Source organism: Crinia signifera, chromosome 6, assembly GCF_055691185.1.
Source record: "Crinia signifera chromosome 6, ASM5569118v1, whole genome shotgun sequence".
Taxonomy (NCBI): domain Eukaryota; kingdom Metazoa; phylum Chordata; class Amphibia; order Anura; family Myobatrachidae; genus Crinia; species Crinia signifera.
The window spans coordinates 275,371,980-275,516,158 of record NC_139222.1 but is presented as its reverse complement, the minus strand read 5'-3'; the positions used below and the strand labels follow the sequence as shown (position 1 = coordinate 275,516,158).

The 144,179-nt window shown below is 44.2% G+C and overlaps 2 protein-coding genes across 2 annotated transcripts in view; both read right to left on the bottom strand.

The window, feature by feature from the left end:
- LOC146009369 (killer cell lectin-like receptor subfamily F member 2) overlaps nt 1-3,601 on the bottom strand; it is a 13,028-nt gene extending 9,427 nt beyond the window's left edge. Inside the window, exon 1 of the mRNA XM_083149673.1 lies at nt 3,561-3,601. Coding sequence (XP_083005799.1) covers nt 3,561-3,573 — 13 coding nt within the window. The 5' untranslated portion in view covers nt 3,574-3,601. The remainder of the gene's footprint in view (nt 1-3,560) is intronic.
- A 27,483-nt stretch (nt 3,602-31,084) lies between these two features.
- LOC146009367 (secretory phospholipase A2 receptor-like) lies at nt 31,085-85,884 on the bottom strand. The gene is made up of 10 exons (XM_083149668.1): nt 85,785-85,884; nt 71,845-71,928; nt 69,579-69,727; nt 69,363-69,475; nt 68,948-69,009; nt 39,046-39,150; nt 33,022-33,105; nt 31,866-32,014; nt 31,650-31,762; nt 31,085-31,296 (listed from the first exon to the last, which is right to left on the bottom strand). The coding sequence occupies exons 1-10, from the start codon at nt 85,864-85,866 to the stop codon at nt 31,179-31,181; spliced, it is 1,059 nt and encodes a 352-aa protein (XP_083005794.1). The 5' UTR covers nt 85,867-85,884; the 3' UTR covers nt 31,085-31,178.
- Nucleotides 85,885-144,179: the final 58,295 nt, after the last annotated feature.

Below are 144,179 nucleotides of genomic sequence, written 5' to 3'. Positions count from 1 at the left end.
CACTACCTTATAGGAAAACTGTGCCAAGGCATGCTGGGATTTGTAGTTTCACCACATCTGGAGGGCCGCAGTTTGAGGACCCATGCTATAGACTGTAAGCTTGCGAGCAGGGCCCTCCTACCTCCATGTCGGTTTGTATCTACCCAGTTTGTTGAATCACTGTTGTTTCCAATTGTAAAGCGCAACGGAATTTGCTGAGCTATATAAGAAACTGTAAAAAAAAAACAATAAATAACCTCGCCAGTCCCTCTTTTCCAGTTATACGGTGTGTCACATGGCACAGTTACCATGGCAATAATTTGTAAATCCTTTCCTCAGTACCAACACACTAATTATCTTTTGAAAGAAAAATGTTGATTTGGAAAAGGACGATGCATCAAAGGGTTGACTTTTTTGTATCAGTGTCGACACCTGCACACGTGGATCCCAAAATCGTGTACCGTGTAGCCACGCAAGGCTCACGTCACTCGTCATGCTTCAGACCACAGTTACCATTCCCAATGGCATCCAAGTGGAAGGAAAAGCATAAAAAGTCTAAATAAATCAGGAGAAAATTATAAAAATGCATGACAGCTATTGTCATGTCGACCTTTTGCTTGTGTCGGCCATTGTCAATAATGACTGTTGACCTAGACATTGGGCCTAATTCAGACCTGATTACATGACTGTGAATTAGCAGGCCGGGCGATTATTGTTAGACTGCGCATCTGTACCGTCTGTAGTGCGCATGCGCGAGGCCATCCTCCTGCTTCATTTTTAATCACTGGCCATTCACAAGTAGATTGAGAGGAAGCCGGCCGTTTACTGGGAGTGTCAGGGAAAGCACAGGCGCACCCAGGCGTTTTCAGGGAAGTCATGTGACGTCAGCCCCGGTCCCGATTCGCCTGATTCTATCACAGCCGCGTGTAAGTCCTGGGCTATGCACACAGGAAGATCATTAGATCGTCAGCGGCTTGTGCATGGATTTGCAGCTACTGTATACGCCGGCCTGCAATATTTTCTCAAGCTGTGCTAAGCAATTCGCAGGTTTGTATGGGTGGGATATCACTCTGGGAGGGTGGTGTAAACCTGATCGTAGGACTCTGCAAATTAGCCTCCCAGCAATCAGGTCTGAACATAGGCGAATCTAGAATTATGGTAATGGGTGGTCCCAGATCTAGACACAATAGAAGGGTGAACTTTGCGCGGCGTAGCCGCGCGGCAAAAAGGGGGCGTGGTCTCCTGGGGAAGGAGGCGTGGCATCACAAAAGGGGGTGTGGTATTACACTTTAGACCATACACAGTAATACCCATTACACATAAAGCCACACGCCGTAATGCCAATTACACATAAGGCCACACACCATAATGCCCATTACACATTGTGCCACACATCATGATGCCCATTACATACCATATAACAAACCGTAATGCCCATTACATATTTGCCACATAAGTGCTGCTTACCTACGTGCTCATTGCTAGGGGGTTCTTGCTTGATGGCACCATAGTACCCATTACACATGATGCCGCACACCATAGTACCCATTACACATGATGCCGCACACCATAGTACCCATTACACATGATGCTGCACACCATAGTACCCATTACACATGATGCCGTGCACCATAGTACCCGGGAATATGGTCCCAGGATCATGCAGGGACATTCCCAGGCTGACCCCTTATACACCAGCCTGCATTTTCTGGTGTGAGGGGGAGAGACAACCACTCCCCTCTCCCTACCCCCCTTTAACCAACCAGCTATATCTTCGGAACCAACTGACCCATTTACATGAGACCAGTATCATATTGAAGAACTTTTGAGTTGGCTTCAAATGATTTTGGTCCCGTGAAATCTGCCCTCAAAAAACATAAACAGTCATGAAATTACATTTAAGAAATGAAATGAATATCCCTGGAACCAATTAACCCATAAGGATCCAGCCTGGTATCAGATTGAAGGCCCAGCGATTTGGGTTAGACTGAGATCAACCTCGAGCTTCAGTGATGCCGAAGGGGGAACTGGTAGCCGTTGAACTGGGTGGGGGTCGGAATTAGCGGGTCCCATGTTATCCTATAGGGAAAACGTTCCAGGTTTGCTTGGCAGTATCTTCGGTTCCCAGGGGGCTAGAGACACGGGACTGGGCTCGTTGGAAAGCCCCATCCATCAGCTACAAAATGGGCTAATGGGTGGTCCTGTGCACCCCCGGACCACCCCCTAGATTCGCCTATGGGTCTGAATTAGACCCATTTTCTGTGAGCCATTCAAATACCAATGCATCTAGTGTAAACTTAGGGCCTTATTCTGGTTCACTCTTAGAGGCAAATTCCTTCTCAAATGGACAAAACCATGTGCACAGCAGGTGGGGCAGATGTAACTTGTGCAGAGAGAATTAGATTTGGGTGGGGTTTTTCTTCAAAGTGAGATCTATATTGCAGTGTAAAATCATGCAGTCAGTATTTTCCCTGCACAGAAACAAAATAACTCACCCAAATCTAACTCTCTCTGCACATGTTACATCTGCCCCCCTGCTGTGCACATGGTTTTGTCCATTTGAGAAGGAATTTACCTCTAAGAGTGAACCAGAATAAGGGCCTATGTCCTTGCCTTATATTATAATCTTTCAGACGGTTTTCAGGAAAAGGGAAACCCCCGCTCAGAGACCAAGGACCTTATTCAGGTCGCAACGGGGTCCGATGTTGTGTCACACACAGGACAGCGTGCGGGGGGGGGAGGGGGAGAGGGGTGTGGGGTGGCGGGTGGCTCCATTAACATATGGGAACGCCCAGTGTTTTCATGCTAATGTAGCCATGACGCGGGTGCGGGGGACGGGCAGATCACCGGATCTCGGCTGCCCACCCACTTCCTTCAGAACGTGCACGCATATGTAACGGTGCCTCAGAGCAACCTTACATATGCGTGCACGTTCCACATCATTCGATGGTCAGCGACCATCAATAGATGCGGGCGTTCCCCCCTGGCCTGTGAATGGATGTTACTGTGTAACATCCATCCGCATGCCCTGCGAGCGAGTCGCACCTGCGAATGAGTGGCGGCAGCCAACCATTCGCAAGGCGGGTTTTGGTTGACTCGCAAGGATGCAAATTCGCATCTAAATGAATCATCCAGAATAAGCCCCCAAGGATGTTCCATGATTTTCATATCTGTGATTAGTAGATGTAAACTACAAACCTTATTACAATTTGCCGGATTTTCGTTGAGCTCTTCTCTGGGCAAATAACTACATTGCATTCTGCTATATAGGGCCTTATTCTGATGGACTTGCAAGGCTGCAAAATTCGCAGCCTTGTGAGGCCATCATACGCCGTCCACCGCCCACAGCGCCGCCCCCCTCTTATGCAGTACCCCCCGCATGGCTGTGAATGGATGATTTACATAATTACGGTGGTAGTCACGGCCTCATTAGCCTAAGAACTCCCAGCATTCTCATGGGAATGTCCATGGAACGCTGGGAGTTCCCATATGCTTGGCATATAGGGTGCGTGCATGGAGGACCGAATCAATCTGAATAAGGTCCAGAATGTAAAAGGGTACGTATACAACATGAGTCTTACCTGGCCTCTCCATGTTATTAGCTGGCAGGGTAATGTCCAAGTTCCTCTGGTACAGTAACTATATAGAGCACATTGCCTGGTGTATGAGGGTTATATGACAGCACAGCCTGCGCTCTCTTCCTGTGTGGTTTACTCAGACTACAGGAACATTGCACGTGCTCACAAACATTCAGAGAACCGGCCCAGTGGTCAGAGGTGATAGATGTATCAGTGTATTAGCTGCAGGAAACCAAACTCTGATGTGTAATCTGTAATAGGGTTTGGTGGGCATAATGGCCCTTATTCTAGTTCACTCTGACAAAATCCTTCTTAGATGGATAAAAACATGTGCACTGCAGGTGGGACAGATGTTACTTAGATGAGAATTAGATTAGATTAGGCGGTACATATTTTGTATTATTAGACAAACTGTACACTGTGAATACTGTTTTTCTCTTTCTGAAACCCCTGTTGTCCGCTAGGCACTAAATACATTGTTTGGAGACTCTATCTCCTTATTTCTTGAGTTATACTTGAGTCTTGGCTTTTATTCACATTTAGCGACAAAGGTGTAATACGGACATTATCCTTTAAAGGTGTACTCAAATTGGGAACTAAGTACTGCGAAAGGATACTGTTTTATAAGTATTGGTATAGCGTGTATCATACATGGACAAGGTTCGCTATGCTGTGTTACCCTTTGTTCGCACGTAGCTAGGGATAAAGGGTTAGTGGTTTACGGACAAAGTACGTAAACGTCGCACTTCACTTGTTATCCATCTGGTCATATTTATATTGTGTAACACTGTAGGGGAATTTAGATGCCTTTTCCTGGGGTAGAAGGCAGCCACCAGCAGCTGAGTAATCACACCAGTCCAGTCTTTGTGGTACAACTGGCCGCAACCAGTTTTATTTCAGCAGAAAACAAACTATACACAGGATGCTCCTAACTGTCACTAAAGAAAACTACAAAGTTTCCCAGTCAACACTGGGGACTCACTTGTAAAAGGCAGGTTTGCTTCTCACACAGAGACTCTGCAATCTCCCAGGCAATCCCCTCACACTCTCACTCTGGCAGCCTTTTTACAGCTTGCTTGCTGATTAGCCCTCTGTGAGGCAAAACACCTGTTTCTAAAAGGTGTAGGACAAAAACCTGGGACAAATATACCTGCCCTGAAACACTACTCCAGTGTTCTTGTCACATATCCCCCTCCCCTGTTTCGACCTAGGGGCCGGAACACTTGTAGCCCCCAAACAGAAGGTGCGGGACAATGCATCTGCATTGGCCAACTGTGAACCTGGTGTATGTTCGACCTTAAACTTGAAATCCTGTAATGCTAGAAACCATCTGGTTACCCGAGCATTCTGACCTCTGTTTACATGCATCCATTTTAAAGGGGCGTGATCTGTCACTAGCCTGAACTGTCTTCCCAAGAGGTAATACCTCAAGGTATCTAATGCCCATTTAATGGCCAAAGCCTCCTTTTCCACAATGGCATACCTTTTTTCATGCTCATTGAGTTTCCTACTCAAATAGATGATAGGATGTTCATCGCCATCTCTGGTTTGGGACAACACAGCCCCTATCCCTACCTCTGAGGCATCTGTCTGTACAACAAATTCTTTTGAAAAATCTGGCGTTATCAGTACAGGTTGTCAACACAAAGCCACTTTTAACGCTTGGAACGCTTTTTCTGCATCAGGGTTCCATTTCACCATATTTGACTGCTTCCCCTTGGTAAGGTCTGACAACGGCACTGCTGTGGCTGCAAAATTAGGAATTAATTGTCTGTAATACCCAGTTATTCCCAAAAAAGCCCTTACTTGTTTTTTATTCACTGGCCGAGGCCAGTTTTGAATAGCATCGATTTTATTTAATTGGGGCTTAATCAGACCTCTACCAATGGTGAAGCCCAAGTACTTAACCTCCTCTATTGCAAGGCAGCACTTCTTTGGGTTAGCAGTAAACCCTGCTTCTCTGATTGAGTCCAGTACTGCTTGTACTTTAACCAAATGGGACCCCCAGTCCGTACTGTGAATTACCACATCATCCAAATATGCAGCTGCATATTTTCTATGGGGCCTCAAAATTTTATCCATCGTCCGTTGAAAGGTTGCTGGAGCCCCATGCAACCCAAAAGGTAACATCTTATACTGAAACAGCCCCTCTGGAACCGAAAAGGCTGTTTTTTCTTTTGCGCTATCAGTTAGGGGTATCTGCCAGTAACCTTTAGTCAGGTCCAATGTGGTGAGAAACCTGGCTGTTCCCAGCCTTTCTATAAGCTCATCCACACGGGGCATGGGGTATGCGTCAAATTTGGACACCTCATTTAATTTACGAAAATCATTACAAAAGCGTATGCTACCATCTGGCTTCGGGATGAGAACTATAGGACTGGTCCACTCACTGTTGGATTCCTCTATGACTCCTAGTTCTAACATGTTTTTAACTTCTTTAGAGACAGCTTCTCTCTGAGCTTCAGGAATCCTATATGGCTTTAAATGAACCCTGACCCCTGGTTCAGTGACAATGTCATGTTTTATTATGGTCGTTTGGCCAGGCAGCTCTGAAAATATCTCCCTATTTCGGTTGAGAAATTCTTTAACCTGATTGTTCTGATCAGCTGACAATGTCTCTGACACCTTCACCGCGGGAAGCAACTGAGGTGAAGATGCCAAAGAGCAAGGCTCCGCTGACAGAGACAACCTATCTTTCCAGGGTTTGATTAAGTTAACATGGTAGATTTGTTCAGGTTTTCTCTTACCTGGTTGGTATACTTTATAATTGACCTCATTCACTTTTTCCAAAATCTCAAATGGTCCCTGCCATTTAGCTAGGAACTTGCTTTCCACAGTGGGCACCAACACAAGAACTCTATCCCCCGGAGCAAATTCCCGTATCTTGGCACTCCGGTTATATACCCTCTGTTGTTGGGCTTGTTCCATGTGCTCTCTGACAATAGGTACCACAGTTGCAATCCTATCCTGCATTTGTGATACATGTTCAATAACGCTTTTATAAGGGGTGGGTTGTCCTTCCCACGTCTCCTTAGCAATGTCCAACAGCCCTCTGGGGTGTCTACCATACAACAAATCAAACGGAGAAAACCCAGTAGAGGACTGCGGAACTTCTCTGATGGCCATCAACAAGTAGGGCAACAAACAATCCCAGTTTTGCCCATCTTTGTCAACAACCTTTTTAAACATACTTTTTAACGTTTTAGTAAATCTTTCCACCAACCCATCAGTTTGGGGATGGTAGATAGACGTCCTGAGGTGGGTGACCTTAAACAATTTGCACAATTCTTTCATGACCCTTGACATAAATGGAGTACCTTGGTCAGTCAAAATTTCTTTTGGTATTCCCACTCTACCGAAAACCTGCACCAGTTCCCTAGCTATCGCTTTTGTTGTGATAGTGCGTAAAGGGACAGCCTCAGGATATCGAGTGGCGTAGTCCATTATTACCAAAATATACTGATGGCCCCGAGCGGATTTTAACAAGGGCCCCACGAGATCCATGGCTATTCTGTCAAATGGGACCTCTATAATAGGCATGGGAACTAGTGGGCTCCTGAAATGAGGTCTAGGGGCATGATACTGGCATTCAGGACAGGAAGAGCAATATTCAGACACTTCTTTATACACCCCTGGCCAAAAGAACCTTTGTAAAACTCTTTCAGTGGTCTTTTCTGCCCCTAAATGTCCTGCTGTAACATGACTATGGGCTAAATCTAGTACCGTTCTCCTATAAGGTTGGGGAACTACCAGCTGATCCACCACTTCCTCACCCTTTTTGACAACGTGGTACAAAAGCTCATTACAAATAGCCATGTGGGGATAAGAAATCTTGGCACCTGGTACCACGCAGTGGCGTAAGTTCATCCATATAGCCCGGAGGCAAGATATAAGCTGGTGCCCCCCCCCCCCCCCCTGGTGGTGGGTGAGAGCATGGGAGGAGAGAAATGGTTAAATAAAGAGGGGTGACAGAGGGTTATATATATAGAGAGGGGGTGAAGCAAAGAATGAAGGGGGTCAGGCAGAGAGAGGGAGTTGAGAGAGGGGTGTCAGGCAGAGAGGGTTCAGGCAGAGACAGAGGGGTGTAAGGTAGAGAGAGGGGAGTCAGGCAGAGACAGAGAGAGAGGGGGTTAAGGTAGAGAGAGAGGGATGAGGGGTCAGGCATATAGAGAGGGTGGTGAGCCAGAGAACAAGGGGGGTGAGAGAGGGGTCAGTTAGGTAACATGCATGTAATGTATAGCTCCCGGCCACCAGCAGCCCCCTGACCTTAGCGACACCGCTAGAGCCGCAGTGCCGGAATTTGCATGACCTCCGAAGCCTCTGCTGACTTCAAGGCCTCATGGCCTGCACGCCGTCCCATAGATGATAGACTGCCGGCGCTGCAGATCTAGTACGGCCTTCAGGGGCTGAACACCCACAGACGCTGGGCTGCTTCTGGGCACCCTCTCCCTGCAGCCGCGTTCCCCTGCTCCCGCTGCCGCCACGCACTGAAGTCGGAGACGCGGGGCAGTGTTACCCTGAGCTAGCCCCGGCGCTAGAATAAGAACTGCAGGGGGCGGCTACAGCGGCGGGGAGTGTGTGACAGCCGAGCGAGTGCTGATACCTGCTGAGGGGAGAGGGATGGACGGATGGTTAGTAGCGCTGCCGGGGATGGGGACCGGAGAAGTCAAGTGCATAATGAATGAGCGCCGAGCGGGTCCTCCGCAGCGCTACTAACCATCCGTCCATCCATCCCTCTCCCCTCAGCAGGTATAGGCACTCGGCTGTCACACACTCCCCGCCGCTGTAGCCCCCCCCCCCTCCCCTGAAATTCTTATTCTAGCGCCGGGGATAGCTCAGTGTAACACTGCCTGACAGGGGCTGTGGAATCTCTGGCCGGACTCCCAGGAGGCAATGGAGCCAGTGCCCCCTTAAGGCTGGCGCCCGGCGGCAGATGACTCCATTGACTCCGGGAGTTCCGCCACTGGTACCACGGGTTCCCCATTAACAACCTTAACATTTTCTCTAGCCTTCAATAAAGTAGGGTCCTTTAACTGTTCAGACATAAACAAATCCTTCTTTACCTCCAGATCGGGCACTACTACCTCTCCGTTTCCAGCAAGAGGGTCCTCACTGGACTCTCCATCTGTCCCCTCCCCAGCCAAACTAGCAAAAGGTAAAGGGTCAGAAGGTTCAAAGGACCCACATACAGCCACAAAATCATTGGCATTAACTACTGGCTCTTCACTTCTCCCATCTGTGGCTAAACGTGATTCCCACAGCTTCCAAAAATGAGGAAAATCCCTCCCTATTATGGCCTCATGCACCAGAGAGGGAACCAGTCCTACTTTCACAATTGCTGACCCACAACAAGTTTTTATATGTACTTCAGCAGTGGCATAATGTTGGGTATCCCCATGTATACAAGTAACCCCAATAGGTATTTGCTGGACCTTTAAGGGATTCACTAATCCAGCTTTCACAAGGGTAACCAAACTTCCTGAGTCCAGCAAAGCCTCTACCCGGTTACCCTCTAAGAACACATCACACATTTGTCTTTCGAGTTTAGGAGAAGGCACCACAGTACAAGCTAATCTAGCAAAGAAAGACATTCTGCAATTTTCAAAGGCAGCATCACATTGCATGGGTTCCTGCGTAACTGGGCAATTAGCAATAATATGACCTGGCATACCACACCTGAAACATTTAATCACACGATTATCAACCCGTTTGGGCAGCATAGACCTTTCTAGTCCCATTGGCCTGTCTCCAGGGCCACTGTTTACAGTCTCTCCAGCCTTGCGCTCTCTTAACCGCCCAGCAACATTTTCCCATGGAACAGTCTTACCAGTCTTCACTGAAGGGCGCTGTCGGGGATCTGTGGGGTGCTGGGTGGTCATCAGTAACTCCTCTGCCGCCAGATACCTCTCTACCATGTCCACTAACTGGTCAGCAGTATCCGGATTTCCATGGCTCACCCACTTGCGCAGGACCACAGGCAAGGATCTCAAATAGCGGTCCATGACGACTCTTTCCACCATCTGGGGACCAGTTAATGTCTCTGGCTGTAACCATTTTTTGGTTAGCTGAATAAGGTCGTGCATCTGTAAGCGAGGAGGCTTCTCCAGGGCATATACCCAGTGGTGCACCCGTTGGGCTCTTACGGACAGTGTGACTCCCAGGCTGGTTAGATCTCAGTTATTAACTTGTCATAGTCCCGAGCATCTGCAGCGCTTAAATCAAAGTATGCTTTTTGGGGCTCACCCGAGAGAAAAGGTGCTAGCAGACTGGCCCATTGTGCTTCCGGCCAGTTCTCACGCTCAGCAGTCCTTTCAAACGTGGTCAGATAGGCCTCCACATCATCAGTCTCTGTCATTTTCTGCAGGAAGTGACTGGCCCGGATAGAACTAGAGCTGGCTGGAGCACTGACGGCCATATCACCGATCCGTGTTGCCAGGCTTCGCACCACCTCGGTTAAGGCCTCTCTATCCTGATGCTGTTGCCTGCAAAGTTCACCCATTGCCGCCTGCTGCTCTCTCCTATTTTCCTCAATGGCCACCTGCTGAGCTGCTGTGGCCTCCCGCTGTACCGCTGTAGCTTGCAGCAAGGCTTTAAGCAGTTCCTCCATGTTGACAGATTTTTCAGGTGGCTTTGTAGCTGCTTTCACCCAGGACATATACAAAATCCTCAGGCAATTCTCAGCAACTTCACACTGGGCTGTATCTGCATAAACCACTGTTTTCTGCAGGGCTCACACAGCTGCGGCTCTCACTTATGCACAGAACGGAGTGCTCGCATTCTCCACCAAGTTGTAACACTGTAGGGGAATTTAGATGCCTTTTCCTGTGGTAGAAGGCAGCCACCAGCAGCTGAGTAATTACACCAGTCCAGTCTTTGTGGTACAACTGGCCGCAACCAGTTTTATTTCAGCAGAAAACAAAATAAACATAAAAAGAAAATACCTTGCCTGTCCGGCACTAACTATACACAGGATGCTCCTAACTGTCACTAAAGAAAACTACAAAGTTTCCCAGTCAACACTGGGGACTCACTTGTAAAAGGCAGGTTTGCTTCTCACACAGAGACTCTGCAATCTCCCAGGCAATCCCCTCACACTGTTCACTCTGGCAGCCTTTTTACAGCTTGCTTGCTGATTAGCCCTCTGTGAGGCAAAACACCTGTTTCTAAAAGGTGTAGGACAAAAACCTGGGACAAATTTACCTGCCCTGAAACACTACTCCAGTGTTCTTGTCACAATTGACATTGATAATTGGGGCTGCGTCCAAGCGTTACATACTTTAAAGCACTGTACTAAGTGCAGTACTTGAGCCTATACCATCAAAAGGGTGGAAGTGATCAGTTAACCATACGGCGGTACAGAGCTTCAAAGGTGCTAGCGTGTGAATCCAAGGGACAATAAGTGAAGTGAAGAAATAATTGTGTGTTTAAAGTATATACAGTGTTTTATATTGGGTCTGTTTACACTTCCGTTTGCCACAAGTAGTTTAACAGGGTATAGTGTTTTGAATTGCTTGCTTGTAGTCACGGTACATGCGCATGTGCGATATTTTCGCACAAGCGGAGGCAAAGGCCTGTGTTTATTATAGTGCATAGAGGATTCTTTCTGTGTAAAACTATAAATTGTCAGTGGTTACTGCAAGGATGAGGACTCCGCCACATGGCGGCAGGTTTTAGGCCGTATCTGGTAACCGAACCCCCCTCCTGAGTCAGCAGCTAGCCTCAATACAGGCTGCCGCTGGCTCTGAGTAGGGCAATGGTCCTTCTCATTTTTTCTCCATTTTAATTGCCTATTTCTTGTTCTGCCTTTCCGTGTATGTAGCGGTGTGCCTGTCGGGATTGACGGTGGCTGTCAGTGCAATTGGACATGTGCTATATTAATATCTGACCTACTGCCACGCATTGGCCTAAAGGCAGAGGGCAACAGGCTGGTTATTGACTGTGAGAGGCAGTTATATTTGCTGGTTTTTTTCATTGCCGTTTGTGCTGTTTTCCATATACATAGTTGCACATTTGTGAATATTATCGGTGACTACCAATGTAGTCAGGTATGTGGTGAATTACCATCTTATTAAACCGAGTGTGTGTGTATATATTGTGGTTAATAAGCAAAGATTAACAGGCCACCTGCCAAATTGAGAAAGAGAGTTGCAGATTGTTGCTAATTGAAGGAACATCCTGCTCATAGTGAATTACTGCTGGAAAGATTGATACAATTTTACCACCCTATATGTGTAATTACAAGCAGCAAAATAGGGCATGAAGTGCAGTCTCTTAACATAAGGAGAATTTGATAGAGGCAGATATTGTACAAATGTAAATATAGATTGGTGTATATACTTTGTCTGTTTATGTAAGTTTCTTTTTGACCAATGATTAGACCCTTATCACTTATATAAGTGACACCCACAACATCAATGGTGTATGATTGATGGGGTATATGATGGTCATTTTTTTTCAAGAAATTTGACAGACAGGTGGGGTATTAATGATACAGTACGTATTTTCTTGAATATATATCCACAGGAATATTGATAACAAAAGCACACAGCAATTTGTTAGTTTAAATATTTTTATTATTATTCTGTCACAATTTTGCATATTATCTTACATATAAATTAATTTATGCACAGGCAGAAAAAAATCAAAAAAATATAAAAATACTAATTCCATCAGAATAACTTAAATAGGAGACTTAGAGTGCACCCCACCCGAGTTTCTTTTTCTCCCCCCTTGTCTTTCAGGTTTTAGGCTTATACAGTAACGTGAAGCATCTGCACTGTATTACGTAAGGAATGCACACACGTGCTTACGTCGGGCATTTGGGCCTTTGTACGTAATTTACGTAACAAGTACATGATTAATTTCGCATTCGCAATATTACCGCTTCTGCGAAATATGGTCACAAGCTTGTAAATACACTGTAGAACGGAGTCTTGTGAACAGGATTAAGTAACAAAGACACGTTCATATGTGGCTGTTCACGGGCACTGCACACACAGCACACATAGTAGCCCAGCGGTGGCTGGTATGAATTACAAGCACTATTAAGCAGTATGTTAACATATTAACCTACTAAGCGATAGAATGGTAATTAATACAAGAAAGTTTAGTAGTTTCGGTTCGTTTCCAAAGCAAGCAATTCAAACAGTATTTTAATAAATTCCTATAGTTGTTTAAGGGGGTTTATACTCACATAAGCATCTGGTGAGAAACTGCAAACCCGGGAAGGTTTTTCTGTACAGAAATATATATATTTTTAATATTATTTAGAAATAGCCCAGAAATAAATAGGACCAAGAGTGTTAAGATAACACTGGTCGTGGACCCAGCGTGTGAGTACACGGGGTTAACGGGCGCATAACGTTGTGACCCATAGCGCTATAGAAATAGTGTGTTAAAGAGAAACATACATGGTTGTGTGGTGACATACCATTTATTTTTTTAACTGCCCCTTTCATAGGTACGCCTATTTGAATCTATCAAAAGGGTAAAAGGAGCGAAAGCAGAACCAAGAGATCTGCCTAGCTCCTCATTCAAAATACCGATTTTGAAGAATACAGAAAAAATAAGTTTTCTTGTGTTCTGCGAAGTTGGCCGCACGTTTGTGGAATGTGACTAACGAACGCCGACGTACAGGCAGGGGTCAGACACAATACGTGATTGAGTAAAACAGGATCCTCGCAGATTGTGCTTCACGCTTAATTGCGGAAAAGTTTCACCCTGTAGAGAAGGAGTGTCTTGGGTGCTTCTCATGGACAAACCACCCACCAGTGTTTTCTAGCTGTGAGCTACTGATTCTCATAAACCAAAGGTTACCTAGAGAGGTATTGGAAAAATGGGAAACAGTTGCTCACACAAGGAGGTTGTGCTACGTAGGGAAGAAGTAAGCCGACCGAAGGGGTCGGCTGCGTTCATAATGAAAATGAAATATGGAGAATTTGCAGTATCTCATATCCAGAAATGGGTTAAAATGACAAAGGGCAGTAAAATAGAATTTCCCGGTGTTGGCAGTTTTGATCCAGAAGTCCTATCCACTGTTAGAGATAAAATATGTTTGCTCTCATCGCTAAAAATGAGGGTGAAGCAGAATGAGGTTTTAAACTTGTGGCAAAGGGAAGGACAAGCTCAACTTGGAAGTGGGTGTTTAGCAGATGTAAATGCAATCAGCCCCAGTAATGCAACTGCACCCCCTCCTCCATACAGTATGTGCCAGAGGGGGCAGCTACCGTTAAAAGAGAAACAAACAAAAACGCACATGTAACTAACCTGTACCCTGTTTTATCCCCTTATAAGGAAACTGCAGAGCAGAATGAGGTGTTGTTGACATCAGCCGTCTCTTATGCAACCAATATGAATGAGGGAAAAGCTGAGCCAGCAAAGGCTGCTGCCGCTGCTGCTGCGGCTGCTGCTCTAGCAGAGGAGACTGCTGATCCCAACAACGCAACCAAGGAAACAGGTGAGAATGCTCAACACAGCACAGAGACAATTGCCCCCAAGTCATCTTCTAGCGGCACAGATGTGGTACAAACCTACCCTCTGCATACGCTGGAAGTTCCTTATGGAAAGGTGGATAGAGACGGAGTGATACCCACAAGGAACATAAATATGTTAAACCCCTGGACACGGTTAGAACTGCGATCAATCATCTCAGATTTCCCAGATCCCAGGAAGGATCTGATACTCTGGCAGAAATTTATGAGGGATCTGGGAAACTCAGATGAACCTACCTTTAAACTTGGTGGATTTTGCTGAGAGATTGTCTTCCCCCACACATAGATATCCTAAAATTCATTGAGGATAGTGGTGTGAATGGTGATGAGCCGTGGAGTGATAAGGTCAACCAGGAAAATATACGCCTAATAAATGTACAATTGGGAGTATATTTTCCTGTTACAATTGAATACAGCAAGATATTCACCATAAAACAAAAAGATGGTGAGTCTGCTGCTGAGTACTTTAACCGTGGCTTACAAGCGGTGTCAAAACATACTGGTATCCCTGACCCCAAGGACAACACAAACCTTAGGGAAATGATTGTCTCTGTGCTGATAGAGGGATTGAGGGAAAGTTTGAAGAGTAGAGTACAAATTTCCTTCCCAAACTGGAGGGGAATGACCGTAGAAGCATTGAGAGAATCTGCCGTTGAACATGACAGAAATATTAAGAAACACAAAGAGATGCAGACTGAGAAACTGATGACAGTTAGTATCCTGGCACTCAGTAATGCCCCAATCAAATGCACACAGCACACAGCACCTAGAGATGCCACAAAGAAACAGGTAGTATGTTACAAGTGTAACAAAGAGGGACACATATCTACAAATTGCATGTCAGAAAGACAAAGGAGAAATGCCACACATAAAAGGGAGTGGGAACCCCACAGAGGGGAAACCCATAGGTATCCACCTCAAACACAATGGGAACAGACAGATAGATCGCGACACATGCCTCCACCCCTCCTTTTAGCCAACACTGTCCTTAGGGCGACACAAATGCAACAATAGGAAACAGGTCATACCTGCATCCTACAGCCATTTGGATTGACACAACACCTTAGAGAAGAACCTCAGGTAAAAGTAAATGTAGCTGGTGTAAGACAAACCTTTTTGGTTGATAAAGGGGTGGCCAGGTCTGTTCGTAACACTGCTCTCAATGTGGGTTACACCAATAAAATGGTAGCTGCAATTGGGGTAATAGGAAAAGTGCAACATTACCCATTGACGAGACCAGCCTTGGTTACAATCGGGCCTCTGCATACCAAACATTCTTTCCTGTTGGCTGCGGCAGCCCCGACCAACCTTCTGGGTAGAGATCTACTATGTAAAATGGGATGTGTCATCTACTGCACCCCTGATGATATATTTCTGGACACTCCTAAAAACATTGCACAAGAAGTGCAAGATTTGCTGGACACTCCTCAGAGGTTAATGTTGCATTCAACTGTTATAGATGCTAATCCATCTAAGGTAGCTGAAATTACAGCTCAAATACAGATTTCCCTTTGGACTAAAGATGGACAGGATGCTGGGTTAATGGCAAACGTAGCTACAGTAGAAATCAGTTTAAAAGAAGGCAGGATAGCCCCCAAAATACCACAATACCCTTTAAAACCAGAAGTCGAACTAGGGGTGTACCCAGTGATACAACGATTACTCCAACAGGAAATCCTAGTTCGAACCTCTAGCACGGCCAATTGTCCCATCTTCCCTGTAAAAAAGAGTGGAGGGAGGGGCTACAGATTAGTGCAGGATCTAAGAGGGGTAAACAAAGTAGTTGAGAGCCAATTCCCCGTAGTGCCAAACCCAGCTGTCATCCTGATGCAAATCCCACCTCACTGTATGCATTTCACTGTTATTGACCTTTGTTCTACTTTCTTTTCTGTCCCTTTGCACCCTGACAGCCAATACCTCTTTGCCTTCACCTACAGAGGAGTACAGTACACCTGGACCCGACTCCCGCAGGGATTTATAGACAGCCCTAGCATCTTCTCCCAGGCCTTGCATGATTGTTTACAATCCTTCCATCCCTTGAGTGGTTTGATACTGATACAATATGTTGATGACCTATTGTGTTCTGAGTCACTGGAGTCATCAGTGGATGACACTCGACAGCTACTGATGCATCTCTCAGAACCAGGACATAAAGTATCGAAGGATAAATTACAGTTATGCCAGACCAGGGTTAAATATTTGGGCCACTGTCTCACCCAAGGGTTGAGACACCTCACTGACGAGCGAATCCAAGCAATTCAAAACATGGTACTGCCGCAGACCCAGCATCAGATCCGTACGTTCCTAGGCATGTGTGGATATTGTCGCAATTGGATCCCAGGATTCTCTATTCTGACATTACCACTACAAGAAATGGTTTCCTCCACTAAGCCAGATCGGGTCTCTCATACTGAGGAATCCGAGCTGGCCTTTGAGGAACTAAAGGCGAGCCTAACAAAAGCTCCAGCACTAGGAATGCCAGATTATGGAAAACCCTTCGAAGTTTACAGTACGGAATCAGCTGGGTCTGCGGCAGGAGTACTTACCCAAAAACATGGTGATGCCAACCGACCAGTAGCATACTACAGTGGCCAATTGGACACAGTAGCACGCTCACTCCCAACTTGTTTACGAAGCGTAGCTGCAATAGCACAACTAGTAAACAAGAGTGAGGATGTGGTGTTAGGACACGATTTAACTGTTTATGCTCCCCATGCTGTTTCTGCTCTCCTACACTCTGCTCAAACTCGACATGTGTCCTCAGTGCGGTTCACAAAGTGGGAACTGGCACTGATGGCCCCAGTAAATATTACCATAAAGCGATGCAATACATTAAACCCAGCCACATTCCTACCTCATGTGCCCTCCAAGGCACAAAGGGTGGGGGTTGATGGGAATGTTGCTGAAAATGGTAAGGCAGAGTTTGGCGAAAGTGAGGACAAACATGATTGCATGACCTACCTGAATCAGACCTTTACAGCACGTCCTGACATAAGCGACAGCCCATTAAGTGAGGTAGACATAACCTTATTCACCGAAGGCAGCTGTCATAGACAAATGGAGATGGGAGAGCTGTGCACAGGCTACACAGTAGTAAATGGAGGTATTGTGGAATCTTGGACCACCTCACTCTGCACAAGTAGTGGAACTGGTGGCACTGACCAGAGCATGTGAACTGGCAAAATGGAAATCAGTTATCATATATACCGACTCCAGATATGCTATTGGAGTGGTGCATGATTTCAGGGCCATATGGCGCCTCAGAAATTTCATAAAGGCAGCTGGCACACCAGTGGCGCATGTGTCATGTCAGAAGACTCCTGGGGGCTATCCAGCTACCAGACAGAGTGGCTGTTATCAAGTGCAAAGCTCATACATCAGAGAAGGATCTGGTGTCCCTTGGTAACAGCCGCGCTGATGAGGCAGCGAAAAGGGCCGCATGCCCTTTAAATATCTCTTCTTCCCCTATGAATCTTTGCACACTTAACATGGTATCCACATCAAAACTGATAGACATGCATAATTTGTGTTCCCCACAGGAGAGGGCAGTATGGAAGTCGAAGGGATGTGGTCAAGAGTCCACTGGACTCTGGAAAGATGGACATGGAAAACCAGTGGCCCCCAGGGCATACCTTCCTAGTCTAGCCGAGGCGGCTCATGGGCTGACACATCTCGGAAAGGAAGGTATGTGCAAATTGGTGAAGGCCTACTGGTGTGCACCAGGGTTTGCTTCTCAAGCAGGTAGAGTGGCAATGTCATGCCTCACCTGTTTGAGGAAGAACATTGGGAAAGCCATCCCAACAGAGCCATCCCACATCCCTCCTACAGAAGGCCCTTTCCAGGTAGTACAAATCGACTTCATACAGTTACCATCCTGTAGAAATGTAAAGTATGTGTTAGTATGTGTTGATATATTTTCCAATTGGATGGAGGCTTTCCCTGCTGCCTCCAACACTGCTACTTTCACGGCTAAGAAAATATGTCAAGAGTTTGTCTGCAGATATGGTATCCCAAAGGTTATCGAGAGTGACAGAGGCACTCACTTCACAGGAGAAGTCTTCATAATCATGTGTAAACTTCTGGGAATAAATAGTTAACTTCATACTCCATATCGACCCCAAGTGAGCGCCATAGTTGAGAGAATGAATGGTACTATTAAAAACAAACTGGGTAAAATTATGGCTGAAACAGGGTTACTATGCCCAGAGGCACTGCCCATTGTGCTGTATAGTATTAGGACCACTCCCAGAACTCCACTGAACTTGTCCCCCTTCGAAATATTGTTTGTCCAGCAGCCACACATGATAGACCCACAGGATGATCTAAAATGTAACAATGAACTGACTGCTGTGCAATACATACTAAAGGTGAACAGACAGCTGAGGAAGCAGCAAAAGGAATTGAACTTGTTGACACCTGACATGCCTGTTGATAACTGTCATAACCTTGAACCAGGAGATTTTGTTATGTTACGAAATTTTTTACGCTCAGGTTGTTTGATAGACCGTTGGGAAGGACCATACCAAGTCTTGTTGACCAGCACTATATCAATTAAAGTCGTAGAGAGAGAGACTTGGGTACATTTGTCCCACTACAAAAAGGCCAGAAACTCGGACGTTCCTTGTGTTAAGAGCGAAAGAGAAGAAATATCGCTAGAGGCATTGTTCCCAGAGGACTGAAAAGCAGCCAAGGTCAGGCAACTTGTACAAGCTACAGAAAGACAGCGTAACAAAGACCCCTGGTAAAAAGGATGGAAGAACTACTATCAACAGGTTCTTGGTTCTATTTTTGTTCTCTTGTTTTACATAGTTACATAGTAGGTAAGGCTGAAAAAAGACTTACGTCCATCTAGTTCAACCTAGTTTCTTTTTCTCATTTTACCCAAGGACATTCTGTGGCTGCTAAACCCTAGAGCGAATAGAGCAGAGCTCTGGAAGTGTATTAGATGACCCAGATCAGGGTGAGATAGAATCTCTAAGTAAGCCTGATTCTTTACCCAGTGCTGGAGATGGTAAGAGGTATGAGGAATATGTAGTTCAAGGGCGATGTGATGAGTTGTCATCTGGGGAATACTGTGTTTGTATATATTGCCAACCAGAGATGAAGATGGAGTGCATCAAGGTCTTAAACCAAACAGAATGCTGGGTGTGTTCCCAAATACTACACAAAAGGAGTAATGTAGGCATAGTCGCATATCCATTAAAGCTATCAGAGATAAGCGCTTTGAATAAAGGGAGGCCACTGGATAAGAAATACCTGTAAACCAGGTCCCCTAGCCTTAGGTTACACCCATACTAGGTGGATAGATCCCTGGTGTGTTTGAATTTCTCCAGTTCCAGACCAATTGGAACTTGGGAAGTAACATGGTTTAACCAGACGATAACTTACTCACAATGTCCAGATGGAGAGCCCATTGATAAAGACTTGTTATTGAAAATCCGTACCAGTGGAAGGCACTATAAATATGTTTACACAAGGCGTGGCCACGGCAGAGCAGGAGTAGAGGAGTGTGAAGACGGAGCTCCCTGGACATCCATCCGACCTAAAATTGGACGCCCTGGCTGGCTAGCGAGGCTGTGCGAGGACCCGGGCTAATACTACAGTTTGCACCCACCTGAAAGGGAGAAAAAAAAAAGCAGAGCTTACCGGCGGCCGGACGGCCGTACGAGTAGGAGCAGTGGAGCAGGGATCGTGACGATGCCGGAAGTGGTGCAGTATCCAGCTAGGCGCTTGGCGTGATGCGAACCCCCCAGCCGCAGGACGCAGCGTGCAGAGATGAGACAGCGCGAAAAAGGCGCCTGCAGCACCGGAGTGAAGCGGGGCAGCTGGCGGCTGGTATGACCGGTGGGGGAGCGCTATCCCTTTCACTTTGGCTCCCACTCATTACCTTAAAGTGCTATATACCGAGAAGAGCAAGCAGGAGTGGGAGAGAAGGTGACTGGGGGCAGGTGAAAGCGGAGCAGCTGGAGAGGAGAGCCTGGTGGAGAACTGCAGCAGGGGCTTTCTGGAGACTGCCAGGCACTGGGCTGAAGGGGCAGACCAGAGAAAAAAATAAAAACATGCATGTCCAGCCACAGACATATATTGCTAAAGCGAGAGTGTGAATTATAATATCTGGTACAGTCGCAAGTGGGTCTATAGTATTCCGGGACCTTTTTGCATTTCATTCAAGAAAGTGTTTTGGGAGAAGCAAGGGGTTAAAATTTGTGGATTAATTATGTTTATACTTGCAAAGTAAAGTGCAATCCCCTGCCAAGTAGGGAGGGAGACACTATAGCAAACTTTGCTTGATTGGAGAAATTCAAGGGCCTTGGGTCCGGTACGTTAGTCAAGCCACCTTGCCAACTGTGCAATTAATTAAAGCATACCCGCTGCACTCCCAGATTAAAAAAAAAGGGGTCGGTATAAAAAGGACACACTATAAAATTTACCCATGTTGCGAACTGTGAACCAATAAAACGCAGATGATAATGGAGAAAACGGGTAACGCGACCGCAGCAGCAGCGCGGTTGGAGAGATATGCTAGAACATAGGCGGGTGAAAGTACAAATACTTTAAATAATATGTATTATCGGGAATGGCCCAATGAAACGAGGTGCAAACTTCATCGATGGAACACGTAGACGAAGATTTCGGGTGGAAAGCCATACCTTGTCGCCTACTCTCCAAGTAGGAGCAGCTCTTCTTTTTCGATCTGCAAACCTTTTATACCTTTGTGAGGCTTTTGTTAGAGATTTCCTGACTTTTCTCCAATGCTGTCGAAGCTGCTGGAGAGACAAAGTTACTGCTGGTACAGATGTCACAGGTACTTGCTGGAAATCAGGAACCCTAGGATGGAAGCCACAATTAACAAAGAAAGGAGTAGAAGAAGAAGACGAATGGTATTGGTTATTATGCCCAAATTCGGCCCACGGCAATACCTCCACCCAGTCATCTTGAGAGGAGGAGACATGTAAACAAAGGAAAGCCTCTACGTCTTGATCGACCCTCTCCGTCTGACCATTAGACTGCGGGTGGTATGCTGTACTGAAATTAAGCTGGATTTTGAGAACTTTACACAGAGCTCGCCAAAATTTTGCCACAAATTGTACGCCCCAATCGGACACAATTTCCTCAGGTAACCCATGTATCCTAAAAATTTCTTTAATGTATAATTCAGCTAGTTTGGGAGCTGAAGGTAGACCTCGTAGAGGTATGAAATGAGCCATCTTGGAGAATCTGTCTATGACGACCCAAATGGTGGTATAACCCTCTGATGGTGGAAGATCAGTGATAATGTCCATCGATAGATGAGACCAGGGTCTTTTGGGAATAGATAATGATCTTAATGGACCTACTGGAGCAAGATTGGAGGATTTGTGTTGGGCACAGTGAGGACAGGAAGCAACATAGTCTTGAATATCTTTTTTCAGACCCGGCCACCAATACTGACGTGACAGGAATTCATAGGTTTTCTGAACCCCTGGATGGCCAGAAAACTTAATCATGGGCCCAACGAAGAATCTGTTGTCTTGAGTTAGACTTGACAAAAGTTTTACCTGGTGGTACTGGAACTTGCACCATTGTTATGGCAAATGCAAGTGGATCGACAATTGGACTTCCTTTATAGGATCTCGCTTCCTCCTCAGTCTCCCACGATCTAGACAAGGCATCCGCCTTTCGATTTTTTGCTCCAGGAGAGAAAGACAATTTAAAATTAAATCTTGAAAAGAACAATGCCCATCTGGCTTGACGGGGATTAAGACATTGAGCATTTTTCAAATACAGCAAATTCTTATGATCAGTAATGATATTAATAACATGAACTGCCCCTTCTAAAAGATACCGCCACTCCTCCAAGGCCATTTTAATCGCTAATAATTCTTGTTCCCCTATGGCATAATTCTGTTCAGCCGGGGAAATTTTTTTGGAGAAAAAGCCACATGGGTGCAACTGTCCATCAGCTCTCACCTGGGACAGAACTGCACCTATGCCAATGGCAGAGGCATCAGCCTCGAGAGTAAAAGGCAAAGAGACATCTGGTTGAGTCAACACTGGTGCAGAGATTAATTTCTTCTTGAGCAATAAAAAGGCGTCAGCAGCTTCAGTATCCCATTTGGAAGGTTTGGCATTTTTGCGAGTGAGGGCAGTTATTGGGGCAACGATGGTGGAAAAGTCTTTAATGAATTTCCTGTAGTAATTTGCGAAACCAAGGAATCTTTGGATACCTCGGAGAGTGTGACTGAATGGCTTCTACTTTTGCAGGATCCATCTCCAGACCGGACCCCGATACAATGTAACCTAGAAAAGGTATGGAAGACACTTCAAAAGTACATTTTTCCAATTTACAGAAGTGAAAAATTTTCCTGAGGCGGGAAAGCACCTCCCTGACAATCTCTCGATGTTTTTGTAAACTGTTGGCCAATATTAATAAATCGTCGAGATAGACCACCACATGTTTGTAAAGCAGATCACGAAACAGTTCGTTCATATAAGACTGGAAAACTGCTGGAGCATTAGTTAACCCAAAAGGCATGACAAAATATTCATAATGTCCATCTCTTGTGTTTTTCCACAATGCGGTTTTCCACTCATCCCCTTCACGGATGCGGATGAGATTATATGCACCGTGAAGATCCAATTTAGTAAAGATGGTGGCTCCTTTAATTCTGTCGAAAAGTTCCGTGATGAGTGGTAGTGGATATCGATTTTTGATAGTGATTTAGTTTAACCCCCTATAGTCGATACAGGGACGTAGTCCTCCATCCTTTTTCTTTATGAAAAAGAAGCATGCCCCTGCAGGAGATGACTAAGGGCTTATGAAACCTTTGGCCAAGTTTTCCTCAATGTATTCTGACATGGCCTGTGTTTCAGGTACAGACAAAGGGTAAGTACGACCTCGTGGAGGCTTTTTCCCTGGTACTAATTCGATAGAACAGTCCCATGAACGATGAGGAGGCAATTTATCAGTGACCTGTTTAGAAAAAACATCAGAGAACTCTTGGTATTGAATAGGTAACCCTTCTGGTACTTGAAGAGAGACTTGACGGGTTGGAGCAAAAGATTTAAAACATGATTTTGTACAATTAACAAATAACAAATAACACAGACTAATTAACAAATAACACAGACTTAGTTTCAAACACAAAAGTAATTGAACAATTAGGGAACAGTGATCACAATATGGTTTCACTGGAAATCAACTTCAGTAAATTACATCAAAAAGGATCTGCAAAAATACTAAACTTCAGAAAAGCGAACTTTGAATTATTCAGGGAAGCCCTAACAGGAACTGGGTGGGAAACGGTTATGGAGGGAAAAAATGCAGAGGAAATGTGGGATACTCTAAAAAAAGCTGCTTGATTCACTAACTATTGAATACATTCCTAAAGTAACTAGAGGTAAATTCAACAAAAAAAAGCCACCATGGTTGGACAAAAAAGTAATGTCAGCTATCAACAATAAAACCAGAGCCTTTAAATTCTATAAAAATAACTTGAATGAGGAGGCGTTCGCAAAATACAAAGAATCAAACAAAACTTGTAAAGGGGTAATCAAAGCAGCTAAAATATTATATGAAGAGTGCATAGCCACTGAAAGCAAAACCAACCCAAAGAAGTTTTTTAAATACATAAATAGTAGACGTTTATGCTACAAAATAAACCGCTTCTGGCATAAAGTTACTAACTTTCTCTCAGATATGTTCCATGTGCGCTTCCATGTAGAACCGTTGGCGCTTATGGGCATATCCCTTGATAAATGGCAAATGGAAGGGGTTACAGAGCAAAATGTACCAATGTTAATACTGGTTGTAACGATAGCTAGAAAATGTATCCTCATCCACTGGACTGCAAAAACTGCTCCCCAGTTAGCAGCAGTTAAACAAAAGCTGTTGCAAATTCTCTATTTTGAAAGAAGATACGCAAAACTGGACCTGTCGTATGGATCAAGTAGATTTTTCAGGAAGTGGACACCTTATATTGACTCTCTCGACCCTACAGTAAAATCTCATATTTTATCGGTCTTTGACACTGTTTGAAGCAATCGATTGTCTGATTCACGTACATACTCCTCTTGATGTCAGTTGCGGTTGGCTTAGAAGTGAAATGCCTCGAACTGGTACTCTCTTAGATGTGAATTATGCTATTCTCTGCATTCTAGTTGAAACTATAATTAGGACTACTGTATATCCTATAATACATTTAAAAATGTTAAACTAAAAGGTTATAACTGATGTTGATCTCCATTGTATCCCTCCCCTTCCCCCTTCCCTCCCTCCCCCCCTTTACTATTCTCTCCACCCCTCTCAACCTCCTTGAACCTTACCTAAACAATCCCCCCTGTCTTTGTCTTTTGTCTGCGTGATTAGGTCTGTCTGTCTTGTTTGTCCTGTCTTGACTTGGCCCGCGATGTTGCCTCTAATTGTTTAGTACCTTGATAATTAGATACTTTAATTGTAAACTTAGTCTGATAGGAAAATTTTTCCACTATTATGATGGTGGTTGAGACTGATATTACAAAAGAAATCCTGAATATCTTGGCAAGCCACAGGGCTTATCTTCAGAACATAATGTAGATATTATTGATGTATATTGTAATGAACATTATGTGCTATTATACATTGTGTGATTGTAATGTTATATTATGATGACCTAATACTACTATTGTTGTTAATGTCGAAAAATTTTCAATAAAGAAAATTAAAAAAAAAAAAAAAAAAAATAGTAGACGTTTAATTAAGGAAAACATAGGCCCACTAATTAATACTAGTGGAAAAAGTGTTACTGAGGACAAGGGAAAAGCAAAACTGTTAAATGAGTTCTTCTCATCAGTATTTACTAAGGGAGAGCAGACTGTGGAACGAACATTTACCACAAACGGGACAAATAAGCCAGATCTCATTGTGGATTTCACGCCGAAGGAAATAATACTGAGGCTCAAAACAAATAAATCACCAGGGCCAGATGGGATTCATCCGAGGGTATTAATGGAATTAAGGGATGAACTAGCTACCCCCCTACATTATATCTTTAGCAAGTCACTATCGTCAGGTATAGTACCAAAAGATTGGAGAATAGCAGAGGTAGTGCCAAAATTCAAAAAAGTAAGATCCCGCTAATTACAGACCCGTTAGTTTAACATCAATTGTGGGTAAACTATTTGAAGGATTTTTAAGGGATGGTATCCAGGAATATTTAGACCATCACCGTCTACTTAGTACTAACCAACATGGGTTCGTGAAAAATCGTTCATGCCAAACTAATCTACTAGGGTTCTATGAAGAGGTTAGCAAAATCCTCGATAATGGAAATGCTGTAGATGTGATTTTCCTAGATTTCGCTAAAGCATTTGATACTGTCCCACACAAGAGATTGATTAATAAAATGGAGAACCTAGGATTGGGTGAAAGTATCTGCAGATGGGTAGGGAATTGGCTATGTAATAGAGAACAAAGAGTGGTTGTGAATGGTGCCGTATCAGATACGATACCGGTACTAAGTGGAGTGCCCCAGGGTTCGGTTTTGGGGCCCATTTTGTTTAACATTTTTATTAAAGATATTGGGATAGGGTTACTCAGCAATGTATCCATCTTTGCGGATGATACAAAACTTAGCAAAGTCATCAAATCATCAGAAGATGTCACCATGCTTCAAAATGATCTTGCAATTCTTGATGAGTGGGCAAAAAAATGGAAGATGAGGTTCAATGTAGATAAATGTAAGGTTATGCACCTTGGGAGACACAACCAGTGTGCAAGTTACAACCTTAGCTGAGAGGAACTGGGTAATTCCATACTTGTAAAGGATCTAGGAGGCCAAATAGACAGCAAACTGGGATGTAGTGCCCATTGTAATGTAGCTACAAAAAAGGCCAACAAAATTCTGGCATGTATTAAAAGGGGAATGGAAACTAGGGACTCAAGGGTAATTATGCCACTGTATAAAGCATTGGTGAGACCTCACCTCGAGTACGGAGTGCAGTTCTGGGCCCCACACTATAAAAAGGACATCATAGAATTAGAAAAAGTCCAAAGGCGAGCAACAAAGCTTATTAGGTGAATGGAGAATTTAAGCTACTGGGAGAGATTAAGCAATTTGGGACTATTTACATTGGAAAAGAGACGTTTAAGGGGGGACATGCTCAACATGTACACGTATATCAAGGGCCATTATAAGGAACTGTCACACACCCTCTTTTCTACTAGAAAGGAATCTAGGACACAAGAGCATGAGTATAGATTAGAAGAAAAAAGATTTCATTCAGCTAGTAGAAAGAATTTCTTTACGGTCAGAACAGTCAAACTCTGGAACTCTCTTCCCAGAGAGGTGGTAACGGCTGGCTCATTAAATGCGATCAAGGCAAAGTTGGACAAACATTTACTGGAGAAAAACATCCATGGGTACAAATAAGAAATATAATCTGTAAAATCTGTAAAATATCAGAACCTACCAAATCAGCAATGGATATCTATACCAGGTTGAACTAGATGGACGCAAGTCTTTTTTCAGCCTTACCTACTATGTAACTATGTAATTAGTACTCCAAGTTTGGATTTGAGAAGTTACCCAATTGATACTGGGATTATGGGTACATAACCAGGGGAGTCCCAGGACGATTGGGTAGGAGGATTTGGGGATGACAAAGAACTGTATTCTTTCTGTATGTAAACCAATTTGCAGAGTTAAAGGTTGGGTTTTTTGTGTGACATCTCTCCCAATATATGACTCCCATCCACTGCAGTGAGATATACAGGGCGATGAAGCGGTGTAGTGGGTAGGTGCCAATGCTTAACAACATCAGTAGTGATGAAGCTTTCTGCTGCTCCTGAATCGAGAAGAGCTGGCAACTGTCTGAGCTGATGTTTAACCTGCAAGGAAACTTGAAGAATACAATCTTTGTTATTTAGAGAGGTAAGGACAACCCCTAACCTGCCCTCTCTTTTACAGGTTAGGTTCTAGCGTTTCCCGGCTTCTTAGGACAGGAATCGACGGAGTGCTGGGGATCAGCACAATACAGACAAAGGCGTTCAACTTGGCGATGTTTACGCTCAGCTGGAGTTAGTTTGGAACGGTTAACCTGCATAGGTTCTTCCTCTGATAAAGAGGATGGCTTGGTAGCAAGAAAAATAGGGTTAGGATCAGATCGGTTTCTCTCTTGATTCCTTTCTCTGAGCTTCAGATCAATTTTTGTGCATAATGAGATTAGATCTTCTAGCTTAGGGGGTAGGTCTCTAGCACCAAGCTCATCTTTGATTTTGTCTGAGAGTCCATTCATAAATGCAGCTAAAAAGGCCTCCTCATTCCACGCCAACTCGGCTGCTAGGATTTTGAACTGAATTAGGTATTGATTAAGGGTCAGCAGCCTTAGGATTTTGAACTGAATTAGGTATTGATTAAGGATCAGCAGCCTTAGGATTTGACGCAGCCTTAGGATTTCTGTAGCGGCGAAACTGACACGCCCTGGTTTATCAAAAATGATTGTAGCGATAAACCAGGCATAATCTGCTAGTAGAGGATTTTTCCCATAAGGGAGATGCCCAATTGAGGGCTGAACCAGTAAGAAGATATATCACATAGGCCACTTTGGACCTCTTGGTGGGAAAATATGAGGATTGAAGTTCAAAATGAATCTCACATTGATTGATGAAACCCCTACAATTTTTAAGGGTTCCCATCAAATTTAGCTGGAGTAGGTAGTTGAAGGTGAGCAGTAACTCCTGTGGCAGTAGGCATAGGTCTAGATGATGGTGCAGATGTAACTACAGGCCCTTGACCTTTTTGCAACGTACTTTGAATAGTGACCAGTCTCTGGGTCAGGCCCTGAAGGGCATGAATAACCTGCTCCTGAGCAGCCTCCTGTTGATCCAGACGAGCTGCAAGTTGTTGTACAGGAACAGCGCCTCTCTCCGGACCTGATGTTGGATCCATGGAGTCAGTAAAAACTGTCTCGCTTTTAGAAGCACCAGCTGCAGAGTAACGTAGGCTGGGTGCTTTAACGTAAAGGGGTTGCATCCACGACAGAATGGAGTGAAACAAATAGGATAAAATGAAGTTGGTTTAATAAAGGTATTGCAAGACAATGATACTGATGGCACAAATGATATATGGCAGATATGCAAATATAAAGTCAATAGTCCAATATGTTATTGCAGAATATGATGATGCTTGGTACTTGAAAGAATATTGGAATATTGCTTGAAGAGTTGAAGAATAAATAAAAGAATCGGATTGGATAATTGAAGATTGAATAATTGGTTGAAGATTGGATGACTGTATTGAGGATTGGAAGATTGGATTGAAGATTGGAAGATTGGATTAAGGATGGGATGATTGAATTGAAGATTAGATGGTTGGTTTGAAGATTGGATGATTGGATTGAGGATTGGATGATTGGATTGAAGATTGGATGATTGGGTTGAAGATTGGATGATTGGATTGAGGAGTGGATGATTGGGTTGAGGATTGGATGATTGGGTTGAGGACTGGATGATTGGGTTGAAGATTGAATGATTGGATTGAGGATTGGATTATTGGATTGAAGATTGGATGATTGGGTTGAAGAGTGGATGAGCGGATTGAAAATTGGAAGATAAATGAATAATGAAGATAATGAATGAAGAAGACTTATCCTTGCTGAGTAAGATCGTAGCTGCAGACAGAGGTGACCGTGGAAATAACCATCGTGAATGTGAAGCAAGGTGAGACCCCTTGGGAGGGCTAACCTTGTTGAATCCTCATTGGTGGCAATGGAGTCAGTGGCACTTGGAGCAGTTGACGATCAGAAGGAGACATTCTTTGAATATGCTCAGGATTGTAGTGGACAACTACAGAGCCAGACCGGAGCAATGATGCTGAGAGATCGACATCATTGTACTGACTGCCGGTCTAACCTGGCCAGTCAGTACTTAACAGGTGGACTGTGCAGAGATAGGTCAGGCAATCTGACAGGGGAGGCGGAGCCGCACAGGAGAGTCTGAGGTAACCAACAAGATGGCGCCCACCAGAAAGAGCAACAGATTTCAGCCATTCCGGATTGTATGCAGCTGCGCAACGCCGGCATTCAGTCAGAGAGCTAACCAGGCACAAACACATATGGCGGCACGCCACTCATACCCTGCATGGAACCAGAGCACACAGCACCGGTGTCACCACGCGGTGACAGCGCAGCCACATGTACCGCACTGGAGCCAGGGACACAAGCAGAGGTGAGCGCCATGGTTTTATAAGTGCAGCTAGAGAGCCTAGGGCTGAGTACAGCACAGGGGTTTTGGGTAAATGCCATGGTGGATGTGACATATTGGTATGGATAACTCGTTCATAGCCTCATATTAACTCTTTATCAGCCTCTCGTTGTCAATTCATCATATATATTTGTTTACTCCTCAGCTCGCCACTTCAAAATTACATTATTCAATACATATGTGGCTTTACTTAAAAAGATACATAAAAAATATATATAAAAAACTAATTTATATATGGATATAAACCCACATATACAGGCATACAGTATAATCATAAAAATGTATACACATCTGCATGCACATACATTAATCCACACATATGCATGCACATGTTCACCACCATTACATATTAACCTTATTTCATATCTCAAGCACTACCCCTAGACTGATTTTTTATTTTTTTTTATTTTTTATTAGTTGGCTAATGCCCTCTCCTATACATAACATTGAATAATCACACTAGAAAACAATCATAATAGCGATATCCACATAACCCCTACATTGGATTATCTATCTGACTGTAATTTCTTAATCATCCCACTGATCTTATATACAGATGAATTTTGGCAATTCTATTCTATCCTGACTATAACTATTGTGTCCCACATATTATCCTAGATGTCTTAATGACACGATTGAAATGAAGAACATCTAGGATAATATATGGGACACCATAGGTGCCGATTTCTGTTTTTGCTGGTGGGTGCTCAAGCCAAAAATCCGCTATATAACCATCTAAGAAATCTCTGAAAGGAACCCTGCAATTTAATATACACTGGGACTGGTAACTATACAATGCCTCTGATATGTATTGAACACTCATTATGAAATAGCCTCAGTATATAAGAATATACTGAGCCTCGTCACTTCTTTATGTTATATGTTGTATGTCTTGTGTGTCAGTTGTTTTTATTATATTGTATAAATGAATGATGCTTTTTATAATAAATAAGTGATATCACAAATCTTGGTATCTTAATGTTTTTTGGCTAAGCAGTGCCACCTAGAGGTACCAGCATATAGCTGGATACCAATTCCTTGTTTATGTCAGGGTTGCCAACTTTTACAGTCTCCTCTCCGGGACAACCTCGGAGAGGAGACTGTCAGCATCACATCTGGGGGCGGGGCCTGATGGAGATATCATCAGTCCCTGCCCCCATTGATGCAAATCCCACAATATGCGGGTCTCCGATGAGGGGGCTGAGCTAAATATGTAGATTTGCGTATTTAGCCCCGCCCCTTCCGCCGAAAACCCGCGAATCGCGGCAATTTCAAGGGCTTCTGTACCCAGGTACATGAGGGGCGGGAGGGGACCGCCGGAATCCGGGAGGGTTGCCCACCTTTCCGGGGTGCCGGGAGGGGGACCCGATTTTCGGGATCCTCCCGGCCATTCCGGGAGGGTTGGCAACCCTGGTTTATGAAATGTGGTTGTCTGCCTCAAGGCCCCCATACACTACAGTGATTTGGGCCAAGAAACCGGCCCAAATTAGATGTGTATGACATGCCATTGGGTCCAATGCGCGGTCTCATGCGCATTGGACTTCAGTCGGAGGTCGGACCTGCATGCAGGTCCGACCTCTGACTCGGACCCCCTCCGGCGCTGAGGAATGGGTCACATGCACTACATCACATGTGAAAGTACCGCATGCAATGTAGCATGCGATCCTGCTGCCCGGGAAGGACCCAGACGGCTAGCAAGGGATCAGATGGCCATACATTTCTGAGATAGTACTGTATGGCCTGCTTTAGATCACTGAGACACATGTTCTGCAGATGAGGTTTGCAAGCAAAACATGTTTAATACACAGTTGTGTTTTTTTAAATTTCAGTCCTATTTGGAACATACATCAGATATTTATCTTTAGCCATAAATGATCCATCAGCATACAGTATTCTCCTATTGCAGCAATGTCACACCATCAAAGCTTTCCTCTGACATGCGAGTGTATATGTAGAGTTACACACACCAGTATAATAACCATTTCTACTCATTAATGCACAGCTCCCTCCATTATCATTCAGCTGGAACCTGTGTAAGAAAAACAAAAACAAAAAAAATCACATTAGAATGTTCTGGAGGTTCTAAGGATAAATAATATTACAACGGTATAACAGAGGGAGAATAGAACCTGTGGCAAGCACAGTGAGCCACCGAGCCCCCATCGTGGCATGCACAGCATTGCAAGCTCAGCAGGCCAACTAGGGGCTTCACTGAGTTTGCCCCACCTGTCCGATTATCGGCAGTCGGTATGACAATGTCGGTATACTGACCATCAGCATCCCCACTGTCGGAGCGCCAAACCACACCCATGTTAATGCACACGGCCTGGATTACAGGTTATTGCTAGAACAAAAGCTGCCTCTAACATCAAATTCACTTACAGGCTGGTGTTATGGTGCCGGCCGTTCATCCATCTCCACCTATCTCCAGCCTGGTATAGTCCAATCCAAATCATGTCCCCAGTCTGTCTTGTGAGATTGTTTGTTATAAATGCCTAGAACACAGTAATATAACAAGGTGATTACAATTCTATTTAAATATAATATATTATTTAAGATGGTTTTATTGTGCCTCAAAGTAGAGCACAGACTACTCACCTGCTGTTCCTGGTCCTCTATCAGTAGTAGGTGGGCTCCCATCACCTCACACTGTTCCTGGCTCTGGTTCCATGTCCTCGGTGTAGCATCTGAATAGTGATAACAGTTGTCCCCATACAGCAGCCAGTTACTAGGACACAGAGCGCACCCTGTAAGACACAATTGTCTTTGTAATGTTGTCTTATTATTATTCTACAGCTTTACCAGGTTACATTTTGTCTTTGGTTTGCATTGTAAATAAGGCATCAGAGTCCATTCACTCCCTAACATCAAGCTGCTAATCCCTCCCCCAGCCATCCAGGTCCCTCATACTTGAGGCAGAATAGGAACGGATCCAAGCGGGCTCATCATTCTCTGCCCCCCCATCCAGCTGGACTCTGTCAAATATACGGTACCGTATGGACACAATTTTCAGTCACTTTAGGAATTTTTAAATTCCCCCCATTTTTTCATTTTGCATTATATTTATTATTATTTTTATTTTTATATGTGCACAATATATGTAAAACCTTTGATTTTAACCTGAGCTGCTATATTTGTTTATATCTACATTAAACCATGTTCAACTTTTAGGTTACTGGCATTTCTTTAATACCTTTCATTCAAAAATTAGCGCAGTCTATTGTATTTCTTTTTTGTATCTTCTTGTAGGGGAGTGACAACCCCCTTTTTTTGTACTGCAGCTTCTTTTTTGCTAACCAGGTCTAGTAATTGCGCCCCTACCTGATATCTTGTTATCAGCTATCTTTCTATGAGCATGGCTACATCTGTAGGTTGTGCTTATTGGCTCACCACGGCTGTTTCCCATTGGTTGCCAATTCAGTCTTGCAAGCTGCCAGGAACCGGCCAGGCTGGGTAACCCTCATTTTATGCAGCCTGCCAAACCAAGCTGTTGGTCACAATGGTGATCTGAGGCAACATCCATTTGTGCAGCACTTTGATTGCAAATGGAAAGAATGAGGTTTCTATTTCATATATTGTAGGAAGCATCGATTTCATATAAGCACCTGTTGCATTCGCCTTTTTATGGACAGAATTACAAATCCCCTTGTGTGAGCCTCTGCAATTCCTCCGATATCTGAATCAGGCCCACATTGCACAATTATTTATCAGTTGGTCTCCGTGAGATATCCATAGATGATACAGCAGCACTTACCTTGCAGTGTCCCATTGGAGCTCACACAGAGCTGCTTTATCTCTGTTTTACAGGTCACATCATTTGTATTGTTATACTGATACACTGAAAGAGACAGAAGAGCGATTTAGTATCTGTTATTTAGGTTGGAAAAAAATGTTATTGATGCAGAGCCCTCCAGAGGGGGGAAGCGGGTACTTTTTACTTGGGCCTGGGTCTGCTGGAGGGGCCCAGGGCCGGCTCCCCCTTCCCACATTGCAGGGAGCCGGGCAGTGGGGAGAGAGATACCATCCACTAGGGCATGAACTGAGAATAGAATAGTGTGATGAGCATAGTGAGGCACCGTGACCAAAGCATGGCGAACACAGCATGCCATGTGAGGGGATGCGGGGCACCGATATAGTGTCCATGTTGACTGTGACGACATTCGGGACAAACAAAGTAAAAAACCCATGTTGACCTTTTGACTGTTGACCTTGTCCATGTCGACCTAATGCACATGTCGACCTTATGACCCTGTTGACATTAGCCAAGTTGGCCTTTTGTTTGTGTTGACCTAAGGCCTGTGAACCTTTATTTGGTGACCTGTCCTCTTTTGTTCAATTACTGGGTTTCCCACCCCCGGTCGGTGGCCTGCCCACCCGCTAAGGTTTTTTTGATTTTATATGGGGCATGGCTATGCCCCCTCCCACAGGCCACCCCCATTTTACGGGACTCAGCAGGGCTGTCAGCACCCCCAGTATTACCAAACAACTTGAACCATCATCTTTAACACACTTTTCATGAAGTGGGCAGTCACGCCTTTATCTGATAAATACAATTTTATATGGGGTATATTTACTAAAGGTCGATTTTCCTAGATTTACATATGTAGCTGGCCTCATTCATTGCTGGCGCCCATCAGATCCTCTCCTCTGGTGAGCGCCGGCGATAGGGACACGCGTGCGTCTCACACGCTTGTGTGTCCCAGTATCATGGTGGCTGGGCAGAATCTCCCTGCCCGTATCCGCTTCATATACCTTTTAAAAACTGAGGTCAAGATGGGAGTGTATCCAGTAATACAGCGATTGTTACAACAGGAAATCCTAGTTCAGACGTCTAGCATGGCCAACAATCCCATTTTTCCTTTTTTCCAGGCTAGTGCAGGATCTTAGAGGGGTAAACAAAGTAGTTGAGAGCCAATTCCTGGTAGTGCCAAACCCAGCTCTCATCCTGATGCAAATTCCACCTCACTGTACCCATTTCACTGTCATTGACCTCTGCTCTGCTTTCTTTTCTGTTCCTTTACACCCTGACAGCCAATACCTTTTTGCTTTTATGTACCGATGAGTACAGTACCCTTGGACCCGCATCCCCCAGATATACAAAGACAGCCCTAGCATCTTCTCCCAGGCCTTGCATGATTGCTTACAGTCCTTTCAGCCCATGAGTGGCTTGATACTGATACAATATGTTGATGATTTATTGTTATGTTCTGACTCACTACTGTCATCAGTAGCTGACACTAGACAACTGCTGATGTATCTCTCAAAGACAGGACGTAAAGTATTGAAGGACAAACTGCAGCTATGCCAGACCAGGGTAAAGTATCTGGGACACTGTCTTACCCAAGGGTTGAGAAATCTCACTGATGACAGAACCCAAGCAATTCAAAATATGTTGCTGCCACAGAATCAGCAGAAAATCTGTACCTTTTTAGGCATGTGTGGATACTGTTACAACTGGATCCCAGGTTTCTCAATTCTTGCATTACCACTGCAAGAAATGGTCTCCTCTACTAAGCTAGACCGAATCTCACATTCTGAGGAATCTGAGCTGACGTTTGAGGAGCTAAAGGCAAACCTAACAAGGGCTCCAGCCAGTGGCGTAACTAGAAATTTTGCTCCACCCTGCCAAAATAAATTCTTGCGCCCCCCCCCCCCCCCCCCTATTCTTTGGTAAAACAAGCAGGACTGGCTCTTGCCAATTCAGTTCCCAGTGCGACCTGTAAAAATATCCCCTCACAAACTTAAAAAAAACACACAAAGAATTTATGAAGAACATAAAGAACCTATAGCGTGGCAATGATTAGTAGAAAATATGCCGCACACTGTAATACCCCTTACACAAGATGCCAAACACCATAATGCCTTTTACACAACATGCCACACACCGTAATGGCCCAGTACTCCTGCTTATACATAGGATGCCTACAGTAGTGTCCATTACACAATGCCCTTCATACAATGCCCCCAGTAGTGCCTCTCACTGTTCTGAGTAGGCCCCATACTCCCATAGGTCATAAATGCGACATTCATGAACACAGTATCTCAGCACTGCCTTATTGCTTGCTAGGACCCAAATAATATGCAAAAAAAGCCCAAGAAAGGGGGGATTGGGTTTAGGTACTAGTGATTTAGGGTTAGGCTGTGGATGGAGATTTTAGGACATGCAAGGCAGGGGTTATGGTCAGGCTTAGGGGTTCGGGAGGCTCGGTTTAGACACAGCCCAGTATATTAAGATTCACACGCGGCACAACAAACCATGGGGTAAAGTTCTATTGAAGATAGAATGATGCCCATAGCAACCAATCAGATTCTAGCTTTTATCTTGTAGAATGTGCTAAATAAATAAGTAGTAGAACCTGCTTGGTTGCTATGGGCATCATCCATAGCACATACACAAAAACAAAGAATGATTCCCGCACCAGTCTTTTATATTCGTGAGACTGTCCTATCTCCTCTAATATGAGTATTTTCTGGGGAAATTCCCCTATATTTTTTCAAAAAGGAGGTGCCACCTACTACTTAAGACACACATTTTTACAAGAAAAGTAAGTATATTGTAGGTGCACTGAAAGTCACAATGTTTGTTTTTAAGATTTAACTTTTATTTTGTTCATTAAAAGGTGAAATATTTAAAATATGAAAAAGATAAAGAAAGAAATATAGTTTAAAATATCAATGACCCCTGCTCCCCAAACAAAATTATTGTAGGGTTCTCTTATCCCTGTATGCTTCCTATATGCTTTGTATTAGCACTTTTCTCCCTGTTCAGTTTAAGGAAGAGATATTTTGTGCTTAAATGTTGCGAATTTCTATATTGCAATAGATCTTTATGTATCAGATCTTGTCTTTTCTGATTCTTTCAGATTAATGTGTGTGTTCAGAGTTTAATTTCGTTATATTTAATTAATACAACAAACTGACATCTCATATTTTCTGCAGACAGATTTTGTCAAATATTTTGCAGAGAGAAGTACAGTTTTTTATTGTATATATCTCTCATGCAGCTGTACTATAGTTTATCAATCATAATAGATTATACCTTGCGGGCTGACAGGGGCTGTGGGTTGGCTGTCAGAAATTGTATTGATGTTGTTATGATATTATTATTACTGACAGTATTTTACATATCCGCAAATAATGCCCACTGTATTATATATTACAGTACTTGGGGTTTAAATTTTAGTATTACTGATTGCACAGAGGTAATGGATAATTCATAACCTCTTTATTCCATGCTCATGTATTGGATAGGCTCTGATTGTATTATGATTAGCTGTCGCTGTATATATCTCCAAGGCCAAACATTGTCTATTTATTATACAGATTTTAGTTTTAAGGTGTACAGACACTGAGCTATATCTGGTATTAGTGCTATTCAGTAAGCGATTATGTAACCCAGCTCATAAATATAATACCTAGTGCTTAGGTTGTCTTTTCACGGATTGTACAAGTGTAATATACAATAAATAACCACTTTATTCCATACTTCTGTATTGAACATATACAGTTATTATTGTGACTAGCAGTTGTTATATATTCTCCAAATTTCAGCACTGTTTATTAATATTGATTTTCAAGTGCTCAGTCACTGAGCTATATCTGGTATATATGCTATATAAATAATAGTCATATAACCCAGCTCATGAGATGGAGATGGATGGTTATTATTACGTTTGATATGCTGCGGTAATGCAAAAATACTGCCGCTGTCAGTTATTTCATAAATGTTATTATTGCCCACTGCGTTTAGTATTGCCGTATTGCGGGCTTATTTAACAGTTCTCCAGCGGCTATGAGTCGGCTGTAACAAGCCAGAGAATATGCTCATACCGCCGCTGTCTATTATGAATGTCCGGGCAGCTCTGTGTCTCACGGGCTGCACGGAGGCTGTGAGCCGGCTTCTGTCAGCCGGACACGCACCCACGCCGCTTCTGTCACTGTATCTCGGCTACTAGTACAGACTGCTTAACTCCGTAACACATCACATACATTTCATTTCATTTCTACAACATTAGGTGCATTTTTAAAGAAGCATAGGATAGGGAGCTGAGGTCATTGCTAGCCAACGACCCTTTCACCAAGCTTCCTCAGGGCATCCTTAGCACGCCCATCTTAGTAAATGTGTGCCCAGGTTGCGTGGGTACATCTGTAGGTGCTGGATTGCATGAATACTTTGGATAAGATCATTCTTTTGGGACTATATATAAATAAATATATCTGATATATATAGATATAGAGATGATATATATCAGAAATCGTCAGACTCCATAACAGATCCATTCATACATATACACTTACCCCCCCCCCCAACACACATGTTCCACACATGCTTTCCACACACTCACATACAATCACATAAACAAATAAAATAAAGGGGAAAAAACAGCTCCCATGTACTGTACAAACAAACACACACGCACAACAAATAAATACACAAATGATTGCCACACTGACACTCCACATATACAGTATATTTGCGCCTACTAAAGCAATTACCTGTAGTGTATTCTAAAAGTGAAGAGCCTTGCAGGACTCGGAGGCTGGACTGATGCTGGCTGGGAGGAGACGAGTCAGTGCTGCAGAAGGGAGGTCAGGGGACAGGAAAGGAAGAATTTGTAAATGAGCTCAGCTCATTGGTGGCTGGTCTCTGGGGAGGGGCTGGCTCCATATTCACGGACACAGCAGCTGTGTGTAAATCAGGAAGCTGCCTGTGACACTGACACTGCCAACTGCTCCAGCCCTGAACCTCTACATCTGAGGACATGCTGGGGCTGCGGGGCAGGTGTCAGACTTTCAGAGCAGCCAGGAGATCACTCATCATTCCTCCCGGCCGCCCCCTGCCCAGCCCACCCTGTCTGCCAGCATATAGCAGTCAGCCAATAAAGGAAAGCCACAGGGAGCCCGGAATAGATAGCAGCGCAGCGTGTAAGGTGGGTGGGCAGCGGGCAGGGTGGAAGGGGGAGCGCTCTCTGGCTGTCTTTGTGAGGATGCTCAGTGACCTTGTCACTGCGTCCTCACACAGCCAGAGGCGTATCCTTATTGGCTGCTGCTGCTCTCTTGCTGCTGGCTCTGGAGCGTGAATCTGCGCCCCCGGGGCACCTGCTCCCCCCCCGCCATTGCGGGGGCTGCGGAGCATTAGCTACGCCACTGGCTCCAGCACTGGGAATGCCAGACTATGGGAAACCATTTAAATTGTACTGTACATAGTCAGCTGGATGTGCGGCAGGAGTTCTTACTCGAAAAATCATGGTGATGCCAATAAACAAATAGTGTACTACAGTGGCCAACTGGACACAGTGGCACGCTAACTCCCCACTTGTTTACATAGTGTAGCTGCAATAGCGCAACTAGTAAACAAGAGTGAGGTATTAGGACAGAATTTAACTGTTTATGCTCCCCATGCTGTATTGGCTCTCCTAACTTTTGCCCAAACTCGATATGTGTCATCAGCTTGGTTCACCAAGTGGGAACTGGCCACTGATGGCCCCAGTCAATATCACCATAAAGAGATGCAACACATTAAACCCAGCCACATTCCTACCTCATGTGCCCACCAAGGCATTGAGTATCAATGCAAACACATTCTAACATTATGGTGGAGGCTTTCACAAATTACAATCTGGGGCCTCTGGCACAGCATAAGATGACATTTTACAGCAATTCTGGAAATTAAAAAAAAAACAAACAAGGTTTTTCCGGGCAACGCCGGGAGGGTCAGCTAGTACAGAATAAAGGCGACAACCAGAAGCTGAAACGTCACACCTGTGACATCACTTACCAACCGCTTCAATGATGCGAATGAAGATGATATTGGCTCCAATGAGAAGGGTTATAATCACCCCCTTCCAGGAGGGCAGCCAGGGTTTTATCGGGAGAGCTTTATCTGCAAGAGATATAAATAGAAGGAGAGCGCTGTTACAATGAAGCCTCCGCTCCAATGCGTACCGTGCGCATGCGGAATCATTTCATAATCGCTCAGTCTGTGAATTCGCAGCCCAGTAAAGGGGAATGAATCGGGCCCAATGTGTGACCCCCTTTCCATTATGCCACCCTGTACCACCTGTTCTCTCAGTACCTTTGGGTTATGTTTTGTTTGTTTCGTAACGACTTCCTATTTAAAAAAATAAATAAATATAAATTACCCTCAAATGTTACATTCCCCACCCGACCTCTCCGCTCTGCACAAGATCTGCGTCTCTCATCCACACTCATTACTCGCTCCCACTTACACTTGCAGGATTTTTGTCAGGCAGCACCCATCCTATGGAATGCCCTTCCACACACACTGAGACTCTCCGCTAGCCCCCAAACTTTCCAGGGTTCCCTGAAAACTCAACTCTTCAGGCAGCCTATCATATTCAGGACCCTCACACAACCTCCAGTAGCATTCAGATCTAATTGCATCCCATCAGGACTGTCTTGGTGACTGGTGGGACTGCTATGCTATGGAATTCTATCCTTATGTATCCCTCCTATTATCCCTATAGACTGTAAGCTTGCGAGCAGGGCCATCCTTCCTCTATGTTGGTTTGTATCTACCCAGTTTGTTGAATCACTGTTGTTTCCAATTGTAAAGCGCAACGGAATTTGCTGCGCTATATAAGAAACTGTAAAAAAAAACAATAAATAAGCTCGCCAGTCCCTCTTTTCCAGTTATACTGTGTGTCACATGGCACAGTTACCATGGCAATAATTAGTAAATCCTATCCTCAGTACCAACAAACTAATTATCTTTTGAAAGAAAAATGTTGATTTGGAAAAGGACGATGCATCAAAGGGTTGACTTTTTTGGGTACTTGTGTATTATCACGGCCACAATCGCGGGCATCGTGTGCCTTAACTTTAAGGCACACGATGCGACGCGATGCCCACGATTTCCCCATAGGCTTCAATGTTAAAATATTTAACATTGAAGCCTATGCGATGGACCCGATTTGTCGTGTGCCTTAACTTTAAGGCACACGATGCGACGCGATGCCCACGATTTCCCCATAGGCTTCAATGTTAAAATATTTAACATTGAAGCCTATGCGATGGACCAGATTTGTCCATAGGCTTCAATGTTAAATTATTTTAACATTGAAACTGAGTCCATTGAACATAGTAAAAAATGGGAAAAGGCCGAATAAGGGCCATTTCTCATTGGCTATGGCCCCGTCATGTGTGTAAAAAATAATGGCCCCCCATTGTGGCCGCCACCCCCACGATTAACGCGAACCCGAAGCGTGGCGAGCGCAGCGAGCCCGCGAGGGGCGGCGGTGCGCGTCCTCCGACTTTTTCATTCCCCTACTATCCACGTCGGCGTGGAGTTGAGAATAGATTAGTGTGGCGAGCGCAGCGAGCCACCGAGCCCGAAGCGTGGTGAGCGCAGCGTGCCCCGCGAGGGGACGCTGATACCTGTGAAGCCCGCGAGGGGACGCAGGGATCTGTGAAGGTATCAGCGTCCGCTCGCCACGCTTCGGGCTCGGTGGCTCGCTGCGCTCGCCACACTAATCTATTCTCAACTCCACACCGACGTGGATAGTAGGGGAATGAAAAGGTCGGAGGACGCGCACCGCCGCCGCTCGCCACGCTTCGGGTTCCCGTTAATCGTGAGGGTGGCGGCCACAATGGGGGGCCATTATTTTTTACACACATAGCCAATGAGAAATGGCCCTTATTGGCCCTTTTACCATTTTTTACTATGTTAAATGGACTCAGTTTCAATGTTAAAAAAATTTAACATTGAAGCCTATGGAGAAATCGGGTACATCGCTTCGGTCGCGTCGTGTGCGTTATGGTATGCACCCGACGCGACCGACACGATTTTTTCCGACACGACCACCACGATAGAAATCGTGGTGGCTGTGCTAGGAAACAAGTACCCTTTTTTGTATCAGTGTCGACACCTGCACACGTGGATCCCAAAATAGTGTACCGTGTAGCCACGTAAGGCTCACGTCACTCGTCATGCTTCAGACCACAGTTACCATTCCCAATGGCATCCAAGTGGAAGGAAAAGCATAAAAAAGTCAAAATAAATCAGGAGAAAATTATAAAAATGCATGACAGCTATTGTCATGTCGACATTTTGCTTGTGTCGGCCATTGTCAATATTGACTGTTGACCTAGACATTGAGCCTAATTCAGACCTGATTACATGACTGTGAATTAGCAGGCCGGGCGATTATTGTTAGACTGCGCATCTGTACCGTCTGTAGTGCGCATGCGCGAGGCCATCCTCCTGCTCCATTTTTAATCACTGGCCATTCACAAGTAGATTGAGAGGAAGCCGGCGTTTGGGGGTGATAACCGGCCGTTTACTGGGAGTGTCAGGGAAAGCACAGGTGCGCCTAGGCGTTTCCAGGGAAGTCATGTGACGTCAGCTCCGGTCCTGATTCGCCTGATTCTATCACAGCCGCGTGTAAGTCCTGGGCTATGCACACAGGAAAATCATTAGATCGTAAGCGGCTTGTGCATGGATTTGCAGCTACTGTATACGCCTGCCTGCAATATTTTCTCAAGCTGTGCTAAGCAATTCGCAGGTTTGTATGGGTGGGATATCACTCTGGGAGGGTGGTGTAAACCTGATCGTAGGACTCTGCAAATTAGCCTCCCAGCAATCAGGTCTGAATTAGACCCATTTTCTGTGAGCCATCCAAATACCAATGCATCTAGTGTAAACTTAGGGTCTTATTCTGGTTCACTCTTAGAGGCAAATTCCTTTTCAAATGGACAAAACCATGTGCACTGCAGGGGGGGCAGATGTAACATGTGCAGATAGAGTTAGATTTGGGTGGGGTTTTTCTTCAAAGTGAGATCTATATTGCAGTGTTAAAATAAAGCAGTCAGTATTTTCCCTGCACAGAAACAAAATAACTCACCCAAATCTAATTCTCTCTGCACATGTTACATCTGCCCCCCTGCAGTGCACATGGTTTTGTCCATTTGAGAAGGAATTTACCTCTAAGAGTGAACCAGAATAAGGGCCTATGTCCTTGCCTTATATTATAATCTTTCTGACGGTTTTCAGGAAAAAAGAAACCCCCGCTCAGAGACCAAGGACCTTATTCAGGTCGCAACGGGGTCCGATGTTGTGTCACACACAGGACAGCGTGCGGGGGGGGGGGGGGGGGGGAGAGGGGTGTGGGGTGGAGGGTGGCTCCATTAGCATATGGGAACGCCCAGCATTTTCATGCTAATGAGGCCATGGTACGGGTGCGGGGGACGGGCAGCTGACATCACCGGATCTCAGCTGCCGCTCACTTCCTTCAGAACGTGCACGCATATGTAACGATGACTCAGAGCAACCTTACATATGTGTGCCCGTTCCACATCATTCGATGGTCAGCGACCATCAATAGATGCGGGCGTTCCCCCCTGGCCTGTGAATGGATGTTACTGTGTAACATCCATCCGCATGCCCTGCGAGCGAGTCGCACTTGCGAATAAGTGGCGGCAGCCAACCATTCGCGAGGCGGGTTTTAGTTGACTCGCAAGGATGCAAATTCGCATCTGAGCGCATCAACCAGAATAACCCCCCAAGGATGTTCCATGATCTTCATATCTGTGATTATTAGATGTAAACTACAAACATTATTACAATTTACCGGATTTGCATTGAGCTCTTCTCTGGGCAAATAACTACATTGCATTCTGCTATATAGGGCCTTATTCTGATTGGCTCGCAAGGCTGCGAAATTCACAGCCTTGTGAGTCCATCAGACGCCGTCCACCGCCCACAGTGCCGCCCCCCTCTTATGCAGTACCCCCCGCATGGCTGCGAATGGATGATTTACATAATTAGGGTGGTAGTCACGGCCTCATTAGCCTAAGAACTCCCAGCATTCTCATGGGAATGTCCATGGAACGCTGGGAGTTCCCATATGCTTGGCATATAGGGTGCGTGCATGGAGGACCGAATCAATCTGAATAAGGTCCAGAATGTAAAAGGGTAAGTATACAACATGAGTCTTACCTGGCCTCTCCATGTTGTTAGCTGGCAGGGTAATGTCCAAGTTCCTCTGGTACAGTAACTATATAGAGCACATTGCCTGGTGTATGAGGGTTATATGACGGCACAGCCTGCGCTCTCTTCCTGTGTGGTTTACTCAGACTACAGGAACATTGCACGTGCTCACAAACATTCAGAGAACCGGCCCAGTGGTCAGTGGTGGTAGATGTATCAGTGTATTAGCTGCAGGAAACCAAACTCTGATGTGTAATCTGTAATAGGGTTTGGTGGGCATAATGGCCCTTATTCTAGTTCACTCTGACAAAATCCTTTTTAGATGGATAAAACCATGTGCACTGCAGGTGGGACAGATGTTACTTAGATGAGAATTAGATTAGATTAGGCGGTACATATTTTGTATTATTAGACAAACTGTACACTGTGAATACTGTTTTTTTCTTTCTGAAACCCCTGTTGTCCGCTAGGGACTAAATACATGCTATCTCCTTATTTCTTGAGTCTTGGCTTTTATTCACATTTAGCGACAAAGGTGTAATACGGACATTATCCTTTAAAGGTGTACTCAAATTGGGAACTAAGTACTGCGAAAGGATACTGTTTTATAAGTATTGGTACTGTATAGCGTGTATCATACATGGACAAGGTTCGCTACGCTGTGTTACCCTTTGTTCGCACGTAGCTAGGGATAAAGGGTGGTTTACGGACAAAGTACGTAAACGTCGCACTTCACTTGTTATACATCTGGTCATATTTATATTGTGTAACACTGTAGGGGAATTTAGATGCCTTTTCCTGGGGTAGAAGGCAGCCACCAGCAGCTGAGTAATCACACCAGTCCAGTCTTTGTGATACAACTGGCCGCAACCAGTTTTATTTCAGCAGAAAACAAAATAAACATAAAAAGAAAATACCTTGCCTGTCCGGCACTAACTATACACAGGATGCTCCTAACTGTCACTAAAGAAAACTACAAAGTTTCCCAGTCAACACTGGGGACTCACTTGTAAAAGGCAGGTTTGCTTCTCACACAGAGACTCTGCAATCTCGCAGGCAATCCCCTCACACTCTCACTCTGGCAGCCTTTTTACAGCTTGCTTGCTGATTAGCCCTCTGTGAGGCAAAACACCTGTTTCTAAAAGGTGTAGGACAAAAACCTGGGACAAATATACCTGCCCTGAAACACTACTCCAGTGTTCTTGTCACATATCCCCCTCCCCTGTTTCGACCTAGGGGCCGGAACACTTGTAGCCCCCAAACAGAAGGCGCGGGACAATGCATCTGCATTGGCCAACTGTGAACCTGGTCTATGTTCGACCTTAAACTTGAAATCCTGTAATGCTAGAAACCATCTGGTTACCCGAGCATTCTGACCTCTGTTTACATGCATCCATTTTAAAGGGGCGTGATCTGTCACTAGCCTGAACTGTCTTCCCAAGAGGTAATACCTCAAGGTATCCAATGCCCATTTAATGGCCAAAGCCTTCTTTTCCACAATGGCATACCTTTTTTCATGCTCACTGAGTTTCCTACTCAAATAGATGATAGGGTGTTCATCCCCATCTCTGTTTTGGGACAACACAGCCCCTATCCCTACCTCTGAGGCATCTGTCTGTACAACAAATTCTTTTGAAAAATCTGGCGTTATCAGTACAGGTTGTGAACACAAAGCCACTTTTAATGCTTGGAACGCTTTTTCTGCATCAGGGTTCCATTTCACCGTATTTGACTGCTTCCCCTTGGTAAGGTCTGACAACGGCACTGCTGTGGCTGCAAAATTAGGAATAAATCGTCTGTAATACCCAGTTATTCCCAAAAAAGCCCTTACTTGTTTTTATTCACTGGCCGAGGCCAGTTTTGAATAGCATCGATTTTATTTAATTGGGGCTTAATCAGACCTCTACCAATGGTGAAGCCCAAGTACTTAACCTCCTCCATTGCAAGGCAGCACTTCTTTGGGTTAGCAGTAAACCCTGCTTCTCTGATTGAGTCCAGTACTGCCTGTACTTTAACCAAATGGGACCCCCAGTCCGTACTGTTAATTACCACATCATCCAAATATGCAGCTGCATATTTTCTATGGGGCCTCAAAATTTTATTCATCGTCCATTGAAAGGTTGCTGGAGCCCCATGCAACCCAAAAGGTAACATCTTATACTGAAACAGCCCCTCTGGAACCGAAAAGGCTGTTTTTTCTTTTGCGCTATCAGTTAGGGGTATCTGCCAGTAAACTTTAGTCAGGTCCAATGTGGTGAGAAACCTGGCTGTTCCCAGCCTTTCTATAAGCTCATCCACACGGGGCATGGGGTATGCGTCAAATTTGGACACCTCATTTAATTTACGAAAATCATTACAAAAGCGTATGCTACCATCTGGCTCCGGGATGAGAACTATAGGACTGGACCACTCACTGTTGGATTCCTCTATGACTCCTAGTTCTAACATGTTTTTAACTTCTTTAGAGACAGCTTCTCTCTGAGCTTCAGGAATCCTATATGGCTTTAAATGAACCCTGACCCCTGGTTCAGTGACAATGTCATGTTTTATTATGGTCGTTTGGCCAGGCAGCTCTGAAAATATCTCCCTATTTCGGTTGAGAAATTCTTTAACCTGATTGTTCTGATCAGCTGACAATGTCTCTGACACCTTCACCGCGGGAAGCAACTGAGGTGAAGACGCCAAAGAGCAAGGCTCCGCTGACAGAGACAACCTATCTTTCCAGGGTTTGATTAAGTTAACATGGTAGATTTGTTCAGGTTTTCTCTTACCTGGTTGGTATACTTTATAATTGACCTCATTCACTTTTTCCAAAATCTCAAATGGTCCCTGCCATTTAGCTAGGAACTTGCTTTCCACAGTGGGCACCAACACAAGAACTCTATCCCCCGGAGCAAATTCCCGTATCTTGGCACTCCGGTTATATACCCTCTGTTGAGCACTTTGGGCTTGTTCCATGTGCTCTCTGACAATAGGTACCACAGTTGCAATCCTATCCTGCATTTGTGATACATGTTCAATAACGCTTTTATAAGGGGTGGGTTGTCCTTCCCACGTCTCCTTAGCAATGTCCAACAGCCCTCTGGGGTGTCTACAATACAACAAATCAAACGGAGAAAACCCAGTAGAGGACTGCGGAACTTCTCTGATGGCCATCAACAAGTAGGGCAACAAACAATCCCAGTTTTTCCCATCTTTGTCAACAACCTTTTTTAACATACTTTTTAACGTTTTATTAAATCTTTCCACCAACCCATCAGTTTGGGGATGGTAGATAGACGTCCTGAGGTGGGTGACCTTAAACAATTTGCACAATTCTTTCATGACCCTTGACATAAATGGAGTACCTTGGTCAGTCAAAATTTCTTTTGGTATTCCCACTCTACTGAAAACCTGCACCAGTTCCCTAGCTATCGCTTTGGTTGTGATAGTGCGTAAATGGACAGCCTCAGGATATCGAGTGGCGTAGTCCATTATTACCAAAATATACTGATGGCCCCGAGCGGATTTTAACAAGGGCCCCACGAGATCCATGGCTATTCTGTCAAATGGGACCTCTATAATAGGCATGGGAACTAGTGGGCTCCTGAAATGAGGTCTAGGGGCATGATACTGGCATTCAGGACAGGAAGAGCAATAATCAGACACTTCTTTATACACCCCTGGCCAAAAGAACCTTTGTAAAACTCTTTCAGTGGTCTTTTCTGCCCCTAAATGTCCTGCTGTAACATGACTATGGGCTAAATCTAGTACCGTTCTCCTATAAGGTTGGGGAACTACCAGCTGATCCACCACTTCCTCACCTTTTTTGACAACGTGGTACAAAAGCTCATTACAAATAGCCATGTGGGGATAAGAAATCTTGGCACCTGGTACCACGGGTTCCCCATTAACAACCTTAACATTTTCTCTAACCTTCAATAAAGTAGGGTCCTTTAACTGTTCAGACATAAACAAATCCTTCTTTACCTCCAGATCGGGCACTACTACCTCTCCGTTTCCAGCAAGAGAGTCCTCACTGGACTCTCCATCTGTCCCCTCCCCAGCCAAACTAGCAAAAGGTAAAGGGTCAGAAGGTTCAAAGGACCCACATACAGCCACAAAATCATTGGCATTAACTACTGGCTCTTCACTTCTCCCATCTGTGGCTAAACGTGATTCCCACAGCTTCCAAAAATGAGGAAAATCCCTCCCTATTATGGCCTCATGCACCAGAGAGGGAACCAGTCCTACTTTCACAATTGCTGACCCACAACAAGTTTCTATATGTACTTCAGCAGTGGCATAATGTTGGGTATCCCCATGTATACAATTAACCCCAATAGGTATTTGCTGGACCTTTAAGGGATTCACTAATCCAGCTTTCACAAGGGTAACCAAACTTCCTGAGTCCAGCAAAGCCTCTACCCGGTTACCCTCTAAGAACACATCACACATTTGTCTTTCGAGTTTAGGAGAAGGCACCACAGTACAAGCTAATCTAGCAAAGAAAGACATTCTGCGATTTTCAAAGGCAGCATCAAATTGCATGGGTTCCTGTGTAACTGGGCAATTAGCAATAATATGACCTGGCATACCACACCTGAAACATTTAATCACACGATTATCAACCCGTTTGGGCAGCATAGACCTTTCTAGTCCCATTGGCCTGTCTCCAGGGCCACTGTTTACAGTCTCTCCAGCCTTGCGCCCAGCAACATTTTCCCATGGAACAGTCTTACCAGTCTTCACTGAAGGGCGCTGTCGGGGATCTGTGGGGTGCTGGGTGGTCATCAGTAACTCCTCTGCCGCCAGATACCTCTCTACCATGTCCACTAACCGGTCAGCAGTATCCGGATTTCCATGGCTCATCCACTTGCGCAGGACCACAGGCAAGGATCTCAAATAGCGGTCCATGACGACTCTTTCCACCATCTGGGGACCAGTTAATGTCTCTGGCTGTAACCATTTTTTGGTTAGCTGAATAAGGTCGTGCATCTGTGAGCGAGGAGGCTTCTCCAGGGCATATACCCAGCGGTGCACCCGTTGGGCTCTTACGGACAGTGTGACTCCCAGGCGGGTTAGGATCTCAGTTTTTAACTTGTCATAGTCCCGAGCATCTGCAGGGCTTAAATCAAAGTATGCTTTTTGGGGCTCACCCGAGAGAAAAGGTGCTATCAGACTGGCCCATTGTGCTTCCGGCCAGTTCTCACGCTCAGCAGTCCTTTCAAACGTGGTCAGATAGGCCTCCACATCATCAGTCTCTGTCATTTTCTGCAGGAAGTGACTGGCCCGGATAGAACTAGAGCTGGCTGGAGCACTGACGGCCATATCACCAATCCATGTTGCCAGGCTTCGCACCACCTTGGTTAAGGCCTCTCTATCCTGATGCTGTTGCCTGCAAAGTTCACCCATTTCCGCCTGCTGCTCTCTCCTATTTTCCTCAATGGCAACCTGCTGAGCTGCTGTGGCCTCCCGCTGTACCGCTGTAGCTTGCAGCAAGGCTTTAAGCAGTTCCTCCATGTTGACAGATTTTTCAGGTGGCTTTGTAGCTGCTTTCACCCAGGACATATACAAAATCCTCAGGCAATTCTCAGCAACTTCACACTGGGCTGTATCTGCATAAACCACTGTTTTCTGCAGGGCTCACACAGCTGCGGCTCTCACTTATGCACAGAACGGAGTGCTCGCATTCTCCACCAAGTTGTAACACTGTAGGGGAATTTAGATGCCTTTTCCTGGGGTAGAAGGCAGCCACCAGCAGCTGAGTAATCACACCAGTCCAGTCTTTGTGGTACAACTGGCCGCAACCAGTTTTATTTCAGCAGAAAACAAAATAAACATAAAAAGAAAATACCTTGCCTGTCCGGCACTAACTATACACAGGATGCTCCTAACTGTCACTAAAGAAAACTACAAAGTTTCCCAGTCAACACTGGGGACTCACTTGTAAAAGGCAGGTTTGCTTCTCACACAGAGACTCTGCAATCTCCCAGGCAATCCCCTCACACTCTCACTCTGGCAGCCTTTTTACAGCTTGCTTGCTGATTAGCCCTCTGTGAGGCAAAACACCTGTTTCTAAAAGGTGTAGGACAAAAACCTGGGACAAATATACCTGCCCTGAAACACTACTCCAGTGTTCTTGTCACAATTGACATTGATAATTGGGGCTGCGTCCAAGCGTTACATACTTTAAAGCACTGTACTAAGTGCAGTACTTGAGCCTATACCAGCAAAAGGGTGGAAGTGATCAGTTAACCATTGCTGGAAAGGCCAAGTCGGCGGCGGTACAGAGCTTCAAAGGTGCTAGCGTGTGAATCCAAGGGACAATAAGTGAAGTGAAGAAATAATTGTGTGTTTAAAGTATATACAGTGTTTTATATTGGGTCTGTTTACACTTCCGTTTGCCACAAGTAGTTTAACAGGGTATAGTGTTTTGAATTGCTTGCTTGTACATGCGCATGTGCGATATTTTCGCACAAGCGGAGGCAAAGGCCTGTGTTTATTATAGTGCATAGAGGATTCTTTCTGTGTAAAACTATAAATTGTCAGTGGTTACTGCAAGGATGAGAACTCCGCCACATGGCCGCAGGTTTTAGGCCATATCTGGTAACCGGACCCCCCTCCTGAGTCCGCAGCTAGCCTCAATACAGGCTGCCGCTGGCTCTGAGTAGGGCAACGGTCCTTCTCATTTTTTTCTCCATTTTAATTGCCTATTTCTTGTTCTGCCTTTGTATGTAGCGGTGTGCCTGTCGGGATTGCCGGTGGCTGTCAGTGCAATTGGACATGTGCTATATTCATATCTGACCTACTGCCACGCATTGGCCTAAAGGCAGAGGGCAACAGGCTGGTTATTGACTGTGAGAGGCAGTTATATTTGCTGTTTTTTTTTCATTGCCGTTTGTGCTGTTTTCCATATACATAGTTGCACATTTGTGAATATTATCGGTGACTACCAATGTAGTCAGGTATGTGGTGAATTACCATCTTATTAAACCGAGTGTGTGTGTATATATTGTGGTTAATAAGCAAAGATTAACAGGCCACCTGCCAAATTGAGAAAGAGAGTTGCAGATTGTTGCTAATTGAAGGAACATCCTGCTCATAGTGAATTACTGCTGGAAAGATTGATACAATTTTACCACCCTATGTGTAATTACAAGCAGCAAAATAGGGCATGAAGTGCAGTCTCTTAACATAAGGAGAATTTGATAGAGGCAGATATTGTACATATGTAAATATAGATTGGTGTATATACTTTGTTTGTCTGTTTATGTAAGTTTCTTTTTGACCAATGATTAGACCCTTATCACTTATATAAGTGACACCCACAACATCAATGGTGTATAATTGATGGGGTATATGATGGTCATTTTTTTCAAGAAATTTGACAGACAGGCGGGGTATTAATGATACAGTACGTATTTTTTTGAATATATATCCACAGGAATATTGATAACAAAAGCACACAGCAATTTGTTAGTTTAAATATTTTTATTATTATTCTCTCATAATTTTGCATATTATCTTACATATAATTTAATTTATGCACAAGCAGAAAAAAAATAAAAAAAATATAAAAATACTAATTCCATCAGAATAACTTAAATAGGGGACTTAGAGTGCACCCCACCCGAGTTTCTTTTTCTCCCCCCTTGTCTTTCAGTTTTTAGGCCTATACAGTAACGTGAAGCATCCGCACTGTATTACGTAAGGAATGCACACACGTGCTTACGTCGGGCATTTGGGCCTTTGTACGTAATTTACGGAACAAGTACATGAATAATTTCGCATTCGCAATATTACCGCTTCTGCGAAATATGGTCACAAGCTTGTAAATACACTGTAGAACGGAGTCTTGTGAACAGGATTAAGTAACAAAGACACGTTCATATGTGGCTGTTCACGGGCACTGCACACACAGCACACATAGTAGCCCAGCGGTGGCTGGTATGAATTACAAGCACTATTAAGCAGTATGTTAACATATTAACCTACTAAGCGATAGAATGGTAATTAATACAAGAAAGTTTAGTAGTTTCGGTTCGTTTCCAAAGCAAGCAATTCAAACAGTATTTTAATAAATTCCTATAGTTGTTTAAGGGGGTTTATACTCACATAAGCATCTGGTGAGAAACTGCAAACCCGGGAAGGTTTTTCTGTACAGAAATATATATATTTTTAATATTATTTAGAAATAGCCCAGAAATAAATAGGACCAAGAGTGTTAAGATAACACTGGTCGTGGACCCAGCGTGTGAGTACACGGGGTTAACGGGCGCATAACGTTGTGACCCATAGCGCTATAGAAATAGTGTGTTAAAGAGAAACATACATGGTTGTGTGGTGACATACCATTTATTTTTTTAACTGCCCCTTTCATAGGTACGCCTATTTGAATCTATCAAAAGGGTAAAAGGAGCGAAAGCAGAACCAAGAGATCTGCCTAGCTCCACATTCAAAATACCGATTTTGAAGAATACAGAAAAAATAAGTTTTCTTGTGTTCTGCGAAGTTGGCCGCACGTTTGTGGAATGTGACTAACGAACGCCGACGTACAGGCAGGGGTCAGACACAATACGTGATTGAGTAAAACAGGATCCTCGCAGATTGTGCTTCACGCTTAATTGCGGAAAAGTTTCACCCTGTAGAGAAGGAGTGTCTTGGGTGCTTCTCATGGACAAACCACCCACCAGTGTTTTCTAGCTGTGAGCTACTGATTCTCATAAACCAAAGGTTACCTAGAGAGGTATTGGAAAAATGGGAAACAGTTGCTCACACAAGGAGGTTGTGCTACGTAGGGAAGAAGTAAGCCGACCGAAGGGGTCGGCTGCGTTCATAATGAAAATGAAATATGGAGAATTTGCAGTATCTCATATCCAGAAATGGGTTAAAATGACAAAGGGCAGTAAAATAGAATTTCCCGGTGTTGGCAGTTTTGATCCAGAAGTCCTATCCACTGTTAGAGATAAAATATGTTTGCTCTCATCGCTAAAAATGAGGGTGAAGCAGAATGAGGTTTTAAACTTGTGGCAAAGGGAAGGACAAGCTCAACTTGGAAGTGGGTGTTTAGCAGATGTAAATGCAATCAGCCCCAGTAATGCAACTGCACCCCCTCCTCCATACAGTATGTGCCAGAGGGGGCAGCTACCGTTAAAAGAGAAACAAACAAAAACGCACATGTAACTAACCTGTACCCTGTTTTATCCCCTTATAAGGAAACTGCAGAGCAGAATGAGGTGTTGTTGACATCAGCCGTCTCTTATGCAACCAATATGAATGAGGGAAAAGCTGAGCCAGCAAAGGCTGCTGCCGCTGCTGCTGCGGCTGCTGCTCTAGCAGAGGAGACTGCTGATCCCAACAACGCAACCAAGGAAACAGGTGAGAATGCTCAACACAGCACAGAGACAATTGCCCCCAAGTCATCTTCTAGCGGCACAGATGTGGTACAAACCTACCCTCTGCATACGCTGGAAGTTCCTTATGGAAAGGTGGATAGAGACGGAGTGATACCCACAAGGAACATAAATATGTTAAACCCCTGGACACGGTTAGAACTGCGATCGATCATCTCAGATTTCCCAGATCCCAGGAAGGATCTGATACTCTGGCAGAAATTTATGAGGGATCTGGGAAACTCAGACGAACCTACCAATAAAGATTGGTGGATTTTGCTGAGAGATTGTCTTCCCCCACACATAGATATCCTAAAATTCATTGAGGATAGTGGTGTGAATGGTGATGAGCCGTGGAGTGATAAGGTCAACCAGGAAAATATACGCCTAATAAATGTACAATTGGGAGTATATTTTCCTGTTACAATTGAATACAGCAAGATATTCACCATAAAACAAAAAGATGGTGAGTCTGCTGCTGAGTACTTTAACCGTGGCTTACAAGCGGTGTCAAAACATACTGGTATCCCTGACCCCAAGGACAACACAAACCTTAGGGAAATGATTGTCTCTGTGCTGATAGAGGGATTGAGGGAAAGTTTGAAGAGTAGAGTACAAATTTCCTTCCCAAACTGGAGGGGAATGACCGTAGAAGCATTGAGAGAATCTGCCGTTGAACATGACAGAATTATTAAGAAACACAAAGAGATGCAGACTGAGAAACTGATGACAGTTAGTATCCTGGCACTCAGTAATGCCCCAATCAAATGCACACAGCACACAGCACCTAGAGATGCCACAAAGAAACAGGTAGTATGTTACAAGTGTAACAAAGAGGGACACATATCTACAAATTGCATGTCAGAAAGACAAAGGAGAAATGCCACACATAAAAGGGAGTGGGAACCCCACAGAGGGGAAACCCATAGGTATCCACCTCAAACACAATGGGAACAGACAGATAGATCGCGACACATGCCTCCACCCCTCCTTTTAGCCAACACTGTCCTTAGGGCGACACAAATGCAACAATAGGAAACAGGTCATACCTGCATCCTACAGCCATTTGGATTGACACAACACCTTAGAGAAGAACCTCAGGTAAAAGTAAATGTAGCTGGTGTAAGACAAACCTTTTTGGTTGATAAAGGGGTGGCCAGGTCTGTTCGTAACACTGCTCTCAATGTGGGTTACACCAATAAAATGGTAGCTGCAATTGGGGTAATAGGAAAAGTGCAACATTACCCATTGACGAGACCAGCCTTGGTTACAATCGGGCCTCTGCATACCAAACATTCTTTCCTGTTGGCTGCGGCAGCCCCGACCAACCTTCTGGGTAGAGATCTACTATGTAAAATGGGATGTGTCATCTACTGCACCCCTGATGATATATTTCTGGACACTCCTAAAAACATTGCACAAGAAGTGCAAGATTTGCTGGACACTCCTCAGAGGTTAATGTTGCATTCAACTGTTATAGATGCTAATCCATCTAAGGTAGCTGAAATTACAGCTCAAATACAGATTTCCCTTTGGACTAAAGATGGACAGGATGCTGGGTTAATGGCAAACGTAGCTACAGTAGAAATCAGTTTAAAAGAAGGCAGGATAGCCCCCAAAATACCACAATACCCTTTAAAACCAGAAGTCGAACTAGGGGTGTACCCAGTGATACAACGATTACTCCAACAGGAAATCCTAGTTCGAACCTCTAGCACGGCCAATTGTCCCATCTTCCCTGTAAAAAAGAGTGGAGGGAGGGGCTACAGATTAGTGCAGGATCTAAGAGGGGTAAACAAAGTAGTTGAGAGCCAATTCCCCGTAGTGCCAAACCCAGCTGTCATCCTGATGCAAATCCCACCTCACTGTATGCATTTCACTGTTATTGACCTTTGTTCTACTTTCTTTTCTGTCCCTTTGCACCCTGACAGCCAATACCTCTTTGCCTTCACCTACAGAGGAGTACAGTACACCTGGACCCGACTCCCGCAGGGATTTATAGACAGCCCTAGCATCTTCTCCCAGGCCTTGCATGATTGTTTACAATCCTTCCATCCCTTGAGTGGTTTGATACTGATACAATATGTTGATGACCTATTGTGTTCTGAGTCACTGGAGTCATCAGTGGATGACACTCGACAGCTACTGATGCATCTCTCAGAACCAGGACATAAAGTATCGAAGGATAAATTACAGTTATGCCAGACCAGGGTTAAATATTTGGGCCACTGTCTCACCCAAGGGTTGAGACACCTCACTGACGAGCGAATCCAAGCAATTCAAAACATGGTACTGCCGCAGACCCAGCATCAGATCCGTACGTTCCTAGGCATGTGTGGATATTGTCGCAATTGGATCCCAGGATTCTCTATTCTGACATTACCACTACAAGAAATGGTTTCCTCCACTAAGCCAGATCGGGTCTCTCATACTGAGGAATCCGAGCTGGCCTTTGAGGAACTAAAGGCGAGCCTAACAAAAGCTCCAGCACTAGGAATGCCAGATTATGGAAAACCCTTCGAAGTTTACAGTACGGAATCAGCTGGGTCTGCGGCAGGAGTACTTACCCAAAAACATGGTGATGCCAACCGACCAGTAGCATACTACAGTGGCCAATTGGACACAGTAGCACGCTCACTCCCAACTTGTTTACGAAGCGTAGCTGCAATAGCACAACTAGTAAACAAGAGTGAGGATGTGGTGTTAGGACACGATTTAACTGTTTATGCTCCCCATGCTGTTTCTGCTCTCCTACACTCTGCCCAAACTCGACATGTGTCCTCAGTGCGGTTCACAAAGTGGGAACTGGCACTGATGGCCCCAGTAAATATTACCATAAAGCGATGCAATACATTAAACCCAGCCACATTCCTACCTCATGTGCCCTCCAAGGCACAAAGGGTGGGGGTTGATGGGAATGTTGCTGAAAATGGTAAGGCAGAGTTTGGCGAAAGTGAGGACAAACATGATTGCATGACCTACCTGAATCAGACCTTTACAGCACGTCCTGACATAAGCGACAGCCCATTAAGTGAGGTAGACATAACCTTATTCACCGAAGGCAGCTGTCATAGACAAATGGAGACAGGAGAGCTGTGCACAGGCTACACAGTAGTAAATGGAGGTATTGTGGAATCTTGGACCACCTCACTCTGCACAAGTATTGGAACTGGTGGCACTGACCAGAGCATGTGAACTGGCAAAAGGGAAATCAGTTATCATATATACCGACTCCAGATATGCTATTGGAGTGGTGCATGATTTCAGGGCCATATGGCGCCTCAGAAATTTCATAAAGGCAGCTGGCACACCAGTGGCGCATGTGTCATGTCAGAAGACTCCTGGGGGCTATCCAGCTACCAGACAGAGTGGCTGTTATCAAGTGCAAAGCTCATACATCAGAGAAGGATCTGGTGTCCCTTGGTAACAGCCGTGCTGATGAGGCAGCGAAAAGGGCCGCATGCCCTTTAAATATCTCTTCTTCCCCTATGAATCTTTGCACACTTAACATGGTATCCACATCAAAACTGATAGACATGCATAATTTGTGTTCCCCACAGGAGAGGGCAGTATGGAAGTCGAAGGGATGTGGTCAAGAGTCCACTGGACTCTGGAAAGATGGACATGGAAAACCAGTGGCCCCCAGGGCATACCTTCCTAGTCTAGCCGAGGCGGCTCATGGGCTGACACATCTCGGAAAGGAAGGTATGTGCAAATTGGTGAAGGCCTACTGGTGTGCACCAGGGTTTGCTTCTCAAGCAGGTAGAGTGGCAATGTCATGCCTCACCTGTTTGAGGAAGAACATTGGGAAAGCCATCCCAACAGAGCCATCCCACATCCCTCCTACAGAAGGCCCTTTCCAGGTAGTACAAATCGACTTCATACAGTTACCATCCTGTAGAAATGTAAAGTATGTGTTAGTATGTGTTGATATATTTTCCAATTGGATGGAGGCTTTCCCTGCTGCCTCCAACACTGCTACTTTCACGGCTAAGAAAATATGTCAAGAGTTTGTCTGCAGATATGGTATCCCAAAGGTTATCGAGAGTGACAGAGGCACTCACTTCACAGGAGAAGTCTTCATAATCATGTGTAAACTCCTGGGAATAAATAGTTAACTTCATACTCCATATCGACCCCAAGTGAGCGCCATAGTTGAGAGAATGAATGGTACTATTAAAAACAAACTGGGTAAAATTATGGCTGAAACAGGGTTACTATGCCCAGAGGCACTGCCCATTGTGCTGTATAGTATTAGGACCACTCCCAGAACTCCACTGAACTTGTCCCCCTTCGAAATATTGTTTGTCCAGCAGCCACACATGATAGACCCACAGGATGATCTAAAATGTAACAATGAACTGACTGCTGTGCAATACATACTAAAGGTGAACAGACAGCTGAGGAAGCAGCAAAAGGAATTGAACTTGTTGACACCTGACATGCCTGTTGATAACTGTCATAACCTTGAACCAGGAGATTTTGTTATGTTACGAAATTTTTTACGCTCAGGTTGTTTGATAGACCGTTGGGAAGGACCATACCAAGTCTTGTTGACCAGCACTATATCAATTAAAGTTGTAGAGAGAGAGACTTGGGTACATTCGTCCCACTACAAAAAGGTCAGAAACTCGGACGTTCCTTGTGTTAAGAGCGAAAGAGAAGAAATATCGCTAGAGGCATTGTTCCCAGAGGACTGAAAAGCAGCCAAGGTCAGGCAACTTGTACAAGCTACAGAAAGACAGCGTAACAAAGACCCCTGGTAAAAAGGATGGAAGAACTACTATCAACAGGTTCTTGGTTCTATTTTTGTTCTCTTGTTTTACATAGTTACATAGTAGGTAAGGCTGAAAAAAGACTTACGTCCATCTAGTTCAACCTAGTTTCTTTTTCTCATTTTACCCAAGGACATTCTGTGGCTGCTAAACCCTAGAGCGAATAGAGCAGAGCTCTGGAAGTGTATTAGATGACCCAGATCAGGGTGAGATAGAATCTCTAAGTAAGCCTGATTCTTTACCCAGTGCTGGAGATGGTAAGAGGTATGAGGAATATGTAGTTCAAGGGCGATGTGATGAGTTGTCATCTGGGGAATACTGTGTTTGTATATATTGCCAACCAGAGATGAAGATGGAGTGCATCAAGGTCTTAAACCAAACAGAATGCTGGGTGTGTTCCCAAATACTACACAAAAGGAGTAATGTAGGCATAGTCGCATATCCATTAAAGCTATCAGAGATAAGCGCTTTGAATAAAGGGAGGCCACTGGATAAGAAATACCTGTAAACCAGGTCCCCTAGCCTTAGGTTACACCCATACTAGGTGGATAGATCCCTGGTGTGTTTGAATTTCTCCAGTTCCAGACCAATTGGAACTTGGGAAGTAACATGGTTTAACCAGACGATAACTTACTCACAATGTCCAGATGGAGAGCCCATTGATAAAGACTTGTTATTGAAAATCCGTACCAGTGGAAGGCACTATAAATATGTTTACACGAGGCGTGGCCACGGCAGAGCAGGAGTAGAGGAGTGTGAAGACGGAGCTCCCTGGACATCCATCCGACCTAAAATTGGACGCCCTGGCTGGCTAGCGAGGCTGTGCGAGGACCCGGGCTAATACTACAGTTTGCACCCACCTGAAAGGGAGAAAAAAAAAAGCAGAGCTTACCGGCGGCCGGGCGGCCGTACGAGTAGGAGCAGTGGAGCAGGGATCGTGACGATGCCGGAAGTGGTGCAGTATCCAGCTAGGCGCTTGGCGTGATGCGAACCCCCCAGCCGCAGGACGCAGCGTGCAGAGATGAGACAGCGCGAAAAAGGCGCCTGCAGCACCGGAGTGAAGCGGGGCAGCTGGCGGCTGGTATGACCGGTGGGGGAGCGCTATCCCTTTCACTTTGGCTCCCACTCATTACCTTAAAGTGCTATATACCGAGAAGAGCAAGCAGGAGTGGGAGAGAAGGTGACTGGGGGCAGGTGAAAGCGGAGCAGCTGGAGAGGAGAGCCTGGTGGAGAACTGCAGCAGGGGCTTTCTGGAGACTGCCAGGCACTGGGCTGAAGGGGCAGACCAGAGAAAAAAATAAAAACATGCATGTCCAGCCACAGACATATATTGCTAAAGCGAGAGTGTGAATTATAATATCTGGTACAGTCGCAAGTGGGTCTATAGTATTCCGGGACCTTTTTGCATTTCATTCAAGAAAGTGTTTTGGGAGAAGCAAGGGGTTAAAATTTGTGGATTAATTATGTTTATACTTGCAAAGTAAAGTGCAATCCCCTGCCAAGTAGGGAGGGAGACACTATAGCAAACTTTGCTTGATTGGAGAAATTCAAGGGCCTTGGGTCCGGTACGTTAGTCAAGCCACCTTGCCAACTGTGCAATTAATTAAAGCATACCCGCTGCACTCCCAGATTAAAAAAAAAAGGGGTCGGTATAAAAAGGACACACTATAAAATTTACCCATGTTGCGAACTGTGAACCAATAAAACGCAGATGATAATGGAGAAAACGGGTAACGCGACCGCAGCAGCAGCGCGGTTGGAGAGATATGCTAGAACATAGGCGGGTGAAAGTACAAATACTTTAAATAATATGTATTATCGGGAATGGCCCAATGAAACGAGGTGCAAACTTCATCGATGGAACACGTAGACGAAGATTTCGGGTGGAAAGCCATACCTTGTCGCCTACTCTCCAAGTAGGAGCAGCTCTTCTTTTTCGATCTGCAAACCTTTTATACCTTTGTGAGGCTTTTGTTAGAGATTTCCTGACTTTTCTCCAATGCTGTCGAAGCTGCTGGAGAGACAAAGTTACTGCTGGTACAGATGTCACAGGTACTTGCTGGAAATCAGGAACCCTAGGATGGAAGCCACAATTAACAAAGAAAGGAGTAGAAGAAGAAGACGAATGGTATTGGTTATTATGCCCAAATTCGGCCCACGGCAATACCTCCACCCAGTCATCTTGAGAGGAGGAGACATGTAAACAAAGGAAAGCCTCTACGTCTTGATCGACCCTCTCCGTCTGACCATTAGACTGCGGGTGGTATGCTGTACTGAAATTAAGCTGGATTTTGAGAACTTTACACAGAGCTCGCCAAAATTTTGCCACAAATTGTACGCCCCAATCGGACACAATTTCCTCAGGTAACCCATGTATCCTAAAAATTTCTTTAATGAATAATTCAGCTAGTTTGGGAGCTGAAGGTAGACCTCGTAGAGGTATGAAATGAGCCATCTTGGAGAATCTGTCTATGACGACCCAAATGGTGGTATAACCCTCTGATGGTGGAAGATCAGTGATAATGTCCATCGATAGATGAGACCAGGGTCTTTTGGGAATAGATAATGATCTTAATGGACCTACTGGAGCAAGATTGGAGGATTTGTGTTGGGCACAGTGAGGACAGGAAGCAACATAGTCTTGAATATCTTTTTTCAGACCCGGCCACCAATACTGACGTGACAGGAATTCATAGGTTTTCTGAACCCCTGGATGGCCAGAAAACTTAATCATGGGCCCAATGAAGAATCTGTTGTCTTGAGTTAGACTTGACAAAAGTTTTACCTGGTGGTACTGGAACTTGCACCATTGTTATGGCAAATGCAAGTGGATCGACAATTGGACTTCCTTTATAGGATCTCGCTTCCTCCTCAGTCTCCCACGATCTAGACAAGGCATCCGCCTTTCGATTTTTTGCTCCAGGAGAGAAAGACAATTTAAAATTAAATCTTGAAAAGAACAATGCCCATCTGGCTTGACGGGGATTAAGACATTGAGCATTTTTCAAATACAGCAAATTCTTATGATCAGTAATGATATTAATAACATGAACTGCCCCTTCTAAAAGATACCGCCACTCCTCCAAGGACATTTTAATCGCTAATAATTCTTGTTCCCCTATGGCATAATTCTGTTCAGCCGGGGAAATTTTTTTGGAGAAAAAGCCACATGGGTGCAACTGTCCATCAGCTCTCACCTGGGACAGAACTGCACCTATGCCAATGGCAGAGGCATCAACCTCGAGAGTAAAAGGCAAAGAGACATCTGGTTGAGTCAACACTGGTGCAGAGATTAATTTCTTCTTGAGCAATAAAAAGGCGTCAGCAGCTTCAGTATCCCATTTGGAAGGTTTGGCATTTTTGCGAGTGAGGGCAGTTATTGGGGCAACGATGGTGGAAAAGTCTTTAATGAATTTCCTGTAGTAATTTGCGAAACCAAGGAATCTTTGGATACCTCGGAGAGTGTGACTGAATGGCTTCTACTTTTGCAGGATCCATCTCCAGACCGGACCCCGATACAATGTAACCTAGAAAAGGTATGGAAGACACTTCAAAAGTACATTTTTCCAATTTACAGAAGTGAAAAATTTTCCTGAGGCGGGAAAGCACCTCCCTGACAATCTCTCGATGTTTTTGTAAACTGTTGGCCAATATTAATAAATCGTCGAGATAGACCACCACATGTTTGTAAAGCAGATCACGAAACAGTTCGTTCATATAAGACTGGAAAACTGCTGGAGCATTAGTTAACCCAAAAGGCATGACAAAATATTCATAATGTCCATCTCTTGTGTTTTTCCACAATGCGGTTTTCCACTCATCACCTTCACGGATGCGGATGAGATTATATGCACCGTGAAGATCCAATTTAGTAAAGATGGTGGCTCCTTTAATTCTGTCGAAAAGTTCCGTGATGAGTGGTAGTGGATATCGATTTTTGATAGTGATTTAGTTTAACCCCCTATAGTCGATACAGGGACGTAGTCCTCCATCCTTTTTCTTTATGAAAAAGAAGCATGCCCCTGCAGGAGATGACGAAGGGTTTATGAAACCTTTGGCCAAGTTTTCCTCAATGTATTCTGACATGGCCTGTGTTTCAGGTACAGACAAAGGGTAAGTACGACCTCGTGGAGGCTTTTTCCCTGGTACTAATTCGATAGAACAGTCCCATGAACGATGAGGAGGCAATTTATCAGTGACCTGTTTAGAAAAAACATCAGAGAACTCTTGGTATTGAATAGGTAACCCTTCTGGTACTTGAAGAGAGACTTGACGGGTTGGAGCAAAAGATTTAAAACATGATTTTGTACAATTAACAAATAACAAATAACACAGACTAATTAACAAATAACACAGACTTAGTTTCAAACACAAAAGTAATTGAACAATTAGGGAACAGTGATCACAATATGGTTTCACTGGAAATCAACTTCAGTAAATTACATCAAAAAGGATCTGCAAAAATACTAAACTTCAGAAAAGCGAACTTTGAATTATTCAGGGAAGCCCTAACAGGAACTGGGTGGGAAACGGTTATGGAGGGAAAAAATGCAGAGGAAATGTGGGATACTCTAAAAAAAGGTGCTTGATTCACTAACTATTGAATACATTCCTAAAGTAACTAGAGGTAAATTCAACAAAAAAAAGCCACCATGGTTGGACAAAAAAGTAATGTCAGCTATCAACAATAAAACCAGAGCCTTTAAATTCTATAAAAATAACTTGAATGAGGAGGCGTTCGCAAAATACAAAGAATCAAACAAAACTTGTAAAGGGGTAATCAAAGCAGCTAAAATATTATATGAAGAGTGCATAGCCACTGAAAGCAAAACCAACCCAAAGAAGTTTTTTAAATACATAAATAGTAGACGTTTATGCTACAAAATAAACCGCTTCTGGCATAAAGTTACTAACTTTCTCTCAGATATGTTCCATGTGCGCTTCCATGTAGAACCGTTGGCGCTTATGGGCATATCCCTTGATAAATGGCAAATGGAAGGGGTTACAGAGCAAAATGTACCAATGTTAATACTGGTTGTAACGATAGCTAGAAAATGTATCCTCATCCACTGGACTGCAAAAACTGCTCCCCAGTTAGCAGCAGTTAAACAAAAGCTGTTGCAAATTCTCTATTTTGAAAGAAGATACGCAAAACTGGACCTGTCGTATGGATCAAGTAGATTTTTCAGGAAGTGGACACCTTATATTGACTCTCTCGACCCTACAGTAAAATCTCATATTTTATCGGTCTTTGACACTGTTTGAAGCAATCGATTGTCTGATTCACGTACATACTCCTCTTGATGTCAGTTGCGGTTGGCTTAGAAGTGAAATGCCTCGAACTGGTACTCTCTTAGATGTGAATTATGCTATTCTCTGCATTCTAGTTGAAACTATAATTAGGACTACTGTATATCCTATAATACATTTAAAAATGTTAAACTAAAAGGTTATAACTGATGTTGATCTCCATTGTATCCCTCCCCTTCCCCCTTCCCTCCCTCCCCCCCTTTACTATTCTCTCCACCCCTCTCAACCTCCTTGAACCTTACCTAAACAATCCCCCCTGTCTTTGTCTTTTGTCTGCGTGATTAGGTCTGTCTGTCTTGTTTGTCCTGTCTTGACTTGGCCCGCGATGTTGCCTCTAATTGTTTAGTACCTTGATAATTAGATACTTTAATTGTAAACTTAGTCTGATAGGAAAATTTTTCCACTATTATGATGGTGGTTGAGACTGATATTACAAAAGAAATCCTGAATATCTTGGCAAGCCACAGGGCTTATCTTCAGAACATAATGTAGATATTATTGATGTATATTGTAATGAACATTATGTGCTATTATACATTGTGTGATTGTAATGTTATATTATGATGACCTAATACTACTATTGTTGTTAATGTCGAAAAATTTTCAATAAAGAAAATTAAAAAAAAAAAAAAAAAATAGTAGACGTTTAATTAAGGAAAACATAGGCCCACTAATTAATACTAGTGGAAAAAGTGTTACTGAGGACAAGGGAAAAGCAAAACTGTTAAATGAGTTCTTCTCATCAGTATTTACTAAGGGAGAGCAGACTGTGGAACGAACATTTACCACAAACGGGACAAATAAGCCAGATCTCATTGTGGATTTCACGCCGAAGGAAATAATACTGAGGCTCAAAACAAATAAATCACCAGGGCCAGATGGGATTCATCCGAGGGTATTAATGGAATTAAGGGATGAACTAGCTACCCCCCTACATTATATCTTTAGCAAGTCACTATCGTCAGGTATAGTACCAAAAGATTGGAGAATAGCAGAGGTAGTGCCAAAATTCAAAAAAGTAAGATCCCGCTAATTACAGACCCGTTAGTTTAACATCAATTGTGGGTAAACTATTTGAAGGATTTTTAAGGGATGGTATCCAGGAATATTTAGACCATCACCGTCTACTCAGTACTAACCAACATGGGTTCGTGAAAAATCGTTCATGCCAAACTAATCTACTAGGGTTCTATGAAGAGGTTAGCAAAATCCTCGATAATGGAAATGCTGTAGATGTGATTTTCCTAGATTTCGCTAAAGCATTTGATACTGTCCCACACAAGAGATTGATTAATAAAATGGAGAACCTAGGATTGGGTGAAAGTATCTGCAGATGGGTAGGGAATTGGCTATGTAATAGAGAACAAAGAGTGGTTGTGAATGGTGCCGTATCAGATACGATACCGGTACTAAGTGGAGTGCCCCAGGGTTCGGTTTTGGGGCCCATTTTGTTTAACATTTTTATTAAAGATATTGGGATAGGGTTACTCAGCAATGTATCCATCTTTGCGGATGATACAAAACTTAGCAAAGTCATCAAATCATCAGAAGATGTCACCATGCTTCAAAATGATCTTGCAATTCTTGATGAGTGGGCAAAAAAATGGAAGATGAGGTTCAATGTAGATAAATGTAAGGTTATGCACCTTGGGAGACACAACCAGTGTGCAAGTTACAACCTTAGCTGAGAGGAACTGGGTAATTCCATACTTGTAAAGGATCTAGGAGGCCAAATAGACAGCAAACTGGGATGTAGTGCCCATTGTAATGTAGCTACAAAAAAGGCCAACAAAATTCTGGCATGTATTAAAAGGGGAAAGGAAACTAGGGACTCAAGGGTAATTATGCCACTGTATAAAGCATTGGTGAGACCTCACCTCGAGTACGGAGTGCAGTTCTGGGCCCCACACTATAAAAAGGACATCATAGAATTAGAAAAAGTCCAAAGGCGAGCAACAAAGCTTATTAGGTGAATGGAGAATTTAAGCTACTGGGAGAGATTAAGCAATTTGGGACTATTTACATTGGAAAAGAGACGTTTAAGGGGGGACATGCTCAACATGTACACGTATATCAAGGGCCATTATAAGGAACTGTCACACACCCTCTTTTCTACTAGAAAGGAATCTAGGACACAAGAGCATGAGTATAGATTAGAAGAAAAAAGATTTCATTCAGCTAGTAGAAAGAATTTCTTTACGGTCAGAACAGTCAAACTCTGGAACTCTCTTCCCAGAGAGGTGGTAACGGCTGGCTCATTAAATGCGATCAAGGCAAAGTTGGACAAACATTTACTGGAGAAAAACATCCATGGGTACAAATAAGAAATATAATCTGTAAAATCTGTAAAATATCAGAACCTACCAAATCAGCAATGGATATCTATACCAGGTTGAACTAGATGGACGCAAGTCTTTTTTCAGCCTTACCTACTATGTAACTATGTAATTAGTACTCCAAGTTTGGATTTGAGAAGTTACCCAATTGATACTGGGATTATGGGTACATAACCAGGGGAGTCCCAGGACGATTGGGTAGGAGGATTTGGGGATGACAAAGAACTGTATTCTTTCTGTATGTAAACCAATTTGCAGAGTTAAAGGTTGGGTTTTTTGTGTGACATCTCTCCCAATATATGACTCCCATCCACTGCAGTGAGATATACAGGGCGATGAAGCGGTGTAGTGGGTAGGTGCCAATGCTTAACAACATCAGTAGTGATGAAGCTTTCTGCTGCTCCTGAATCGAGAAGAGCTGGCAACTGTCTGAGCTGATGTTTAACCTGCAAGGAAACTTGAAGAATACAATCTTTGTTATTTAGAGAGGTAAGGACAACCCCTAACCTGCCCTCTCTTTTACAGGTTAGGTTCTAGCGTTTCCCGGCTTCTTAGGACAGGAATCGACGGAGTGCTGGGGATCAGCACAATACAGACAAAGGCGTTCAACTTGGCGATGTTTACGCTCAGCTGGAGTTAGTTTGGAACGGTTAACCTGCATAGGTTCTTCCTCTGATAAAGAGGATGGCTTGGTAGCAAGAAAAATAGGGTTAGGATCAGATCGGTTTCTCTCTTGATTCCTTTCTCTGAGCTTCAGATCAATTTTTGTGCATAATGAGATTAGATCTTCTAGCTTAGGGGGTAGGTCTCTAGCACCAAGCTCATCTTTGATTTTGTCTGAGAGTCCATTCATAAATGCAGCTAAAAAGGCCTCCTCATTCCACACCAACTCGGCTGCTAGGATTTTGAACTGAATTAGGTATTGATTAAGGATCAGCAGCCTTAGGATTTTGAACTGAATTAGGTATTGATTAAGGATCAGCAGCCTTAGGATTTGACGCAGCCTTAGGATTTCTGTAGCGGCGAAACTGACACGCCCTGGTTTATCAAAAATGATTGTAGCGATAAACCAGGCATAATCTGCTAGTAGAGGATTTTTCCTCCCATAAGGGAGATGCCCAATTGAGGGCTGAACCAGTAAGAAGATATATCACATAGGCCACTTTGGACCTCTTGGTGGGAAAATATGAGGATTGAAGTTCAAAATGAATCTCACATTGATTGATGAAACCCCTACAATTTTTAAGGGTTCCCATCAAATTTAGCTGGAGTAGGTAGTTGAAGGTGAGCAGTAACTCCTGTGGCAGTAGGCATAGGTCTAGATGATGGTGCAGATGTAACTACAGGCCCTTGACCTTTTTGCAACGTAGTTTGAATAGTGACCAGTCTCTGGGTCAGGCCCTGAAGGGCATGAATAACCTGCTCCTGAGCAGCCTCCTGTTGATCCAGACGAGCTGCAAGTTGTTGTACAGGAACAGCGCCTCTCTCCGGACCTATTGCAGGATCCATGGAGTCAGTAAAAACTGTCTCGCTTTTAGAAGCACCAGCTGCAGAGTAACGTAGGCTGGGTGCTTTAACGTAAAGGGGTTGCATCCACGACAGAATGGAGTGAAACAAATAGGATAAAATGAAGTTGGTTTAATAAAGGTATTGCAAGACAATGATACTGATGGCACAAATGATATATGGCAGATATGCAAATATAAAGTCAATAGTCCAATATGTTATTGCAGAATATGATGATGCTTGGTACTTGAAAGAATATTGGAATATTGCTTGAAGAGTTGAAGAATAAATAAAAGAATCGGATTGGATAATTGAAGATTGAATAATTGGTTGAAGATTGGATGACTGTATTGAGGATTGGAAGATTGGATTGAAGATTGGAAGATTGGATTAAGGATGGGATGATTGAATTGAAGATTAGATGGTTGGTTTGAAGATTGGATGATTGGATTGAGGATTGGATGATTGGATTGAAGATTGGATGATTGGGTTGAAGATTGAATGATTGGATTGAGGAGTGGATGATTGGGTTGAGGATTGGATGATTGGGTTGAGGACTGGATGATTGGGTTGAAGATTGAATGATTGGATTGAGGATTGGATTATTGGATTGAAGATTGGATGATTGGGTTGAAGAGTGGATGAGCGGATTGAAAATTGGAAGATAAATGAATAATGAAGATAATGAATGAAGAAGACTTATCCTTGCTGAGTAAGATCGTAGCTGCAGACAGAGGTGACCGTGGAAATAACCATCGTGAATGTGAAGCAAGGTGAGACCCCTTGGGAGGGCTAACCTTGTTGAATCCTCATTGGTGGCAATGGAGTCAGTGGCACTTGGAGCAGTTGACGATCAGAAGGAGACATTCTTTGAATATGCTCAGGATTGTAGTGGACAACTACAGAGCCAGACCGGAGCAATGATGCTGAGGGATCGACATCATTGTACTGACTGCCGGTCTAACCCGGCCAGTCAGTACTTAACAGGTGGACTGTGCAGCGATAGGTCAGGCAATCTGACAGGGGAGGCGGAGCCGCACAGGAGAGGCTGAGGTAACCAACAAGATGACGCCCGCCAGAGAGGGCGACAGATTTCAGCCATTCCGGATTGTATGCAGCTGCGCAACGCCGGCATTCAGTCAGAGAGCTAACCAGGCACAAACACATATGGCGGCACGCCACTCATACCCTGCATGGAACCAGAGCACACAGCACCGGTGTCACCACGCGGTGACAGCGCAGCCACATGTACCGCACTGGAGCCAGGGACACAAGCAGAGGTGAGCGCCATGGTTTTATAAGTGCAGCTAGAGAGCCTAGGGCTGAGTACAGCACAGGGGTTTTGGGTAAATGCCATGGTGGATGTGACATATTGGTATGGATAACTCGTTCATAGCCTCATATTAACTCTTTATCAGCCTCTCGTTGTCAATTCATCATATATATTTGTTTACTCCTCAGCTTGCCACTTCAATAATACATATGTGGCTTTACTTAAAAAGATACATAAAAAATATATATAAAAAACTAATTTATATATGGATATAAACCCACATATACAGGCATACAGATTCTAAGAAATATCTGAAAGGAACCCTGCAATTTAATATACACTGGGACTGGTAACTATACAATGCCTCTGATATATATTGAACACTCATTATGAAATAGCCTCAGTATATAAGAATATACTGAGCCTCGTCACTTCTTTGTGTTATATGTTGTATGTCTTGTGTGTCAGTTGTTTTTATTATATTGTATAAATGAATGATGCTTTTTATAATAAATAAGTGATATCACAAATCTTGGTATCTTAATGTTTTTTGGCTAAGCAGTGCCACCTAGAGGTACCAGCATATAGCTGGATACCAATTCCTTGTTTATGTAATGTGGTTGTCTGCCTCAAGGCCCCCATACACTACAGTGATTTGGGCCAAGAAACCAGCCCAAATTAGATGTGTATGACATGCCATTGGGTCCGATGTGCGGTCTCATGCGCATTGGACTTCAGTCGGAGGTCGGACCTGCATGCAGGTCCGACCTCTGACTCGGACCCCCTACGGCGCTGAGGAATGGGTCACATGCACTACATCACATGTGAAAGTACCGCATGCAATGTAGCATGCGATCCTGCTGCCCGGGAAGGTCCCAGACGGCTAGCGAGGGATCAGATGGCCATACATTTCTGAGATAGTACTGTATGGCCTGTTTAGATCACTGAGACACATGTTCTGCAGATGAGGTTTGCAAGCAAAACATGTTTAATACACAGTTGTGGTTTTTTAAATTTCAGTCCTATTTGGAACATACATCAGATATTTATCTTTAGCCATAAATGATCCATCAGCATACCGTATTCTCCTATTACAGCAATGTCACACCATCAAAGCTTTCCTTTGACATATGAATTTATATGTAGAGTTACACACACCAGTATAATAACCATTTCTACTCATTAATGCACAGCTTCCTGCATTATCATTCAGCTGGAACCTGTGTAAGAAAAACAAAAACAAAAAAAATCACATTAGAATGTTCTGGAGGTTCTAAGGATAAATAATATTACAACGGTATAACAGAGGGAGAATAGAACCTGTGGCAAGCACAGTGAGCCACCAAGCCCCCATTGTGGCATGCACAGCATTGCAAGCTCAGCAGGCCAACTAGGGGCTTCACTGAGTTTGCCCCACCTGTCCGATTATCGGCAGTCGGTATGACAATGTCGGTATACTGACCATCAGCATCCCCACTGTCGGAGCGCCAAACCACACCCATGTTAATGCACACGGCCTGGATTACAGGTTATTGCTAGAACAAAAGCTGCCTCTAACATCAAATTCACTTACAGGCTGGTGTTATGGTGCCTGCCGTTCACCCATCTCCACCTATCTCCAGCCTGGTATAGTCCAATCCAAATCATGTCCCCAGTCTGTCTTGTGAGATTGTTTGTTATAAATGCCTAGAACACAGTAATATAACAAGGTGATTACAATTCTATTTAAATATAATATATTATTTAAGATGGTTTTATTGTGCCTCAAAGTAGAGCACAGACCGCTCACCTGCTGTTCCTGGTCCTCTATGACTAGTAGGTGGGTTCCCATCACCTCACACAGCTCCTGGCTCTGGTTCCATGTCCTCAATGTAGCATCTGAATAGTAATAACAGTTGTCCCCATACAGCAGCCAGTTACTAGGACACAGTGCGCACCCTGTAAGACACAATTGTTTTTGTAACATTCTCTTTTTAATCTACAGCTTTGCCAGGTTACATTATGTTTAGTTTGCATTGTAATAAGACATCAGAGTCCATTACACCCAAACATCAACATTTTTTTTGTCAAAGATGAGCTCTACTAAATCTTCACATTGCACTAATGGAACTTGGCATATTGATCACTGAATGGGCGCAGCAAGTATATACTGTAGTATTGTGACCCTGTCATGTCCCCCTCCTTCCTTTACAGCATACTTGCCTACCCTCCCTGAATGGACAGGGTGCTCCAGAATATCTGGTGGCTCTCCAGGCCCCCAGAGAGGTGGGAAAGCTTCCTACATCCCCCCCGACCACCATCCTAGGCTGTTTACTTATAGAGCACAAATTGCTGTATCGAGGGTGAACCAATGATGTGATTCACACTGAAAACATGTGAGTTTGGCTTTGCAAAACCATAACACAAAAATAAAAACACAAGGGTTGGTGCATACCGCAGGACAGCCATCATGGGATGACTGCATAGACTCCAGTCCCAGGCCCATACAGAAAGGGGGCCCTACAGTCTGTCAAGTATAATTTGTCCTAAACCAAGTTCACATTTTCCTTGAAGCAATGTAGAGGTTGAGATGTGAAGCCAGAGCTGCAGACACCGGTCTCACCAGGCATGGCCGACTGTTCACGAAAATGAAGGGAGGCCCTGCCTATGTTGTCAGTCCTGGGCCCCAAAATTTCTGATGGCAGCCCTGGCATACTGTATCTCTAGTCCTTATACTGTAGATGATATAAGTGATGTAATCAAACTCTTCGATGGTGTTGTCTAAATGTCATAAAATTAAGAAAAGAGAAAATATATACAATAGTGTAATCCTGATACCACACACTTGTACAGATTATATAAGAAGTATTGGCTAAGTCTCTCCCAGATGTGTAGAGCACCATACTGCAGTATCTGACACCCCTGTGTAATCTATATAATACACTATGAGAAGGAGCTGACATTATGCGTATTTAACACAATACTGGCCGACACATAAAGGTTTCTTTAGACCCTTCTGGTTTTCAGAATGATAAAACTGTGATGAAGCATTTAATATGCAATTACAGGCGTGGTCGACATATAGACATACCTACAGATGGAGCAGCTCTCATTAGAGTAGCTCCTGGACATTCTATCACCATCCACTTCCTTCGGCACCCGCCAGAAGGGGGCATGTGCGTGCTTGAGATTCTCACATGCTCTGTTCTGATAGAGCGTGCCTCTCCCCCCCCCCCGCCGCTGCCTGCACCACCCCTAACCCTGCATGCACCCCATCCTTACGGAGCTAAGCTTGGCATTTACTATATAGGAAGAGGGGGGCCCTAAACTAATCATGAGTCCCTGGTTCTGAAGTAGCAACAACATAGCATATAGCATTTACAAAATGGTGACGGGCTGAGACTATCGGCCACAAGGGAGCCCACCCTTGGAGCTAAGTTCGGCATAACCAAATAAAGTGGAAGCAAAGAAGGTTGGTAAATGGTGATGGTACTTCACGTATCCATCTCTGGCAATGTACGGTAATTTTCATTAGTGGAACAAATACCATCCAGCTAAGAAGCAGTGTAATTACATACTTTCATTGTATTATGCCTTAGTATGCCATAATGGGATATTTTACATGGTGGGACAAGGAAGCCGGGATGGTGGTTCAATAGGATACATGAGCATGGCTACACCTGTAGGTTGTGCTAATTGGCTTGCCACAGCTTTTTCCCATTGATCGCCAATTCAGTCTTGCAAGCTGCCAGGAACCAGCCAGGCTGGGTAACCCTCATTTTATGCAGCCTGCCAAACCAAACTGTTGGTCACAATGGTGATCTGAGGCTACATCTATGTGTGCGGCTCTTTGATTGCAAATGGAAAGAATAAGGTTTCTTTTTCATATACTGTAGGAAGCGCAAATTCCAAATAAACACCTGCTGCATTCGCCCCTTTTATGGACAGAATTACAAATCCCCTTGTGTGAGCCTCTGCAATTCCTCCGATCTCTGACTCAGGCTCACATTGCACAATTATTTATCAGTTGGTCTGGATCTCCATGAGACATCCATAGATGATACAGCAGCACTTACCTTGCAGTGTCCCGTTGGAGCTCACACAGAGCTGTTGTATCTCTGTTTTACAGGTCACATCATTTGTATTGTTATACTGATACACTGAAAGAGACAGAAGAGCAATTTAGTATCTGTTATTTAGGTTGAAAAGATTGATGCAGAGCCATCCAGAGGCGGGAAGCAGGTACTTTTTCTACTCAAGGACATTTTGTGGCTGCCAAGTTATAGAAAGAATGGAGCGGGGCTCTGAAAGTTTGTTAACTTACCCAGATCAGGTTGAGATAGAATCCCTAAGTAAACCTGATACATTACCCAGAACCGGAGTTGGTAAGAGTGTGTAAGAGTGATGACCCGGGGAAAAACAAAGCATACAGAAATCATGAGTTTAAGGATGAGAGACATCACAGAACATGAGGGTTTGGTACATGACCCTATGATCGAAATCATCATACATTGAGGGATACCGTACGAAAAAATGTATATAATTGTGCTACCCCATTACTCCTTTGGTCCCCAACCTGTTCCTTGTTGTCCCATGACCCCCAACATCTTTTTTAGGTTAGATGAAGTCCCCACATCATAATAATGGTACTAGTTATCAGCTAAATGCATATAAAGGTTGTTTCCCCTCTCACTCATAACTCCCCAGAATGTATTGTTAGGTAAATGTGCACCCCATTTATCCATTATGTAGGAGTAGCTATCGAGCATAATAATTCAATCCCCCTTAAAGTACACCTTATGCAACTGTCATTTAATTTTTTTGCCCTTTCTAGAAAAAAATATTGTTATGAATTTTTACATTTTCAGAAGTTTTAAAATGTGTTTTCTTTGCTGTCAAAGGATGGACTGTCAAAGTCATACATGCAATACGACTTCGACAGTCCACCCGTTGACGGTAAACCTTAAGCACGCTAACATACTATGGCCGCCATTTTCGTCGGCATATTTACGTATATATGTACCAGAGCAAGTAGGATCATTATGTGAATGCAAAGGGCAGCAATACTAACACACATAGAATCATACCTCACAATCACAAATAATAAAATATAGTTATATGGTTAAATATCGCAACACATAGCATTAAGGATAATACACAATTTCCCCTGGACATATTTAGTATCTATGTGAGCAGTCTATCACATGTAGTGTTCTGGTGTTTGTTTGAAATATGCAGCATATACCATTCATAACTTTTGGACATTATATTTATTACTCTCCACATTGTCATGAGGAAGGGCAAACTCAAAGAAATCCAGTTGAAACCAGATGTACAGCGGTAACCCCTAGACAATGAGGAAGCCTTGAACAAAGAACCAGCTGTACATCTTTGCTGTACCAATAAGGAGAAGCAAAACCTGACCTCTTGACCAATTAAGAACTTTATTGTACCCCATTGTCTGAACCGTATATAATGCTTCACACGGACTAGGGACATTATATTCCACTGTGCTCAGGACTTTGAATACAGTGCACTGGTCTGGGGGAGGGGTGCCTGTGTGTGTGAGAGAGACTATATTGTTTGTAGTTGCATTATAGTTGGATTGTACTTACATTTGTATTTCCCATTTTTCATTAGTTATTGTTAAGAATTGTATACAGTGTACTCTTGATATAAAGAGTATTTTGTTACAAATGTGACAAAGGAAGAACAAAACGGTTTTTGGGGCACACTTGTAAATCGTAATGGATAGAATGCATTAAAATGTAACTTTTATTGGAAAACTAATACTAAAATATCAGTACGTGTGACAATACATATTAATTTCAATATACATGGTGAACATAGTACATACATAATAGTGGTCACAAGTGAACTTTTGGTGGCAAAATTGATTAGAGTGAGTGAACTCTGTGAAACAATACAAAGAAATCCTTAAATTGATTTGATGGTTCGGACAAATTTACCGACCAAAACAATGTTTTACACAGAGGTGTACATGACGCATGACACTGTGCCCCCTATATGGATGGATAATGCGGTCTGATTTTTCTATAATCTTGAGTACAGGAGAAAGGCAGGTAAAGTATGGAGAGATAGGTTGCTCCCTTGGCCAAATAGTTTCTGCAATCCAGTGTATTACAGCTCCGGGTATTCCCCGTCGGTCACCACTATGGGTACTAGCCCGACCAATCTCTGCTTAGCTTCTGAGTTCGGGATGAGAATCAGGCGTGCCAGTGATGTATGGCAGTAATTGTACCATCTGATGAGAGCGTGCCTTGGTCGTGAGAAGGCTTATATGTGCTTCTGCTTTTCACTGTAAGAATAGCACCTAGTCCTCTGTTACATTTGGCCTTGCAGAGAGACCAGGAGTACTACAACAAATGAGAGAGCAGCATAGATAGTATAGGTTGAGGTGTGGGTGTCATGAAACCCCTCTTCTGTTATTCACCATCTATCGTTAGACATCGAATGGTGATTGAGAGTGATAGGGGTATCATGGGAGACCCAGCAGAGAAAAATGGTAAAAAGATTTTTAAGTAATGTACCCAAGTCTCCAAGTTGGAGTAGTGTAACTAGTCTCAGTATTGATTTCACTGAGGGCCAGATAGCACCCACGGGGAAATATTTTTCAAGAAACAAAGCATGAATATTAGAACATGCATGCAGGTAAATATTTGTATACAATATTTCCGGTTGGTACACACAGCATGTGAAGTATAGGAATTCTGCCACCTATACTATTACAGTTACAAAGTGTCAAAGCAAAATAAATAAGAGCACAGAGTATCATCAATGGAGACAGTCAAAGAGTGTAATATAAATGTATCTTTGCTTTTTAGAGATAACAAATGCCAAGATTGGGCTATAGCCCTGGGTGGTCAGGGAGAGGCAAACAATTACTATGCATAACAGCAGCTTTTGATCACCAACATATGGCTGCCCTGTGATGGTACAAACAAGGCAAAACTATTTTAATCTATGTAGAAGCTTGAAACCTCTAGCTGCCTACTAGTGGTTCCTGGATGTCGACACAATTGTCGGAAACAGGTTCCCCGATTGGTGCTCAAAACAGTCAGTCTGGTGAAGATAATACACGATACACTTTAAATGTTATGCACACGGGCACATTTTAGGCTAGACGATATAAATACTTTATACATTGGTTGCTGAATTGTCAAAAAAAGGTGCCCCAATTGGTGCTAAAAAACAATCAATCGACACGTCACTGAACAAGCTACTATGCGAAACACATGTCAGTAGACGACCCTGACATGCCCCCCCTTCCTGAACCAGGACGCGGCAATGACTTCTTAGGAGAAACTCTGGCCCACACAGCCCTCCTACCAACGCCAGGTACCCGCGGCACATACACCGGGTTGAGACCGTTTCACCCCGGTCCCCCTCTGCACCAGTGAGTGTGTACAGCTTCCACGACCCACTGTTCACAGCCGGCTCAGACACCTCACAGAGCGGGCGCCGGACAGAGTGAGACTCTCCCTGGCTGCTCATGTTGCTGCCCGGCGCTATTTAGCATTTATTTAAACTGCCCCACTTACTCCATGCATACCCAACCCCCAGTTGTCACACTCATGGGACTGTCTTGTCAGCACGATCGGTGCCATTATCCTGGCACTGTTGCTGGCACCCATGGAGCTATCACTGGACAGCCAGCTGTGTTTGTCAAACAAAACCTGTTGATTAACAAGAGCATTGCCGCCGAGCAACCAATGTTTAATGCACTTATATCGTGTAGCCTAAATCTGCCCATGTGTATAAGATTTAAGCGCACTGCGTGACATCTCTACCAGATTGATTGTTTTTAGCACCAATTGGGTCACCATTGGGTCACCTCTTTTTGACAATTGAGCAACCTATGTATAAAATACTTATATCGTCTAGCCTAAAATGTGCCCGTGTGCATAACATTTAAAGTGTACCGTGTGATATCTTCACCAGACTGACTGTTTTGAGCACCAATCGGGGCACCTGTTTCCGACAATTGTGTCGACATCTAGGCACCACTAGTAGGCAGCTAGAGGTTTCAAGCTTCTACATAGATTAAAATAGTTTTTCCTTGTTTGTACCATCACAGGGCAGCCATATGTTGGTGATCAAAAGCTGCTGTTATGCATAGCATTTGTTTGCCTCTCCCTGACCACCCAGGGCTATAGCCCAATCTTGGCATTTGTTGTCTCTAAAAAGCAAAGATACATTTATATTACACTCTTTGACTGTCTCCATTGATGATACTCTGTGCTCATATTTCTTTTGCTTTGACACTTTGTAACTGTAATAGTATAGGTGGCAGAATTCATATACTTCACATGCTGCGTATACCAACCGGAAATATTGTATAAAAAAATATTTACCTGCATGCATGTTCTAATATTCCTGCTTTGTTTCTTGAAAAATATTTTCCTTTGAGTGCAATCTGGCCCTCAGTGACATCAATATTGATACCAACTTGGAGACTTGGGTACATTTCTTAAATTTTTTTTTTACCATTTTTCTCTGCTGGGTCTCCCATGATACCCCTATCACTCTCAATCACCATTCGATGTCTAACGATAGATGGTGAATAGCAGAAGAGGGGTTTCATGATACCCACAGCTCAACCTATACTACGCTGTTCTCTCATTTATTGTAGTACTCCTGGTCTCTCTGCAAGGCCAAATGTAACAAAGGACCAGGTGCTATTCTTACAGTGAAAAGCAGAAGCACATATAAGCCTTCTCATGACCAAGGCACGCTGTCATCCCATGGTAAAATTACTGCCATACATCACTGGCATGCCTGATTCTCATCCCGAACTCAGAAGCTAAGCAGTGATTGGTTGGGCTAGTACCCGTAGGGGTGACCGACGGGGAATACCCAGAGCTGTGATATACCGGATTGCAGAAACTACTTGGCCAAGGGAGCAACCTATCTCTTCACTCTTTACCTGCCTTTCTCCTGTACTCAAGATTATAGAAAAATCAGACCGCATTATCCATCTATATAGGGGGCACAGTGTCATGCGTCATGTACACCTCTTTGTAAAACATTGTTTTGGTTGGTAAATTTGTCTGAACCATCAAATCCATTTAAGAATTTCTTTGTTCACTCACTCTAATCATTTTCGCCACCAAAAGTTCACTTGTGACCACTATTCTGTATGTACTATGTTCACCATGTATATTGAAATTAATATGTATTGTCACACTTGCTGATATTTTAGTGTTAGTTTTCCAATAAAAGTTAAATTTTAATACATTCTATCCATTACAATTTAGAAGTGTGCCCCAAAAACCGTTTTGTTCTTCCTTCGTCACCTGTGACAAAATACTCTTTCAGTCTTTCCGTTGAACTTTCTTTGGGAGCACCACCAACCAGACACCGCCGACCATTCTGTTTGTGCGCGGTAAGAACGTTGGTACAATACTGTATATGTACGTTCATAATTGTTGATCAGAAATTTTCAAATTTGCCAGTGCCAACCCACACCCATATTGTAAGTACTCTTGATATACTCTGTTACCCCTTTTGTCCATTAGGGACTTAATACATATGGTGAAGGACTTTGTACCCTAACTCTGAATTTATACTGTCTTGTGTAATAAGCGGAAGTGTTTACAGGAATGATATCTGGTACATTGAGAGTGAGTTTAAGTACTGGTAAGGATACCACAATGAGTGTATGGGTGTCCCTGATAAGGTACACTACATGGCAGTACACATTGGTTCGCTCGTAGTTAGGAATAAAGGGTAAAGGTGTGTGGACACATTACATACACTACAAAACCTACTTATTGTCCATCAGTTTGGGAAATATTAGATTTTAACACCTTCAATGCCCTGCATGCATCCAAGTCCCAACATGCGGGGCAGACTTGCTTGGACTCATAGTTCCACAGCAATACATAATAGTTTATTCTATTTTTTACAGTACCATCAGCCCGGTGCCCAAAGCCTAGGGGCACTGGGAACAACCTCAGGCTTCAGCCTGGGCAGGTAAATTCTTTAGGTGGGACAGCTTTATTGGGGGGTCCTTAGGGGAAAGGGGAAGTTACTTTTGCACAGGTAGGTACTTGATGTACCCAGGAATGGCCCCAATTATTTAATTATAAACGATTTATTCGTTATTATGATTTTTGCTGTTGGGGGTGCTGCCAAGGACAATAGTGTACAATGGAAAAACAAGAAAGAAAAGGACTGTCTCTTTGTTGGCACACTTAAGGAAGAAAAGAAGAATGATTTTAAAATTTGCCTTTTTTTAAATAAAAAAAGGCAAATTTTAAAATCATTCTTCTTTTCTTCTTTAAGTGCCCCAACAAAGAGACAATCCTTTTCTTTCTTGTTTTTTCATTGGGGGGTCCCCACTTCCCTTGGATCTCTGCCCAGGTTGACCGGTCAGGGGAGTAAATGCTTTGCCACCCCCCTGGCTTGTATGAAAAGTCTCCCCCCCAACTATGGCATTACCTTGCTGGCTGGTTTAGCCTGGTGCTGGTTTTCAACATATGGGGGACCCCTGCTCATTTTGTCCCCCATATTTTGGGAACCAGGATCAGCACTTGAGCCTGGTGCTGGTTTAAAAAGATCCAGGGGACCTATATTTCCTTTTGTTCCCTGATTTTTAAAACAGGACTGGCTCTTTGAGCCTGGGGATGGTTATGGTCGTGCGGGAAGGGGGGGGGGGACTTATTGTAGAAATAGGACAGGTAATATCTATCTCATTCATTCAGTACCACTAATTATCAGCAATAATTAACTTGATATAGGCATTTACATCTGTCTCAATGAGATTAATTATACAGTAGTGCATATACTGGTGCCTTTCCTTGTGTTTCCCTCCTACAGTATATACCTATAGATTGTAAGCTTGCAGCAGGGCCCTCTTACCTCCATGTTTGTTTTATCACTGTCTACAATCTGCTGAACTATATAAAACTCTAAATAAATGAATGCATAAATATAAAGTACTAATGTCACATCTACTGTTTGAGACAATGCAGCATGTTAATGTATCAAAGCTGTGCAATATTCATATGTAACCAGCAGATATCAGTAGAATAACACTGACATGCTCAGCAATAATCCAACAATCTGGATATTTGGATTAATAAAAGTACGCAATACTGTGATGGTTATGAGATTAATATAGATTTGGATTTTATGATACTCATAATATTCTCAGAATAAGTAAGTTCCAATATATGCATTTCAACTAGTGTGCTATTCTGTCTATAATCAGCAGGTGTCAGTGAAATAAACACTGAAATTATGCAGTATAGTTGGATCTACAGAAGTATAATAAAAAATTTTGTGTGTGTTTGGATGTTCCACGAGAACTCTCAAACGCTTTAACAAATGGGGTGAGATTTAGTGGAATGAATGAAAATGCGATTTTTTCCCAATTCACCCTATATCGCACTTTTTAAAAATCGCACTTTTGCTGTCAATTCGCATATTTAATGAGATGCGAATTCGCGGCAAAAAAGCGCGATAAAGTGCGATATAGTGCGATTTTTAGGCATGAAAATGTGCGATTTTCAGTCATGAAAATCAGCACATTTTCAGAAATGTGCGATTTTGTGTAAAAAAAAAGTGTAAAAAAAAACCGGCGTGAGGTCCCCCCTCTTGAGCATAACCAGCCCCGGGCTCAAAGAGCCGGTCCTGGTTTCATAAATTCACGTGGCTGAACAAATAGCCGAGAAAGTCGGCTCCACATTGGCCGCTAGGCGGCCAATAGAATCATTAGGGTGAGAGGCGCGGAAGATGAAACATCTCTGCGCCTCTCAAAGTCTATAGGGTACTGGCGGCTGATGCGGGGGACTGCGGCAGAGACAGAGAAGACGAAGATGTCGGGATCTTCGCCAGAGGAACTGGTAAGTAGGATTTCCTTCCCTAGGTCCCCCATGGATTTCTTCGGATTCAGGACCCCGGACTCTTCAGCCCTGGAGCCCCGGACCCGGACCAGCCCCGGAACCAAGGCCCCGGAACCAAGGCACCGGACCGGACCCAGGGACCTACCAACGGGCTCAAGATAGGTAACTATCAGTATGTATGGGCTTTGTGTATATTAAAGTTTTATTTTTAATGGGTGTCAGTGTGTTTATTTAACTATTTCTTTTACTGTGGAATTACAAGTGCCAGCGGGCCCTTTAATGCCCCGCATGCTGGGACTTGTGGTTTTCCAAGTCCCAGCATGCGGGGGAGGCTTGCTGGGACTCATAGTTCCACGGTATAAGATAATAGTTTTCATCTGTTACACAAAATCAGCTCGATGCCCACCGCCCAGGGGCATCGAGGACAGCCCCGGGCTTCAGCATGGGCAGGTAAGTTCTGGAGGGGGGGGTCCCTTCTTTGGGGGGGGGGTCCCCACTCCCCCAGGACCCCTGCCCATGCTGACCGGTCAGGGGGTTAATGCTTTGGCCGGGGGGAATTGTATAAAAAGTCTCCCCCTGGCTGTGGCATTACCCTGCTGGCTGGTTGGGCCCGGTGCTGGTTCTTGAAATACGGGGGACCCCTACTCATTTTGTCCCCCGTATTTTGTGAACCAGGACCGGCCCTTGAGCCTGGTGCTGGTTTAAAAAAATCCTGGGGAAGGCTATTTGTTCAGCCCCGTGATTTTATGAAACCAGGACCGGCTCTTTGAGCCCGGGGCTGGTTATGCTCATGAGGGGGGAACCCACGCCGGTTTTTTTTTACACTTTTTTAATTTGACTCTTTTTTTAACACCAGAACCATGCACAGACCGCAATGATCTGTGCATGTTTCTGACAAATTCGCCAGTCAGAACCTGGTCTATTTTTTCTGGCGTTTTTTGCACATTTTTTTTGGGCGATTTCCAAATTCACACCCAATTAAATTTGCGAATTGTATGTTTTTCAATGGGAAAACATCTGGATGCTAATTGGGAAATCGCTTCTTCAGAATGTGCGAATTTGCAGCAAAAAGTGTGATTTTTGCCGCAATTCGCATCTCATTAAGTTGCAGATTTCGGAAAAATGTCAAATTTTGGCAGTTTTTGCTCTAAAAATCGCCAAAAAAACCAAATCACTACCTATTGAATGTCACCCCTTGTCTTCAAACGTTGCACACTACCTTATCATCTTAAGGGATAATCTAAATTTGAAGATAGGTTTAATTGGACGATCCCTTCAGGGTCGATGGTATGTTTGATGTTTTCATGCATTGTGATAAGTCATTGGAAAGCTTATGACTTTCTGAATACAACCAGGGCCACTGAAAGCACTGCTGACCCCCAGTTTTTGATGAAACTGTTTTATTTTGCATACACTGTGTGGTGCACAAATAGCGCTAACCCTCACTTAGTGGATAATAGTATAAGTGACAAAATTATAAAAGTACAAAATAATAATATAATATCAACACTCCAGATTATATACTGCATTAGCAAAAGTTTTCAGATTGGCCTAATTTCCATAGGACCATAGAAATGTCTATTTTGTGGTAAAACTTCTGCGCCTTCAGTGTTGACAAAAAACAATTTGTGACAAACCTTAAAGGTGCTTTCTATGTGCGTACCAGAAATATTAAGCAATCTCACGTGTAGTGATGTCTTTCACTCCTAAATGTTCCTTCTTTTCTTTTGCTTTCAAATTCCGCCGAAGGCGTGAGGATGTTCGTTCATATGCGAAATGTCCAGAAGGATATTATTAGGAGTTTCAATAAAGCAATAATATCTGTGCAAAAGTGTTTTTTTTTCTAAAGTGCTTGTGCATAAAGAATAATTATAAGGGTGAACAATGCCACCTTGTGGCTATTTTTATTATTAATTACACCCTGTGATTAAAAGTTGTTTATGAAAACAAATGATGAACTCACACTAGGAATAACTCTGTCCAGGTGTAGTTCCCATCAGGGTAGTACAGGAGCCCTTAAAACCAAAAAACTCCCACAAGGGAAAGGCTGATAGCGTAATATAGTTTCATAAAATACATTTATTTAAAACAATACGCATACAATAAAAACAGTAAAAAATTGACCCGTACATTTGACATAAAAATATATGCTTATCTGATTTAAGTCAGCGGGAACGGAGAGGTAAACCGGTTTCTGACCGGTTTCGTCCCTTTCTTATGTGCTGGGACTTCCTCAGGGGTTTAGACAGGGCCGGCGCCACCACTAGGCAGCCTTAGGCATTTGCCTAGGGCGCCGGCCACTGGAGGGCGCAATTTGAAGCAGGTCCCCCCCCCTGGATGGAGGTAAGTGGCCGCAGCATCCGCAACTTCCCCTATGAGGACCCGTTCCCCTGCCCACCCCTGGCGTTCTGCATCCTCTGTCACCCCCCACCCCTGACAACCCCCAAGTTGAAGGACGCAGCGGCATCCCGGCACCCCCCCCCTGTGTGGAGCGGCTGGCCTGCTGCCGCAATACCTGGACCCCCCTCCTGTGTGGAGCAACCAAATACCCGGGACTAGGTGCCGGCAACCCCGCCCCCCCCCGTGTGAAGCGGCTGGTCTGCCACCGCGATGCCCGGAACCCCACCACAACCCCCAGGGGAGCGGGGGAGCAGGTGAGGGAGCCGGCACCCCCCCCCGTGTGGAGTGGCTGGTCTGCCGCAATAACAGGACCCCCAGGGAGCAGGTGAGCGCCGGAGCACCCCCACCCGCCTGGGGCGCTACGGTGTCTGGCACCGGCCCTGGGTTTAGAGATTTTTATTTTGCACCTGATTTTTTCTATTATAAATATTTATCAAGATGGGAACCGCCCATAGACACCCATGTTGAATTTTAACATGGGATTCAAATGTACCTGTGACTAGCCAATCAGCCACGGAGCTCCCCCGGATCCCGCTGCTGATTGGCTGGAGGAGTACCCCATGTCTGACATCACTGGCAAATCCTCCAGGAGGAGCCCTAAGTGTTAACACACTTGCGGCTCCTCCAATTCAGCTTGCTATCTGGACCCTTCAGTTTGTTATTTTAACTAGTGGATGCTACATGGAAAGAAGAGGACACAATTGTTTGTGGTTTTGTGTTAAGTAGCCAGCAGCGCCAGCAGGTGTCAGCATGTACCAGATTGATATCATCGGATTGGTTTTTCCCAAAGTCCTGCAATTATATCTTCTCCTCTCAGTCTTGGCATGCTGGAGTGGCTTAGTAGCTGGAGTAGCTCTCCCAGATGCCAAGATTTGGTAGTATCTGGCCCCTGAGATGCCTCAGTAGCTGTTTGTTAGTGTCATGCCATGTAGCCAGCTTCTGCAGGAAAGGGAAGTCACAGCCTAGGATTGGCAGACAAGGTGGATGCTCATAAGTTGTGCTCATAAGTTTACATACCCTAGCAGAATTTGTGATTTTCTGCCCATTTCTCAGAGAATATGAATGACAACTCACAAACTTTTCTTTCACTCATGGTTAGTGGTTGGGTGAAGCCATTTATTGTCAAACAACTGTGTTTAGTCTTTTTAAATCATAATGACAACAGAAACCACCTAAATGACCCTGATCAAAAGTTTACATACACTGGAGATGTTGGCCTGATAACATGCACACATGTTGACACAAACAGGTTTGAATGGCTTCTAAAGGTAACCATCCCCACCTGTGATCTGTTTGCTTGTAATCAGTGTGTGTGTGTACAAAAGGTCTCCCGAAAGACCCTTGCATCTTTCATTTAGTGCTGCAATGACATGTCTGGTTTCTGAGTCATGGGGAAAGCAAAAGAATTGTCAAAGGATGTGCGGGGAAAGGTAATTGAACTGTATAAAACAGGAAAGGGATATAAAAAGATATCCAATCAATCAGCAGTGTTCAAACTCTAATTAAAAAGTGGAAAATGAGGGGTTCTGTGGAAAACTAATTCACACGTTCATGTAGACCAACAAAAATTTTAGCCACAACTGCCAGGAAAATTGTTCGGGATGCAAAGAAAAATCCACAAAAAACTTCAGCTGAAATACAGGACTCTCTGAGAAAAAGTCGTGTGGTTGTTTCAAGATGCACAATAAGGAGGCAATTGAAGAAAAATGGGCTGCATGGTCAAGTCGCCAGAAGAAAGCCATTACTATGCAAATGCCACAAAGCATCTCACTTGCAATACTCCAAATAGCACAGAAACAAGCCTCAAAACTTCTGGAACAAAGTCATTTGGAGTGGTGAGACCAAAATGTAACTTTTTGGCCACAACCATAAACTTTACATTTATAGTCAACAAGGTCCATTCCTACTGTGAAACATGGAGGTGGATCACTGATGTTTTGGAGATGTGTGAGCTACAAAGGCAGCATGTTATCAGAAAATACTGGAGGAAAATTTTCACTCATCAGCCTGGAAGCTGCACATGGAACGTACTTGGACGTTCCAACATGATAATGATCCAAAACACAAAGCCAAGGCGACCTACAGCAGAATAAAGTGAAGGTTCTGGAGTGGCCATCTCAGTCTCCTGACCTCAATATCATTGAGCCACTCTGGGGAGATCTCAAACCTGCAGTTCATGCAAGACAGCCCAAGAATTCACAGGAACTGGAGGCTTTTTGCCAAGAAGAATGGGCAGCTTTACCATTTGAGAAAATAAAGAGCCTCATCCACAATTACCGCAAAATACTTCAAGCTGTCATTGATGTTAAAGGGGGAAATACACAGTATTAAGAACTGGGGTATGTAAACATTTGATCAGGGTCATTTGGGTAGTTTCTGTTGTAATTATGATTTAAAAAAGATTAAACACAGTTGTGTGACAATAAATGGCTTCACCCAACCACTAACCATGAGTGACAGAAAAGTTTGAGAGTTATCGTTCATATTCCCTGAGAAATGGGCAGAAAATCACAAATTCTGCTAGCGTATGTAAACTTATGAGCATTACTGTATGTACCTATACTTATTACAGAGTAAGGTTGAAAAAAATGTTCATCTATTATGTTCAACCTGTTAAAATAATAGATTGTATAATGCTTTGATTTTCCTGACCAAGTTTTAAGAATTTGATTATAAACTAGTTGTTGCATACTTTGTGTACTCATCCCTCTGCTAAACCATAACAGCAGGGTTGTAACCTTGTGTTTTGTTTCCCTATGGAAATGTTTTTAGCCCCTTCTTAAATATGTTCATAGTGTCTGCGAGTACTACCACCTCTGGCAGTGAGTTCCAAACTTTCACTGCCCATACCATAAAGAACCCTTCCTTTGTAGTGTGCAAAATTGCTCTTCCTCGAGTCTATGGGGATGTCCTCTAGTCCTGCACTCAGCCCTCAAGCTGAAGGAGGTGCCTGACAATTCCCTGTATTGCCCCCTGATATATTTGTACATTATCTCTTAGACATCTTCTTCAAGTGTAAATAATTCTAGTTTGGCTAATCTCTCTTCGTAGTTTAAGGATTCCATCCCTTTCGTTAATTTGGTTGCCCTACATTGGACCATTTCCAGTTCTACCATATCCTTTTATACTGTGGAGCCCAGAATTGCACCCCGAACTCAAGATGAGGCCTAACCAGTGGTTTGCAGACTGGAATGATTACAGTGTCATCCCATGCTTCTATGCCCTATTTACTACAAGCCAGGATTCTATTCACCTTGGTTGTTGCTCCAATGCATTCACAGTGCCTATCTGCACTCAGCACCCCATTCTATTCTCCCTCTTCGCCCTAGTGGATGGTAGGGCATGAAATACCACCTGTCGGCACATGTTGGCTCGAAAAAGAAGTGTGAAAAACTCATGTCGACTTTTTGAATGTCAACCTTGTCATTGTCGACCTAATGCTTGAGTTTCAGGTGTCGACCTAATGACCTTTCACCACTGTATAAACTAAAAATATAAACATAATAAACACCTGCACAGGTGCCTGTCTGGTTATTTACAAAACCACTTCATAAAAATGATAAAAGCTTTATCAAATATAAAACTATACTCAGTGCAGTGAACTAACACCATAATAACAAGTATAACAAAATAATCAAATATTTCTGAACTCAAAATGTTAAAATAAATAAAAACAAATACAAATTTGACAGCTTAATATTATTCAAAAATGATTACCTAAGAGAAATGAATACATGATTACCTACCCATAACTCCAAGGGCACAACACAGGATTAAGATGATGATGACTAGGCTTCTGAGGAGGTTTATGTAATGGGTATTTCTCATTGGGGTTTCAGTAAATTCTGTAAGTAAATAAATCACACACTTTATATTTAAAACAGATACTTCGGCCGGGATGTAATGGAAGATGACTTTATTGGCCAAGAAAATTTCCGGGCATTATAATGCTTTCAAAATAGGGAAGGGGGTATTGGGACTGATAACCTGTGCACTAGTACCACATATAGTTTAGAGTACAATATATGTAATGTATGTGATGATCCACGATTTTGATATATCACGTGCCTCTGCACTAATAGATGTTGTGGACGTGCTCCCCTGAGAGTAATATATGATGCAAACAAAAGAAAAGAGAAAGTACTCTTTTTTTTTTGGGGGGGGGGGGGGGGGCACGCTTTGAATTTAAAACTTAACGTTTAATCATGTATTCATTAAAAAAAGGTTTTTTCTCAATGACATAACAGGACGAACACACATAAAACATACAAAATATTTTTTTCTCTTGAGAACTCTATTTTTTTTTTTGAGAGTTCTGAAATTGTTGTGAATTGGTCTTAATCAGTATGGGGCTTACCAATCTGAGAAAAGTTCTGATTGGGAGCTACCAATCACACAAAAAAGGGGGGGGGGAGGTACCACAGTGTATGGAGTGGACCGCGAATATTTTGGTTGTACTTATTTTACACCAATAATAGCTATATGTGAAATGCTTATCAGGCCTAGTCTCTTATCATTATTTTTGAAAAGATAAGAGCGGGGATCCCTTCTACAAAAGTAGGATTCAAAAAGTAGAAAAGTAAATGCGTTTTTCTTGAGAGAATGATTTCTATGTAACCAATAGTTGGTATGTAGAACACAAAAAATAAGAGGAAAAGGTAGAACAAACTCGTGTCAGTACACCCCTGCAGTTTGTTTGTTACCACGGTGACTGCTGCTGATTGCTCTTACCGGGCTGGCTCTACCAGTCCTTACAATTGTCCTCTTGGTTTAGAATGTTTCCCTGGTGGTACAGTTTCTTCTTAGGCGAAGGAACTCACCCTTTGGAAGATTTTTGATCATTGAAGGGAAGTTTGAGCTTTCTTTATGCAATAGATTATTCGTTGCAGTCTCTTTTCTGAAGAGTTTGGTATGACTATTGCCGTCCTCACTGGGATAGATTTGTAAGTCCAGGAAGGTCGCTTCCGTCTGGCTGACGTAAGTCAGTCTCAGGTTAAGCGAGTTGGAATTCAAGATCGAGATAAACTCATGGAGATCTTTTTCTTCTCCCTGCCAGATTAAGAAGATATCATCTATATATCTTATATAGGTAATAATCTGGTGGGTGTATTTATCATTACATTCGTTAAAGACGACCTCCCTCTCCCACCACCCGAGGAACAGGTTGGCATACGTGGGTGCGCATGCCGCACCCATCGCTGTTCCCCGGGTCTGGAGGAAGAATTTATCGTCAAAAGTAAAATAGTTTTTCTTTAACACGAAGTCCAGTAGAGTCAAAAGAAAGTCCTTAAAGTCGTCCATGCCTTCTAAGGTGGGGAAATATTTGACCGCTGATATACCTTGATCATGATCAATACTGGTATATAGCGATTCTACGTCCAAGGTTACCAGGTGTTGATTTGGGTCAAGATGGACATCATTCAGTTTTTTCAAAACATCCCGTGTATCCTGCACATACGAGGTAAGTGTATGCACGTGGTGTCTTAGGTGATGGTCTATGAAGATGCTGGCCTGTTCTAAAATGCCTCCTATCCCTGATACAATTGGGCGACCAGGTGGATTCTCCAAATTCTTTTGCGTTTTAGGCACCATGTAAAAGGTAGGGACCTTGGGATTGTCAACCTTCAAGAAGGCTAATTCGCTGTTCGTGATAATGCCTTTCTTATGGGCTCCATCTATCAATCTCATGTATGTCAACCTGAAATTATCTCTAGGGTTGAACATCATGAGATGATAGCAGGTTTTGTCCAAAAGTTGTCTATATGCTTCCTTCATATAGGCTTCCTTTGGCCACAGTACGATATTCCCGCCCTTGTCTGAGGGCTTTATAACTGTGTCTTCCCATTGACTGATCTCTCTTATGGTTTCCCTTTCTCCCTGGGTGAGGTTGTCAGTTTTGGTCCTGTTGTCCTGTGTGTTCAGGTATATGATGTCCATCTCTTGTGATATCAGTTCGCAGAACACCTTTACTTCCAGGCACGTGTTCATCATAGGCATGAAAGTACTTTTCTTTTTCAATATATCTCTACTAGTTTTCTGAGATGTATTGAACTCATGGTTTTCCAACTCTAGTTCTTCTAGGATGGCTACTGCAGTATAATCTTCCTCGGTTAAGGATTCATGTATTTCTGAGATATTATGGGCCATCTGGTTCTCTCCTGTATTTGCAGATGGATATTGTATTGGTGATTATTGTTTGTTAAAATGTTTTTTCAAAAGAACCTTTCTACAAAAAAGTTGTAGATCCTTCGCCCAGGTGAATCTATCGAAAGTTGTTGTTGGGGAAAAGGATAATCCTTTACTCAGGACTTTGATTTGTTGGGTGGATAAAGTTTTTGAGGATAGGTTAATTACCCTAAGATTGGAATCGTTGGTTAGAAATCCTTCTGAAATCGTGGGGATTGTCTTTGAGGGGTTTGCCATTTTCTGGCTTCTCTTTGTCTTCTTCCTTCCCCTCCGTATCCCTCTCTTCTTGGGGGGCGATAGTGATTTTGTATGTCCGGACCCTCTCCTAAAAAATAGGAGACTGAGGAGTGAGGTGTATTGAGGAGGGATCTTGAGTTGTTTTGACTGTCCTCTGTATCGGAATGTTCAGTTTCCGAGGAAGTATACCCACTCTGATACCTTTGGGTTTTATTGATTGGGGGATTTGTCCATTTAAAGATCTTGCCACTCATGAAATCTCGTTTGTCACGTAAAAATTTTGTTTTCTTCCTCTCTAATAGGGTTTGTTCGTATGTTTGTAAATCTTCTTTTATTTTTTCGAACGTTTTTTGAAAAGTGCAGTCTTTTTCCCACTCTTCCAGTTTGGTACCGAGGTATTCTATCTCCTTTTCACAATCGTTCAATATGAGCATGTGATGTTTGTTCAAGATGTTCATTAGTTCTTGTGAACATTTCAATAAGCAATGTTCCCACTCTGTTTTGAGCAGGCTTGTGGCTAGATCAAATGTCGGAAATCTTTTTGGACGTAGTCCTCATGGAACAATTTTTTGTTTTGAATAATTTTCTAACGTTGTAATTTCCCAATTTAATCGTGTCTGTTTTTGTAGGGCTAATTTAAGTCTCCTTAAATCCTCATGCCACTTTGAGTCCTGAGTGGTATTTGTAAGGGTTTGCGGAAAAATATTACTTAGGTCATCATTGACATTCATTTTTGTAGTAAGTTCTTTTTTGAGACTAAATGCCATTCCCTGTCCTGGTGTCTACCAATGTATGTCCGTATGTCTCAAATTTACTATGCGGGTCTTAAGAGAAAGACCTGTGGTTTTGCTGTGCTACAGGTAAGAAACTGAGAAAAACTCAGTAGAAATTACGATTTCAAAATAGGGAAGGGGGTATTGGAACTGATAACCTGTGCACTAGTACCACATATAGTTTAGAGTACAATGTATGTAATGTATGTGATGATCCACGATTTTGATATATCACGTGCCTCTGCACTAATAGATGTTGTGGAGGTGCTCCCCTGAGAGTAATACATGATGCAAAAAAAAGAAAAGAGAAAGTACTCTCTTTTTTGTGGGGGCACGCTTTGAATTTAAAACTTAACGTTTAATCATGTATTCATTAAAAAAGTTTTTTTTTCTCAATGACATAACAGGACGAACACACATAAAACATACAAAATAATTTTTTCTCTTGAGAACTCTATTTTTTTTTTTTTTAGAGTTCTGAAATTGTTGTGAATTGGTCTTAATCAGTATGGGGCTAACCAATCTGAGAAAAGTTCTGATTGGGAGCTACCAATCACACAAAAAAGGGGGGGAGGTACCACAGTGTATGAAGTGGACCGCGAATATTTTGGTTGTACTTATTTTACACCAATAATAGTTATATGTGAAATGCTTATCAGGCCTAGTCTCTTATCATTATTTTTGAAAAGATAAGAGCGGGGATCCCTTCTACAAAAGTAGGATTCAAAAAGTAGAAAAGTAAATGCGTTTTTCTTGAGAGAATGATTTCTATGTAACCAATAGTTGGTATGTAGAACACAAAAAATAAGAGGAAAAGGTAGAACAAACTCGTGTCAGTACACCCCTGCAGTTTGTTTGTTACCACGGTGACTGCTGCTGATTGCTCTTACCGGGCTGGCTCTACCAGTCCTTACAATTGAGTGGGTCTGTCCGTGTGACAGTTGCAGATTTGGGTGTGAAAAAAGTTAGGGTATTCAATCTCTCAGTGTTAGAGTGGGTGACTCCCTGATTGGCAATGCCCTTGCAGGGAAGTCTACCCTCAATCAATGAGGTTTGTACCCTGAGAGTGTACAGATTAAGGGCAGATATGTTGCACTCCTGGGTGTCTGTGCACGCTGCTTTCTCCCACTTGCTTTTCAGTATTGGTGGGCGATGAGCGGTGCACTCTACCCTTAAGTGCATTTTGAAAAATCTCCACAGGTAAAAAAAAGAAATAACAACAAGCAAGGAAGAAGCAGGAAAGAGTTCTACATCAAACTTCCTGCTATATAAGTTCCTTTGGTTTGTGCAAAAAAATAAATAAATAAGTAAACAGTCTGATAAGACCATACTGATTAAGACCAATTCACAACAATTTCAGAACTCTCAAAAAAGTTCTCAAGAGAAAAAATTATTTTGTATGTTTTATGTGTGTTCGTCCTGTTATGTCATTGAGAAAAGGACAATATAATGCCTAAGTTTTTCCTGTAACTTGGCCAATGTAATGACATGCGTCTTTAAAGCTCTGAAGGCAAATCTGATCCAACTTCTCATGCAATTTGGTCTGGTTCAGACCAACCAGAATGTGCCATATACTGTAGTGTAACAGTTGCAGGCTGTGATGTAATGAGAGCCAAGTTAAAAAGTATCATACCCAACAGCTCTATAAAGTTGGACATAATGGGCAGGATGCAATGACATCCGACTTCAGAGGTTGTGAAGGATGCCAGCCGAACTCTGACTTTTTTAAAGGGGCAATAACTTACAAGGCAAGACCATGCCTTGTAAATATTTACCCCTTTAACAACACATCCGAGTTCAACCAGGATCCATCAGGGCTGCCAAACTAAGGCTTCATTACATCCTGCCCTATGAGAGTTTTTTTTTTGGGAGGGGGGGGGGTTCAGCAAAGTAAGAAACTAAAATATCAGGTAAATGGGGTCAATGGCACTGATGGATCATCTGGGCTGGTCTGGCAGGTGTGAGGTGGGCATTGTGGAGGCTCTGAAGCATATAAGGTTCATAAGTTGAGCCTGAGGCATATAAGAGGCATAAATTGGCACTGAGTCATATGGTGCATGATTGGTCTCTGGGGCATGCAGTGGGGCATAAGGGTGCTTTTGATTAGAATAATAAGAAAATGTCTGCAAATATGACATACAATGCAGTATATGATACCTCCCAACTGTCCCAGTATTCGTGGGACAGTCATGATTTTATGTGACTGTCCCATGTCTCATCCATGGCCAGCAGTGACGGGTAGTGGTGGTGCTTAGCAGAGCAGCGGTGAATACATGTTGTGCGCATGCAAATAGCATCTATTCACTGAGACAGAGGGAAAGGGGGCATGGCCAGCAGCTCAGAGTGAAGCAATGCCCCTTTTATTGAGGCCACGCCCCCTTTTCAGTAAGTTGTGCGGCAGTACCATGCAGGAGTCTGGAGACTGGATATTAGATTGTTGGGAGGTAAGGTTTTACCCACACTCATGACCACGCCCCTGGGCACAGCCTCTATCCAGAAATGTGGAAATAAATACATTGTAGTCCATGCAAGTCTTTTGTTAGTATATTAAGAATGGTTAAGCTTGCAATTACAAAGCTACAAAGTTTGGAAGCAGGTGCAAACACTCAAGGCCAAATGTAATAGGGGGAGAGAACCTAAAAATGGTTGATTTGGGGAGTTTTCACTTTTTTTAGCACAATCATTTACACGGCATAACCATTTTGATTTTGCCATGTCATTTATTGCTGTTTTTTTTTTTTTTAAATGGAAAAACTCTCCCAAAATCTCCCACTTTCTGGTTCTCCCACCTTTAACATTTTACCCACAGTGTTTTGCTAGTGTGTTTGGAACCCTACAGATACTGCAGTCAGACACAGATCGGAACTGCCTAGAGATCCTTGGCATTAACAGGAGGGTGGTTTAAGTCAGCGGGTGTGTTGTGGGTGTGCCAGCATCCAGTGGCGTAATTTGTAGAGATGTGCGGCGGCCACTTTTTCGGGTTTTGGTTTTGGATCTGGATCTCCCTTCGTGTTTTGGATCTGGATTGGTTTTGGCAAAACCACCCTTGTGGGTTTTGGTTTTGGATCTGGATTTTTATGAAAAAATGCTAAAAATGTCTAAAATAACAGAATTTGGGCCTGTTTTTGCCCCTAAAGTATTATTAACCTCAATAACATTAGTTTCCTCTCATTTCTAGTCAATTTTGATCACTTCACAGCTTACAAAATTGTTTTCATTTACTGTAGTTGGGCCAAAAGGGTATACCGAGGTAGCTGGATGACTAAGCTAAGCGACAGCAGTCGGCATCACATACATGTGGACCTTACACTTCCAACCTGGCAGAGCGGCACTGCAGGGGCAGACAGGGTGGCAGTTTAATAAACTATCCCAAAAAAAGAGAAATGCTCCAAACAGCAAATACAAAGAGGTATCGGCCTTGTCATGACTGGTGGTAGCAGCTTCAGCACTCCCACTATTTCCTCCTCCATCATCCTCCAAAAATGTATTTTTATTTTATTTATTACTTTTATTTCTTTTTCTTACTTTACACTGGACACAGCCTGTCACACTGGACACAGCCCCTTGGACACTGGACACTGCCCCTGGACACAGCCCCTGGACACTGCCCCTGGACACTGGACACAGCCTGTCACCCTGGACACAGCCCCTGGACAATGAACACAGCCTCTGGACACAGCTCCTGTACACTGGACACAGCCGTCACACTGGACACAGCCCCTGGACAATGGACACAGCCGTCACACTGGTCACAGCCTCTGGACACCGCCCTTGGACACAGCTCCTGTGCACTGGACACTGGATATATGTCACGCTGGACACTGGATATATGCTGTCACACAATGGTTAGATGTCACACTGGCCACTGGATATATGTCGTCACACTGGACACAGGATATATGTCGTCACACTGGACACAGGATATATGTCGTCACACTGGACACTGGATATATGTCGTCACATTGGACACAGGATATATGTCGTCACACTGGACACTGGATATATGTCGTCACACTGGACACTGGATATATGTTGTCACACTGGACACTGGATATATGTCGTCACACTGGACACTGGATATATGTCGTCACACTGGACAATGGATATATGTCACGCTGGACACAGGATATATGCCGGCACACATTACATGTCACACTGGACACAGGATATATGTTGTGACTTGTGACACTGGACACAGGATATATTGTCGTCACACTGGCCACTGGATATATGTCGTCACACTGGACACAGGATATATGTCGTCACACTGGACACAGGATATATGTCTTCACACTGGACACTGGATATATGTCGTCACAGTGGACACAGGATATATGTCGTCACACTGGACACAGGATATATGTCGTCACACTGGACAATGGATATATGTCACGCTGGACACAGGATATATGCCGGCACACATTACATGTCACACTGGATACAGGATATATGTTGTGACTTGTGACACTGGACACAGGATATATTGTCGTCACACTGGACACAGGATATATGTCGTCACACTGGACACAGGATATATGTCGTCACACTGGACACTGGATATATGTCGTCACACTGGACACTGGATATATGTCACGCTGGACACAGGATATATGCCGGCACACATTACATGTCACACTGGACACAGGATATATGTTGTGACTTGTGACACTGGACACAGGATATATTGTCGTCACACTGGACACTGGATATATGTTGTCACACTGGACACAGGATATATGACGTCACACTGGACACAGGATATGTCGTCACACAGGACACAGGATGAGTGACTCATGACAACTGGACAATGGATAAGATATAGGCCGTCACACTGGACACAGCCCCTTGTATTACTGCAGCCCCTGTACACAGTGTACTACTCAGCAGCACTGCAGCCCCTGCATGTGAGCACTGCAGCACTGAGTTAGTTAGTTAAATCACAAAAAACACAGGGTTCAGGGCTAAATAAATCACAACACAGGGCTTAGGGCTAAATAAATCACAACAGGGCACGGGCCACAGTACAGCCCCTGGACAGTGGACACTGCAGCCCCTACGTGTGAGCACTGCAGCACCTAGTTAGTTAAATCACACTACAGGGCTCAGACCTATAAACAGTCACTGACTCTCAAGTCTACAACACAGGGCAGTGAGGGCACAGGGCAGGTCACGGAGCACAGCACAGGGCAGTGAGGGCACAGGGCAGGTCACGGAGCACAGCACAGGGCAGTGAGGGCACAGGGCAGGTCACGGAGCACAGCACAGGGCATTGAGGGCACAGGGCAGGTCACAGAGCACAGCACAGGGCAGTGAGGGCACAGGGCAGGTCATGGAGCACAGCACGGAGCACATGGCACGGAGCACAGCACAGGGCAGTGAGGGCACAGGTCAGGTCACAGAGCACATGGCACAGAGCAGGTCACGGAGCACAGCACAGGGCATTGAGGGCACAGGGCAGGTCACAGAGCACAGCACAGGGCAGGTCACGGAGCACAGCACAGCACAGGGCATTGAGGGCACAGGGCAGGTCACAGAGCACAGCACAGGGCAGTGAGGGCACAGGGCAGGTCATGGAGCACAGCACGGAGCACATGGCACGGAGCACAGCACAGGGCAGTGAGGGCACAGGTCAGGTCACGGAGCACATGGCACAGAGCACAGCACGGAGCACACAGAGCTTCCCAACCACCCTCTTCCCTCTCCAAGATTGGAGTGAAGATGGCGGGGCGCGCGTGCGTCTTTTATAAGATCCCGCTCCCGCGAGAATCCAACAGCGCAATGATGACGTTCGGCCTCGTTATTGGTCCGGAATTCAGGCGGGAACTCCCGAGCCGGCTCGGATCTGGCCCGGATCCCCGATATTCGGATCTGTCGGATCTCGAGGATCTCGGGGATCCGGACCCGCTCATCTCTAGTAATTTGAAATTGTGCTCCCCCAGCCAAAAATGTATCTGGCAACATTTAATTTAATTGCATGCCCTATTGCCCCCACTGAAATAAAAACATGCCCTATTGCTCCCATAAATAAACATGTATACCAGTATGTGTGTGTGTGTGTGTGTGTGTGTGTGTGTGTATATATTCTCAGTCAGGCAAGGTGGCAATCATGGATGATCTCTTAATTAAAAAAAAAAAAAACAGACACAGGAGTCAGAGTAGAACTAGCACATACATTTGTAGATTTCGTGCAGAGGCTGCAACACTGTCCCGTGTCCGGCTTCAGCGGTGGAAACCCAGCACACAGGACAGAGACGGCTGCCTGAGCTGCTTGTAGGAGCCCTTTCACTAAGGACAGCCGGAGATGCCTACACCTCTGCAGGGCCGCCATCAGAAATTTTGGGGCCCGGGACTGCCAAAATCCGCCCCCCCCCCCATATTCCCTACCACCTCCCCCCCCCCTCCTCTTGCACCTCAAAGCTGGGGTGAGGATGGCTGGCAGCTCCTCTCTATGAAGCAGCATGCAGCAAGTCTCCTGACTGTGCTGCTGCTGCGCTGCTGTCACGTGGTCCCGGCGGCCAGCTTGTTGTTGGAGGATGTGTATCTCCTTCTTTGTCATGTGGTCCGGGCAGCCGGCTTGTTATTGGAGGATATGCTGCTCCTCGTTTGTCACGTGGTCCCGGTGGCCTGCTTGTTGTTGGAGGATGTGCTCTGCAGTCACAATGTGCTGCCCTCGGCCGCCGGGCCCGTAATGAACTCGGAGCCGGGCGGGGGGACCCAAGAACAATGAAGGGGCAGGTGTGATTGAATGAGTTGCCTGGGCCCTACCCTGTCAGAGCAGTGGGGCCCGGGACTCCAGTACCCCCAGACCCCCCTTGTCGGCGGCCCTGCACCTCTGGCAGGAGACCCGGCGTGCAGGACAGCCACGGGTGCCTGCTCCCCTCGAAGGAGACTTGTCCGCAGGACAGCCGCAGAAGCCTGCTCCCCTTCCAGGAAACCTGGCACGTAGGTCAGCTGGGGACAACTACACAAACTGCGGATGCTCTGCTTCACACTGCCTGCACACCCCATCTCCCTTTTCACTGAGTGATAATCAGTGAATGGCACGGCTGCAGACCCCGCTCGGTGCTGGCTCCCCCAAGCCACCGCAGGGTCTGTGGCACCATAGTTCCACCACTGCCAGCATCAGAAACAGTGCTATAAAACACAGATCCACTCATACTGGCAGACAAATACCATTGGACCATTATGTAGATCTACCATACTATCACTTTAAACTGAGATGATCCATGAGTGTTATACTCATATACAATGGAGAGTAATAAACAACCAGCAAATCAGATCCTACCTGTCATTTTTCAAACCCAGCTTGTAACATGACAGGTAGGAGCTCATTGGCTGGCTCTTTATCACTCTCCATTGTATCACTTTCAGTAGCCTTAGACATCTGGGCCAATATGTCAAAGGTTGTTTTTTTTTCCACAAATTGTGCTGGAACTGAGCAACAATTTTATGGTGGAAGGATCTCTGGCAATGAACAAAATTCACCCATCTGCTATTATTTTCTATCTTCATTGATATCACGGGCTAGATATTTCAAGCATGATTGAAATATCTAGTCAACACCCGTGTTCTCACGAATGAGCACACGGGCAGTGACAGATCACTCAGCACACATCGCTGGTGAAGCGATCTGTGCTGGGCGATCTGTGCTGAGTTATCTGAGCAATTCAGTTTTGGGGCAAAGCTCAATTTGCCCCATGTTTAGGTGGTAATTGTCTCAAGAATTTGTTAATATTTATTTATTTAGAGTTTCTTATATAGTGCAGCGTATTCCGTTGTGCTTACAATAGTAAACAGTAACAAGAAAAAAGAACTCTGTGAGGCGCTTGGTGTTTTGAGTGGGGGAAGTTGGTATAAATCTACAATCGCCTGCAGCAATTAATGGGGCCCTTCTGTATGGGGGCCCAATTATATAGATATGGGTGATGGGAGTATAAATTGCGCTAAGGACCGTAGAATATATGCATTAAATGAATATAATTTGTATAAATGAAATAATTGCGGTAAAAATATAATTAAAATGAAAGGTTTTTACTAAGGTCACATTTAAAAACGACATGTATATTAAGGACAATTGCAATATTCAAGATACAGTTATAACAGAGTTAATAATGGAATGATAATTCCCTATAAGAAACGTCTTTTTCCTTTATTGATTTTTCTGCTGTGCTGGGCGTCCCCAATCTTACAGAAAAGTTGGTGAGTGGTATAGATTAGTGAGTATCTGTAGTTTACGGTGAGCTCACCTGACCCGAACTCCCCGGTGTAATGGGGGAGATGTGCTCCTTTGCAGTTGGCCCAATTCTCCGTTAATGGTGCTAGACACACCCAATAGACACGCCCCTTGATGGTGCACCCTCTAAAACAGTGGTTCACAACCTCGGTCCTCAAGACCCCCCCACCAGTGCACGTTTTCCATGTCACCCGGCAGGTACACAAGTGCACTCATTATTCACTGACACATTTTGAAAGATCCACAGATGGGTTAATTACTTGGAGACCTGGAAAACATGAAGTGTTGGGGGGTCCTGATGACCGAGGTTGAGAATCACTGCTCTAATAGAATGTTCTGCGCATGCCTATGAAGTTGAGGAACACATTTAGAAATGGTACAATAGTACCGAAGGCTCCATCACATTAAGGAATCAATAAGCCTGTATCATATTGAGTGTATGATTCTGGCTCACATAGTATATACTTTTTTTTCTTCTGTTAAAACAACTCAGATATTTTGGAGAAATGCTGACAGTCCCCCCCCCCCCCCTTACACACACACACATGCACACACACACACACACAGACACACACCTCCATTGATTACAATATATAAATGACATACGATTTCTGTGTTATAAATACAGTACATAGTTACCTGGTGTTGGATCTGAGGCTGGAAGAAAAGTCCTGGACTCACTATTAGCGATTTCCGCATACAGAACGGAGGAGCTGCCTGATCAATATATAGGTAATAATAGTGATTAAATATATGTGGTAAAAGCAAGCAGAGGCTTACTTAATAAAACACCAGTATTATATGCAATCTATCCTGGGCCGCCTGTTAGCATTAACTAACCCATTGTTTTACCAATCTTCAACTATGGAATCCCAACAGAGTACCATGTGCATCAATATTTAGTAGTATAAAGCACATAGGGGGTATACAGTAAGAAAAAAATCTTTCTTTCTAACGGGCAAAACCATGTGCACTGCAGGTGGGGCAGATGTAACATGAGCAGAGAGATTTAGGAGTACATTTACTAAGATCAGATGGGTACAAATACACTCATTTGTACCCATTTCCCCATGTCCACCTAACAGTGTTGACCTAATTCTTGTCGACCAACATGCCCGTATACCACCCTGCATGCTTGAGTAAGTTGTCCTGTAAGTGATGACATCATAGCTTGTCAATAATAAGCCCAAAAAACTTACAATTTAGTTTACAGGAGTTTACACATACTGTACATTAAAATGACCGGTATATCATGACTGCCGCAACTTACCCTGTAAATGGGGTTTCCTCTGTGATGGACTTCCAGGTGTTTTGCTCAAGTTTAAATTGGAGTACATAACTTCATCCATATTTGTGTCAATGCAATCCACGCGTTGTCATCACAAATATCTTCTCCCTTGTCTTATGCACCTGCAACAGGTGATGTGTATATATGAGTACAGTACACATAGTACAAACATACATACAGATTGAGCCCGCTTTATCTTTGGCCTGCGCTCGCCTGACCCCTTGTGCTGGCGAGCGCCGGCGACAGAGACTGTGACGCGCGTGCGTCTCACATGCACACGCGTCCCAGTCTCTCGGCGTGTCCCTGCCTGTCTCTGCTTCAGGGAGACAGGCAGGGTTGGGGGGGGGGGGGGCGCTGGGGACAGCAAGGGCGATGGACGGCGTCGGTGGGGGAGGCGACGGGGACCGGAGGAAGGCTCCGTTGCCCAAGGGGGCGCGTGATCGTCTCATTTGCGCGTTCCTCCTGGCGGGGCTGGCGTTAGAAACGCCAGCCCTGCAAAGATGAAGCCAGCCCCATCTGTACATTCACTAGCATTATCTGTAATTATGCTGAACAAATTAAGCCCGAATACATAACAGTAAGCAGCCCAGGCTTTGATCTCTGGTGCTTTTTTAAATTTGGGCAAATGGAGCAAGGGTGTGGTATATTTTTTCAACATTCAAAATTTTTAATGGGTTAACCCTGTCAACATACTTTGGGGGAAAATTACTAAGAATACAAATATGAGATGTCAAGAGGGGTCAAGTATGTGGCTGACCCCACTTGACTTGGCGTTCAGGATCAATTAGCGGCTCTATCCATGGACGGCAATGTTACAAATTTAACTTTATCGCCTATGGTGGGAAACGCTCATAGACGCCCATGTTATTCTCATAACATGGTTGTCTTTTGAGCTGCGCACAGCCAATCAGGTGTGGCTGAGGGAGGACCTGGTGATGTCAGTCACCAGGGAAGCCCTCATTTCGAGAGAGGAGTGTACGCACACTTGCGGCTCCTCCAGTTTGTCTTGGTGTCGGGTCAGGCATTTTATTATTTTAACCCTCTGGATGACTACATGGAATGAAGACGATGCAATCTATGCTGGAGGACCCTGGTAAGTATGGTGAGCTTCCAAAGGTAACCCAATTGGATTTCTGAGTGGACCAATCAACAGATTTGTGCAGAGAGAGTTACATTTGGGTGGGGTGTGTTGAAACTGAAATCTAAAGCAGCCAGTATTTACACTGCACAGAAACAAAATAACTCACCCTAATCTAACTCTCTGCACATGTTACATCTGCCCCACTTGCAGTGCAGCATGTTTTTGTCCATTTGAGAACTGATTTGTCCTGCGATCAGGTCTGATGTAGGCCCAAAGTAAAGGGGCGAACAGGTGCTTCGATCCCAGCAGCCGTAGACACCAATTCAATATCGATGGATGACGGGTTGCCGGAATGGAGCAGGAGGGAGGGAGAGCGGCGGGAGGATGGCACGTGGGGGAAGGGCAGGGCCAGCGCCACCACTAGGCAGATCTAGGCAGTTTGGAATATAGATACTGGAGGATTCCAAGGCGCAGAAAGACACAGAACAGCAGCTCAATATACCCACAAAACTTGTTCAACCAAAAAAACAAGTGAGGGCAATGACATATAAGACTATTTTTAGGATATATACAGAGCGCTATCTGTATGTAGTTCTCCTTCCATTCTCGCAGATGATGTTTATATGGAACAAAGAGAAAAATTAAATGTGTAGGATTATTACTTTTCCTTAGAAGGAAGGTAAAGTGAATCTTGAATAAAACATACCACATTCACAAAAAGTGTGTGCGTTAAAAGCTCATAAAGGTATCTTTCAACACCATTACGAAGATACCTTTATGAGCTTTTAACGCACACAATTTTTGTGCCCCCTGTGGATCACTGCAAACCGCACACTCGCACCCCCTGTGCCATGGAGCAGGTAGACTGTGGGGGGGTGCTGAAAGAGGTTACACCAGCCCTGGGTGCCTTCGATCTTCCATATTGAAGCAGAATTAGAATTGCCTGGCAAGTCTATTTCTGTTTTCGATCCTGATGCCACCGGCCGCGTATTGGGATTGAATTTGCATCGAAGGCAGTTAACACTTTTCGATTCAGGGTCATTTTCGATTTGATTTTGATTCAATCAAATTGAAAATGATCCTGAATTGAAACGTGTGTACACAGCATAACAGGTAGCTGTGAACTGTCATTTTTTAAACACAGCCAGTAACATGGCATTTAGGAGCAGATTGATGCCATTTTTATCTCCATCCACTTTATGTCTAGCCAAATCTTAGTAAAGAGGTAGCCTGGTTTCCATACTGTAGCTGTTACAAATGGATACATACAGTAATGACATGAAGACCCCTAAAACATTAAAATTATATATTGTTGTTATTACAGTACAGTATGTCAGAATAAAATTCATGCTGCTTGTGTTATATTGGTGCCCTTTTTTAGTATTTTGCTTAGTAACTTACCAATGACAAGGAATCTGGGCACTGCCCCGTCATTGCCCACCTAGTTGTAACTGTATCATTTACAGTCGGGTTACATTTTGGGGGTTATTCTAATCTGTTGGCATCAGGGCTGCTTTCGCATGGAGACCAATGTTTATGTTCTGTGCATGCGCATTTCTGTGCCTGTGCACAGACTGTTCGCTGGGCGACAGCCGGCGGGGGGCGGAGAGGGGCATGGGGCAGCCCCATTAACATATGGGAATGCTGGGCGTTCTCATGCTAATGTGATCACAGGATGTCAGGTGCCCACCCATTTCCTTCCCAGCGTGCCGGCATATGTAAGTGACTTAAGAGTCACATTTATATGTGTGCACCTTCACCCTCATTCGATGGTTGCAGACCATTGAATAATGTGGGTGGATCCCACTAGGCTGTGAATACACTGTAGCAGGTATTTTGGCCCACTTATTCATGCATATCGTCTCTAGATCTGTCATGTTTTGGGACTGTCGTCGGCCAACACAGACTTTTAACTCTCTCCACAGATTTTTCGATTGGGTTGAGGTCTGGTGACTGGCTAGGTCACTCCAGGACCTAAAAAATGCTTCTTACAGAGCCACTCCTTAGTTGCCCAGGTGGTGTGTTTGGGGTCAATTGTCATACTGGAAGACCCAGCCACGTTCCATCTTCAATGCTCTTTGGAGGTTTGGAGGTTTGGTTAATTCGGATCAGTTGTCCTGTCCCCTTTGGTGAAAAGCAGCCCCAAAGCATAATGTTTTCACCCACATACTTCATAGTGGGTATGGTGTTTTTGGGATGACACTCATCATTCTTCCCCCTCCAAAAACGGTGAGTGGAGTTTCTACCAAAAAGTTCTATCTTATCTGGCCACATGACATTCTCCCAATCCTCCTCTGGATCACCCAGATGGTCACTGGCAAACTTTAGATGGGCCTGGACATGTGCTGGCTTAAGGACCTTTTGGGTGCTGCAGGATTTGAATCCATGACGATGCACACAGTGTGTTACTAATGGTAACCTTTGTGACTGTGGTCCCAGCTCTCTTGAGGTCATTGACCAGGTCCGCCTGTGTAGTTCTTGGCTGATTCCTCACCGTTCTTAAGATCATTGATACCCCACAAGGTGAGATCTTGCATGGAGCCCCAGGTCGAGAGAGATTGTCAGTGATCTTGTATTTCTTCCATTTTTTTATAATTTCGCCAACAGTTGGTCTCTTCTCACCAAGCTGCTGCATATTGAGTAGCTCATCCCAGCCTTGTGCAGCTTTACAATTTTGTCCCTGGTGTCCTTGGACAGCTCTCTGGTCTTGGCCATGGTGGAGAGGTTGCAGTCTGACTGCTGATTGTGTGGACAGGTGTCTTTTATACAGATAAACAGTTCAAACAGATGCCATTAATACAGGTAACGAGTGTAGGATAGAAGAGCTTCTTAACAAAGTAGTAACAGGTCTGTGAGAGCCAGAGATCTTGCTGGTTGGTAGGTGTCCAAATATTTATTTTCCACAAGAATATACAAAGATTTTTTTTTATAAATCATACAATGCGATTTCCTGTGTTTTTTCCCATATTTTTCTCAAACTGGGCAAAACCATGTGCACTGCAGGTGGGGCAGATGTAACATGTATAGAAAGAGTTAGATTTGTTTGAGATATTTTGTTTCTGTGCAGGGTAAATACTGGCTGCATTATTTTTACACTGCAGTTTAGATTTCAGTTTCAACACACCCCACCCAAATTTAACTCTCTCTGCAAATGTTACATCTGCCCCACCTGCAGTGCACATGGTTTTGCCCGGTTTGAGAACAAATTTCTACTGCGATCAGATCTGAATAAGGGCCTCTGTCTCTCACAGTTGAAGTGTACCTATTACAGGACTTTCATCGGGCTGCTCCCATCCTACGGAATTCCCTTCCACGCACAATAAGACTCTCCGTTAGCCTCCAAACTTTCAAGCGTTCCCTAAAAACTCACCTCTTCAGGCAAGCCTATAATATTTATATACCACACGCATAACCCTCTGAGGCACCTATGTATTATATATCTTTTCTTCTGTACTTGTAACATGGTGGGACTGCTATGCTATTACTGGTGCCTGTCCTTGTGTTTCCCTCCTATATCCCTATAGATTGTAAGCTTGCAGCAGGGCCCTCCTACCTCCAAGTCTGTCTGTTACCCAGTTTGTTTTATCACTGTCTAATATTGTGAAGTGCAAGGGAATCTGCTGCTCTATATAAGAAACTTTAACAGAATCTGCTGCGCTATATAAGAAGCTGTAAATAAATAAATAAATATGATGGAAATTACAGACCTCTCATCTTTGTAAGTGGGTCAACTTGCACAATCGGTAGCTGCCCAAATACTTTTTTGCCACACTGTATATATAGCACACCCAGGGCCGGTGTAAGGCTTCTCAGCACCCTAGACAAAACTTCAACCTACTGCACCCCTCCCCCCAATACTGCCACCAATACCCACTTTCCAACCCCGTAAGACATACTTGACTAACATTCCGCAATTGCAAGAAGGCTTCCAAAAATTGGGTGTTCCTCCCTGTCCCCTGCTTTTCCTGGAGACCTCCCTTTGCGACCCAAAACAGAGAACAATGAGCAGCAAAGTAGGGAAGTATGCCTCAAGGGAAAGTATTGAGCTGAGTTCTGTGAAGTTCCAGAGCAGACACATGCAGATCCTAATAGACATCCTTGATTTTTGATAGGCAGACTTGGTGGTGCCCCCTCCAGAGCCCAGTGGCCTAGTAAACTGCCTAAAGCTGCCTAATGGTAGAGCTGGTCCTGAGTGCACCCCTAACACAGAGTAAAAGGAGTTCATCTGAGCAATAACAGGCACTCACAGGAGTGAAGACACAGACATATGCTAGTACTGTATACAGTATTTGTTGTATTACACTTCTATACAGTCACATTTCAGTACATGGTGCACATTCTATGAGCTAAGAGAAATAAGGCTGTCATAATCTGAAGTCATTGTACAGTATCTTACGGTCTATAGATCCATATCTGTATCTAGACATAAGTACTACTACTGTATCTTTCACTATTCATACTATCAGTGTATACAAATAGAAGCAGTGCTTTCCTTTTATAAGCCCATGTTTGACATAAAATATGATTCTGACCTGGATATCCAGCACGGGCTCCTCTTCTTTATAGACACAAGTTGCAAAGTCTCTGGATCTAGAATGACCAGCGCTGTGGTGAGCTGACTATCTGTGTCAGCGCCCTCACCGCCTGCGTATGTCTTACGCTATTTGTTCTGACGTTCCGTCAATGCTTCCTGTGTGGTTTTTACAAATACAGTAAGTGAGGGGACAACTATATCTGACCCACTCACAGGTTCCAAGCAATCTAGACTCAGTCAATTTCCAATACCTGCAGTGTTGCTTTATGCTGTACAGACACATACACATCATTATGGGTATACAGGTCAGACATCCAACATTTAACCTCACAGTAAACCACATGTACTAAGCCTTGAAAAGTGATACAGTAGCATTCAGTCAGCTACTAGCTGCTATGTTACAGGCTGTGTTTGAAAATGGCAATTAGGAGCTGGCTGGCTGGTAGTTTATCACTCTCCACCCTGTAACTTCAAGACTTACAAATTCTGTCCCTTTGTTACTGTTGGTAATATTTAATGATTCATGCATTACTATACAGTGATGGGTTACACTATGGCTGGTGTAGCTCAAGTAAAGTAAAGACTCACAAGGACAGATGTATTAAGCCTGGTAAATTGGTGATAAAATGGAAGTTGAGAATGCACCATCCAATCAACTCCAACTGTCATGGAAACGTTCTCCTCTTTGCCAATGGCTCAAATTATGACAATGGAAATATTATATCACATGACTACTAGAGATGCTGCCACAATGTGTAGTTTAAGGGACAGAGCAGAGCTACTTCACATGCCCAGTATTAGCAGCTTCTCATGTCAAGTTTGCTGTGCGCGTTTGTGTGGATTTGAGTCCTCAATCAGTGCACTGGACCAGAGAGCAGCTACCAGGAAGAAGAGACAGGTGCCTTAACATGAGGTGGGAGAATGTGTGCTGAGAAATTGCAGTGGTGATTCTATTATGTTATGTTGACCTTGTCACCTGACCTCTTATTCATAGTATATTAATGTTTCATACAGCTTATACTATATACCATCTATAAAATATAAATGCTGTATTCTATGTTCAATCTAAATGCTGTATTCCATACAGTATCCAGTTTCTAAGAAGACCAAAATATGATATTTCAGATATTATAAAGCAATCTAATGTACATAGATTATAAGGTAGAGAAAAGCTAGGGCGTAATGGCTCATTTAACAATAAATTGAACCTTTAGTAGTAGACAAAAAAATCGTCCCTGCTTTCAAATTCACACAGGTCTGAATCAGGCTCAATTACCTAAAATACCATTCAAATGGGTATATACCCATACAGCATCAGAAAAGGTGGCGACAACGAACAACCGGTTCACAGAAGAAAAAGGGTGTGTGAGCGGGATGCAGTTACCATCCCGGCGGTCGGGATCCCGGCGTTCAGAATCCCGACGCCGGAATCCCGACCACCGAAATGCCGACACTTTCTCCCTCCGTGGGTGTCCACGACACCCCTGGAGGGAGAATAAATTAGTGTGCCGAGCGTAGCGAGGCACCGGGCCTGCTGCGTGGCGAGCGCAGCGCGCCCGCAAGGGGGATCGATCCACGGCACCCCTTGTCGGCATTTCGGCTGTCGGGATTCCGGCGTCGGGATTCTGAACGCCGGGATCCCGACCGCCGAGATTCAATACTAAATACATGTGAGCACACCTAGATGCCGCCCTTGTCCGATTGCACTCAGAGCAGAGTGTGCCTGGAGGCCAGTGGGGGTGGGGAAGCCAGTGTTCTTACCTGCATGAGGCTGTTTGAGACTCAAAGGGGGTGTACACAAGGGCTGCAGCTGGGCAATTTTGACTAAGACATTTTGCTTAGTCAAAATCGTAATATCACTGCCAGTGATAAGCTGGCGGCCATCCCTAGCAGCAGCCGCCGCGTGTACAGCTGAATAAACACGGCAGCGTCTAGTCAAAATATTTGTGCAGTGTCTATTCGGGCTGGCGATAGCAATGCTGGGGGGCCACACATTGCTATCACCTGCTGTGTACTCACGGGGCAATTCAGGGACATTTTCTAAGTGATTTTGGCAATGTAGTTAAATTCGCTTAGAACTATTGCCCGTTGTACACGGCTTAAGTGGTAAATTTACTAAAATTTGAGTTCTATCGAAGATGGGATGTTGCCCATAGCAACCAATCAGATTCTACTTTTTATTTATTTAGAACTTTCTAGAAGATAATAGATTAAATCCCATCTTCAATAGCAGGGGCGTAACTAACTATTTATCGCCCCTCCGCCGCACGTTTATTCGGCGCCCCCCACCTAACCTGCCCCCCCCCTTCTTACCTGCGGTCTGCGTCTCGCCCGGCTCTCTGTCGGGACCTTCTGACGTCACGGTCCTGGCCGGCTCCTGCTGCTACAATGAAAACGGACTCTTAGAAAATGGCTGCCCCCATACTGCAGACAGAAAACTGTCTGCAGTATGGGGGCAGCCATTTTCTAATTGTCAGTTTTCATTGCAGCAGGAGCCGGCCGGGACCGTGACGTCAGGAAGGTCCCGACAAAGAGCTGGGCGAGACGCAGACCGCGGGTAACTATAGCCCCGCAGCCCCCCCCGGCGGCGCCCCCAATTTCTCTGCGCCCCCCCGCCACCGCGGGGGCTGCGGAGCTATAGTTACGCCACTGTTCAATAGGACTCCCATTTTAGTAAATTTATACCTAAGTCAGTGAAGTGCCAAATGCAGGGTGTTTAGAGTGGGAATTCCAAATGCAGTCCACAATTTCCCACTCTGCAGAACATTGGAGCAAGAGAGCAAGTCTGGGTGAGTAACGACCCTGGACATTAGTGTACATGTTAGACTTTTTATACACTGCGGGCCAAATGTTATAGAGTGTGAGAATCATAAAGTGAGAGATTTTGGGAGAGTTTTCCCATTTTTTTTAAAGCGGTAATAATTTACACGGCAAAACTAAGTTGATTTTGCCATGTAATTAATTGCGCTGTAAAAGTAATGGTAAAGGTCTCACATAATCTCTAAAGGGGAAAATTGCTGGGATGAAAAACGCTCCGTGCATAAAACACTGAGCATTTTTCACCAATTGTGGCAATTTTCCAAGGGGGTGGACGACTTTCCATAGCAGGACGATTTGGAAAACCGTCCACTCCGCAACTCATACTAGCACATGAGGTGGGAGCACACATCAGCGCTCACTGCTCATTCCTGTTCCATACATACTGGGCGGCATTCCAGTAAACTAAGCTGCTTTCAGCTCAAAGTCATCCAGTGTGTATGGGCCCTAACGTCTTATACTCTCACCCTATTACATTTGGTCATGGATACTGTATGAAATACTGTACAGTATTAATATCTAACACTAGATAGTCTATAATATAAAGCTGTATCAAACATTCAAATATTATAAATAAATGGTCAGGTAATAGTTAAATAGTTAAAGAGAAGGGGGGTTTCTGGGCAACTGGAACCCCCCCCCCCCCCCTTCCCGCAATTGCCTATGGAGCAGGTGTGGCAGCCAAATCATGCTGGAGCCTGTGGACATACCCGCAAGAAGCAGGCAAGACTGTGAAACCTTGAATGCTGATTGGCTGTCCATCCAATATAGCAAGGGGTCAAGCAGTGAGTTAGTCCCCTGCATGGAGCTACGCTGTTCTTGTTTTATTTTACAAGTGCTGACAGTAACACCCCAAACGCTGTGTGTGGACCCTTATTAAGCACCTAGGTTTGACAACACTAACCAACTTGGGTGCCAGACGCGGTCCCGAAAGTCGGGATCCCGACTGTCAAAATGCAGACAGCCAGGTGCCTGACGGCCACTGACTATTTTCCATCGTGTGGTCCACGACCCTCATAGAGGAAGATTGGAATAGGTGGCTCGCCATGCCCGCAGCGTGGCGAGCGCAGCTTGGAGAGCGCAGTGAGCCCGCAAGGGGAATTGTTGCCCTCGCCATGCTGTCTGAGTCCGGGCAGTCGGGATCCCGATGTCGGACTAATGACTGTCAGGATCCCAACTGTCGGAACCCCATACCACACCCAACCAACTTACAGAGCTACAGTAATCACCCCAGCATGCCACTAATATATATATATTTAATGCACTGTCAATTCTTTTAATGCACTTTAATCTGCATTATTCATTGCGTCCTCTCTTGTGGGACACCACTCCCGTATATAGGAACACATTTGCGTTCCATTAAACTCCACTTCCTGATTCCCCCAAAATGGCCGCCGAATGGAACGCACGCGGTGATTTATGCGTTCCACCGGCTCGCTTATACGATATTAGGCAGTTTTTCTACACTGCACTAATCCTAGAATAATAGTTATCAATGCGGTTTGGAGTTTAGAGGATGCTCCACCGCTAAATAAATAATGTTAATGGTCTTTTTTTCATCCCTTTTCCACTCTTACTCTCCCTAGTGATTTTTTACAATACCGGAAGTGATGTCACACTCCGTTTTGCTATATAAACCTACTGGTTATACAGGGCTATCACTTGCACTGGTGAACCCCTGCTGACTGGTTGCTGTATCCTGAGCTCTCTAATAGTAAGTACCATTCTATTTTGGGTATGACCAATGAAATGAATTTGCATATTTTCTCTGGACTGTCACTAAAATTGAGATGATTCTATTATTTAGATTCTATATATCTGGCAATATTTTGGCATTTCTTTTGGAATCATCTTACCTTTATGGTATGTAAAACATTTTTTATATATGTATTTCATTCTATTTCACCATCCAATATATGGGTCAAAATATGATTCTTTTGTGAAATCTATGTAGATTGCTGAAATTACATTGGAATGTTTCTGAGACATCACGCTGAAAATTGTATATAGGGCATACATAGATTCCACTTGTTCCGTTACGGTATGTAAAACATCTTCACTCTTGAAGTTTGTTTCACCACTAAGTTTATTGGTGAGAATTTGATGCGATTTCTTGAAAAATTATATAGATTGCTGAAATTACACCGGATAGACTCTGGAACACCGAGCGGCAAATTATTTTTAAGACACATATGGGTATGTGTACTATCAATTATCACCATGTGGTGTTTACGGGTAGTTATACCCAGAACCTCTTGGGTTGTCTATTTTTGGTCCTTTCTTTTCCACTTCCATCTCCTCCATTTGTTCTCCTTCTCTCCCTTTTATGGAATTATTCATGAATTTATTACTGATGTTATGTATTACAATTTACAGTCATTGCTGATTACAATATCCGCCCCTGATGAAGTCATGTTATGACGAAACGCGTTGGGATAACTGTGATCAAGATCTCCTGAATTGAACAACAATCATTCTTGTTCACCAATTGTATACTTGTGATACCCTAAAAAAAGGGCTCATTTTTATTCTTGTACCTGTACATTTTATATCTGTATATTAAATACTGAATGTTTAAATTGTCATCCATTATATCTTAGCGCACTCTGATACCCCCCTGTTTTTATATATATATATATATATATATATATATATATATATATATATATAAAACCAGCAGATGAACGGCTTTCCCGGCAATGTTGCGGGAGCGCGCAGCAGTGCTCACCGCTCATTGCCGGGGCATACACACTGGGCGGGTTTGAGCTGTAGGCCGCTCAAACTGGGTGTTTTGAGCGACCTACTGCTTACAGTTGCCCAGTGTTTATGGGCCTTAAGAAGGATTTTGTCAGAAAAAGTGAACTAGAATAAGGCCCATAGTGCCTTCCTTTCCCAGGCTTTTCAGAGATTTATCTGACCAGACGGCTGGAAGGGGGACCCAATTTACGGGAACCTCCCGGCCATTCCGGGAGGGTAGGCAATTTTGATTATTTTGTAGAATGTTTATTGTAGGTGCTTGCATCTTTGAATTCAGCTGCTGCAGCACTACCTATCTCAGCATGTTTCTTCCTAAAAACTACTGTATGTATTTTTCTGTACTATGCAAAAATGCTGGGATGTGTAGTTCTACAGCAGCAGGAGCCATGCTTCCAAACTTCACCGCTGCAAAATGGCTACAAATAATCATTCAAAATTATTTCAATCCTTTATTAAAATAATGTAAATAACAATCATGTTTCCGAAAAGATAGAAATAATGTTATTGTTTTTTTCAATTACATTTTTTTGTTGATGTTCCACACAATGATGGCAATACAGGATACAATTTGTTGATATGTTCTCATCATATTCTTTGTTTACTATTGCACCACAGCAAAGAAGGGGTGCAGGACCCTCAAAGAAAAGGGCCCCCAAAGAAAGTTCTGTGACTTCTTCAATCTGATGCACCTGGTGAGTGTGGATGATATAAAAAAAAAAAAAAACATTATTGCATTGTTCCTCATTTCTATCCCCTACATTCAGTACAAACCAACATAGATAACAGCACTGTACTTCTGAGCAAAACTGTGCTACTTTGAAATGCAAGTCATTTTATAAACCATACAATGAGTTATGTTGTTGTTGGGTCCATATTGGTGTTGTTCAGCTAATTATACTTATTCTACCTGAGAAATACTGGTGTACGATTGTATTGCGAATCTCTTTCCACCTCTGCGTATTTGTCACAGCCACACATCATACAAGATCAGGCTCCTCTATGACTGCTGCAAAGTTTTCTAGCCCTGGTTTTCTAGCCCATGCAATTGTTGTGAAGTATGCAGCAAGCCTGGATGATCATCCCTACTTTTTTTGGTTGATAAAACAGTGTACCTGATGATCTATCCAAACACCGAAAATGACCTTTCAGCACCACCAGAGGCAGAAGTCTGGGAGGCAATGGAGTCATCTGCCCCCCGGGCTCCTGCTCCCGAGGGGGCACCTCTCCTCCCCATGCAAGTATAAATCAGTTATATAAAAGCCAACAATATTGGTTCTGTGGCTGAGTTCTGAGAAATATATGTGTTATCTATCTATATTTCTTAACAGAAATATATATTTATATAAGGTTTTATTGTGTTGTGTTGTGTGGTGTATATATGTGTGTCATCCGGTCATCTGGAACGAACTTACCCCACTGAGCACCACAAAGGTGCTCTCCACAACATTGCGGGTAGCAATGTGTGTGGCGTTATAGAGGTGCTGTTAAGGGTCTTGTAGGTTACGCAGAGGTGTCATGAGCCAAGGGAGACACCCATATCCACACCCGTATCCTGAATTACCTGCAGAATTATTGAAAGGTAAGTTGTTTGTCATAAAAAAATAATCATTATACATTACAATAAACAAGTTTGCATAAAAATAATAAAAATAATGTGGTTCACTACAACAATCACCTAGTGATTTATGCTGCATGTATGCAACAGAAATAAATGACACTCTGGCTTCCTTTAACAATAATGTTTGTCCCTTCAGACACACGGACAGCAACAAGAATAGGAGAAAAGGGGATAAGGGCTAAAATAATTACAATGGGAATTATTTCACATGGAAAGGGCAACCAATCACATATTATCTAGTATCTTGTTGAATGTGCAAAATAAATTAAAAATTGCTTTTCATTGGTTGCCCATAGCAACAGCCCATCTGAAATAGAAGGGTTATCTTACAAAATTTCAACTTAAGTGTGTGTGTGTATGACCAGCCAGCAGTGAACTACAGCGCAGGCATGCAAACACAACAGGTACACAAGCAGTATGTTATGCAGGCCATACAGTACTATATGGGAGCACCATTAACAGTGCCGGGCTGGCCATCTGGTACTTCTGGCAAATGCCAGAAGGGCTGATGGCCTTGTGGGTCGATTTTGTGTAGCCAGTTCTGATAACTTACAGCAGCAGCACTGAGGCAAGCCCACTGCCTCCTGGGCGTCACTGTGCTCAATGATGCTGCACATTGCGTCATTTGCATATAATGTCACAATTCTGCAGCGTTGTGACACGGCCGCACCTGAGCTGCTTCCGCTGGCGCTGCCATCCAGTCTGAGCTGCCAGCGCAGGTGGGGGGGAGCTGAGGGGGCCGGGGCCATCCTGGACTGCATGCTGTGCCACAGTGTGAGTAAGTGTCCTGCTCTTTTTTGGCTAGTCCTGATTCCTGCCCCTACCTTGCACACCTCTGACTTATCTTTGCTGCCTGTGGCTGCTGCAACCTGCACTGCAGTCTGTGAGACTTCACTGCACAGACAATCAGGGGTGCTGAGAGGGGGGGAGCAGGTACAGTTTACCCGGGCCCGTGCCTGTCAGGGAGGCCCTGGTCTGGACACACAGGTTTTTTTTTTATTTGGTGATGAGTGTCCTGGGTTTGAGTCCGCCGGAGTCAGCTGTTGAGCGGCGACATTGGGATTACAGATGTGGGCCGGCATGGGGGACAGCAGCATCACAGAGGTCCTTCTGAGTGTTATTCTGCTCTCCGACTCCAGGGCCTGCTGAGAGCCAGCCACGTGTCTTGGGAGTTTACCGTGGCTCGGCAACAGTTGGATACTTAGGGTAGGTAGTCCCTGGGTGCCAGGAGGAACTGGGTCAGAGAGAGGCCACTTTCCATGGGAGTACCGCCCACTCCACAGATTCCAGCCCACCCCGCTCCCAACATTCCTACGCTCGCCACGCTTCGGGCTCGGTGGCTCGCTGCGCTCGCCACACTTTATAAAATCAACTCCACACGACATGGATAGTGGGGGTATGAAAAGGTCGGAGGACGTGTACCACCGCCCCTCGCGGGCTCGATGCGCTCGCCACGCTGCGGGTTGGCGTCAATAGTGGGGTGGCGTTAACAATGGGGGGGCATTTTAACCATGGGGGGGGTCAATTAAAAAGTGGGGTTTTGGGGGCTTTTTACATTGAAATCAATGTAAAATCGGGTCTCAGGGTCCATTTTACATTGATTCCAATGTAAAAATCGGGTCGTTCGCGTCACATGCGATTTGTTTGGCATGCGATGCGATCGACTCGATTTTTCCGACCTGATCAATACAATCAAAATCGTGGGTGCTGTGCTAGGAAACAAGTACCCAAATTCCCTTTTGCAGCGAGCCCCGCGCGGGGACACGTATACCTGTGAAGTTATGTGCGTCCGCTCACCACGCTTCGGGCTTGGTGGCTCGCTGCGCTTGCCACACTTTATAAACTCAACTCCACGCGACATAGATAGTGGGGGTATGAAAAGGTCAGAGGACGCGTACCGCCGCCCCTCGCGGGCTCGCAGCGCTCGCCACGCTTCGGGTTGGCATCAATAGTGGGGTGGCGTTAACAATGGGGGGGCATTTCAACCATGAGAAGGGTTTTCCAATTTAAAAATTGGGTTTTTAGGGCTTTTTACATTGAAATCAATGTAAAATCGGGTCTCAGGGACCATTTTACATTGATTCCAATGTAAAAATCGGGTCGTTTGCGTCGCATGCGATTTGGTTTGCATGCGATGCGATCGACGTGATTTTTCCGACCCGATCAATACAATCAAAATCGCGGGCGCTGTGCTAGGAAACAAGTACCCAAATTCCCTTTTGTAAATAATCTATAATTGTCATATATTGGATTTATTTGATCAGAGTGTGATGTTGCAATTAAAGGTTATATAAATAAATCCTGAAACCAGTTTGCAGTTAGTAAGTACTTGCAATGATTGATAGATAGATAGATAGATAGATAGATAGATAGATAGATAGATAAACCTTTCATTTCTTTTGCAGAAGTTACTGTGGCTTGACAGACATTTACCAAAGGAAGCAAAAGCATTGTCAGAAGTCATCTTGTTAAACCACACAGCGAGCCAGGATGACACAGGGGTTATTTTTAGATAATAAATAGCCAGAGATGGAACAAACATTGAGCTGTAGTTATGTGATATAACCGTACATTTTTAAAACAACAAACAGAGAAATACAGACAGAAACATTCACCAACATCACACAATTCCATTCACTTATTGGGTAGGTGGTAAAATGTTACTGCTTTATAAAACCCAGACATCTCTCATCCTAAAGGTGAACTGGGCATTTTTGCACAGCGAAAAATCGCTGGGCTGAAAATCGCTCAGTGCAAACACAGAGTGATTTTCGCCTGTCCATATCCAGCTGCGGTAGTGTCACAACATTCAAGTAATGTTTGGTTCTTACCTGGTTTGTGACTTCTGTCAGTTCAGCTCTGCTCTATGCTGCAAAGAAGTTCTGTGTGGTCTGAGCTTTGTTTATTGATTAAGCACCTGAGTGAGACAGGCTCAGCTCTCACTGATTGAGGCACCTGTGAGAATCCAGTTCCTTGTGCTTCCTATAAAAGGCAGTCTCTGGCAGACAGACTCTGCCATAGTATAGGTTCACACCAGCATTCCTGTGCCTTATCCATTACCTTGAGATTCCTGACTATTGTAATTGACCTCGGCTGGTTTCTTGATCATTCTCCTGCTTGATCCTTAGGTACCTGACTTGTGTTATCCAGTGTATGATCTCAGCTTGCCTAGTGACCATTATTCAGCTTCATCCTAGTGTACTGCAAATGTGCTTCCCTGTGTATGACCCTGCCTGACCTTGGACTCCCTTTGCCTTATCCTTTGGTACCTGCTTTGTCCGTTCTGATCTCGACCCGGCTAGCCGACCATGCTTGCATATTTCACCCTCGTTAGTACGTATACCAACTCACAAGGGAAACCTGATCAGGGGGCCATGACCAACATGCTGGGCGCCGCAGCAGCCCATATACTGATTGGTGGGGTCACTGGCAGAAAACCCACGGCACAGTTAGACTCCACGCCCCTGCGTCAGGTCATGCCAATTCCCGAGTTAGGTAGAACAGTACTTCAGTTTGTGACAGGCAGAAAAATAATTGTTAATAATAGTATTTGTTAGTGAGAATTGGCATATTACTGAAACAAGTGCTGAGGGACCTGCAATGTCTCCTGGGGGTTATAGTGAAGGTTATTCAATGTAGCAGAAAGAGTTTCCAGTGCCGGAAGTGACATGGGACTAGCAGTGTGCACGGGCACTTTTCGTGTTTTGGGTTTGGGGTCTGTATCTCCGGCAGAGTTTTGGGTCTGGATCTGTTCCGAAGCACCACCCTTCTGTGTTTTTGGTTTTGAATCTGTATTTAAAAACAAAACACAACATAAAAACAAATCGTAGTCTATCCTCAATACCACATGGCACATATAGAAGTGGCACTGCAGCGGCAGACAGTATGGAAGTTAGAAAAACTAGGCCCCAAAGAGCACAGAAAAAAATAGGTGCAAGATAGAATTGTCTTTGGGCCCTTCCACCCACCCATATGTTGCGTAAATAGTACATTTCAGCATCAGGGTCTGCCACACAACTGTGGCTGAAGTGATTGGTTTGTTTTGGCCTCCACAAAAAGGAAGCAATTCATTTCTCTTCCTGTACAAACGGGCTCTACAAAGGCAAGATGTCATCCTCATCCTCTGATTCCTCAAGCCCTTCAGTGTGTACATCCTCATCCTTTACAGATTATCAATTCATCCCCACTGGATTCCACAATCACAGGTCCCTCTATAATATCTGGAGGCTGGTCTTTGTTGTAGAAGTGATAATTCATTGTGATCAGGGGTGGGCAACAGGTGGCCCATGGGCTACATGCAAAAGACCGCAGGACTATGCCACACATACATACAACCGCAATCAGACACACATACAGCAGATCCAAGCTGTCCACCCCCCCCGCATGTCACTACAGCCACTGCGCCGCTGCCGGGAATGGGTGAGTTGCCGTGACTGCATGGAGCTGCAATCTGTGCCATTTTCAAGGCTGGTGCACAGGTGTTTGGAATATCTAAAGAGGGGCAGATGTGTGTCATTTCCAATGGGTGCAGGTGTGTGGAATTACTAAGGCAGGCCTGGCCAACCTGTGATTCAGGAAACGGGGAAAGAGAAGAAACTCGGGTGGGGTGCACCCCAATCCTATGAAGTTATTCTGAAAACATTTATTGTATTTATTTTAGATTTTTATTTTTTAATGCTAGTGCAAAGATAAATTTACATCATTTTATGTGAGGCTTATAATGTCCAAAAGAATAAAGATAAATCACTAATTTTGACTGTGTTTATTCTCTATAGTTTTACTATCAAAGCCCTACAATATATATTACATAATAATATATCTACATTAAAGACTGGTATCTGGTGTCACTAATTTGTCTGCGCCTTTAATTGGTTGACCATCATACATCCCTATCATCAATCCAGCATTGATGTTCTGGGTCGGTTTACTCAATAATTATAATTTGAGACAAGGATTTAATCATTGGTCCTGTGGCTCTCCAGCCATTGTGAAACTACAAGTCCCAGCATGCCGTGCCACAGTTTTGCTATTAGAGAATACTAAAACTATTGCAATGCAGCTGAGATGTTTAGTTTCACAACAGCTGGAGAGCCACAGGTTGGCTAGGTCTGTACTAAGGGGAGCTGGTGTGTGGAATTACTAATATAAGGGGAAAGTATAAGGGGCCTACTATTGTGTTGCATGATGTGTAAAAAGGGGTATATGGTGTGCTACAATATATTCACAATATATTCAAAGACACACCCCTTTTGAGTGACCACACCCTCTTTCTGGAGTGTAGCCCTTGAATATCTGCTGGAAGTATTCAGGGGCGGATCCAGGATAAAATGACAGGGGGGGTACCATGATAAAAAAGGGTTTGGGTGGGGGAGGGGGTGGTGTTAGTGGTGCCAGTGTACATGCTAAGAGAGCAGCAGGAGAGGGTGGGAATGGAATTAAATATAGGCCCTGGCATTTAAAGTATGCAGGCCCACCATGGCGACAAAAGTGAAGGATGTAGTTGTGCGCGCGCCAAAGGCGCGCTCCGGAAAAGGGTGTGTGGCCACTCAACAGGGGGCGTGTCAACACCGTATACAACTTATACACATTATGCAACAAAATACTAGACCCCATTATACTTGCCCCTTACACATGATGCCAAATGGAATGAGCCAAAATTCAAATAATGCCACATGGATTGTGTCAAAATTCACATAATGCCACATGGAATGAGCCAAAATTGACATAATAACACACACGGATTGAGCCAAAATTCACATAATGCCAAATGGATTGTGTCAAAATTCACATAATGTCACAAGGATTGAGCCAAATGCATAAAATGCCATACGGATTGAGCCAAAATTCCCATAATGCCACATGGATTGAGCCAAAATTCCCATAATGCCACACGGATTGGGAAAAAATTCCCATAATGCAACACGGATTGAGCCAAAATTCCCATAATGCCACATGGATTGAGCCATAATTCACATAATGCCACACGGATTGAGACAAAATTCACATAATGCCACATGGATTGAGCCAGAATTCACATAATGCCACACAGATTAAGCCAAAATTCACAATACTCTTCATAAACAGGTACATTGTCCACCAAAGGCTCGCATTAAACATTTACACCATAATGTCCATTACACGTTAAGTTACACGCCATTATGTCCATTATGTGTTATGCCAAACACCATAATGCCTATTAAAAATTATGCTACATAAGTGCTGCTTCTCTACATGCTCATTGCCAAGGGTTCCATGCTCATTGCCAGAGGTTCCATGCTCGTTGCCATGTGGGATTACATGCTCATTGCCAAGGGGGAATACATGCTCGTGGTAAATGGGGGACAGCAGAAGTGATAGCCACTGACAGTGGCAGAGCCTGGCTGTATTCAGAGCACTGCAGGTCCCGGCTATTTGAAATAATACCCCTTTCACACCAGAAAACGCATTCCCAGGTTGGCCCCTTTTACACCAGCCTAGTCCCTGCATTTTCTGGTGTGAGGGGGAGAGAAAACCACCCCTCCCCCCTTTAACCAGTTATCTCATTTAACCGCCTTTATCTTCGGAACCAACTGACCCATTTACATGAGACAAGTATTATATTGAAGAACTTTTGAGTGGGCTTTGAATGATTTTGGTCCAGTGAAACTGGGACGTTTGGTTCCAGAGTAATCTGCCCTCAAAGAACATGAACAGCCATGAAAATACATAAAAAAAAAAATCGGTTTACACGCAATATCTCTGGAAGCGATTGACCGATTTGGACCAGCCTGGTACCATATTGAAGGCCCAGCGATTTGGAATTGAATGAAATCAACCACAAGCTTCTGTGATGCCAGGGCGGGAACTGGCAGCCGTCGGAACCGGGTGGGGGTCGGAATTGATGGGTCCCATATTATCCTATGGGGAAAAAAACGTTACAGGTTTGCCAGGCGATATATCCGGTTCCCGGGGGACTAGAGACACGGGGCTGGGCTCGTTGGAAAGCCCTGGTCCTTAGCTACAAAATAAATGACAGGGGGCACGTACCCAGGTGCCCCCCCCCTGAATCTGCCACTAGAAGTATTAAGTGGCCCCCCAGCTAAAATACAGTAATTGGCCACCCTTGATTTTGATGAACATTATCTTGTCACGATACAGGTAAAAGACATGTATTCTTACCTCTAAAGTGTCTCTCCATATGTCACCAGATGCTGCAGCAATCCCTGCCTGTCAGCTCCATTCTCATGTGGCTTCCATTCTGCCACAATAATTATAGGCTTCAACCATGGGCTGTACAAACACTGTTTCCCTCCTTCCTTTGATATGGGAGCAGCCATTCCAGGCACCTGTTTGTTCACAGCCAATCCTGAGCATCCTCCTGTCTTGCTAATTGCTCAACCAATCACCGTACACTGGCTGCTATAGGTATACTGGGTTGAGACAAGGGAAGTTGCCAGTTCAATGATGTCCACAGCCTAGCTGTTTCCTGTGATGTCTGCAGCCTAACTGCTGTCTGTGCTTTTGTTCTTGTAAACAACACTACCTTGCATAGACTCTTATTACATCCAGCTGGTAAGTCTCGCTCCTACCAGTATTTCTGGTATTAACCTGTTCAGCTCCAGCTGATTCCAAGAATTCCTGTTACCTGCACGATGCTACTCCATCGATACTCAGCACACCGATCTCCATTGGTTCCAGTCGACCTCCTGAGCTTCCCAGCTAGTCTCCAGTGACAATTGGTCACTGCTGGTCCAACATCGGATCACCATCATTCTATTTCAACTCTCCATCAGTTCCAGCTGACCTCCTGAGTTTCCTACTAGCTTTCCAGCTAGTCTCCAGTGACAACCAGTCACCATCGGTCCACGATCAATATTCATCATCTGTGATTCTCCAGCACCATAGGTGAATCTTCAGTATCATCGGTGATACATCATTGAACTCAAGCATCATTGGTGTACCATCATCAATGGTTCCACACCATCAGTGTTTAACCATCAATAGTCTCCATCAAAGATGTCCATCACTTTTCAGCTGCCTCATCTAGACCCAATTCACACAGCATCTTCAATTGTCAGTACCACCAGGTCATTCTCCCGATATTGCATTCCCTGTACCTGCATTATTATTTGGTCTTCATCCGTGTTCCCACACTGCACCGTACCCCATTGACATTACAGCTGTTATTATTGCTAAGTATTTTCTGGACTCCATCAGTGTGCAAACACTGCTACACTTACCACTAAGTACTCCACGCTTTTATAGACTGCATAAGCGTTCCTACGCTGCACCTCTTGCTTACTACTTATATTATTTCTATGGTACTGAATCCTGTTTGTTGTTATTGCCATTCATATACACTTCAAGTCTCATTGTTCATCACCTGTACCATTTGTGGTATTAATAAAGATTCATGGTTTTACATTGTGGTCCTGCTTCTAAACAAATTGTCTCGGATGCCTCCTGGTAAATCACAGTAGCCATATCAAGGCTCCTCCGTTTGTGTTCCAGTCAGCCCTAATGCCTGTGGTTGTCTCCAGTTCAGATCTGACCACAGGCGTGACACATCATCTGCACATTTTGTGGAAGCAACCACCTACAGTGCTCGCTGACTAGGTTCCTGGCTGCACTAAAAGCCCTTTTGGGGTACACACTAGCGGGGGAACAACTCAGGTAAAATAGAGCATGTTTATACAGGGGCTTCCAAATTGCCTCTTTTTCCTGCCAGCACAGGTACGAACTATTTGACATACCTACTTGCATGCTTTCACTAATGTAATCCTCCACCATTTTTAAAATGGTGACAGCATTGTATGCAGCGACAGTAGACATGTCAGCAATTGTTGGCAGGTCCTTCAGTCCGGACCAGATTTCCAAACTCGCTCTAGCCTGCCCTGCAATTAAGCCAGTAGGTTGGAAAGGAAGTCAGGAGTTTTTGCCATGTCACTGTCCACTTCAGATGACAATCTCATGACCAGCAGGTCTTTGCACCTTTGTAGATGTCAGAAAAGTACAATTGCATGCTATTGCACTGCTGGGAGAGTAAATGCTGATTATATCTGCCGAGTACCCTGGTGGAAATCATTTTCATCTGGAATACACTGCCCCTTTACCTTTGTAGACGTGTCCACTGGAAACAGAGACACTACATACGTTTTAAACCTAGGATTGAGCACAGTGGCCAAAATGTATTCCTCTGACTTTAACAGACTGACCACCCTCTCGTGCCCTGGCAAAGTGTATGGAGGGCTTCATCCACAAGACCTGCATACTTTGTGGAATCACCACACTTTAGCTCCTCCTTGACTTTCTCCAGCTGCTTCTGCAACAGCCTCATTAGGGGAATGACCTGACTCAAGCTGGCAGTGTTGGACCTAACTTCATGTGTGGCAAGTTCAAACAGCTGGATAACCTTTCACAACACAGAAATCAGTCTCCACTGTGATTGAGTCAGGTGCATCCCTGCTCCTCTCCCTATGTCGTGGGTGGCTGTGTAGGCTTGAATGACATTTTGCTGCTCCTTCATCCTCTGCAGCATATAGAGTGGAGTTCCAGCATGTCACAACCTCTTGTTTGAGGTAATGGCAGGGCAGGTTCAGGAAGGGTTGATGGTGCTCCAGTCTTCGGCAGGCAGCTTCAGAATGGGGAAAGTGTCACACAATTTTGCGGGCCATGGCAAGCATCTCCTGCACACCCCTGTCACTTTTTAGGAAATGCTGCACCCCCAGATGTATTGTGTAAGCATAACATGGCACATTTTGTAATTTGCCCGTATGTAATGCCCACACAATGTTACTGGCATTGTCCGATACCACAATTCCCCTGGAGATTCTAAGTGGTGTAAGCCATTGTGCAATGATTTCCTTCCGTTTTTCCAAGAGGTTGTTGATGTTGTGTCTCTTACTTAAACTGGTGATACACAGTGTAGCCTGCCTTGGAAGGAGCTGGCATTTTGGAGATGCTGCTACTGTTGCTGTTGAAGGCGATGTATCTTCCCAGTGGGCTGTCACCATTGTGGTTAGCGAAAGAAGTAGCAAGTATTGTAAAAGTATTGTGAAAGCAAAAAAAAAAGTTGGCCTTTAAGAAATTTAAGCAGACGCAGAATAATGAGGACAAAGAGGTGTTAGATCTTGTTAGACAAAAGGAGGCTAAGAAGGTAATCAGATGTGCAAAAGCACAGGCTGAAGAGAAAATGGCCCAGTCAGTGGGTAAAGGGGGGTGGGGGAAATCAATTTTTAGGTATATACAGATGGGGTAGTTCTCATCCTTGCTGGCAGGTCGCCAGGACGTCCCCTCTGGCGACCCGCCAGCAGCCTCGCCAGCGAATACTGTAAGTGAAAGGAGAAAAACAAAAAGTGGAATAATTAGACTAAATACAGAGAGTGGAAATTTTCTTGAGGGGGACAATGTAATAGCAGATAATATTAATAATTATTTCTGCTCAGTATTCACTGCTGAAAGAGAGGGGAAGGGGCCACAGTTAAGTTGCAAGTATAGTCAGAAAACTGAGGGAGAAACAAGTACATTTACAGAGGAGAAAGTCCTTGCAGAACTCTCGAAACTGAAAGTGGATAAATCAATGGGGCCAGATGGGATACATCCAAGGATACAAAAAAGATCTTAAAGGGGAGCTGGTAAAACCAATAACAGAATTATTCAACCAATCACTAGCTACTGGAGTAATCCCTGAGGACTGGAAAATAGCGAATGTAGTCCCACTGCACAAAACTGGAAGCAAGGAAGAGGTAAGCAACTATCGACCAGTGAGCCTTACATCAGTAGTAGGAAAATTGATAAAACACTCTTAAAACAAAGAGTTGTAGAATATCTCAAAACCAGCCATTTACAGGATCCAAAACAGCATGGGTTTACTGGGAAAAGATCATGTCAAACAAATCTTATTGACTTTTTTGACTGGGTGACTAAAGTAATAGATCAAGGGGGGGCTGTAGATGTAGCTTATCTAGAATTTAGTAAGGCTTTTGACACTGTCCCACATTGCAGACTGTTAAATAAACTTGAAAGCTTGGGATTGGATTCTAAGATAGTTGAATGGATAGGAGCATGGTTGCAGGACAGAAAACAGAGAGTTGTAGTAAATGGAGTACAGTCAAAGGAGGGAAAAGTTACAAGTGGGGTACCCCAGGGTTCTGTACTTGGACCAGTGCTTTTTAATATCTTTATTGGTGATTTTGCAAATGGAATTGAGGGTAAAATGTGCCTTTTTGCAGATGACACAAAGGTATGTAACAGGGTAGACACACCAGGAGGGGTAAAAAAATGATTGATGATCTAGGTAGATTAGAGGAATGGTCAAGAGCATGGCAACTACAGTTTAATGCCAAAAAATGCAAAATCATGCACTTGGGTTGCAAAAATCCAAAGACTAAATATAGTATAAATGGCACTATAATGGAAACTACTAAGGAAGAAAGGGATCTAGGTGTCACTATTTCAGGAGACTTAAAGGCAGGGAGGAAATGTAACAAAGCAATGAAGAAGGCAAGTCAGATGCTTGGTTGCATAGGGAGAGGTATCAGCAGTAGAAAGAAAGAAAGAAGTAATAATGCCACTGTATAGGTCATTGGTATGACCTCATCTAGAGTATTGTGTTCAGTTCTGGAGGCCATATCTCCAGAAGGATATAAATACATTAGAGACTGTACAAGAAGGGCAACTAAAATGGTGCATGGCCTACACCACAAAATGTACCAGGAAAGACTAAAAGATCTTAATATGTATACTTTAGAGCAGAGAAGGGAAATGGGGGACATGATAGAAACTTTCAAATATATCAAGGGTTTTAACAAGGTACAGGTGGGAGACATTGTTCACAGGAAGAAGAACAGCAGAACACGAGGACATGCACTGACACTAGAGGGAGGAAGATTCAGGGGAAATCTGAGGAAGAATTACTTCACAGAAAGAGTAGTAGTAGGTTCTTATCTGCCGTCAAATTCTATGTTTTTACCATAGGTGCAAGGGGTGCAACTGCTATGGAGTCCAGAGCTGAAGGGGGCCTTCTAGGTAATATGTTTTACATACATTTATCACCATCATTTGCTAAATGGGGGGCCCTTACAAACTTTTGTGTTAAGTGGTCCACTCATCAAGGTTTCTTTATAGGGATAGAGCCCTAGGATCCTCTCAGATAGGTTCCCCACGTCCAATTTACATGTAAAGAAAAGATATGCCGAATGAATGGATAAACTTTTGGGCACTAATCTAAGTGTTGGGTACGCCAAAAGTTAAATGGCGCACCTTACTCACCGCTTAGCACGGCGACAGAAAGCATATTGCGGTTTTCATCCAGGAATCTCACATGGAAGAACTTGTAACCCAGTCGGTATTTTTTAGAAAAAGTATCAAAATACAGTTTTTAATCCAGACAATCCACAAGATAAAAATATCCCATCCAGGGCATCAGCAATATACAGCAAATTCCATATAAAAGTGAAGGTACTTATGTAGTAACTGGGCTGCCGATTTTGAAATCGGGTCCATCGCATCGCATCGCACCCGACCAAATCGCATGCGATGCGATGCGATGCGATGCGATGCGATGGACCCGATTTTTCCATAGGATTCAATGTTAAAATGGACTGAGTCCATTTTAACATGGAATTCAATGGGAAAAGGGGTCCTTTTCATACCCCTACTATCCAAGTGGGCATGGAGTTGGATATAAACCTGTGGCGAGCGTAGCGAGCCACCGAGCCCGAAGCGTGGCGAGCGTAGCGAGCCCCGCGAGGGGACACAGAATACCGTCCCCTCGCGGGGCTCGCTTCGCTCGCCACGCTTCGGGCTCGGTGGCTCGCTACGCTCGCCACAGGTTTATATCCAACTCCATGCCCACTTGGATAGTAGGGGTATGAAAAGGACCCCTTTTTCCCATTGAATTCCATGTTAAAATGGACTCAGTCCATTTTAACATTGAATCCTATGGAAAAATCGGGTCATCGCATCGCATCGCATCGTATCGCATCGTATGCGATGCGATGCGATATCGCATCGCATCGCATCTGATTGTATGCCTTAACTTAAGGCATACAATCAAAAAATCGGCAGCCCAGATACTACATAAGTACCAAAGTGAACAATTGTGTAAAAAAAACAATATAATAAAAACAAAAACATTTTTTTTTTTAAAAGAGTCCAATACATACATCCAAGGGTTTATGGCTGTTCACTTCTCTCCAGTGGCATCAACGCGTTTCGGTCAGTGGACCTTTCTCAAGATGTTGTTTCCAAATTCTTCACAGTCGTCTCCAAGTTCTTCGCAAGTTCTTCAGAGTCATCTCCAAGTTCTTCACATTCCTCTCCAAGGTTACAGTATATTACAGAGTCATATACAAAGTCTTCATAGTGTCTCCAAGTTCTTCACAGTCTTCTTCAAGTTCTCCACAGTCGTCTCCAAGGTCACAGTATATTCCACAGCCATTTACAAATTCTTTACAGTTGTCTCCAAGTTATTCACAGTTGTCTTCAATTCTTCACAGTTGTCTCCAAGTTCTTCTCAGTCTGATGAAGTGTAAAAAAATACAAATAAACCATTGGGTTTTGTTGTGAAACTACGAGTCCCAGCAAGCCTGGAACGCATACTGGGACTTGGAGAACCACATGTCCCAGCATGCGGCCCATTATTGGGCTTGCTGGGACTCTTAGTTCCAACAACAAAACCAATAGTTAAATAAAAGTACACTGACACATAATAAAAATAAAACTTTAATACACACAGAGCCCATTCATACATACTTACCTATCTTGAGCCCGTAGGTAGCCCTTGGTCCTGGTCCGGTGTCCTGGTCCGGTGTACTGCTCCGGGTCCGGTGTCGCTGTCATGGTCCGGTGTTGGCATCCTGGTCCGGGTCCGGTGTCCGAAGAAATCCGTAGAGGACCTGTGGAAGGAAATTATACTCACGGTCCACTCCGGCAAAGATCACATCCTCTTCTTTCCTGCAGTAGTCCACCGGAACTTGGCAAAATAACAAACCGACACCCGAATCCATCGCACAGTGACAAGCGCTGAACGTTTACATTCAGCGCTTGTCACTCAGAATGCCACTATTGGATTGCTAGGTGGCATATCAGGAGCCCGGTTTCGTATACCCGGCAAGGCGGCCAATCAGAAGCCGGGTTTCTGACACCCAGCTCCTGAATGGCTGCCTGGCGGCCAATAGCAGCATTCGGAGTGACAAGCGCTGAATGTAAACATGCAGTGCTTGTCACTGTGCGATGGATTTGGGTGTCGGTTTGTTATTTTGCCAAGTAACGGTGGACTACTGCAGGAAAGAAGAGGACGTGATCTACAGCGGAGGGGATTGTGAGTATAATTTCCTTCCACAGGTCCTCTGTGGATTTCTTCGGACACCGGACCAGGACCAGGACTAGGACACCGGACCAGGTGTGCTTTTATTTAACTATTGGTTTCTTGTGGAACTAAGAGTCCCAGCAAGCCCATTAATGGGCCGCATGCTGGAACTTGTGGTTCTCCAAGTTGCGGTATGCATTCCAGGCTTACTGGGACTCATAGTTCCACAACAAAACCCAATCGTTTATTCTATCTTTTTTTTCCCACCTTATAAGCCTGGTGGCCACTGCTCCAGGGCCACCGTAAACAGCACGAGGCTTCAGCCTGGCCAGGTAAGTCCTGGAGGAGGGGACCCTTTATTGGGGTGGTCCCCACTCCCCCAGGACCCCTGGCCAGGGATGTATGCTTTGGCTGGGGGGACTTGCATAAAAAGTCTCCCCCCGGCTGTGGCATTACCCTGCTGGCTGGTTGGGCCTGGTTCTTAAAATACAGGGGACCCCTAGTCATTTTGTTCCCCATACTGTATTTTGGGAATCAGCCCTGGCCCTGGAGCCTGGGACTGGTTTTAAAAAATACAGGGAACCCCTATTTCAATGGTTTCCTGTTTTTTTTAGAACCAGCCCCAGATTTTTCAGCCTTTTGCTGGTGACGTCCGTGGGGGGACCCCATCGACATTTTTCAAATTTATTTATTTATTTTAATTTTTTTTTTAGACTGAAGTCTGCACGGAAAAGATTGGTTCAAAGGTTGAACATCAGATGCTAGGATGTTTAAAAGCTATGTAGAAGAGGCTAGTAGTTACCTGACCTATGGGGCTGATTCAGACGTGTTCGGTCTAAAAACTCACAGTAACGATTGATTATCCTTCAGCCGCGCATGTGCACAAAGCCAGCGAAAACACAGGCATTGCCCCGGTTTTGGGAGGGAGGGCCATCACAGCGCCGTAAATATGAACCTGGAGAATATGGTAGCTTAGTGAATGTGCTGTAATCTCCATTCATATTTTTAACTGATGGTTGTACCCATTCGCACATTGTATCAGCTGTACTGCTGGATTTGGCTGATTATTCAGCAGAAAATACGATTGGAAAATACTCCTCATTTTCCAGGCGTATTTGGCTGAAGCCTGCATGGAGCAGTCAGATCGGTCAGATCGGTCAGATCAGTCAGATCTGTGCAGGCTTCTCGCTGTAATAAAATAGAAAAATAAATAATTATAAAAAACCTGTGTGGGGTCCCCCCGCCCGGCTATAACCAGACCTGGGCTTATTGAGCCGGTCCTGGTTACAGAAATACAGGGGGGAGGGGGAAGCTTATAGCCCAACGGGCAGCACGGATGGTGTAAGGGTTAGCATTACTGCCTCACAGCGCTGAGGTCATGGGTTCGATCCCCACCATGGCTCTAACTGTGCAGAGTTTGTATATTCTCCCCGTGCAGGCTCAGCAGGAAACCCTGCACCAGTGGATCTCCTGTGACAGCATCACCGGGACTAGGCCATTGCAAAAGATGTGTCCTTCAGACAACGTAGAAGCCTACCTGGGGACCTTTGTGCCCATGGCCAGATGCCTGGGATGACCAGCGGATACCTGGGCAAATAATTTGACAGGGGATCCCCAGAAAACATACTGTACCATGACATCCTTGCGGACCAGACATTTACCTATTCTGTATGTTAATACAGAAAATCAACAAATCAATAAATCTATGCTTTTATCATATTCTGTTTTCCTGACTGCTGCTATTATTGCTGCAGATGACTTTAGCTTGTTGCACAATGTACTATTCACTACGTATGAGGCCTTCCCTTTGCGCTGAACAGTGATAATATGTCAGAAACGGCGTCCATTTTGTTAGACGTGACTTGCATAATAACATTATAAAATGGCTGATCATTCAGAACAGTGCTGTAAAAGTGATTTCTTATAGAGAATTGTTTTTGGTTTTAGAAGCTTAAGAATGTGATGTTGACAGTATAATGGAGCAAGGACAGACACCTAGACTCCACAAACATCAATTATATGGGAACAGGGCCACACATGCGTAGACCCCAAGGCCACTAAACCTCTCCCTAAGTAACAAGGACGTTGGGTGTTGGGTTAATTATGACATCATGATTGAAAGCAGAGCTTGCCAATAAGACTCAATGCTTATGAGTAATTAATCTAGCTGTGCACCACTGTCGCACCATCTCTAGGGCCCCCCATCACTTCTGTGTCACACCCCCATCGCTTCTGTCCCCCTCTCACCTCCATTTCAGAAATCATACGCCGGATCCCCCCTGACCCCTGCCGCTTCCCCAGCTCCATCCGTCATTCACTTTACAGCAGTGATAAAAGCGGCAGACTCGGGAATGTTCGAGGTGGCCTTGGGGGACTCAGGAGCGCTCAGGAGTTCAGGCGCCCGAGTCCTCCCGAGGTCGCCGCAAACATCCCCGAGCCTGCGGCCTGTGGACAATGCCTACAGTGACTGGTGGCTGGGCAGCAGGGAAGCTCCGGTGTACAATGTACGCCAGAGCGGAGGTGAGGGGGGGCCCTTCCTATGTCCTATGGTGGGTTTTTCTGGGGTAGGACAAACCTGCCCTAGCAAAGCCCACCACTCATGGGTTTAAAGGCGATTGTAAGTTTAGGGTTTGTTTATGCCTCAGGGGTTACTGGTAACCTTTAGGCCTGTTCTACTAATATTGCCTAGATATATGCCTGGTATTGATGTAAGTGTGATAAAGAAATATTGATGTTGCAAAGTATTTACCGTAGTAATAGTGGTAGAATACCGGAGCGCCCCAGACGGGGGTGGGGCGCTCCGGTGCTCACCCGCCCCACGGCCGCTGTACAGAGGGGGGTGCAGGTGATTGCTGCGGCTAGCTCCCGCAGCGTTCCAGGGTGGAGTGGGGGGTTGGCAGGGGGTGTAGGGTGATGCCCAGTGTGATGCGGCATTCCGAGAGGGGGGGGAACCTCCGGTGCTCACCTGCCTCTGGCTGCTGTACACGGGAGTGGGGGGTGGGGGTGCCGGGGATTGCGGCCGCATTCCGGGGTGGGGTGGTTGCGGGGGGTTGGCATGGTATGTAGGGTGATGCCCAATGTGATGCGTCGGAAGGCCGCTGCGTTATTTCCCAGGGGGGGGGAGTTGGCCGCCGCCGGTGCCACTCACCTCTCCGGCACCCTAGGCAATTGCTAGATCTGCCTAGTGGTAGCGCCGGCCCTGGGTGACCATGCCGTGACCTCCTTAGCACTGTATTGTCTTATTCCCCACAAAGCCTTTAAGGCATGGAGTCAAGCGGCATTGTCAGAAACCGTCGGGTCTGTGTTCATAAGCATTAAGTTATGCCATGCCATATTGTTTACATTGATGCATAATCACTTTGGGTTGTGGTGAACTGTTGCCAGTATTATATGTCTTTTTGAAGAAGACATCCAAGATGAGATGGCAGAGAGACATTCAGAGACTCGGCCCAAAACCACTGTTGACAACTCTGGGGTTGATATATCATCCATCCCTTCCATCCAGGTGCCAGATGATGCTCCGGATGGGGATCCTGACAGTCAGTATCCGACATCAAGATCCTGACTGCTGGTGCTACGACAGGGGGGATCCTGACTCACAGGGGCTATTCTCCCTTGTGGGGGTCCATGACCCCCATAGAGGGAGTATAGAACCTATGGCGAGCGTAGAGAGCCACTGAGCACGCAGCATGGCAGCAAGCCCGCAAGGGGAATCTTTGCACTTGCCCCCCTGTCAGAGCACCAGCAGTCGGGATCCCGACTTCGGGATTCTGACTGTCGGGATCCCCATTGTCGGAGACGCATATAACACACGTTCAATCCACCATGGAGGAATTGTTAAGCGCCATAACTATTGTGGATGCAGAGCAACAATCCCAGATGCAGCTTTTACAAACACATGTACAGGCTCAGCAGGAAACCCTGCACCTGATTCATGATGAAGTGGATCTCCTGTGACAGCATCACCAGGACTAGGCCATTGCAAAACATGTGTCCTTCAGACAACGTAGAAGCCTACCTGGGGACCTTTGTGCACATGGCCAGATGCCTGGGATGACCAGCGGATACCTGGGCAAATAATTTGACAGGGGATCCCCAGAAAACATACTGTACCATGACTTCCCTGCGGACCAGACATTTACCTATTCTGTATGTTAATACAGAAAATCAACGAATCAATAAATCTATGCTTTTATCATATTCTGTTTTCCTGACTGCTGCTATTATTGCTGCAGATGACTTTAGCTTGTTGCACAATGTACTATTCACTACGTATGAGGCCTTCCCTTTGCGCTGAACAGTGATAATATGTCAGAAACGGTGGCCATTTTGTTAGGCATGACTTGCATAATAACATTATAAAATGGCTGATCATTCAGAACAGTGCTGTAAAAGTGATTTCTTATAGAGAATTGTTTTTGGTTTTAGAAGCTTAAGAATGTGATGTTGACAGTATAATGGAGCAAGGACAGACACCTAGACTCCACAAACATCAATTAAATGGGAACAGGGCCACACATGCGTAGACCCCAAGGCCACTAAATCTCTCCCTAATTAACAAGGACGTTGGGTGTTGGGTTAATTATGACATCATGATTGAAAGCAGAGCTTGCCAATAAGACTCAATGCTTATGAGTAATTAATTAATTAATGTGATTAAGGTTTAAATATCAGAGTTAGAGAAGGAGGAAGGAAGGCAGTTGAAGAAGAACAAGCAGGCACAGGGGGCTGGAGGTAACTATGAAGGAGGTTTAATCATGGCTGATCACTGTCCTTAAAAGGTGTCCATTTTGATTTGATTTAGAATTACTGTTTAAGTATTAGATAATCAATTTTATGTTTCTTGTGTTAGTCTGCATTTTCAAATACCTGTAATGAAGCTATTCTTCAAGTAAAGCATTGTCATACATTTTATAACAAGGTTGTGTGGGTGTACAATCATTTCAGTGTTGCCGTTATATTTAAAGTTAATAAAGTAAATATATACAAGTTTGGTTTATCAATCATATCTAATCTTATCAAACAAATCTTTGCGCTATCAATTGGAGGCCCCAGCGAGATCAATAATATTGGTGTCCGCATTTTATCAGTAATTGAGAAAATCAAAGTTTAAAAAAAAAAAAAATAGCTATTTAAAAAAATAATAATAATAAGTCGGTGCAGTTTTTCTCCCCTTATCTTTCTTTTAAATGTCTGTTAAAGTGTGGTAATCCAGATTACTTGAAGCAACTTTGCTCTTTAATTATAAAACAAATAGATCGTAATTTAAGGCATGCAAAGACAACGCTGCATTTTGCAGGCTGTCAGCTTACTAAACCCCCCCCCGCACCGCCCATTTCTTCTCTGTGTCAGAGAATAGATAAGGAGTGCGAAAAACATGTCAAGAAGTTTTAAACAACCTTGCTTGAATTAGGAATGAATTAAGAAGTATTAAATAACCTTGTTTGAAATAGGAAGAATATTTATTTCGTTTATTTGCAAAGCGTGCAGACTATAGCAAGCATATTGATTTAAAGGTTATGCTGGTAATGATTTTCTACTTTTTAAAAAAAAAAATCTTTAAATAACAGTATTTTTGGTTTGTTTTTATTTTTTGACCGCGGTTGGATTGTTTGGTGTATATTGTCTGCTGAGGATATTGCTGAAGTAACTAATCTGTAGCGGTTATTTTGATAATTAGAGTTTCTTTGTTTGTCCAATCTATAAATTTTAAAGAAGTTGCATATATTTGTTGTAGGTTTTCCCGTGCTTATAATTTGGTGATTAGAGATAGGAGGTTGTGCATTTACATTTCTTTCTGGTTGACTGGCCAGCAACATGTGGAAGAAATGGAATGCATGATTTATCCATACCCTGTATTGTTTGGAAACCCCCGGATTGGAGGGGGATTGGAAAGGACCAGTTAAACATATCTACTGTATATGCACTTGCACTATACTTTGCAGTGTTAGATTCAGCAAGTAGTTTGATTACAATGGAACAGTTTGAGCTAATTTCTTTATATCCATAGACAGAGGTCCGTTAAAATACAGAGTTTAAAGGAGTAGATGCTAATATTGTAAGCCAAGTAACAGTTCATTTTTACCACCAGAATAAATAAAGTTAATTGGAATATTGTTTATAACAAAGAAAGTAAGATCGAGTTTATCTCATTGTAAAGTTTTTTTTGGTCTCTTGTCTTGCGGAGATGAAGTAGGACTGATGTTTTTCTGCTATGGGTTTTTGATTGATTTAATTTTTTTGGTTTATTAAACAAAGCAGCTGTGAGTTGGAAACTCTAAAGTGATGGATTCAGTTGATATAATGCGAGATAAGGAGTTGTCCAGGTTAGGTGAAGAAACAGGAAATGATAATGTGAATCCAATGTTTTTTTATTTAATGAGTAATACATTTTGGATAAGAAAAGTGATATATATATATATATATATATCGAGGAGATATAAGTCCAATATAACATCTATTCTTAAAGGTTCATTTTGACATATTAGACCGTGTTTTCTGTTGGCAATTTCTATTGCTTATTTGCTTGATCTGGATACATATATTGAATCAGATATACCTTGAGTAAAGGCCCCCATACACTAGCCGATTTTGGTCAGATTTCTGCCAGATCAGTCGGATCTGGCAGAAATCGGACCAAAATCGGCTAGTTTGGATGTCCCCTCAGATCCGATGCGCGGTCCCGTGCGCATCGGATCTGCGTCGGGTGGTCGGACCTGCTGCACGTCCGACCACCCGACTTGGGACCTAGTGCGGCGGTAGAGGGAGCAGGGGGGGCTGGGGACGCTGCGGGGGACACAGGCGGCATAGAGCCGCGCAGGGGGAGACGGCGGGAGCTGTCAGTATTGAATAAAAAAAAAAAAAAGCCCATACAATGCATGGGCGGCCTGTGATTGGCTGAGCGCTCTCTCAGCCAGTCAGCAATTGGCTGAGAGAGCGCTCAGCCAATCACAGGCAGCCCATTCATTGTATAGGCTTTTTTTTTCTACCATTGACAGCTCTGAGTCCCGCCGGCTCCCCCTGCCCGGCTCTATGCCGCCTGTGTCCCCCGCAGCGTCCCCAGCCACCCCCGCTCCCTCTACCGCCTCGCCGCACAGACGCTGGGGGGACACAGACGTGTCACCCGCAGCGTCCCCAGCTCCCTCTACCGCCTCGCTGCACAGACGCTGGGGGGACACAGACGTGTCACCCGCAGCGTCCCCAGCCCCCCTGCTCCCTCTACCGCCTCGCCGCACAGACGCTGGGGGGACACAGATGCTGTCCCCCGCAGCGTCCCCAGCAGCGGGGGACACAGAGTCCCCAGCCCCCCCCCCCCCTGCTCCCCGTTTTTTTTTACATGTGATAAATCGAGACGATTTATCACATGTAAAAAATGGCACATCAAGTGCCAGTCTAATCAAGCTCCCCCGGGGAGCAGCCGGGGAAGCTCAGGGGGAAGTCGGGGGCGACTTGTCCTAAGGACAAGTCGCCCTAGTGTATGGGGGCCTTAATGCGCAGATAAGTCCTGGGTTGTTTTTTTTTAAGCTATTTTTTGTTTATTTGTTTATTTGTGTTCATTTAATTTTATTTGTTTTGAAAGGGGGAGGGTACTAAATTGATAGAGTATCTTAAGGGGTTAATACTGTGGCCACAGTTAGCTAGATAACCAGGGGAGATAGTGATCTAAACATGTAATGATCGCTTACACAATGTGCAGATATGGTAACAAAGAATGACATATTGCATATAATATTTTTAACGAGTTGATTTTTTCCTGTGAGAGTGCTGACCGGTAGCGAGATTCACAGGGGGTATCTGCCACCTACGTACAAGGTAGAATATATGGGGAAAAATAACAAGACAGGGAGGGGGCGGGACACGTGGAAGCGTAGGTGTGATAACATTGGGTGACACATAACACAGCGTGGAAAGCGTAGGTGTGATAACATTGGGTGACACATAACGAAGCGTAGGTGTGATAACATTGGGTGACACATACTGTAACGCTAGGTTAGGTTTTTGAGGACATTTTTCATGAGTATGTGACTGGTGTGAGCAAGTGAGAAGGTATAGAAAATACTATGCTGGTCATTGACAGTTGGAATTGGCGATGATGATGCACCTGCGAGGTAATGATTATTTGATGAAAGTGAATGCGCAATGGTCTGGTGACAGGTGGTGAAAGCTCCAAGAATTGAGATAGTATATCCCACTAACCCACATATGTTTGGAAAGATTGTACTGTCCCACTGAGGGGTTAATTCTGTTCAGTGAGAAGTGAGGAGAGGTGATATCTCTTTTAGAGCCCTAGGGAAGAAAAAGAAAAATGGGGAAAAAAATGAATAATTATGAAAATTTTGTTTATTTTTGAAAAAGCAGAAGGGAAGAAGTTTTTTTCAGTGATGAGGTGAGAGTAACATCAGAAATAACTCTGTAGGAGATTAAAGGCAGGAAATGGTTAATGAGATTGATAAGAAAGTAACGTTTTATTCCTAAATGATGTCAAATATCCAAGGAGTGTTACAGAACTGTTTTCCATAACAAGGACATTTAAACAATTATGTGTTGAAAGATCTTAGAATTGAAGATATTGTTTACCCTTTTGAAAAAGCACAATGAATAGATTAAAGTTATTGCAATGTTTGTATGGGACAGTGATCAGCCATACCCAAGGATGACCTCCAGCCCCTCCCCTTTGCTTCCCTCATGTGATAATGTTGTTTTATCAACATCTGTTTAAAAACTGCCATATTTTTTTCCAAATGACAAATGCTAATATGATGTCTGAGCTTAATAATGCTATTCCTTTTGCTTGTTTTATTTAAATTAAATCCCAGCCAATAGAGGTGTGACCATTCCAGAGAAAAGATTAATTTACAAATTGAGGCATTTAATTTTGCACAGAAAAAGCAAGTGTTTTAAAAAAAATATTATTATTATTATTACTGAGCCACTAGAAATTATTTAGAAAAAATATTGAGTCTGCAGGTAATGCTGCAGAATCCTTATTAAAGCCCTTATTGAAAAATACAGATTTTATAGTGATTATTATAAGATGCATATTGAGTTGAGTTATCTGATTGCATGTTGCCACTTTACTAGATCCATTGGTCATGCATATGAGCCCACAAATAAGGAATGGAGGTAACAATTAGGTGCAGCACAACTGGGTACTGCTACTAGTAATCGCATTTGCTGCACAACTAATCATAATATTCTCTCAAATATTTGTAATGATTTAATGATTGTTTTTTCTCAGAGTGGTTTGGAATAAATTGTGTATTATTAACAGGAATCCATGAGAGACTGCTGTTAGAAGGCACTAACGGATATGAGGACCCTCATGGGGTTAGAGGATACGAGTGATGCTCATAGGGCATTAAGCAATTAGTAATTTGATGAGTTTTCAACTACTCATCCTGTCACAAGTTTCTAAACATCTATGGACCACAAGAAATAGTTTTTTTTTTTTTTTCAAATTTTACAACAAAGCATATTATCTAAAACCCATAGTATTTGGTTATCTGCCCAATGTGATTATTCTTATTATTTTTTTTAGTGTAAATCAATTGACTTTACAGTTATGGAAGTATTACAGTCATCTAATCATTGATTTATGATCTGCATATCTCTTACTATCAAATAGCAGATAGTCAGGACTTACTACATTTATTTACAGCACAGTCCAATATACGTGGACTCAATTAAGCCAAAGTTTTATGGACAGCCCCACTATGTCCCACAATGAGTTGCATGATTCCTACCACAATGCTGATTCAATATGTTTATGATCTAATGATGTGTTTAAATTCTTTACAGGATTCTCTTACTGACACCTTTTCTATTACTACTACTAAATCTGACACAGAGCTGACAAAGTACAATATACTGACATAATTGCTTCATTTAATGCTCTGATACACGCACTGACAGAAACCACAGCACTGGATATATCAGATTTATCATATACCTGTCTTTGCTGTAATGAACAACAAGCAGCGGCCTTGGGAGTTTGAACACATATACATTGGGGTTCACATAGACCCATCAGGTGCTACAGTTGCACACTTGACCAAGTGGCATCTGCTTCACCAACATGTTTAAGGACTGTGGCGGCTGCTGCAGCCTTTGTATAGAAATTACAGAACACCGCACACTGTGGGCATTATTCTGGTCGGTGCGTACATTTCCGAATACTTTCGGATGGCGTTTTTTAGCCGTCTGCGCATGCGTGGGGAACACTATGCGCATGTGCCACGCATGGTCTCCGTACTTGTACTCACTAATACCGTACAGAAATGTGCACCGCAATCACTCGTGAAATATGGGCATATTATGGGCGTCATTCGGAACTACACAGGGGCGTACTTTCAAAGTGGGCTAAACTGGGCGGAAACATGGGCGGACACGAGGGTGTGCACTCATTTTGGTAGGTGTGCATTCGGACAGCACACTGAATGCACGCGAACAAAAAGGCAAGAAATATGCAGTGTCCATAAGCAAGTATTGCTTTGCGGACACCACTCGTTCATGCGCTAGGCAATCGGAACGCCTAATCACTAAAACCAATGTCAGCTGAACACAATACAATCCACTCTTTTACTCATTACTTGTTAATTACACGCTTGTCAGTGCTTTAATTGCAACCATTGCAGCTTAAATGGACCATTACTAAACACACACATATATGCTGCACTTTTCACACACTTTTACACTGCAAATAATGGACACAACTTAATATTAATATTAGAAATACACATGTCACTTCTACATGTATCAATTAAACCACACATTTGGTGGAAAAAAAATAAACATTTATTACCAGAACTTATAAAATAAACTGGAAACCGTAACAAATTAAAAGGTACCATGGCAGGAATAAAATTAAATAATATATAATAAAGACATGATTTTTTGACATACATTGCCACAGCAGAATCATTAGGAACACATCAGGTGGCTTCACAACAAAAGTATAGCACCAACACTTCAAGTACAGCAGACCGTAATGGTAGCCGAAAGAGGGCAACAGGGGAACCAAACATGACATTCAAAACGAGGGCAAATGTGGGTACCCTCTGCACGGAATTGGACACAGGAAGCTGACACACACAGCTCAATGAAAGATTTGGGAAGACATAAGGGTGGAGATTAATGCGGACACAAGTTCATCTGTGGGCACGTTTGCCCCTGTCAGGCTCCTTGCCACGTGCAGCAGCTCTTTGGCCACGGCCACGTTCAGATGATGGCCCAGGTGGAGCAGATGCTGGTGAGGGGGGGGATGGCGTTCCCCCTCTGGCAGCAGGGAGTGCTGATGGTGGGAATGCACCAGAAACGGATGACAATAGGACCCTATTGCTGGCAACTAGCTCCACCATAAGCTCATTATGGTGGAGGAGGAGGTCATTTTGCCGCAGGGCTTGATCAGCCAGCACCTGCAGGCTAGCAGCAATTGATTGCTGGGTGGCAGCCATAGCCTGCAGGCTCCCAGCGATAGTCTGCTGGTTGCTGACCAAACCCTGCAAGACCTCCTCGGTCCTACGCACCCGCTCTGATGCCGACTCAACCTGCTGCTGAATATGGGAAAGCACCTGCACCCACCTGTCGAATTCAGCCTTGGCCGGTGGCTGCTGCTGCTGCACGGGCCTGGTACTGGTGGCAGGTGGCACAGACTCCTCAACCTCAAGAGATTCTGGCCCAAGCGGTGGGGATGCTGGTGAAAGAGAACATTACAATTACAACACATTCCATGCAAAATTAGGACCAGCTACTTATGGCATGGCAAATAATTACCTTCAAGAAAAGAAGCCATGACTTCCGCTGGGGCCTCGCTGTCGATGGTGCTCACCCCCCGGACCTCCTCGACTGCAATGCAGCACTCTGCCATCTCCTCCAGGGGGGTGAGCTTCAGCTTTGATGGCATGGGGCCAGCCCCAGAGGGTTGGCTGTGTTCCCACCGCTGGGTCAATTTCTTCTTGAGGTTGGTTTTGAAGTCGTGCCACCTGCAATCAAAGTTTACATATTAATACATGTCACTCTTCATGTTTGCTGTAGCACCCATTGCAATCTGCAACAGATTACAACATGTGCTTCATTAAACACCAAACTTACATTATATTAAATTCGAAAACCAACCCTTAGAAGATACACTCACACTCACCCTACAATAACTATCAATTAAATGACATGGCAAACATGTCTGTGCCTCCAAGCAACGTGACCGGCCATTGACCAACTCCATCTAACATCTAATGTAAACATTACTGGTCTAGTAGTGCTCAAATGTAACACACATGAACTTGCCTCTTCTTAACGTGCTCCGCCTCACGAACTTGTGGAGCCACCGCATTAACCTCCACCGTTATGTCCTCCCAGATCTTCCATCTCCTTGTGTGTGTCAACCTGTCCTGTGGACACTCGATCCAATCCCGTGCGCGGGGTACCAGGATGGCAAGCTCCTGCGCTTCGAATGCCATGTTTCTGCTGCTTGGTTCCTCTGTTGCCCTATTTCGGCCACTGGCACTGCCACGGCCACTGCCACCGCCACTGCCACCGCCACTGTCACCGTCGCGGCCACCTGTCGCTGTACTCGAAGTGCTGGCCAGGCTACTCTGTTGGGAAGCCACCTGTTGTGTTCCCAATGATTCTGCTGAGGCTGAAGATGGGCCAACTGCCGATTGGCCTGATGTAGATGGCCCATCTGGCTGCTGTTCTCCCAATGGCTGGTCTGGGTTGAGGGGGACATAGCTGGTGCTGGAGTCCATGTGGCCAAACAGGTCCTGCAACACCTGGTCTTTCTCAGATTCTGAGCCAGCCATGTTTGCAGCAACATTGCAGTTTTCTAACACACCTTTATATCCTATTTCTGTAATTGGCGTATATCAGTGACACCCTGCGTTCCGTACGGCAGCGTTCCGTACGGCAGCGTAGACCGTGCGGCGCATAGACCACGCCCCTAGCTGCGAAAAAATAAAATAAAAAACCTGGCAAACATAGTGGGGGAAATTTACTAAAGGAAATTTGTAAAAAATAGGTTTATTTGTATCCAGAAATACACTTATTTTTGACATTTACTATCCCGAAAATACGGCAATTCGTATTAGTATTGATGTGCTATCAATACGAATACGAATTGCTGTATTTTCTGGATAGTAAATGTCAAAAATAAGTGTATTTCTGGATACAAATACACCTATTTGTTTTTTTACAAATTTCCTTTAGTAAATTTCCCCCAGTAAGTCTGATTTATTAGCTAATTGCAGATTTGTACTCCAATGACCAAATAAAACTGAGGTCACACATGAAATGTATATGTGAATGTACATCTGTACTGTGCACTTGTTTGGTATGTAGTACAAATGACACTAACCATTCCATAAGTAAATCCAGTCCACCACTTAGGCAATAGTAATCAGTGCTAGCATCCAAATCACATGTGAAAGGTCTCCAAATTCTGGCTTGATGCTAGCTACATTTCATTCAACATCTCTAGTGTGGGCCAGTAGAAGGTAAGTGTACACATGGCACCATGGCCTAATATTGGGAAAAGGTCTGGCACTATTTGCTATCTTTCTGCTGTATAGCTTTCACTTTAATAAAGCAGTTTAGTACCTTGTAGAGTTAGGTATAACTGGCTAGTGATGCAGACTATTTCACCTGTTGCTTTTAACCATGTTTGGTGAATGTAATAGATTATATATAATGGGTTGCCAACTTATTTCACACTGTCTGTTTAGAAGATAGTAAGTAATGGCATGGTCTGCTCAACTATGCAAAGGTACAGCAAGTGTGGGTTTGCGATGCAATGGGTTAGCCGTCTGTTGTGGCGCATACACGCTGTTAATGACAAAATGAACAATAAAGTTAATACCAAATATCACTCTGATCAACCAATGACAGGACATGATTGCTTCTTGAATTGTGCCATTGCTAAGATGGCGGCCTATGGGAGAGCAGCACCCTTCTCACCCGCGAGCTTAGGACACTGGTCTCCGTTATGGAGACCAGGCTGGGGCGTGCGGGGCCCTTCATTAGCAATAGGCAAAAGCGCCAGGCGTATGCCGCAGCCCGCAGGTGCATATTCGCGCGCACCCAGGTGCGCAGGACCATCGCACAGCTGGATCGGCGATGGTCAGATCTGAGGCGCCGGCAGCCAGAAAAGCTCCAGCTAATACGGGCCAGCATTGCTCGATGTAAGTGTTTACCCATTAAATGCCCAATTGTACAATATTGCTTACATGACCTTTTTTAAACAAATAAGGTAACCTGCCTGATCCATGAGTTAAACATGGCATACACTATATGTGTGGTACTTCCTGTTTGACACCCTGTAAAGATGATAAAATATGTAACTGTGTAGGATTATTGTTTGTGATGCTTACAATGGTCCAAATGTCACATCATAACTGCCATGTTACAGCCTGTGTTTTATAAAAGCCAGTAAGGAGCTGATTGGCTGTACATTTATCTCTACTTATCACCTTTGGATTTATAGCTTGTTAAGGCTTAATACATCTGTCCAAATGACCCCTAAGTGGCACTTTTTTTCCCTCAAACACAGCAGGGGAACGAGCAAGACAGGCCCGGGAGGAGGCAGAGGTGGCCCAGGCCCAGGAGGAGGTCGCAGAAGCGATGGACGAGGAGGTGGTGTTGGAGGAAGGGGTGGCAGAGGAAGTGGAGGCGGAGGAGGTGCCAGAGGAAAGGGAGGAAGTGGAGGAGGAGGTGTTGGCAGTGGAGGCGGAGGTGGTGCCAGTGGAGGAGGAGGAGGTGCCAGCTGAAGAGGCCCCGGAAGAAGAGGAGGATGAGGAGGCCTGTGAGGTGGTGCAGGCGCCCGAAATTGGTATGTATACATAAAGAATCATTAATCCTTTTCTCATCTACTATTTGCTATGTAGCACTGGTGATTCAATTGTGTTTTCAAATACTATAAATTCATATAACAAACAGGGTAGCAACAGACACACTTAGATAGGGTGCCCAAACCATCCCTTTCATCCTGGACACATATTAATGACACAGGTTGTGAGGATGGCTTTCAGGTCGATGTTAAGTGCCACTGAACCTGTGTAGTTAATCTGTATCCTGGAAGAAAGGGATGACGTGCTCATCTAAGGGTTACATGTCCCTGCTGCAAGCGTACAATCTGTAGCCTCATGTAGGTAAATAGAGTTTACAGGTGATTGTCTTTCTAAACTAGATTAAGTATGGCATAAATGGAGTATGGACAGGCGTGGCTTAGAATGGAGTAACAAGTGGTCAGTGCCCCTGGGCCCTCCTCTAGCTAAACACCCCCTGCGGTCTGCATGTATTGTTGGCACCATAATTGTGTGTTGATTTGGTCTTAGTAATGATTTTGTGCATGGGAGTGGGTTAGTGCTGCAGCTTTACCTAACTGCCATTATGACAATGATTTATGGAACAGACCATCAGCAGGCAAGCCATGCTTGATTGCACAAATGTACTGTGCGTTCCTGAGAGTTGACTAAGTCCCATGCCACCCTCCATAATATAACAGACACTGAGCGCTTTTTGATGAGTTGGTATTGGAGGAGCTCATGACATGTTTCTCAGAGCTTAGTCATGGGTGGGTTTGGATTCAGAAGGAGCACTATGACTGTGAGGTGTTCTACAGAGTAAAGGGTAGAGGGAAAAAAACAGGCTTTCCATGTATGTATAGATGTATGTGTCATATATATAGTATAGATGTATGTTTATATATATAGTATAGATGTATGTATAGATGTATGTGTCATATATATAGTTATATATGTCTCTATATACACATATATATATATATATATATATATATATATATATACACTAGGTGATTCATCGCGCCCTACGGGCGCTCTTCACACCGTCGTAAGGGGCTGCGCCCCCTTAATTTGTGAACGTTTGTATATGAGAAATATGGTTAGAATTGTATGACAGATGCCCTGTATTGCAACTTAGGTGTCCGCGAATCGCGGGAGGGGGGGTCGCGGAGGGTGCCGCGAATTGCAGGAGGGGGGGACGCGGGGGGTGCCGCGAATTGCAGGAGGGGGGGTTGTGGGGGGGTGGATGTTGCGAATCGCGGGAGGGGAGGGATTGCAGAGAATCGCGGGAGGGGGGTCGCGGGGTGGGTTGCCGCAAATCGCGGGAGGGGGGTTACGGGGGCGGGGGTTGCGGCGAATCATGGTAGGGGGGGTCACGGGGTGGGGTGCCGAGAATCGCGGGGGGGTGTGTGTGTGCCGTGAATCGCGGGAGTGGGGGTTGTGGGGGGGGGGGGTGTGACGCGAATCGCCACAAGAAAAAATCAACACAGAAAGGTCAACACATGTAAATGTTGACATAAGTGTGGCACTTCATTGGTGTCCATGTCGACACATGAGAATGAATATGAAAACATTCCAAAAATGAAAAAAAAAACTTCAAAAACTCATGTCAACCTTTTTCATTGTCGACCATAGCCATGTCAGTGTTTTCCATGTGCAATTTAATTCTGGAGCTGCCGCGAATCGCGGGGGGGTGCCGCGAATTGCGGGAGGGGGGGTCGCGGGGGTGGGTGCCGCGAATCGCGGAAGGGGGGGTTGCGGCGAATCATAGGAGGGGGGGTCGCGGGGGTGTGCCGTGAATCACGGGAGGGGGGGTCACGGGGTGGGGTGCCGAGAATCGCGGGGGAGGTGTGTGTGTGTGTGCCGTGAATCGCGGGAGTGGGGGGGGGTGGGTGGGTGTGACGCAAATCGCTACAAGAAAAAATCAACACAGAAAGGTCAACACATGTAAATGTTGACATAAGTGTGGCACTTCATTGGTGTCCATGTCGACACATGAGAATGAATATGAAAATATTACAAAAATAAAAAAAAACTTCAAAAACTCATGTCAACCTTTTTCATTGTCGACCATAGCCATGTCAGTGTTTTCCATGTGCCATTTAATCCTGGGGCTGCCGCGAATCGCGGGGGGGTGCCGCGATTTGCGGGAGGGGGGGTTGCGGGGGGTGGGTGCTGCGAATCGCGGGAGAGCGGGGTTCATGGGGGTTCCGATGGGGGGTTGCCGCGAATTGCGGGAGGGGGGGTCGCGGGGGGGTGCTGCGAATCGCCGGAGGGGGGGTTGCGGGGGGTGTGACGCGAATCGCCACAAGAAAAAAATCAACACAGAAAGGTCAACACATGTAAATGTTGACATAAGTGTGGCACTTCATTGGTGTCCATGTCGACACATGAGAATGAATATGAAAATATTCAAAAAATGACAAAAAAACTTCAAAAACTCATGTCAACCTTTTTCATTGTCGACCATAGCCATGTCAGTGTTTTCCATGTGCAATTTTATTCTGGAGCTGCCGCGAATCACGGGGGGGGGGGGTGCCGCGAATTGCGGGAGGGGGGGTCGCGGGGGTGGGTGACGCAAATCGCGGGAGGGTGGGGTTCACAGGGGTTCCGGTGGGGGGTTGCCGCAAATTGCGGGAGGTGGGGGGTCACGGGGGGTGCCGCGAATCGTGGGAGGGGGGGTTGCGGGGGGGTGTGACGCGAATCGCCACAAGAAAAAATCAACACAGAAAGGTCAACACATGTAAATGTTGACATAAGTGTGCCACTTCATTGGTGTCCATGTCGACACATGACAATGAATATGAAAAAATTTAAAAAATTAAAAATAAATCTTCAAAAACTCATGTCAACCTTTTTCATTGTCGACCATAGCCATGTCAGTGTTTTGCATGTGCCATTTAATCCTGGGGCTGCTGCGAATTGCAGGGGGGGGGGTGCCGCGAATCGCGGGAGGGGGGTCGCGGGGGGGTGCCGCCAATCGTGCAAGGGGGGGTCGCAGGGTGTTCTTTTTGCTGCGAATCGCGGGAGGGAGGTCGCGGGGGGGGGGGTGTTTTTGCCGCGAATCGCGGGAGGGGGGGGGGGGGCGCGGGGGGTGGGAAGGTTTTGCTGCAAATCGCGGGAGGGGGGCGCTCACCTGGTGGCTGTGGAGTAGCAGTGCTGGGCAACATGGGAAGGCAGTGGGTGTCTGGCACTGTCTGTGGGCTCACTGGGCTGGTTCTCTGTCACATACCTCCCAACATGACCCTCTCCAGGAGGGACACAATGCTCTGTTTCTAGACTTCCCCTTAATGTATGATTGCCATCACCTGTTTTAAACAGGTTAATTTCTCAGAAAGGTGTTCAGCACAGATGAAGGCAATCACACATTAAGAGGAAAGTCCAGGAACAGAGCGTTATAGACACAGACACCCACTTTGAGTGACAGATGTAGCCAAATATATAGGAGATACACATACACACACACACCTGTCACCTTGCATTTATTTAATTTATGTATGACTATGTTAAATGTATGCATGAATATCATTACTAA

Bases quoted from the DNA above. Each gene is read 5' to 3' on its own strand.
- LOC146009367 (XM_083149668.1), bottom strand. From the start codon at position 85,866: ATGAGAAATACCCATTACATAAACCTCCTCAGAAGCCTAGTCATCATC. The intron at 69,476-69,578 runs GTGAGCGGTCTG...ACTGTGTTCTAG, and splicing joins TAGAGGACCAGGAACAGCAG to GCATTTATAACAAACAATCT. The intron at 32,015-33,021 runs GTAAGTGCTGCT...TGTGTCTTACAG, and splicing joins CTCCAATGGGACACTGCAAG to GGTGCGCTCTGTGTCCTAGT.